At 39.0% G+C, this 144,179-nt stretch overlaps 5 protein-coding genes across 9 annotated transcripts in view; 2 read left to right on the top strand and 3 right to left on the bottom strand.

Moving 5' to 3' along the window:
• The window catches only part of camkk2 (calcium/calmodulin-dependent protein kinase kinase 2), a 21,333-nt gene extending 5,613 nt beyond the window's left edge, over positions 1-15,720 (top strand). For 2 of the 4 annotated variants that reach the window (XM_079364157.1, XM_079364156.1), the window contains exons 3-18: positions 1-275; positions 2,729-2,776; positions 3,807-3,860; positions 4,607-4,658; positions 4,816-4,949; positions 5,456-5,492; positions 5,652-5,673; positions 5,799-5,887; positions 6,809-7,008; positions 7,185-7,238; positions 7,361-7,434; positions 7,888-7,975; positions 8,095-8,226; positions 10,270-10,373; positions 10,563-10,616; positions 12,602-15,720. The exon at positions 1-275 is cut by the window's left edge and continues 58 nt beyond it. In XM_079364157.1, the coding sequence (XP_079220283.1) occupies positions 1-275; positions 2,729-2,776; positions 3,807-3,860; positions 4,607-4,658; positions 4,816-4,949; positions 5,456-5,492; positions 5,652-5,673; positions 5,799-5,887; positions 6,809-7,008; positions 7,185-7,238; positions 7,361-7,434; positions 7,888-7,975; positions 8,095-8,226; positions 10,270-10,373; positions 10,563-10,616; positions 12,602-12,674 (1,490 nt within the window). In that variant the 3' untranslated portion in view covers positions 12,675-15,720. The remainder of the gene's footprint in view (positions 276-2,728; positions 2,777-3,806; positions 3,861-4,606; positions 4,659-4,815; positions 4,950-5,455; positions 5,493-5,651; positions 5,674-5,798; positions 5,888-6,808; positions 7,009-7,184; positions 7,239-7,360; positions 7,435-7,887; positions 7,976-8,094; positions 8,227-10,269; positions 10,374-10,562; positions 10,617-12,601) is intronic. The other 2 variants (XM_079364158.1, XM_079364159.1) reach the window with 2 other exon arrangements.
• Positions 15,721-27,172: 11,452 nt separating this feature from the next.
• On the bottom strand, positions 27,173-74,917 carry nsmfa (NMDA receptor synaptonuclear signaling and neuronal migration factor a). The gene is made up of 15 exons (XM_079364171.1): positions 74,758-74,917; positions 61,981-62,042; positions 60,828-61,727; positions 59,148-59,214; positions 53,210-53,278; positions 47,838-47,890; positions 45,529-45,618; positions 40,743-40,873; positions 38,057-38,140; positions 37,906-37,939; positions 36,278-36,348; positions 35,372-35,451; positions 34,564-34,666; positions 29,858-29,933; positions 27,173-28,813 (listed from the first exon to the last, which is right to left on the bottom strand). The coding sequence occupies exons 1-15, from the start codon at positions 74,826-74,828 to the stop codon at positions 28,716-28,718; spliced, it is 1,989 nt and encodes a 662-aa protein (XP_079220297.1). The 5' UTR covers positions 74,829-74,917; the 3' UTR covers positions 27,173-28,715.
• A 29,449-nt stretch (positions 74,918-104,366) lies between these two features.
• Positions 104,367-129,461, bottom strand: pnpla7a (patatin-like phospholipase domain containing 7a). Of its 2 annotated transcripts, XM_079364151.1 has the most exons (36): positions 129,322-129,461; positions 128,845-128,893; positions 128,112-128,189; positions 127,231-127,318; positions 126,978-127,060; positions 126,783-126,883; positions 126,514-126,654; positions 126,265-126,424; positions 125,813-125,893; positions 124,733-124,861; positions 124,473-124,553; positions 123,825-123,954; positions 123,632-123,703; positions 123,393-123,472; positions 123,104-123,259; positions 122,847-122,924; positions 121,822-122,027; positions 121,345-121,476; positions 121,095-121,218; positions 118,999-119,112; positions 118,795-118,861; positions 118,532-118,681; positions 117,862-117,925; positions 117,469-117,637; positions 115,292-115,474; positions 114,957-115,075; positions 113,787-113,943; positions 112,624-112,740; positions 112,409-112,478; positions 111,277-111,393; positions 111,010-111,158; positions 110,702-110,854; positions 110,415-110,534; positions 108,985-109,069; positions 108,350-108,468; positions 104,367-107,498 (listed from the first exon to the last, which is right to left on the bottom strand). In XM_079364151.1, exons 2-36 carry the CDS (start codon positions 128,890-128,892, stop codon positions 107,406-107,408), a joined length of 4,014 nt encoding a protein of 1,337 aa, XP_079220277.1. In that variant the 5' UTR covers position 128,893; positions 129,322-129,461; the 3' UTR covers positions 104,367-107,405. The 2 variants fall into 2 exon arrangements, with proteins under 2 accessions (XP_079220277.1, XP_079220278.1); XM_079364152.1 differs by lacking the exon at positions 108,350-108,468 and having other exon boundaries at positions 107,411-107,498.
• A 1,015-nt stretch (positions 129,462-130,476) lies between these two features.
• Positions 130,477-133,618, bottom strand: clic3 (chloride intracellular channel 3). The gene is made up of 6 exons (XM_079364998.1): positions 133,519-133,618; positions 132,638-132,747; positions 131,589-131,714; positions 131,375-131,481; positions 131,100-131,275; positions 130,477-131,019 (listed from the first exon to the last, which is right to left on the bottom strand). Exons 1-6 carry the CDS (start codon positions 133,552-133,554, stop codon positions 130,837-130,839), a joined length of 738 nt encoding a protein of 245 aa, XP_079221124.1. The 5' UTR covers positions 133,555-133,618; the 3' UTR covers positions 130,477-130,836.
• Positions 133,619-139,208: 5,590 nt separating this feature from the next.
• On the top strand, positions 139,209-143,297 carry fut7 (fucosyltransferase 7 (alpha (1,3) fucosyltransferase)). Its single transcript, XM_079364864.1, has 3 exons — positions 139,209-139,521; positions 140,394-140,514; positions 141,571-143,297. Exons 2-3 carry the CDS (start codon positions 140,512-140,514, stop codon positions 142,651-142,653), a joined length of 1,086 nt encoding a protein of 361 aa, XP_079220990.1. The 5' UTR covers positions 139,209-139,521; positions 140,394-140,511; the 3' UTR covers positions 142,654-143,297.
• The last annotated feature ends 882 nt before the right edge of the window (positions 143,298-144,179 follow it).

Genomic DNA, 144,179 nt, shown 5'->3' with positions numbered 1-144,179 from the left:
ACGTCCGCGCTCCTTCCTGCGACCTTCTGTCCCACACGGTCAGCCGGTCCGAGACTCTGCTGCCGGAGAGGGGACGGTTGAATCTATCCGACCGGAAGCTATCCCTGCAGGAGCGCTCGCAGACGGCGGCGTCGCCCTGCAGCTCTCCCGGACTCAACGGCCGCTACATTTACCCGTCGTTACCTTACTCGCCCATCACGTCGCCCCACTCCTCTCCGCGCCTGTCTCGTCGGCCCACCGTGGAGTCCCACAGTGTTTCCATCACAGACCTCCAGGTAAACGCTTTAAAGACCTCCGCCAGAGCCGTTTCAGTTCTAACACCTCGAATCTTGTGAAGCCTTTATGTAGACTAGATTTAGCTGCTTAGCTCTTCGAATGGATCTGTGCTCCGCGCACAGGCGCTTCATTGAAACGTCTGCCGTAATGTGTCATCTCTGCATGGCCAGGTCGGTCCTGAGTGTATGTAAGGGATCAAATAATCCCAAGAAAACAAGCCAAACAGAGCCAGGATTATCATTATGATTAGACTAAGGTCTTTGCACATTCTGAACAGTTGATATTCCTTGAGACTGAACGCTGCATAAAGCATCACACAGAGGTGAGTCCCCTTTAGTGTGTATTTACTTATAGGAGTATCAGTAACGTACAACCTGTGCATTTGTCCTGAAAGCGGCAGCACACCTGTAAAGACAGAGCTTTTTGTATGCAGAGGTAAGTTTACAGTGTCATTAGCTGGAGATCACAGTGTGTGTTCCCTGTCACTCATAGATGCAGAGACCTGTAGATAAAGTAGCTTCTGTCTCTTCTAGGTCCACAGACTGACAATGTTCTGTTACCTGATGTTGAGCTCCTGTTACAATTTGGCCTTTAACAGAATCACAAATTGCAACGTCTGAGACCTAGACGTTCTTTATCGGCATTTAAACTTGAACTTTAAATGTTTTTTTTTAAATTTTGAACTAGATTTTTTTTTTTTATTATACGCTTTATTAACTGTGGTTCGCACTCTGTTGTCGTAGAGACATGCTTCTCACACACACAGGCCTGAATCACACACATGCACCTGTGGACATGCGATAATGGAGAGCGTGCAGCGGCTGCCTTGCTCAAGAACCCCCCCCCCCCCCCAGCTGTGCTTGAGAAGTGGTCTGGCATCTGACGCCTCGCAGTTTCGTTGCTTTGGCTCGTAGTGCAGAAACGAAAAAAACGGCAGTTTTTACATGATACATGATTACATGATTTTCTGAGCCCTGGTAAAACAGTGGATCTCGTTAAAAGGTTTATTAGGTTAAACATCCGTCTCATGTTGGAGACTTTTTTTTTTTTTTGGTCAGGTGAGTTTAAGACCTGTAAAATCTGGTGTACAAGACGCACTTTTAATAGCCATTTAAAAAAAAAAATCGGCTGTGTCTTATATAGCGTTGCAATCACTATACCAGTGTAACTGTGAGTGCAGCCCTTCACACACTGCAAGCGAAAATTCAATTTCATCCTGTGTGGATTGAAAGCTGTGCCGGGAAACAGCCACGTAACACTCTCGTTTTCTCCGTCATGAGGTCATAATGGTGCGTTTAAAGCAAACATCGAGTATCCAATGAGCAGCATATGAATCTTGGTGGAGTGCTGGCCTGAATAAAAGACTCCTCAGTTAAAGACAACAACTGAGCAGAGGAGAGGAACGACGGCTCTGTACACTAGATCACAACTTCCACCGTCGGCTGACAGCTCAACGCGCTGGAGCTGATGGGAGCGAAAACAGATGGTACGAAAAGAGCGAGAAAGCAGCACAGAAACTGCATGCTGTGGCCTATTGCTGAACACAATAGAAATCACCATGTAGGTAGGAAGACGGTTAAAAAAAACATTTTGTTCCCTGTTGGAGATCACCAAAATCAGAAGTGTGCCTCATATACAGGTGCGACTTATATTCCAGATTTTACGGTAATGTCATCTTGGTGGGCATCACACGTCCTCCAAACTCTAAAAGAATTGTTTTAATAATCTCTCTAAGGAGCCAACGACCAACTGAATCCCATGCAGGAGTGTTTTTTTATTTTTTTTTAATGAAGAGCTGCTTAGTCAGTGCATGTCTTGTTGTTGGTATGAATCATTCTCTGCTGGCTGGGTTCAGCGTGTTCTCAGCAGTGTCTGCGTGCCCATTACTCATGTCTTTAAATCCATATTTCACCAGAATAAAGTAGGGAGACCACACTGGCCTTAGACTACATATCCTGATAGCACAAAACTACAAAACGCTCAGACACACATCCTGACTCTCAGCTGTTAGGCACAAAGGATTGGATTAGTGTCAAAATGTAGGTAAAGAGTCGTTCTTGGATTTATCACTCTTTACTTCTGATATGTGATTTTTTTTTAATTCAAAATTTTTTTTTTTTTGAATCTTGTAAAAATGACAAACTGAACCGGGGCAGTGATTGCAGAGTTGTACTGATGTGCTGACAAGCACAGGAGATGTGTTTCAAGTTGGAAGCATCAGCCCCCCCCCCTTTGGGAATATGGATATTCAAAACTCACTGCACATGAAAATAAAAAGGCAGAAAGACAAAAAAAAAAAATAATTGGAAGGAAATGTAATGTAGAAGATTTGTATTCATTCTTTGTTGATGCAGATTTTGTGATGTGAGTTTTTGTATTAATTTAAAAGGAAACTGTTTCTCTCCTTTTTTTTTTCTTTTCTTCTCCTCCTGCCTCCCTTCTCTTTTTCAAGGACTGCGTTCAACTCAACCAGTACAAGCTGAAAGACGAGATTGGAAAGGTACCATCAGAGACAACTCACTGATTGCTCCCCTTTTTTCACCGACTCTTTCCTCTTCCCTTCTCCCTTCCGCCCACTGCATGTCTGTCAAGTAGCGCACATCATCGAGGACACGCAGTAACAGCCTCTGATATCCTCTCCTCCCGGCTGTCCTCATTTCCCGAAACTCTGAGTAAACCAGCAGGCCATGGGAGAGTTGGAAGATGGATGAGAGGCTGGTATAAATAGCGCTCTCTAAGGGTTGTGTGAGACTTAGTGGATACAAGTGTGTGACTGTGTGTGTGTGTTGTTGTTTTTATTCTTTATATGAAACATGCATGTCTGTAAGTGTCTACATTTCTAGTCTTTAGGGAGACACGTTAAAGTGCTTCTAATGTTCAGCTGAGACGGAGGAGATCCGGACTGGATTGTTGGAGAGGCGTCTGTTATCAGATCATAGCTGGAACCGAAGGATGAGCTCAGTGCTGCCTGTCCAATCTGCTCCCCCAGCAGGAACTGATCCGGCTCGCTCGCTCTCTCTCTCTCTGTCTGTCTCTCTCTCTCTCTCTCTCTCTCTCTCTCTCTCTCTCTCTCTCTCTCTCTCTCTCTCCCCGTCTCTCTCTCTCTCTCTCTCTCTCCGTCTCTCTCTCTCTCTCTCTCCCTCCCTGTCTGTTTGTTTTTGGGCATGAATAATTCCACACTGGTGAATTATTGGGCCTAGTTTTTTTGTTTTTTTTGCCGTGAGTTTCCTGTGTGGGCAGGAATGCTTGATAACATAAACCAGATCCAGTTTCTTAATAAGCCTGAAATCCAAAAAGAAAGGGCGAGAGAGAGAGATAGAGATAGATTTGAATTTCTCTGTTCTCACTTTAAAGCAGCTGCTACTCTGTCAGTGTACCCTGTCAGCCCACACACTTCCTTCCTTTTTTGTGTGTGTTAATGTTTGGTGCATGTTGTTGGGTTTTTTTGTTTGTTTGTTTTTTTTCTCAAATGACGAATTGACATCTGCTCCAGCTCACTTCTTTTCTCTTTTTGCTCATTCCTTCATAAGGGCTCCTACGGTGTTGTCAAGTTGGCTTACAATGAGGACGACAACACGTACTATGTGAGTTCACAACACGCACAGCAGCGCAGAGGCGATAACGCACACACTCTTCACAATTGAACGCCCTTGTTACATTTATTGGCGTCGTCGTCTGTCAAATCCCCCCACACGTGAAAATGATCGATGATTTCTGTCGTCACACTCCAGCTTCATTTTCTCTGTTTGCTGTTGGTGAATATCGCTGCAATCCTCAATAAGCTGCGTGACGCTGACAAACATTGGAGATTGTTTTAATATTCCTCCCAAGTGACAAAGCCCACATGTCACATTCACTGATTATATCATATCCACAATCACTGAGGGCTTTGACTCTTTTCAAAAAAATTGCCATCAACAGGCAAAAAAACCAAACATCCACTGAACAATTGAGCCGTCAAAGACTGATCTCTCTTTGATTGTATGAAATGGTCAGGGAGACATCTGACTGGTTATCCTTTACATATCTGAATTGCATTGGAGTGGCACTTAAAGGTCACAATCTAAAAGAAGTGGTTGGATTATACTTTAAAAACATCCTTGATTTTCTGTCTGGTGAGTGTGTATTTCAGAAAGTCAAGCGATGTTCGAGGTGAGAAATGTGTAGATGCTGTCGTGATATCGATCTGCAGTTGTGCGAGTGGGCTTCCTGCCAGAAACACATCGACTCGCTTTGCTCTATTTCCCCCTCCGATATTTTCACTTCTCAGTTCTTCTTTCTCTCCGGAAACTCATCCTCTCAAAAATCCCCCCTCCGTTCTCTCCCGTAGGCGATGAAGGTGTTGTCCAAGAAGAGGCTGATGAGGCAGGCAGGTTTCCCACGTAAGTCTGGAGCCAGTGAGCAGATGGCCAACACGGCAGAGCGCACAGTCTCTAAGAATGCTTCACTGGTGCATGAACGCTGCATAACAATACCCGTCCTGTGTCCCCTCCATCCCTCACCTGTGACCCCCTACTCCTCTCTCCTTCTCTCGCTCAGGGAGACCCCCCCCTCGTGGAGCCAAAGCAGCTCCTGTGGGTCCCCCTCAGCCTAAAGGACCCCTGGAGCGGGTCTATCAGGAGATTGCCATCCTGAAGAAGCTGGACCATCCTAATGTGGTCAAACTAGTAGAGGTAATGACTGTTAGTACTTCCTGTATATTTAGGGGGGTTTTTTTACCGGGAAGGTAAAAACTTCTCTGTAGGTTAAAAAAAAAAAAAACCTACCCAGCATTAAACAAAAGGAAAAAGTCTAATATTGCTTTAGCGTAACAAAGATGGTCTTCTCTATCTAACATACTTCTCACAGTTTTGGCTCAATCTTCCCTCAAAAAAGCAATTTACTATGTTGGTAACTTTTTAAAGAAACAATTTTCAAAGAAGCCTCAGAGGATGAACAATGAACAGAACAACAACATCCATGTTTTCAAATAGCACTGCTTCTTTGTATCTCTTCTAATAAATGACGGGGGGGGGGGGGGGGGCTTTTAAAGAGAATATGAGGCTGTAAGCTACACAGATGATCAGATTCCAGATGAAATAAATAGTTAGATAGTTGTTTTTCATTTGATGAAAGAATTGGGATCTATTGTTTGTGTGTGTTAAGACTCATGTCTCGTGTCTTTGTGATTTGGTGCCAGGTTTTGGACGACCCCAGCGAGGACCATCTGTACATGGGTACACCTTTACGAATACACACCAACACACAGCTCATATATGCATACATGCACATCTCACACAATGAAGCCTAATTTAAAAGAGGAATAAATGAATTTATTTGCAGCTCTTGTTTAGTTTGTGATGATAACACCAACTGTTTGTGTTTTTCTGGCCCAGTGTTTGAGCTGGTCAAAAAAGGGTAAGCTGAGTCTCTTTCATGGTAATCATTGTAGCCCTGGAATGAGCCCAGCGTTTGATTGCTAACTGTGTGCGTGTGTGTGTGTGTGTGTGTGTATATACCTGTTTGTGTCTTGCTGTATTCAGGGCTGTGATGGAGGTGCCAACAGACAAACCTTTCAGCGAGGACCAGTCACGCTTTTACTTCCAAGACCTGCTCAGGGGAATCGAGTACTGTGAGTCCTGGTCGTCGACTCTTGCTCCTTCACTTTGATGACATGGTTGAACGTGGGATTATTTGGGTTGTGTATCAGTCGCTCCCAAATGATCCCTACACAAAATGTACTGTATTTCTCTTTTCATGTTTAAAAGGACAAACTTAAAAAAAATCCCACCCAGAAATAGTTTTACTTACTTGGACCGTTAGCTTAAATCTTGGCTAGAAAGACAGGTAGAGGTGCTGTGTATCTGTTGCATCCTCAGTGGTGAATCTATAAATCCCACTTCTCTAGTCAGGATATCAAACTGAATCTCTTTAGTATTCAAATCTGCTGTTGTCTTACACTTTTCCCTGCAGTATAAAGAGCTTCTTGGTTTGTGCCGTTCCTGACTTCATCCACCCACAAGGCTCATTTCACTTCAACTCAGCTGCTCTTAATGCATTTCAGCACACGAGAAAAAGGTTTCGCTCTAAGTGTCGTCTTGGAGACTAGTACTGAGGGAAAGAGAGGGAGGGCTCCGCGCCAAGGACACTGCCACAGTCAGAACGGTCTTTTTTTTTTCCCTTTTTTTTTCTGATGAGAAATATCAACAGAGGCTTAACTCTCTTCAATCACAGCGAAGGAAAACATGTCACTGTGTTTTCTTGTAAACAATTCTGAAGTCAAACCTGTGGGTGGGTTCCTTTCGTTTGACAGCAAATTATTACTGCATCCAACTTTCTGTCTGAGGTACCAGGAAGTCTGTCACATCGCCCCTTTAGCAATTTCATTTTTACAGTCAGCGAACAAATAATGAGTTTTTCCAGTTTATTTTAAAATCAAACTTGGTTTTGTTGTTAGACTTTATCCATCAGTTCTTGCCAGAAGCAGAAATCTTCACATCTTTTATTGGTTGTTTTTTATCATTCTTTTTTTTTTTTCTTTTTTTTCCAACAGTACATTACCAGAGGATCATTCACAGAGACGTTAAACCCTCGAACCTGCTGGTGGGAGAGGACGGACACATCAAGATTGCAGACTTTGGAGTCAGTAACCAGTTCGAGGGAGCAGACGCTGTTCTGACCAGCACGGTGGGAACACCTGCCTTCCTCGCCCCTGAGGCGCTCTCTGAGACCAGAAAGAACTTCTCTGGAAAGGTGAGGCAAACGTTAGCCAGCTAGCCCCATCCAGTGGTGATATTCAGAAATGCATACATCTTTGCTTTTTGGTTTCTTTTCCTTACCATTTATATAAATGGGTCTGTCCCCTGTGGTCACATGTTTCTTGTGACTGAATACACCAACGTTTATCATTTACAATGTTTATCTTGTAGGCTCTGGATGTTTGGACCATGGGAGTGACGCTTCACTGTTTCGTCTTTGGAGTGGTGAGTGTGTACATTGGCTAATTGATCAAGATATTTACTTCCTTGTTTTTTTTGTTTTTTTTTTAAATGAATGATAACGTGCTGGTCTCCCTTTGAAACAAATACCTTTCTTTCATTCACAGTGCCCATTTATGGATGAACGGATCGTCAGCCTCCATCACAAAATCAAGACACAGCCTGTGGAGTTACCTGAACAGTCAGTTCTCCTCCTACACCTTTTTTTTTTTTTTTTTTTTGGGGGGGGGGGGGCACATTGTTATCTCTTGGCTTAGTGCTGGGCTGATGATCAAGCTTTAGTTTCAATGACCATCTTGGCTTCCCACGATCCTGAAAACAAGTTCATTGGGATGAAACGATGACTCTGCTGCATGCTGTATTTCGCGCTCGTTTGGTCTGTAGGGTTTGTCATGTGCGGTCTGTCTCTTTCTTTACAGCACACTCTGCCCCTCCCTCCGCAACTAAGTTCAATAAATGCTCGTGGTGCAGATGTTGTGGAATTTAATGAATAATCGCGTTTAATAATCATGATCTTAAAATAATCGTTATGATGATTTTTTTTCCATTATTAAGCAGCCCTTCTCCAGGCTATCTCCCGCCTTTCTACGACTATTTTTAAATAATACAGACGTTGTTATTTGTGTCCAAACAGTGCCGACATTTCAGATGATCTCAAAGATTTGTTACTGAAAATGTTGGACAAAAATCCAGAGACCAGAATATCAATCCCTCAGATAAAGGTAAAAACTCTTCAAAATTTTTTTTTTTAAATCAACCTGTTTCCTTTTACTTCCTGTTGAATGTTTAAATCAGGCTGAAATACATAAAGAGCCACTTTGTTTCGCACGCTTGTGTTCAGGTTCACCCATGGGTGACGAGGCATGGCGCTGAGCCTCTCCCTCCTGAGGATGACAACTGCTGTATGCTGATCGAGGTGACCGAGGAGGAGGTGGAAAATTCGGTGAAACACATCCCCAGCCTGGCTACAGTGGTGAGCTTGTCCTCAAAGACAGAACCATCACTGCCACTTTGGTTGTTTTTTATTTGGATTTGCCTCTGGTACCGTTCAGTTAAATCCGTAGAGTGAAAATGACCACTGGAGCCGTCTTAATTTTAAAGGGGCTGTATGTAACTGTGTCACATAATTAAATCATATTTTATCGCCCATCAGTAAGTGAATGGTTAACTGATACCAAAATGAGACATTCACTGTCTATCGGTGTTGCCTGTATAACTTTTTTTTTTTCTTTTTTTTTTTTTGACGAACCCGGGTTTGATTTTCCGCGAAAGCTGCAGGAAGTGAAGTTGCGCGTTCTTGACGTCTCCTCGCGCAGCTCTACATACAGAGAGCAACAGTTGTGCCTGACTGAATAAAGAATGAAACTAAGATGGAATCTGTTTTTACAAATAAAACAATACAGACTCCTTCGCAGACGCCACGTCAGCGCAAAAAACAAAACAAAACAAAAAAGATTTTATCTGTAGAAGCATGTCGAGTCAAACTAGAGTCTGACCGGCGTCGGGGCGAAAACTAGAGCGAACATGGGAGAGCTTTTCATTTACGGAGGGAGCTTCGTTCGGTTTTGGAGATAATAACAAATCCAGAGATGGCTTCACTTCTGCAGAAAAGGTAAGATAATTCTTTAGACCATGTGAATTTCACGGCCTTTAAAGATGCTCGCTGTAGACGTACAGGATGCTGGTGCAGTTAGCCTAGCGGCCTGCGGTGTCACTTAACACGATATTTTTGAAAGTTACGTACAGCCCCTTTAAACAGAAGCTTGAGATAATTTTGCTTGTTTCAATGTTGTTGTTTTTTAAACACACGGTCTGTAAACTCTGCCACCAGAGGGCGCTCAATTAAAACATTAACAAATAATGACGTAGAGGCTTTTGGGGCCAATTTTTCAGCCAATTTCACTAAAGACATACACTCAAATAAATCTGGCGTACAGAGTTATGATTTAGAGTGTTTCTTCATTTTAGAATAAATATATAAATATCTCCTGAGCAAAGAATAAATAAATGAAAGTGTTACCTATCATTCAATACAGACAAAACTAAATCAAATAATGTAACAGAACATACAATATCAAATAAAACCCAGTAGGTCCCACTGAAGCAGTGGGTATTTTACAATATAGTGTGAGACCTTACAGCAACAGTATTTTTTTTTTCAACTCTATGTTTATTGGGCAATCCAAACATAGTTCATGTCACATCATGTTACAACTATAGCAATGATTTATCTCTTTATCTTTGATAACTATACTGAAATACTGTACTTGAGGAAATGCCAGAGTACATGTATGAATCACTCTGTTCTTTCAACATAGTTTATACAGTTCTACCTTCATGACGAAAAGTTTTTCTTTATCTCAATTTATTTATCTCAGGGATGCAAAACCATCATCATCATCATCACCACTTCATTCTGTGTGAGCAATGGCAGCATGGCTTCTAGTGGTCAGTGACCAGCCTATTGTTTTGTTTTCCACATCAACAGAGGGCGAGCGAGAGAGAGAGATGCTGTTATCACAAATAAACAAGCTTTGTTCTCTTCCGATCATGAGAAACACAAGTGAAAATCTAAAAGAGAACAACCTGAAGTTATCATGGGAGAGGAGAGCAGCGTTCTTACCTGGTATATGACAAGATAAATAAATCAAGATATCAAGAAAACAACCGGAAAGCAATAAATGATGACGAAGAAACAGTCTGGATTTATGTCCGCTCAGGGCTACTGTAGGAAAATACCCGACATGGCGTTAGACACAAAAGTTTGAACTGAATTTAAAGGCTTAATGTTCTCAGTTTGTTCTCAAAGTGGTAACAAAAACAACAGACCATGGTGTCTCGTGAAAAAGAACATATCTGAGGCTGAAATGCTCTTTGAAAGTTCATAAGTGTTCTGTGTACTATTATCCCACAGATGCTTTACAACACAACATTGTTTGAATTTCACGTTGTCTATATCCTTCATTAGATTTCAATGCACGATTTTTTTTGTTGATTTATCTGCATGTCTCCGTAGATCCTGGTGAGAACCATGCTGAGGAAGCGCTCCTTTGGAAACCCTTTTGACTGGGCTCGTAAAGACGAGCGAAGCAGTTTGAGTGCTTCAGGACAAACGCTCTCGTAAGTATCGGGTACGGACACATCACCTACGACTGACGTGTCTCTGTCTCGTGTTCGAATAATCAGACGACAAGAGCTGGAGGCTCCTCTCACTCTCTCAGGACTTCAACACAGCCCTATTAATATGTGTCAAGTAGTTTGTCAAGAAGACTTGTTGTTCATTTCTCTCCTCCTTCTCCTGCCCTGCAGGAAAGGCAGAGCAGGCAAAGTGAGATACTGCTACATTCATTGTAAGCAAAGAAGGTAAAAATCTCAAGGACACTTGCCCTCTGTATAGTAGAGAGTGTCTTTAAAGATCCCCAGCATGACAATAGCAGCCTTAATTCTGTCTGTGGTTAATTGTCACTTTAGGGCTTCTAGACGAGCATGTGCTGGTTTTGGATTGATTAGAAGAACCTTTGGGACTCCATTCGAGTCTATATCACATTAAAGTGTAATTAACTCTTTGCTTGTGACCAAGGGGGCTTTTGCTGAGTCATGCAGAAACCCCAAACTGCAATGTGAAAACAAGCACAGTAATGGAAAGTCATGCAAAGCTAAATTTAAGGTGCATGAGCTTCCTTTGTATGAACAAGTCATGGTTACATACTGTACATGCGTACTTCAACGTGACTCATGTCTGAGCACTTGAAATGTGGACTAATGAAGAATATTATTATGGTGATGGTCGAAACGAACACGAACAACTTCAGAATCTTCACAGATCAAGTTGAAGTGTGACGCCGTGTCAGAAAGGACATGACTCGACTTTGTTGGAAGATTTAAAAGGGGACAGTTCGGATGCGTTTCTGTTTGGGTTTGCCTCCTAACATGCTACAGCTTGGGTACATGTCTTTGAGGTAAAGAATCAGAAATAAGCTTTGAAAGTCTTCAGCAATGCCAAATCCCCTCTCTTAAAACACGTCAACATGCACTGCCTCACTGCAGGTGCGGCACGGGTCCACAAGAAAGCAGCACAGCACACTGTTGTGATTGTTAACTGTGTTGAACTGTAGCTGGGCTTTGGGTTGCTGAGTTCTTCAAAAGACTTTGATGCTGAGCAGCCAGTCTTCAAAAACTGTGGACAACCTCCTCACTGTCCACAGCTACAGACTGGTCTTCTTTTTTTTTCTTTTTTTTCCTTTTTTTTTAATCAGAGCCTTTGTTGCTTTTGGGGTGACGAGAGAATTTCAACAAATATTACATGAAAAAGTCTTGGAGTTTAATCGCCTACCGCAGCTTCAATTTGTAATGCAGACTTATAAAAGATAAAAGTGCATTCATCTTTTACTTTTATGATTTGGTCGGTTATAGTTTTATTTATTTTTAAGAGTTTGCGTTTCGTATTCGTTTTACTTCTCATTCTTCTCTGGCGTTGTTTCCCTTGTGTTTCTTTAATGTTTCCTCGTGTCGTTGGTTCAGTCTTTAGTGTTTCCTGTTTTATTGCGTCATTTCCTTTTTTTCCCCCTCCATGTTCCAGTTACATTTTTGAGCGTCTCTGTGTCGTCAGTGTTACGTGGATGTGTTTCGTCGTGGTCCTCAGTGTGTTTCCCTCCGCTGTTTATTGCCCTGATTGTCTTCACCTGTGTCTCGTTAGCGTCACCTGTGTTTGATCACCCCGCGTCTATTTAGTCTCTGGGTGAGTTTGGATTGTCCGTCCTATCTCCTTTGCACTCTCCTTTCTTCCTCGAGTGAAAGTAGTTAGGAGGGACAATCCGAATGCACCCTCAGTGTTCCTGTCCTCTTGTTGTCAGTCAGATGTCAGTTGTCCCTCCTGTGTGGTTTCCTTGTTCTTGTGTTTTCTCATTTCGTACGCTTTGTTTTTGCCTTTTTCATTTAAAATACAGTAAATAGTATTTTGGGGTTCTGCAATTGGGTCCACCAACTGTTTTTCTTTTCAACACTGTGTGATATTTATTTAAAAAAATCCCCACAACAAAGTTGAATCAGTGACTCTCTGACAGTTTCAAATACAAATGTTGGTCCATCATCAGGAGCCCATTGTCACATGTTCCTAAGTAATTGCTTATTGATTTGCATGAAGCCAGTAATTAAGCAGCTAGTCTCTGTACCGCTCTTCTTGAATATAAATGCTTCCCCTCTATATCTGCTCTGCCCCATATATATATATTTTAGTTGTGTCTGTGATTTGTAAATGTGTCTAAAGGGCTTGGAATCATGAAACAGCATCATTATCTGGGCACACAGCAGTTCTCTGTCTAACGCTGCCTCTCTGATCTGCCACGCAGGAAACAGGAGAGCGGTGACGGCATGAAGAGTATGGACCTGCCCTATGTGGGAGAAGACGAGGCTCTCTCCTGATGCCGACGTTTCATTTTGTACGCTGAGTAATGCCTGCCTACAACCACACCGCACGACACCCCTTAATCACAGATTCATACTGCCGTTCGACACCGGCGCACACTTCCCACTCCTCGTCAGGTGGATGAGTGTGGCGCGCGCAGAAAAGATTGAGAAATAAGGATCCTAGGCACTTTTTCAAGTCTTTTAATCAATTCTCTCCACTTTTAAGGCTCAGTTGGAGAATGCAGGACTTGAGAGGATTATCTCCCGAATCTGTCTTCAGCCTTTGTTGCTCCGACCCACCTCCTTCATTTATCCTGCATGCATTTATAGTCCCAGCATGCTTTGTCTCAGGCTACAACTGTAAAGTCTGGTGTTTTATTGTAGTCGATCCACCTTCTATTTCTCCTCGTCTCTACTTGACAATTATTTCAGGTACACCGGGCAGCGGAACAGGCGACGGTTGTCACTACCGTCGCCTCAATGCTTCTCTTATAGGGGGTAGGTGTGTTTTTTTTGACGATGATTGTCTGGCTCATTTCGGCTTTAAGAGTGGCATGGGCCAAATTTTGTAAACTATTTCCGAGTGAATAAAATGTACAGTTTTCCTGAAAAATTCCAAAAGGGGAGTGAAGAAATGTTTACTTCATTGAGTGCATGTGTTGACTTTCCTAATGCAAACGCTATATAAGCTACTTCTAAATATTTGCACGCTCATAGACAAAGTTGTTACACACAATTTGATTGGTTCTTTATAAAACTCACATTTACTGGAATCAATCACAAGCTTTACAAACGTGATGTAGTGTTTTTTCTGAACTATCCAATGAGTCGTTACTGCATTCAAGTTAGCTTGTTTTGCAACGCTCTGGCAACATGTGATTTGTATGCGTTTGCTCTATATTTATAATCTCATAGTAAGTCATGAAGGTACTGATCTACCAGATTCATCAAGGGGGGAAAAAATAGTGTTTTGGTGCACACATTTTCTGCAGCCATTGTATGCAATGGTTCAAATATGTTTCCCAGCACCTACTGCTAATCAGCTCTCTCCGGTTGTTTGGACAGAGACGATTGAGTTGATGCTTTTTACATTTCAGCTGTGTGATATATTTGACTCCTCCAAGTGGATGTGAACTAAAACAAAAGGTGACTGAACCTGAAGTTAAGATTGTGAATGTTCTGACTTGTTTTGTGGTCCAAAACGTTCACCTGTGTATCATTTTGAATACGTACAGTGGGATATGTTAAACACGACAAACCTTTAACCTTTTTTTCTTTCTTCACCGAGCTATAAAAGCAGGGTGCAGGGGTCCGTTTCAAGACGAAGTACTGCTGCACAATTTTTGTACAAATCTATGCATGACATGTGCAGACGTGATGGAGATCAAAACTGTTGACATCTTTAGGAGAAGGCTACTCTGCAAATATTTAAAATGACATGTTCAATTCCTTTTCATTTCCTGGATGTGTATCATCTTAGAAGATCCCAAAGCTAAAAAATGTTTCATTTTATCCACTTTTTATTCCCTTTTGTGAACTTTCATTTGTGTTCTTATTTTTCACTTCTTAATTGTTTGTATCAGTCTCGTGTGTGTCTCAAAGATAGACTATTGACTTATAACTCAAACATATAATGCTTCCACACTTTAATTACTTCAGCACTAACGTGTTGAATGTATGTGAAATGCTAAAAGGGACCTTCTTTTTAAAGAAAGGGGAAAAAAAACAAAAAAACATTCTACCTGCATGTCACTAAGCTGTACGTCTGAGCTGTATGTCTGTTTTAAAGAATAGTTCTATGCATATAATGTGTCTTTCTCTGTAAGGTGCAATGTACTGGCTGGATGAGGAAGGCTGTTTGTGGCTGATTGATCATTTCTTTTTCATTACCTGAAACTTTTTTTTCCTAAATGTAATGAAGTTGTTCTCCCTGATGTGGAAGAGCTGCAAATAGAGACTCTGGAGTCGTGCTTTTCATAACAATATTGTCGTGTACTTTTGAAGGATATTCACTTTTTTTGTGTAAAACTCAATGATACTAGCCAATTATTATTTTTTAGCCCATGATCTAGTCAGAAAATTAATTGCAGCTTGTGTGATGCTGTTAAGTGTTACCTCATTTAAAACCAATTTTCACATTAAAGATCACATATTATGCAAAATACACTTTTTCATGGTTTTTCTAACACTAATGTCCCCCCCCAATTATGAATAAAATATATCCCCTCCTCCTTTTGCCTGCTCCCCTTTTCAAAAAAATTGTGCTCAAACAGGCTGTTTGGAGAGTTTCCCCTCATGACATCACAAAGCGAAGTAACCCCTCCCCCCAGTTGGGTGACACTCCCACTGCTTTGTGTTTGTTTTGCCCTCTGAGTCAGCCTTTCCAACTTAATAAAATGGGGCAAGAAAGTTTAAGGAACATCCCCCTTCTGAGAGGGGTGTTCAGACGTAGCTTACTTGAATTTAAAGCTACAGACAGAAACTGTGACCTGAGCAGGGTTGAAATAGAGGGGTTTATAGGCATGATCAAATAGAGGATCAAAGCAGATTTTATTTACAAGAAACTTCACAGACAGTTTTGGGGATCTCTGAGATTTATTTAAACTTGTTGAAAAAGAGTATAATGTGTGACCTTTAAGCAGAATTTTCAGTACAGGTTTTTACATCGAGCAAAATAAGACTTCTACTTTCCTTTTATGTAATAATTGTTCACTCAACAATAAAAAAGACATTTAAGATTTGAATGCAAACCACAGAAAAGCTCTAAGATAAATATTTTATACACAGTATTTAAACCTGTACTTTGTTTCAATACAGTCTCCGCCCTTTATGTCAGAAGGGGCGGGGCTAACCAAATAATTTTTCTCTGTGCTGTAGATTGATTTCATTCAGAGCTTTCGGAGCTCTTTTCCCCTGAATGCATGCCAACCTATTGAACACATACCACTGTATCGTCACAGCATGAGCGGTCTTTAACTTAAAAAAGGGGCCCGTTAAATTAAATATTCTATACAGACTGTATCTTGATCATCATTTGAATAAAAAACATTTATTGCCTTTCCTTCGTGTTTTCTGGTTTAATTGTTGTCAAGCTCAGTTCCTGACAGAACCACTATTGGGTGCTGTTTACTTAGCTTTGCATTTCCAAAGCTGTGAAAGGACTCCTGACAGCCAGAAAATCACACTCCTTTCTTATGTGAAAGCAGAGTTTCTTTTGCCATGCGCACCAGAACATTTTCTTCAGTCAGACAACAGATTTCCTGAAAACTTTAAATCGTTTTGTTCATGCCTCGTTCTGGGGACAGACAGCTTTTCATCTTTGTCCTCATTTGCACCTTTTTTTTAAAACATGAATGTATAAAATGTAAGCTGTAGTTCCTCTGATTTCCCTAAGATGCTAACCTCAAGCAAACCACAAAAAGAACTTAGTTTGTGGAGAGGAGGTTGACCTTATGAGAAAGACTTTCAACATGTTTGGATTTCTCTCTCACTCGTCCTCTCCCTCTTCTCTTCTTTTTGAGAAAAAAATTGTGAAATTCTGTAAAATGTCAAAAGTGAGCCACGTGAGTTTGGTTGCTTTCAAAGTTTCAATGGAAAATTATTATTATTAGGATTTGTTTCCCATATTAGTAAGGGAATATTGCAAAAGTCTGGGAACAATTTCCTTACCAATACACTTCTTCACAAATGTGTTCATAAAGGTGTCTTATATTACATAAAAACATTTAAATCCAACTAAAATAGTAACTTATTGGTACTGTGTACTGGTGAAATTGAAAATATTAACCTTTGCTTTGTTGTGATCCTCCTCCAAGCCAGTCTCCATTCCTTATCAACAGTGCCCATGTCGAGCTCTGCAGAAGTCTCCTCCTAATTACATCCTGCATACTTCTACCACCAGCAACAGCAGGATCTAAACTCCATCGGGGGTATCCTATCATGTCGTCTGCCTCACTACCCCCTTTTAAAAATAGGATTTCTTGTTTTCAGACTTTTAAAGTCGTTGTTGTAGTTATAGAGAGAGAAAGAGAGAGTGGAGAACGACATGCAATAAGGGAGCCACAGGTCACATTAGAACCCAGGCTGCCCGCTTTAGGATTAGTACACCCTCTCTACATGGGGTGCATGCCCTAACAATTGGGCCATCAGCGCCTCTGCCTCATAACTCTGACTACATGACGATATTTATATCCTCATATATTGCTTATTTCCTTTTATTTCAAAACTTGAAAGCCATTGTTTCCACTTAATTAAATCTCTCCTGATTGAAGATAAAAATGTGTGAAAGTGCAAGAATTTCACCTTTAGTCTTCACACCTTTGAAGTTTAACACATGATGGAAAAAAAAAACACATAATTTTTAAAGTGTTGCAGTGGTTGTGACAAGAGCTTGCACAAACTTCCAGATGTTGAAGAAATAACTGGACATAACCCTTTGTTCAGTCACTTCCGGGTCACTGCCTCCCTTTGGTACATTCCGTTTCCGTTAAATGTTCATGTTGTTGTGTTTTCTTATTTCTTGTGTGTTTTGTGATTAGTTGTGTTTTGCACTTCCCAGCCACCGTAATTTTCAACATGTGATGAACATAAATCCCATTAGTGTAAAGACTTCAACAGGCTGAACGTGCCATGAGCACATTACCACAGATTACGAGAAGGATTGAAATTGATCAACTCCCCGGAGCAAAGCCCATCACAAATCACAACTCCCTGTAAACAATGTAATGTCCTTCGTATGATTCAGTGTTGAAGCAGTTCAGAGGCTATTTCATGTCTTGAACTGCAGTTTTATGCCCTCAGCTGGGGCTTCAAAACTCCACATCAGCAAATACTAAGTGCTGATTGTGACAGAATGGGAGCCTTCACTCTTAGCGCTGGGTTAATTGTTTACTTGCTGGAGGCTGCCAGAGGTAAGAAAAGCCGAAAAATGCACTCAAACAATACAACAAAGGACTTGCTCAGCATTCTGCAACACTGCAGCTTAGACCTAATTCTGCAGGTGAGACGTTTTAGTCTACAGGCAGCCTCTTTCTTCTCCTTTTTTTTTCTCCTTCTTTAGTGCACTTCATCACTGCTCAATTACAGCAGGCTGCAATCTCTGACTTACAAAGAGAACAATCATAACATCACAAGCTGAAGTGAGAAGACAACTGTAAAAAGAACAAAAATGCGTTCAATTAGAGACGAAGTGGAAGTGAAATAACTGGCTGAACATGCTCCACTTGAAAAGATTAAAGGAGCGTGTGAATCATGGTACAACTGCTCAAAGTGAAAAAAAGCTCGAATGAGGTTCTTGAAATCAGTCATTGATATTAAAGATATGTTTTTGGGGAATAAAGAGTCTAATTTAGAAGGAACTACGAAAGAAAAATGAACTAGGTGAATGGTCATCTTTTTGCTAGCTTTGCCTGTGAAGGTCAACATAGTTATTGTAGTAGTGGTTCTTTGGACAACACGTGACATTTGAGAAAAACTATAACATCAGGGCTTGTGTAATTGGAGAGATCCACGATTGTGAGTCCTTACTTAAAGGCAGGGTTGATCATTTTCTCAGATACACATTTTAAGATTGCAGTTGAAATAGTCTTAAGCTCCAGACAGAAATTACTAATTCATAAAAATCTGTAGCTGTAACTGTGTCAAAACTTCGACCAGTGTTTGCCACCAGGTACCTGTTAGATGAACTGATCACGCCTCCCTGTCTCCCTGCTCGCTCGCTACACCTAACCCGCACACTAGCTCACTAATGATTACTGTGAGCAGTAATTAGTCAGGTTTTGTTTTAAATGTATCATGAACAAGTTTACTTGCCACTGAATGAGACACAGAATGGCGATGCAAGCGATGAGCTGAGGTCTAATCAACCCTGTCTTTAACATAATTTGAGCCAGTGAAAAATGATTTGTTTTCTTAATATCTGAAGCATGTATGAAATATAGTTCACACATTTTTGAGCTGGTGGTGAAAAGCCAGCAAAGTGTATTTTATTATTGATAATTATGAAGATTCACGTCATTTTTTACAAAAAGCCCCAGAGCCTGATTTGTTTGCGGTGGCCGTTCTGCTCAAATAATCCATGTTTGGATTCAGACCATGTGCACTTGTACAATCATAGAACTGTAAATTTTGTACAAATTCTGTGTGCAAGAATGATAATTATGTGACTTGTTTGAACTAAAGATTGTTCTCTATTTAACCAAGTTGGTTTATCTTAAATGAGACAAGAGTCAACCTAGTTAAGGTCATGCGCTGTGGTTTATTATTCATTTTCCCCTGTCATGTTACGTCATGCTTACCCTTGTCTCTTTGTTTCAGATCCTCCTCTCGTTCCTGCCCTGTGTGTGTGTGTGTGTAGGTGTGTGTGTGTGTGTGTGTGTGTGTGCGTAGGTGTGTGTGTGTGTGTGTGTGTGTGTGTGTGTGTGTGTGTGTGTGTGTGTGTGTGTGTGTGTAGCCCCGCCCTGATGACCCACACCTGTGTCTCGTTGCTCCCTGATTGTCTGTGTATGTAATCCCAGTCTGCCCTTCCTCATGGTGCCAGTTCCAAATGTTTAACTCATGCTGCCTCATCCTGGCGGTGTGTTTCAAGACCTCGTGTATGCCTTCTGCCTGTCTTTTCGACCCTGCCTTTTGCCTGCTCCTTTGGGTTAGTTGCCTCTCTGTTTACTCGTGTACCTAACCTGGTTTCTGAAAGAAGGTTTTGTGCAGACACTGAGTCACTTAACACTGAAATGAGGGAAACGCTGGGTTTTCTGTTTCAACAGGAGAGGTCCCTCAAACCTGAGAATCAGCGGAGATTCACTAATTGTCTGAATAAAAATCCAGGTTGTTTTTAAATTAGGCTGTAGCCAACTATTTTGTCAAATGTGGAATCTATTTTAGTGGAGGATCTTCAGGATAAAGGGGCTACATTACTCCACAGGAAATAAGGAAATGATAAAAAATAACATTTACGGCGGAAGATGACAATTTAAATGAAGGACTAGTTAATAAACTAAACAGGATAAAGGTGAGAGCACATTAAGCCTAATGTGTGTGACACTAGCCTTAGTTGGGGATAAACATTCAAATAGCCAAGACACTGAATGAAATTAGGTTACTTTGTTTAATAGGCCTATGTCAAATATGATTCAAAGACCACCATGAGTCTATTTATTCCTATGTTTCATTTTGAGTTGCTTTAAAGTCGCTTTTCTTCTGCTGGATTGCATCTTAATCATTTCATTGCCTTTTTTGTATATTTTGCTTCTTCCATGCATATTTTTGGTATATTCCTTCCAACGGAAGAGTGTTCTATTATTTATGCTATATTATTCTTTATATTGTTACTTTCTGTTACCTGCTACATTTTTATTTTTATTTTTACTTTTATTGTATATGCTGCTGGAACCTAAATTTCCTGAGGGAGTCATCCCAAAAGGATCAATAAAGTTCAGTCTAAGTCTAAGTCTAAGTCTAATCAAAATACATTAGAGGTTTAAAACCATTGCACCTGTTTGGACCTACGATATTATAATTGTCATTAAATGACTTAATTAATTACACGCTGGTGTGAGCAGCTGTTTTCTCCCACCTCTCTCCTTTGTGCTGCAGCACTGTTAGGCCTACTTTTCTTCCTTTTTTTAAACTTGTTCATATTCGCTATATGTCCTTATGAAGATAGGTTATCGAGAGGGTTCAAGTAAGAGCATTTCTTTATTTGTCACCTGTTGCCATGGTGAATTGTAGTATCGTGACTCCATTAATGTCGACTTTTTAGTCTCATGGTGCATGCGCTGAACGCCGAGTGAACTTACTTAGAGTTCATATAACAAACTCAAATCAGCTGATCTGGAACCAAAAACAGAGAGGTTTTTTAATGGTCTTTAAGAAAAGGGCTCCAGGTCGTATTAAAGGACTGTCTTTTGAACAAACCCCGGAGTTGGCGTGCAGTGTGTCAAAATGGGCCAATGTCTGAAATGACTTTTTTTTTGTTTTTTACTATATTATATTTCTGTGCAAATCTGTATTTGAGTGAGTATTTTTTATGTTTTGAAATAATACTAACATGAAAATTTATAATTTAAAAAAAAAAAAATGTCATGCTGTTTCTTTGGTGTCAGATTATTCCTATCATCATGGTGATGAATGCTCTTTCTCTCTGATGAGATTGATGGTTGTGTGTGCTTTTCCAAATTAGAGTATAATATTTTAAGTCAAAAGTAATTTGTTTTAATGTGTTTAATAATACAATGTGTTAAATAATACTATGCAGGCAATCACTTGGAGACCCTTGAGGAGGATGGGTCCTTGTTGAACCAGGAAGTAAAGGAAACCTCTCAGAAGGACATGGTGAGTCTTGTTTTGTAATGTCTTCAATAAGTGATATACACTCTTTCTGTGTCTTGTAGAGTGACAGTATTCACATAAATTAACAAAGATGTGATACTTTTTAGCCATTATTCAAGTGGCTATTTTGAGCTAGTATAACTCTCAAAACAAGAAGATTGACACAGCATCATTTCGACACGTTTTGCATGCAAGCGCATGAAATCAACATTACATGCATTTTAGCTACCACTGTATACTCACTTTAATTAACAAACTCAAGGATGTGCAAATGTAACAGAGTTTCTCTGAATGACTCTAAAAAAGAAAAATTACGCAAAACACATTTGCACATTTACTTGTAAATACTAAATCCAAAAGAAGAAACGATAAAGAATAAAATGGGTACATTATTTTATATTCATCTTGTAACATTTAGGTCAACCTGATGAACAATTAAGAAATCGAAAAAAGACTGCATACCTTTTGAGGAAGGTATGCAAAACATACACCAGTACCAGATGTGTTCTATGACATAACTCGAGGCCTCTTTATGCACTCTGCAGCTTGTTGTCTCAAGAGATGCAATGCAGAGATGCCTCTCGACCTTGTAAGACTGCTTCAGGAAACAATGTCTTCGAGTGCTTCTTAAGCAGGATCCTTGGTTCCACATGTTTCTTAACAATGTGTATTCCCCCCCATGAAGTAAAGCCTGTAGAAAATCATGGGGCATACACACACTTTGTTTAACTGATTGACTTGTTTGTGTTTAATGGTTTTTTTATGACCAGCTTGTTTAAGCATGAACAGATAGTGGAGGTCCACACAGCCATCTTGCTTTTAAGGTATATTTTATTTCATACAATCACCAAACATCAAGGCAAATGCTGTTAGTTTTGGTTGTCCAGTGGCAGTGAGAGACCGAAAGCTTTGGCAGCCTGGCTTATATGCACTTCCACTCAAGTGTAGCTCCTCTGCAATCAACAGGTAGGTGAGCTGGTCACCCAACAGCCAGCAGGCATGCCACCACCGACCACCAGATGACGCCAAAACCCTGAAACACAAAACAGCAACAGTACCAAGCAAAAACACCAAAGCATTTGGGCCAAGGTAAGCATTAAATCCCTGCTCGAAAAAGAGCATTGGCCATCACGTTATCCCATCGAAGTTGTAGGGCTGGAAAAAATAACAACCAGTGCATGATCCTTTGATTGCTGTTTTGCATGCTGGACAGTAAGGTCAGAGGGTTATGGTCTTTGAAGAATTGTAGAGCCAAATTAGCGCCAATGTCTCCTTCTCGATGACCAAATGATGATGCTCCCTTAGCTTTAGAAAACTCACATTTGGACAAGTTGACTGTCAGGTTAGCTTCAACCTGATGATCAAACAGGTCCCCAAGACGTTGAACATGAGACTCCCAAGAGTCACCGAAGACTACGATATCATCCAAATATGCTGTGCATCCTGACAAACCCTGCAAAACCTCGTTCATAAGCCGCCGGAACATGGCTGGAGCATTCCGCAACCCAAATGGCATGACGTTGTATGCAGACAATCCGTTCTGCATTAAAAAAATATATATTTCTTTTCCCCTGAATGTCAATAGTACCTGCCAGTAGCCTTTTAGAAGGTCCAGCTTTGTAACATAACTAGCACTGCCTACCTCATCCACACAATCATCAATACGAGGCAATGGATTACAATATGGCTTAGAGACAGCATTTACCTTCCTAACATCCGTACAAAATCTATCAGAACCATCATACTTAGGAACAAGCAAACATGGTGACGCCCAATGGGAGGATGCTGCTATTTTCCAACATATACTCAACCTCCTTTTCCATACGTCTTTACGTCTCTGCAGAGTTTGGTTACCCAAATCAATGTAATTATTTACCTCTAAGGCAGAGCACCAGCATGCAAAGTGAGCTGAACTTTCACTTGCTCTACGTGAGTCTGTCTATCACCGTTCCTCCAGCTTCTAAATCTTTGCGTCTACCTCAGGAACAAATTCATAGGCTTTAAAAACTGCAACCTTCACTCGACCATAATCAATGGAATCAACAGGACTGAAGGCAGAATATGCTTCCTAAGCCTTACCTGTGAATACACATTGCAGCATTAGGGTTCTGTCCGCATCAAGCCAACCCCTTGTGTCTGCAACCCATCGAAAACAAAGAAAAGAATGTGTCCGGGTCCTCTTCATTGAACTTTGGTGACAAGCTTAATTTACCAGCAACATCAAATCCAGCATAGCCAACAACAGTCTGCTCCAACAAACCAGAGCCCAGGAGAGCTTCACTCTCTCCTGGGCTGGCAGTTAGATATTAACAAAATTGTTTGTGATTTTTGCAGACTCTCTTTTGCATATCAAACTCAATGCTAATTCAACATTCTAGCTCAAGTAGGGAAGAGAGGGAAAGCCATGGAGGTGGACAACCAGCAAAGCAGTGCATGAAAGGCAAGTGCATGGAGATTAAGGATCAAGGCATCCTGGGAAAGTGAGATACAGCACATAAAAAAACTACTTTGTGTCTACAGGACTGCTTTATCTGCATTTTTGCAGTAAGTCGCACTTAAGACAACATCATTATAAACATCTATGTTATGTTTTCTACACATCTTTTTAGTTTCTCCGTACCACCAGTTCATTTCTGGCATCGAGGCTGAAACATTAATACATGACAGCCTGATTCTCTCCTCTGCATTTCACACCACCCTCTTCTACCTTACTCTACAGCTTTGCATGTATTAGTTCTTCCTGTATACTGAGCATCTTGGCAGAGGTTTAGGTGATTCAAACTCCTAACTTGATGTGTGCATTTTGGCCTATACTGTCTATATTACACAAATCGTGGAATATAACTTCTGGGAAGCTTAAAAATAAAATTTCTCATTAGTGTAGACTGGAGTTGTCGTAGCTATCCGGCGTGTTTTGACCTGGGTGTTTCATTGAACCTCCTTTTGCCTTTGGGGTCAATTTGACCCCATTCAGATTAGTGTCTGTAAATAAATGATTGTAATATTTTTTTTTTTTCTTTTTTTTTTTGCGTAACATTTAATGGCTTTTCCTAGTTTAATTGGGGAAACTGGGTTTAACATGAAAAACATGATGTGTTCTCAATGTTTTGTGCACGTTGTACTCATTGGTGTTCTTTGGGTGAATTTGACCCCAGACTGTTTTAGCTTCATAATTAAAACCTGCTGAAAGTGTAGGGGCTTAAATGTTTTAGTAGGTAGTTTCTGCAGACACATTTTTTTTATATCTAATGTTTACAATCCTTAGGCCACAGCTCTTTAAATAATATTCGCACATACAGAAGTATTTTATGAAGAAATACATATATATATATATATGTATATATATTTTAGTGGAAGACCGCTGACTTAAAAATCTCAAAAATGCAAAAATAATTTCACTCTACGCCAAGAAGTTTTCAAATGAATAATGTTTGACATTTTTCAAATGAAGGCCGACATCTACAAGGTCAAAAAGTTGCACATTCTCTCTTTAAAGGAGATATGTGGAATATTTAAAACGTTGTTGGTAAGGCGCCCTCCTGAGGTCAATGTGTGTCCTAGTGTGTGAGTAGTGATTTAATTTTAATTTCGAAGAAAGAAAAATTGACAAACTCAGCAGGGCTTCATGAGCAAGCATTGCTGCTTTGACCCCTACAGAATATAAGAGAAGTAATATACAGAAACTGGATCAATGCAGCACACTGAATGTACAATAAACCACAAAACAATAACACCCACCTCAAAAAAATAACCACCAAGAAGCAGAGCTGCCATATGTTAACTCATACCCACTCAACACAAACAATGCAATCCTGTATCAAAGAGAATAGTAAATAGTAACAGGGGGTTTGCTTTAGAGCTGTTGTGGACCAAAGTGGGCTAGCTTGTTCCAGAGAGCTGAAAAACAGCAGCTGACTGCATCTTGACTGGACCTAAATCCGTCCTGGGTAGACTTTTGTCTTGATTCGAGAGGCCTGTCATCACCTCAGTCTTGTCTCTCCTCAGCTGTTTAAAGTTATATGACATCTAGCACAGAATGTCATCAACACAGTATACCAGCTATGTCTATGACTATATGTTCTTTAAAAAAAAGTAGATATATTAAAATAAAGCTTCATTCTTCACCTTTTTAGGTGCACACTTTAATTTTTTATTTTTTTCATTTAATAATTACGTTTCTAAACCTTGTGATTTCCTTAAATGAAAGTTGTTATCCAAATGTTTTGTTCGCTTTTTCCGGGGAGGAAGAAATGTTAACGTAAACTTCAGCTACAGCTATTATACTGTATATTACTGTCAGTAATGCTGTCGGTCGGGTTTGATCCTTTTTGGAAAAGTAAACCTTGCTCCTTTTTTTTGTTTGATATTTCCTGTAAAGTGCAATGAAATGAAAACCAATAAAAGAACACAGATTGAGAGGGACAGATAGACACAATTGCATCTTTAATTAGATTTCCAATGAGTTTTTGCTGAAGAAGTACACAAAAAAAGCTCTCTCAAACTCCTGAGTCAGAGTGCTCTTCACATCATGATCCATTCAGCCCAGCAGATTTAAACTGAAGGTTAACAAGCAATATGTTTTAGAGACAAGATATGAGGTTGGTTTTGTATGGAATAAGAAAAACAACGTCAGGAAATTACTAATTGAAAACTGTTCTGTTAATCCCAGGTTAAAGTTTTTAGGGGATAGACCTATGAAACCCATCAAACCTAGAAGCAGCTTTTGAGGGAAAAATCTTTTTTTCAGAGTTTTGGAAACTTATGCTGGACAGAAAATGATTCAATGATATAACTGGTGTAACTGTTGAATATTAAACCTGGAGTGAAAACATTTACTGCTCGACTCAGGCTGAGAGAGCACTTGTCTGCGCCAGACAAAGCTGTAGGCCAGCACTGCAATGTCAGAGAGAGAGAGGGCAATGCAAATAAAAAGCAGAATTCTGCCTTTAGAGAGACGGAGAGCACTCTAAAGAGACACACCAACTCCAACACAAAAAAAATCTACACATAATGCTCCGATTATCAACACATCCACACCAATCATGACAGAGGGAAACCATCCACCAAATACAGCTGTAGAGCACCTTTTCCTGTGTATGTGTATGGGTGTATGTACTTGTGTGTGTCTTGAGGGCTGGGATAAGTAAAATCTATCAAATGACTTAAACATTTATATATTAAAACCCTACTTTGCTAACTGTTTGAGCTGTCTCCTTGTGCCACAGTATGCCTCATTTTGAAAACATGTGATAGCCTTTTGAAAAGCCAAAACACACAAACATCAGATAGGGTGGCAAACTGTTGATTTGTTGTCATGTACATGGGGATTTATAATGTTTTGACTTACAATCAGTGGAGTTTTTTTAGAGATTGATTTGAAAATTGTAAAGATAAATTCTACTTTCGCCATATACAAGTGATCGCATCTTCCATTAAAACAGTCCTGCCTGGAAAACTGCAGTGTCTTTTCATGTCTGCACTCTCAGTATATAACACAGATTTTCTGAAATCATTTTGATGAATGTTTGGAAGCAGCAGCTGTAATGACACCAGGGTTATTTTCCCTGACTTAAAAAATCTTCCTCCCACAGACACTGTTATACAAATGTTTCTGCAGGCTCAGAATGACTCTTTTTGATGTGTGAACTGATATTTCATTTTTAAAGTCTGGTTAATGCCCATAAACGATATGTGGATGTAGCCTCTGAGATTGAACAGTAAAGCCAGTGTCACATAATCCTGACAAACACATTCATGCAATCAGAATCTTTAAGCCCAAATGTCTTTCATGCCAAAAGCCATTATTTGTGAAAACAATAACACACAGAATATGGAAGTCAATGACAAAAGACTCTCCCTCCGCCTTGATTCAGAAAATATGAAATTGTTTTTACACTGAGTTCATGGTCCAAATTAAGAGTTAACGTTATCTCGGTTTAATTTAGTGATAAACCAAGATAACACCTTGTGTGCTTATGGTGCTGCTACATTTGAATTAAGCTACAAAGGCAACCTGTCCATTTGATAGATTTTTAGCAATGGGTATCCAACCCTTAGTCCAAATTAAGTTACTTTGGTTTTGAAAAAAAAATAAAAAATCGTGACGGTCAAAATGCCAAACCCAAGGGTTCAAAACAGCAGCGAGGATCAGCAAGGATGGTTGCTGTTCAAAACAGCAACCATCCTTAAGCAGATGGTTAACACTTCCTACATGTGCAATCTTTAAAAGTGCCTCTTTGAATTAGCCGTGATGATTTTCTTAATCTCAGCCCAAGTGTTTTGTTTGGGTTATTATGTTTGAGTGTGTTTTTGAGTAAGCACTTGCATACTTGTTAATGATGTTTGCTCTTCATAGTCGACCAATCCTCAATCTATTTGAAACAGCTAACTCACTCAGGTACTGCGACAACAATGGTCTCGGACACTAACTGCATATTTGGGGCCTTTTAACTAGATGACACCTGGCAGGGGCAGCAGATGGCTGTTAACAGCTTAAACTCCTGGCAGATCTGTTTAATTCAGAAGAACTTGGGTCCTCATACTGGATCACAGCCCAGTGAAAGGTGGCGGAAGCTCGTTTAGCTGTCATTAGGAGAGGCTGAGTGTTTGGCAGATAGCGAGAGCAGCTGGCACTGTTGACAGAGGCCGACTAAGTGGCCTGAACCTTCTGCAAAAAGAGCAAGAGGGATCAGAAGGGCAACTTCTACACTACAGGGGTTGGAGCACTTGGATGGCTGTTACATCCCTCTTGACATCATGGATCACACAAGAACGTCTTTGTGTTTGTGTATGAGAGTGACAGAAAGCGAGAAAATGTGGAGCATTAAGATGGAACAATAATCTTTGCTTTAGCAGAGAAGCAGAGAGAAACGCACAACATATGCATGGTTTCTTTCTCTTTTTTTTCACATGGAAAACACACATTCTCACAATCACACAAAATCGTACCTCTTTTAAACTGAAACATCAAGCTTAATATCTCTAACCGAAGTTACATGTCCAGAGAGATAATACATTCATTCCAAGCAGTGGGGATGAAGATTACAATATATTGATACCAGATGAACAGATTAATTACTTTATGGCTAAAACCTGAGTTGTTCCAAAGTATGTCCGTATGAAACTGCACACCAATGCACATCAAAAATAAATGATGCATCATTATTCTCATATGGAGTATTATTTGCATGACTAAAGCTATGCTAATATAACCTGTGATATATATATATATATATACACACATTGACAGATGGAATATTTATGTTTATGTATGATTTGAGATTATCTGAGAGGTTCAGTCAAAACACAGAACCACATTGTGACAGATGAAATTCAGCAGTTTGGATGACAAAATAATTTCTTTTTCTTTCTTTTTTTAAGTTAAATTTTGTAATTCTGATTTAGCTTCAGTTCAGGTGTCTCTGCTTTTTTTGTTCCTGTGATATTGTTTATTTTTTGCCCTTTTATATTAGTTTTTGATCCTTTCTCTGAAAATGAGGAGGAGCCGAGGCACAGCATGTTTTCATTTGTCTTCAGCCTCCTTGTCCTGCCGCTCCTCTTCCTCCTGTCCAGGATGTAGCAGGATGACTGTTTTATATTTAGCTTGATGTTGTTCAGCACTACGGTTGAGCAGAGTTCAGTCGTTGGATCAGTTTTTTTTTTGTTTGTTTCATTTTTATGTTTCCCGTGGCAATGGAGGGCTCAGCTTGACCCACTATCCAGGTTTCTTCGTCACAACAAATCCTCATAGTCCAAGAGTTTGGAGTGCTGGCGTGTCTTCCAAAGTCGGTAGAGGCGGAAGTCAAAGTACATCTCAATCATCTCTTTGCCTTGATTTGTAAAAGAGACCGGACAGGAAAAGTATAAATCATACATGAAAAAATCGGAAACAGATTGTTATCCAAGCAAATATATTAGAGCTGACGCCCAAAAAAAATACTCTGCAATAAAGTTAAGAGAAGCAGTTGTAATGTTTTCATGATAAGCAATAGATTCATATAATGAGACATTTGTATGCTTGTGTCTGTCTTTGTGTGTAGTAGCATGTCAACACAGTGAAATAATTTGACATGCTCCTCTTGTGTGAAATTTCATATTGACAGAGTCACAGGTGGGTGAGTGGTGGTATATACTGTATAGTTCCAGCAGATGGCTGTTAAACATGAGTCTGGTTCTGCTCAAGGTTTCTGCCTATAAAAAGGCTTTGCTCCTGTAAATGTGCTGAAATTGATAATAAATTAATGTTTGGTCTTTGTAAATGAAATAACAAAGTGTACGGTCTCGACTAGCTCTGTTTGAGAAACGTCCTAAGAAAACATATGTTATGAAATCTCCCTATTATTACTTACTGTATGCAAGATGTCCTAGTGAGAGTATGAACATAGTTTAGTCAGGATTACATTCACCTATCCATTGAATTTAAGTCATATATAAATCATTGGAATGGGTGAATTCTGAAAGTTATTCAGAAAAAAAAATTATTGCGTACATATTTTCAGTTTTCCAGTTGCTTCTAAAACAAAAAAAAGGCATTCTGCTTTTGTGTTTCTTTCTGTGTTCTTAAAGTAAGACACTAGTGCAGCTAGGGAGAAAGAGGAAGAAGAGTATGCCTACAAAAGAAAAACTTCCATGAATAGTTTATGTTGTGTGGTGGACGTCCGCACAACAAAGGTATGGAGTCTGTATATTTTTGGATCAGTTACATGGAGTCTGTATATTTTGACTCGGGGGGGGGGGGGCACAAGCAGGAAAAAACAGCAAGATAATAATGGACATATGGATTATGCTTATCATATCATTGCCATATATGTGACATGTATGTCAATCACTTTACTTGCGTCGATGTGTTTGTTTGTATGATTGTTCAGACTCACCCTGTGCAGAGAGCTCCAGCGGCGACTGAAACTCGACAGAATAAGGCCTCATCAGATTCTTCAGCTTCTGGAACAGCTGTTGGGTCGAGATAAGAAAGCACACACCAATTAATCCGACTGCACTTGGTAACACTCGCATCAGGGAGAGCCTTCATCTTCACACACACACACACACACACACACACACATAGAGGCTGAGCCATGAATCCATCTTATTGTTGCCAAAAAGACATTCCTCCTGAACAGGTATATAGGAGGACATGAGGGGAAATGAGAGCAAATGTTGTGAAAGTGCTTTTGTTCAAAGCGACCCCCATGGATCAACCTCTGGTGTTAGAAATTGACAGCAAGGTGAAGGTATAAAAAAAACTGCAGTTCCTTCAGCGTCCACTTCAGGCTGGCTGCAAAAGCCATATACTGTAGAAAACATGGACGTACTGTTGTCTCAGTGATGTCACTCAGGAAATGCTGTCTCAACCAATAGTAACAGGCAGAGAGCTAGCTGAAGCAGGCTTTAATCCTCCTGTTACAATGTGCCACCTTGCAGTCTGATCAGCATAGCCCCTAATAATGCACAAATTCATGAAGTCAAAACTCCCAAGATGTGCTCCATCTTTGTGTTTTTACATGACTTAAATGAATAAATGGAACAAAACGAAAAGACATTCAGTGTTAGGTTGATGTTAAATTGACGATTGGCTGATGAGAAAATCTGACAGGTTTTCAGAAACGTCATGCCGCAACCAATCAAGTAAATTAACTGAGCTCCATCTTCTCAGATGTGAGACTTTGATGAAGACACCACAGCATATTCTTTCATTAGGACTAAACTATTTTTTATGAATCAGAGGGAAAAATAAAAAAAGATCGAATCAGATTGAAATGATAAGCCTGTCTGAAAGACTTTAGAATCGGAACCATACAAACATCGTGTTTGCCTATCGGACATTTGTTGCAGCGCTTGAACAATAAAAATCGAATCTCCCTGATTTGATGCTCGAGATCAGTCATGAGGGTAAACAACAAGCTGCCTGTCAGAGGTATCAAAGACTAAATGTTTCTTTGTTTTTTACTTTCTTATATTACACTGAAGTTTGTGAGAAAAGTGGCTTTTTTTTTAACTTATGTATGCAGTCCTTTGAAAAACGATAAAAGAGGATGGCTTGGTGCCAGATGTGGAGGAAAAATTGGTGAGGGAGACGCAGGCGTGGCTTGTCTTTAGAGCAGAGCGAGCTGGAGGCGAATAACTAATCCTAAATAATGACTTGCAAGTCCGGTAGTTTTCTCTCTGTCCTGGGTGGTGTCTTGCGGGCTCACAGTGGCTGCATTTGCAGAGACAGTTGCACTTTTTATGCTGACATGCTTGAAAAATCTCTGGGTCCTAACTGGGTCAGCCCTCTGCTGCTCTACATCCTGAGCTTTTTCTTTGCATTGCTGCATCTTCCAAAATGTGTTTCAAAACCAAATATTTTACATTCCTCAAGTTCTGTTGTCTCCCTCAGCCAAACCTAACCAGTGTTTTTTTGGACATTACACAGGAACTTTTCCTCCTAAATCACACATTTTATTTTGCCTTAAACTGTCCAACATATCCTATTACCCATTTCATTTAAGTATCAAAAAATCCCAGACCACAAAACACATTTTATCCAGATGAAATAAGCCTTTGTTGTCATGAACAAAAAACACCCCTGAGTAAATGCATTGTATTAATCATGTTTCACCATTTTTTTAAATGTTATTTTCAAAACATTAATAGTGTTTTAAATTACATCTCAGTTCAAGTCAACCCACTCTATCTTAGCTGCAGACTCATATCAGTACTTAAAACCTTAAATATACACAATATTACAATATGTCAGGATTGAAGTTCCCCCAAGCATAACTGCACTTATCTGTATGCAGTACATGAGCATGTGTCAGTAAGTGAGTGTCTTAACCTACAGTATATGGTATGGCTTACTGTCAAGGGTAAAATCAGAAAGACTTAGCTCAATATGTTGCTTCGGCACTTCCGTTTATTATCTTGCTCTGAGCAATTGAATTGCTGTGCAATCCTTGTGTGTGGCGTAAGGGTTTGCTCTGGGGGAAGGTTGATTGTATGAAAAGCCCCCAAAAGAGTAATGCAAGTCTGTAAAGAATGTCATTCAGATGTTTTTTTTAATCTGGAACAACTTTGATTTAAAATAGTATGAGACACTGGGATGGTAGTGAAATGTTTTTTTGAAAGAAGAATGTGCTGCTTCTAATGTGCTACTCACATTAGAAGTAAGATGGTTAAGATATGAAGTAGCGCCCCAGGGATGATCATCAGGCTGGGCAATACAACCTCAAATCAATATCATGGTTTATCAAACTGATTACGATTAATGAACAATTATTTTGTTTTTTTTGCCCTCATAGTTCACTGACGTACTCTTTAGTCATTCATGGGCAAGATTATGTCTGTTAGAGGTTCTGAATGCCGGGTTTGCTTTTTTTTTTTTTTTCTTGGTTAATTGCCCAGACTTACTCATACGGTTTAGTCACATTGACTTTCATTGAAGAAAAGTTGAAGGTGTCATTTTGAAGGGAAGTCACTGCCAAGTCAAGCAGAATGTCATTCTTATAACACACAAAAATATTTCAGACAATGCTTTGGTGTTACCGTCAGAGAACCTCGACCGCAAAGCCATTTTGAAGAAAAACGACACTGATAGCCAGACTTAACAGTTGACCTCAGAAATGCTTTTTTTGGTATTATGTCAGCAAATCTTTGCTGCTACAGTCCAAAATCTTGAAGAAATATTTGATGGAAGAGTGGAGATAAGCAGCATCATTGCACATGTGTTTCCATACTTTTTAATCCAGCAGCCAACACATGCAAACACATGGTAAGATGTATATGTCCCAAAATGTATTTTCAGACATTTTCTGATTAAGCATGAAGAAAGTCATTAACTATATTTTCTAACAGTAGTTTTATAAGGAGTACAGTAGAAAAGCCAGTTGCGTGACTTTATCACCCTGGGATGAGGCTGAACCCCTGAAACAAAATATAAAAACATCATTTTAGTTGTTTTTTTTTGTTGTTTTGGATTGAAGCTCTTAAGACACGACTGCATGTGTTTGTGTGTTTGTGTGTGTCTGCAGGGGAGGAGATATCACTGATGTGCAGTCTGTTCTGCAGACTGCCAGCTTGTCCATCAACCCCTCAGAGATCCTCTTTATATAACAAAGCATTTTGGCAGACATGACTGGAACAGACAGTTAGGTCGGACAAACACCGCCGGCTATGATGAGCATGTGTGTCTGCCAGCGTGTTGGTGTTTGTTTTGTGTTTTTGTTTTTGAATGTGTCAGTGAGGTTCTGTTTTCTTTTTGTTCATGTCAGGCAGAAATGTGGCCACTATATCCAATACCATTACACAGACAGTTTAATAATAGTCCCCCAAGTGGGAAAGAGAGGGGGAACACTGAGGCAGCCATAAGGATAATATAGCTATTATCAGACAAAAAGGGACTGAAACAGACAGTGAAGTTAGAGGGCAGACAGGGAAATAGGCAAGGAAGCACAGGAGGGAGTGAGCATGAGGAAGTATTAACTATAATGAATAGGAAACAAAATTTAAACCTTGGACATAAACTGGACATATACTCAGCTTCTCTGTGTACCAGCATAGGAATGAATTCAGAGTTCAGTGTCATACATTATTTTCGTGCATACTTCACAATAATCAATTTACATTCTTTAATTTAATTTGTGCTACAGAGCAACAAAGCGAAGATATTTCTTTTCAACTAGTAAATATGAGATCACTGTCTTGCAATTTATGATATCCAAATTCATTCTGTTTGCAATAAATTCTGTAATACTCTGTGATAAAATGAAGCCAGTCTCTATTTAAGAAACACAGCAGTCGAAGTGGTTCATCTAAAATCATTTGAACTGCCTCTTGTTATTTGTCAACAGACATTTTGGGATTTGGCATTTGTAGGAGGAGAATCAAGCCTCTCCTTATGGTCACATCTCTGTGACAGAGCACATTCCTCTTTGAAGGAGGTACAAGTCATCTACAGTGGAAAAGTGCTGTGTCATGACTCAGGCAAGGTATAAGCAAGGACAACATTATACACATTGTATCACAGTAACAAGATTATTTAATCTGGAAGTGAAATTAAATAGAAGAACAGGGCACGGGCACCCCAAATTGTGAGTCATCTTGTTGGTAATTGAAAAGAAAAACAAAGTACAATTTTACATGTAGCTGCAGGTCTGCTGATCTGACAGATTCACTGTGCACTGTTGTAAAGCGGCTGCATACTAACCAAACTAGCAGGGTGTGGAGCTATAGAAATAACCAGTGTGAAACAATCATCAAATAAAGTCTTATTTCTCTTTTTACCGCTTTATTGCATTAGACATGCTGGCTTGTTTCACTTCATCTGTTTGACGCTCAACCAGCACTGCTCTCTGTCTGACTCGGGACAGCTTTAGAGTGTATGAGCCAGCTGAACAGCAACATGTACTGTACAGGCACAGTGGCTGTTGTGATAACATGAATTAAAGGGGAAATAAAATGCCATTTTTAATTTGTTTATCAAATTTATTTTGGGGGTGAGAAAATCCAAATAGTATTGTGAAAACAAATATAGATACTTTGCTGCATTAACAGTTTTGCACATCCCTTGTCGTGTGTTTGTGTGCGCTTGCGTGAGTGTGCATACCTTTTCTCCGTTGGGGTTGCCTAGCACATAGCATCCCATGATATGGATGAGGTTTGGTTCTGGGTTGACTTTACTCATGAAGCGACTGAGCCTCCTCCAGAATCTAAACAAAGACAAAGTTACATGGAGTCACATTTATTTTCCCTCTTTTGTGTCATCAACCTCATCAACAGTTCCCATGAATGTGGTACCAAATAGAGCAGCATGGCACTTTGAAACAGAAATATTTGACTCTCTCAGGAACAGTTTTTGTTCCAGTGATGCAGTTTTCCTCTGAATATAATCTAGTAAAGTAAAGAAACATGAGATGAACCTTATGTCTCCTGTGTATATCTTTGTAACAGATCTAAAGATGACGATGGCTCACCTTGATAGGGAGAACATTCTGGTTTTAAATTAATATAAATCATGAAGAATATTTCTCAATGTGTTTGATTCAACCAAGTAAAGGAAGGTAATCTGAAACATTATTGAGGTTGCGAAAAAAGAAGTCAAGAGGATTTTCTTGAAAAATCTGCATCAGAGTCTGTAATCATTTTAATAGATGAAAAACAACTAAAGAAGCCAGTGTAGTTAGGGTACGGTTTTTACAGGACGAATTATTGTTTTATTACATTCTTTTCTCAATGCAGTTTATATGTTATGATAAAAAAAAAGAAGCATGCATTGTGTTTTTCTTTTAAACTAGATTCAAATTTCAATAATTGTTGTCAGAAGTCGTTATTAGACAAGCATGTTTGAATTGACATATGTGAGGTTCATGGGAAGATAAAGTAAGACCTATTAAACAGATTGAGTGGTAACGCACTGGCTCATGTCCTCCTCTTTTTCCACCTTTGCAAAGGTTGCCACTTTGTTCTTCAGTAAATACAGGTGACCAGGGCCTCCCTAAGAAACACACACAGAGGAATGAAAAGCATTAGCTCTATAGCAGCTGCTAATTTGCCTCTGCTTAATTAAGATCTTGTGAGATTAGATCCCAAAGGAAGCTAAAGCAATGTAGCTGCAAAATCAACATATGGTACTGTATATATTGCACAAACCAGCATATACTGTATGTATCCTTGATCTGTGGGAGATCATACCCCTGTTTTTATCCATGACAAAAGAATAATCATGGTCAGCTCCTCCTTTAGCTGAAAAACTCATGTGGATAATTTGTGTTCTCGTTTACAGCAAAGACTACTTCTTATGTAGACCTAGGGTGTTTGGTGTTGACCATAAGACTGGAACAGAGAGGGTTGTCTGACCCGTCTCACATCCTCCACTTTAAATACGAGCTTCTACCTTCCGGCAGACGACACAGAGTCCCCTGATGTAATCTGAACCGCTTTAAAAAGTCTTTTGTTCCCACGTCAATCACATTCCTGAATAATGCTTTGTAGGGCTGTGTGGCTTGTGCAATAGTGTCACGATGTCCCTGTATGCTTTTCATCTTGAGATCTTGTGCAATATGGGTTATCTGCAATAGATGTTGTGCTGTCCTGTGTTGGCATGTGCCTTTTTTTGTGTGTGGATTTTGTGTCTCTATTGTTCTTGATTATTGATTTGAGTGAAAGCAGCTGAATGTTTGGCAGCACTTTGAGTCCAAGACAAATTTCCCCCAAGGGGAAAATAAAGTGTATTGTATGTATACTCCCTGGTACTCCATATAAAACCTACAACTTAATGAATAAGAACACCTTTCTCAATTCTTCGTCTTTTTCCTCCTCACCTGACAAAAGATGAGCATCCTCCAGAACTTACTGCCTCTCCTGTAAGCTGTGAGCTTCTTCTCGATTTCCTCTGAGAAAGAGAGAGAAAGGTTGGATTGAAGTGAACAACAGGGACCAAGAAAAGATCCAGAAAGGGGAATATGAGGATAGACATGTAACAATGTACCAAAAAGGGAGAAATGTGAAGGGTGAACACACAGGGGAGTCTTAAGAAGAGGAGCAATAATAGACAGCAGAGACACTGATGGAAGATGGGGTCCAAATTGAATTCAGCAGTGTGTACATAAGGCGGCAGGAAAGAGTCAGCCAAATAAAACAGGTCAATGAAAAACTGCATTGTGAGATCAATATGTATAAATTACCCTCTGACATCCATTCAATAAGAGTGTGAGCTCTATTCAAGCAGAGTTTATTATCATCTGAGGAAACTCAAGGGGATATTTTAGTGCGTCTATCAAAAAGAGAAGAGGATCCCTTTCAGGATGCAGAAACCATTTTTTTAAATAGCAAGATTAAAGTAATTTTGCAAGACTGGAATGGGTTCCAAATAACCTTGATGATTTTTTTTTCTCTAGACATTTGCTTGCAGCCAAGGTTTTGCCTGGAGATATTTTTCTGACCTTTAACTCTATCAGTGTCAAACACAGAGTCTCCTCAGGCAAACTACAGCACAATCCAGGCTCAACATCAAAGTGGACAACTTATTGTTTCAGCAACTAAAGTCTAATTTTAAATAGGTTGTCATAGATTTGATTTCATATACAAATGCTTCTGTGTTTATGTTTTATAAAACAGTGGTTACTTATGAACATTTTTTAGAATTTTGTTTGAGTTTTATTTATTTTCTTTCCTATACTACTTTAAAGGCAGGGTAGCTAATTTCGAAAACTAGCATGATTTTCAAAGTAGCCTTCTCTCCGTTTTCCTTATTTACCCAACCCCTCCCCTCTGTGCTCACTCAAAAGCAGCGCCCCTCATTTTCATGCACTAGCACCATTGGTCCAGAAGCGGATTTCAGCTCATGCTTAGAGTGTGGGCTAATGCATGCATAGGGTAGAGAGGCTTGATTGGTTTATAAAACGTGTTGTAGTGCCGACATTGGTCGACGTTTTTACGTGTTTACAACTGCTACAGATGACAGATTTTTTATTGTTTCAGAGCACATAATTACTGTCAGGATCTGAAGACAATTTCAACCAAAATCTTAAAAAGTGTATCTGAAGATTACCTTCCCTGGCTTTAATTGTGTTTTTTTTAAATGTATATTCATAATTCTATATTTACTTGGGTATTTTTTGTATTTCACCAATTTAAAGTCATACTCAAGTAAGAATTACTTAAAGCTCCAGTGAGAAACATTTGGTTTGTGCTGATTTTGGCGCTCCCCTGTGGAAAAAGTCTGTCTTATCCCTTTGCAGGTTATTTTCAGTTTCTGCAATGTGCTGGTCATCACTTTGTCTTAACACCTACTGTAGTTTATGATGCAGCAGGGGTTTTATAACATGACTTATAGAAATAGTCCATCTTTGTGCTGGATGGTCTAAGTATTTACAGCTAATTTCCTTTTAATAAACGTTTGAAAACTCCTCACAGGAGCTTTAAAGTCTTAAAAAAGGATTTTACTCACCTAAAATATCATCAAAGGTTGCATGTTCATGGTCCTAAGGGGGGGAAAAAATCACACAAACCATAATTATTCAATAAAGTACATTTATGTCATAATCTTGATTTCCATGTTGGCTGGCACACATGTTAATGTTAGTGCGTGTATGACTCACATAAAGGATGGGAATGATGGATGGGTCATCCCTGCGGAGTATAGTGGGAACGTATTCTGCCTTGGGCACCTTAGAAGAGATCAGCTGAGTGAAAGGTGAAGGAGAAACAGAGAAGGGAGATATTTTTTTTAATCTGGATTTAAGGAAAATAAATAGTCAAAGACAGTAGAACAAAGTTGGAGAAAAAGGACAAGAATGGCTGAGACATTTAAAAAAAAAAACAGAATTCATATGCTAGAGAATACCTAAATTGCTTTTAAAATACCTCACCTCCATACTTATATTCTCCTTCATCCTCCTCCTCCTTAGGCTTCTTGTTACATCGGTCTCTATCAGGGGGTGATGCTAAAGTAAACATTTCCTAAAGCAGCTATTATCATGCATTGGTGCCTCGTTAATAAGGGAAAAGAAGAAACTCAATCCCGATTATTTTCCTAAGCTTTAATTGCAGGTTCTTTTTTCTAAATGAGTGTTTAGAACCTAAATTACTTTAACACACATAGTTTTATTCAGTGATATTAATGGCTACGAAGGGACCCCCTGAAAGCCTTAAACTACATAACCATGATGGAATCAATCCATCAATTTTCTTCCACTTGTGGTTGGGTCGCAATGGCAGCAAGGGTATACAGAGTCCTCATCATTATTGAATAATAATTATTGGCATCCCTACTTAAGATGTGTTCTTTAGCTTCTAGTAAATTCAGGGTTTTTTTGGAATACAACAGGACCACATTGAAAAATAAGAGGAAAATCTAACCTGTAATTCAAGCGCATTTATTCATTTGAAAACAAAAACAAACAAAAAAAACCCCCACATTAAGAAATAATTATTTTATACCACAATTATTAGCACCCCTGATGTTAATACTTTGTACAACCCACTTTCGCCAACAAAACAGCACCCTATCTTCTCATATAATGTTTCACAAGAGGGGAGAATACAGAAAGAGGGATCTTTGACCATTCCTCTTCGCACAATCTCTCTAAATCATCCAGTGACATGGGTCCTCTCCTCTGCACTCCTCTTCAGCTCACTCCACAGGTTTTTAATGAGGTTGAGGTCTGGGGACTGAGGTGACCATGGGAGGAGTTTGATTCTGTGTCTGGTGAACCCTTTCTGTGTAGATTTGGCCACATGTTTGGGTCATTATTTTGCTAAAAGACCCAGTGACGACCCATCTTCAGCTTTCGGGCAGAGGCCACCAGATTTTCTTTTTTTGTTATGTAACTTTTTGCCACGCACCCTAACAAGATTCCCAGGGCCTTTGGAAGAGAAACAGGTCTACAGCATGACTGATCCTCCCCATACTTCACAGTGGGCATGAGGTGCTTTTCTGCATACTCATCTTTTGTGTTATGCCAGACCCACTTAGTGTTTGTTGCCAAGAAGCTCTATCTTGGTCTCATCTGACCAAAGCACACGGACTCAGTTGAAGTCCTAGTACCGCTTAGCGAGTTCCAGACGTTTGCGTTTATGATTGTGAGTTAGAAAAGGCTTTTTCCATGCATGCCTCCCAAACAGCGAGTTGGCACGTAGATAGTGCCTGATGGTTGTTTTAGAAACTTTGTGACCCCAAGATGCTAGTACTGCAATTCTGTAACTGTGAGCTTTGGAGAACTTTTTTGTTTCTTTTACCATCCTCCTCACTGTGCGTGGTGAAAAAAATAAATATGCTTCCTCGTCCAGGCTTGTTTACCACTGTTCCAGTTGTTTTAAATACTACTAATATGGGCAGGTGCGGGCAAGTGGCTATTTTCTTGTGAGGGTTGACACACATCTGCCTTACTCGAATGTTGTGTTCCTTTGTCTTTCCCACGGTGAAGAGCGGATAAGAGGAATGTCATATTTATACCCCAAGGAAACAGGAAGTGATGAATTACTAATTTAATGTTTAGATACTCTGATCAACTTTGTAAACTACAGTAGGAATGACAGAAATACTTCAATTACATTTATTTCCTAGGAATTGTCAGGGGTGCCAATAATTTTGGAACAGGTGATTTTATGAAAAATAATTATTTCTTAGTCAGGGATTTTTTTTCCCCCTTAAAATTCACTTGAGTTGAAGGTTACATTTTTCTACAGTTTTCAGTGCGAGAGTATGCTTAAAGTATTTTTATGCAATAAAAATTGAATTTACTTTAAGCCGGGGTACCAATAATTATGGAGGGCGCTGTAAGTCCACCCAGACTTTCCTGTCCCCTTAAATGTTTTCCAGCTCCTTAAGGGGGATTCCAAGGTGTTCCCAAGCCAGACGGGCTATATAATCCCTCCAGTGCCTGGAAAAACCTCCAAAGTAGGCATCCTAATCAGATGGCTCCATTCGATGCAAAAGAGTAGCGGCTCTCCAAGCTCCCCCAAATGTCTGAGCTCTGTAATGCTGAGCCCAACTTTTTGCCAGAGGAAACGCATTTTGGCCACTTGTATCTGCGATCTTATTCTTCCGACACTACCCATATCTCATGACCATAGGTGAGGCTTGGAACAGAGACTGACCGGTAGATTACTCACTCGCTCGCTCTTCTCAGTCCAGCAAAACTGCAGTACTGCTAACGCTTAGCCAATCCGTCGGTCAATCTCACGGTCCATCCTACCCTTATCTATTTCTGCAGTTATAAAACATTTCCCTTGAAAGTCAATACATTTTTTAATTTGGTATAACCAACCATTGTGATCCCTTACTATGATTTTCGGAGGTACAAAGTCATCTCCTTCACAGGCCAGCCGCTCCATCTCTCTCTCCTCTTCCCAGTCTACATTGTCATCAACACCCCCTTCATCCAGAGGACCACAGGAGGCTTGCAAGTCTCCACCTGGAACAAATATATATATCACACATAAATAAGAAGACTGTGGCAATAGACAAGAAGTGTGGGGTAAGAAACAAGAAAAGTCACACGCAGAAAATCTGAAAGTGAAGGTAGATTGTGGTGAGAGTGAGAGAAAAAGGATGGAGTTTTAAATAATGGTGGTGATGTAAGAAAATGACAGATGTAACAGGGAGATGCTATGACAGCTAGAAGAAGCAGAAAAAAATGACAGATTATGATATAGCAGAAGCATTTCTGCCATAGCGCGATATGAAAACCTAACAGGGATTAAAGGGCGGCTATTCTTAGAAGGGAAGGTGTAATGGAGCATCAAGTCTCCCTCACTGAAACACAATGACACATATTAATATTACACACTGTGTTTTAATAATAAGGTATGATAAGGTTTGTTTTGTACTATGTTGAGTTATAACATCAATAAAATGTTTACATAAAACTATTATCAGAAATAAGAAGCATAACTTATTTATTTTGAAATATACTCCATTAAACTGTACTGGTCCAATCTTAATGGTTGCACTAGACATGCATACATAGACTTTTTTTTTTTTAATTCCATGTTTAAACACCAAAATATGTTTAAATAATTCAGAAATCAATTCATCGTTCTGATTTTTTTTTTCATAATTGAATGCACCCAAGACTTCTCATCAGTGTCAACACACAGCAGTCTAATCATTTTACAGACAGAGGGGTTTTGTCAATGCTCTATCAACCTCTTTTTTTTCCTTTTTGAAAACAATGACATCAAAACTTTAGCAGATGAAGATAATTAAAAAATATATAAGGACGTTGTTTGTTTGTCAGAAAAATGCATTTGTAAAGACCTCTTGTATGTGAACCTGATTCTCTTTAAACCTTCTAGAGCCCATTGAAGAGATATCAAGTCTTCAACCAGGCCCTTTTGAAGGTGGCCAGGGACACATTGTGTCCACAGGTCTTGTAGTGTGTACTGTGTATGCTAATGTGTCCAGGGTCACAGTCTGTTTCCAAGGTAACAATCATGAACGAATGACTACTTCATTCTTCAATACTTGAATAGCCTGCTGTTTCTCATAGAAATTGTTAGACTTTTTTTCTAAGTCACTTCAAGCATGTGCAAACAGTTTATGCAATATATTTGGCTAAGCTTGAAAATGTGGGACATTTTTAACACCTGCAGACATTTTATACATAAAGTACAACCTGTATATTGGGTTGAATTTCTGTTTACAATGCTGAATTTAATTAACATGCTCAAAAAAGTAGTTTAATTACAATGTTAGTTTAAGGCATAACATATAATGATGTCATCAGTGAATATATCCTGTTATTTCATTTTTGTGCATACATATCCTATTTCCGTCTTCATTGATTTTGGCTAATGTATGATACGAGGATGATTAAAAACCCTCAAATTAATGCAATTAGCTTCAACTATCCATCAGTCAGTGTCTATTTCAAATCTCTGTAAACCTTCTAATAAATAAAACTCAAGAAGGGAAACAGCACTTTGAAAGGGGGTGTTGAAGCGGAACAGAATGAAAAAGAGGAAAATGACAAGCAAGGCTCAGAATTAATGTCAGCCCTCCAGAGAACAATAGCTTTGCCTCAGATAAGAAGAATGAGGCATCAAACAAACCATTACACTGTCATCAATACTTCATCTATATTTCATCACGCTTCGAAACACAGAAAGACTGAAGATGGAGATGGAGAAATACATAAAACCACAGCGACATCGACACACAGCAAACATGCAAAACAGTATTGATTCCTGTATCCACAGCCTTTTTAGAAACATGAAGACACACTTCACACACAACCTTGCATTCACATTTGGACCAGCTGACACACTCAGACTGAGACACACTCCCAGTTTGGAAGACACACTCACAGAAAGAGAGAGTGTCACAAAGTTGGAGAAAGACCCATGGTCATAAGGAGACAGATGGACAGGGTCAAAGTCACAGCAGAGACAGTCAGTTTGGACGGGTGAACAACTGTTTAATGTGTGGATGTCTCAGGACTCAATTTGTGCTCTTGATCTGCCAAAAATAGGAAGTGGCTATAAAACTAGAGTGACAAAATGTGACTTTCATATCAGGAGTGCTATATACAGTATATGGGATTTGTCTTTTTACGTTGCAGATGCTTTGGTAAAGGCTTGATGAACGATGGCTTTAACTATAAACTAACTATAAATAACAAAAGCACTGTTGATTAAATTGATTTAATGCTGTCTGCCAGTTGGCCAAACTAGCAGCCTGTTAACCAGAGAAATCTGAGAGCCCATGTTTTATGTTCAGGCAGATGTGTATTAACCCCATTCTGTCCCTTGTTGGGCCAATCATAATCGTTCATTTAATATGGGCCTGGTTTGATAAGATGAGTCTACAGAGAAGCGAAAAGTGCTAATAATATAATAACAAACACTGAATATTACCAACAAAGTCAAATTATTATAAAATTTGTCGAAATGTTAGCCTACAGTTAGCCTAGAAGTTATTAAGAATTATATTATTATATATGGTCATTATAATAAGACTTTTTTATTCTAATATTTAAGTTTTTTTTTTTTTTTATACTTGAACCTTGCATTTATTTGAATGAGTACTAATAGGCTTTGAAATCGTAATTTAATTATAAGTGAATTCAGAGGTTACAGAATCATTTTCACTTGTGATATCAGGCTAGATAACACCATTTAAGTCAAAATAATCAAGTTAGTCTTTGGACAAAATGGTAGAAAAAATTAAATGGACATAAGAACAAAATTGTAAAAGTAACTATGTCATATAATTACATAGGGAAACGCGTATATTTCTTATTGAAAGTAAATTGTCAAACAGGTCTAAATCATGAATAAACTTTAGACACCTTGAATCAGTACTTGCTTGTATAAATTGCAGCTATTCTGTGCTTAACACTAACTCAGTTGGAAGTATTTGTCACTGTACATTAAGGGCCTGATTTACTAAAGGTCTGCATGTCTTAAAATGCGTGCAAACTTGACATCATCCACAATATGAGCAAGTATTGTACATTTAGAATGTTTGCCTGAATGAATGTGCAATATGGGACGTTTCTACCCCAGTGTGCAAAATACTGAGGAGAAAATGTTAAAAAGTTAGTACAAGCATTGTGATTTAGCAAACCAGGCAAAAATTGTGGTGATTGTGACGGTGTCTAAATGTAACACCTTTGAAAGGAACGTGCTAATCTGTCGAAACTCAACGTGACGTAAAACAGTAGAACACGCAACAGTCAGTCTTAAATATTATTGTCTCCACAAGGTTTACGCACTGTTATCGTTCACGCAAACATTTTTAGTAGATTACCCGCAAAACGCCCGCAAACCAAATGTGCAATCTTTTGGAGTGAACACGCAATTTAGTACTTTTTAATTGGGACCTTAGTAAATCAGGGCATAAGTATCTGACAGAGCCCTGTTCTTTGTTGATGCAGTTCCTTGGTTGACCCCTATTCCAGACTACAAATAATATGGCCTGAATCCAGCTGTATTGGGAGTTGGCAGCTCATATATCAAAGTGCTGATTAGCAGTCCTATTTTATGACTGGGAAATGCTGTTAAGTGGCTTTCAACACAGTATGAGCCACCTGTCTGCTGAAATGAATTCATAACAAAAAGTGCTGAGCAAGCAGAAAGTAAATAGGAGCTTATCAAGCTAATAAATAAATTCAAAGTGGAAGTGCTTAACTCTGAAGTTGGCTAATAGGGGGGCTTCAAAAGTGAACACATACCCATATCGCCCAATATCAACTGCCAAACATTGAAGTAGTATCAAATATGTTTACAGCCAAGTCTTAAAAGCTGTTCTGGTATCTTTAACTAATTTTCCTAATAATGACGGTACAGGTTGAGGTTTAACAAAAACAATTAATTTACACTGAGTTAAGCCTGACGGTTATGCATAATAAAAGGTGTGGTTTATTTAAGTGGCAAGTGGGTGCTGCTCACTATTTGCAAGGTGTCACCTTGCAATTCTGTCACTGGACGTAACTTTGTTCTCTTAACTCTGTTTGTGTTGTTGGGGGCTTATTAGGATTGTTTCATACCAATATAGGGTAAATAAAATGGCCTGCCTTGGTAAATGTCAGTATGTACTAATATGCTATAACTGAGTTGCAGGCATGCTGTTCATCGCCATAGCTGGATTGTTAAGTCATTCACTGTTTCTGGAATGTATTTATGTGTTCCCCACGTGACAAGAGCAGGTCACAGGTATGTTAGGGCTAATTGTTTTATGCGAGCTGGCAATAGATTTTGAAAACTTGGGGTTTACTGACCCCATCGTGCTCTCCATTCCCCCCGTATAGCCTAGTGCAAGACTTCTTAAAGGCATTTTGAAAAAGGTGATGCAGTCTGTGGGTTAAAACCTCTATTCCCCTCAGGTGTATTTCCTTGTCTGCTTTCAAACACTCCTGGTGGCTTACTATTCCGATGTGAAATGTTGTGAGTCATCTCAACACACACACCAACAAAAACAATAATGGACATCCCTGTTTACCTTCAAGGTTAAAGACCTCTTCCATCAGTTGTAGTGAACCATGTTTGTCTATTCACTGATCTGACTGTTAGTCTGTGTTTGTGAGTGTGTGCACACATGCACGTGCCTGCTTCTGTGTGAACTCACTGTCTTTGGGTTCATGAGGAGAGTCACTCTTGACAGGGGTGGGGTCACTCCAGGAACGGCTGAAACTCTTGGATCTACGCTCAGCGAACGCTAGTACAGGCGGGGGAGAGATAGTCACATACACACACCACGCACACACTAAATCGGCCCATTTTCTGTACACACTCCATCGACCACCTAGAACACAGAAGTGCAAAGGCGGCTGCAGCTACAAGGAGAGAATATAGAGTACATTCAATGCCATCCCTCCTCTGCACAAACAAATGCCTGTATTTGCATATTAAACCATCGGACAAACAAACATTTTGCAAACAATCATTTAGCCTTCGAAAGTTTACTGCAGCTCATTTCCGTCCATAAAATTGAGAGTATTGATTCAAAATAACTTTTGTTTCACATATTTTCTGAGTTGAAACTCTGATAAAATCAGCCCTTTGAACATTAATTACAGCTTCAGAATATTTTTAGACTAGTTGAAAGTATTCGACATGGCTAATCAACAGTGTCCCTTACGGCACCAAATTCTTTGGTCCCTGTAGATTCGGTGCTGACGGATCTGTGCTAATGCCTCGCTCTTTAATTTTCTGCTCATTCGACGTCTTCTTTTCATGCATAACTGTCCTTACATTAGAGCAAAAGACACATTCATGAGGTCAACTTTGTGATGTGTTCCTTCCTCTTGATTAAAAGGACACTTCTTTCAAGGTTTCCTTAATATATTTCTTTAATCAGATCAAAACATGTCACCCTATTTAGTGATCCGACCATCACACATCCTCTGTGATCATTACTGAAGCTCTGATTTGTTCCTAACATCTCTCACATCTCAGGCTTCATTAGGCCCAGTTTATACAGTATTTTTACTTTGTAGTTAATAAACATTGGAAGCCTTAGGATATCATGACAGGAACGGAATGTCACTCAGTCAAAATTGACATTTTGGAGGATACTAAACTACTTCCTGACAACAACAGAAGTGTAAGGTGAATAGAAACTTTAATATGACTCTTAAACAGTATGCAACAGTATTAATTTTAATACAAGCCAACATTGCAACAAATCTGTTAAGATTCATAATTTTCCTCTGTAATGATACGGTAGCTGACATAAATTTATATAGAAATCAATGGTTGCCCTTTGCGTAGCCTTGCCACACATTCAGGGTGCCGCTAAAGAAGGAGCAATACAACATTTAGATCAGAGTAATTCAGCACAACCCAGGAATGTTCAGCTCGACTTACACATTTAATACATGTGGGTTTCAATTGGGTAAAGGAAAATCTTTAAATCCAGTTAAACTGATGAAATGTTGTTTTGCCAAACTTAAGAGTTTTATGATAAATGAAGCTATGATCACTTCCTAAAAATTATTTGATAGTTTTGAAAAAGAATCAGTCCTTACTGTTTGAATACATTTCTTTTTACATAATTTCTTTTTAAAGAAATTGTAAGATAAATTATTTCCATATTTTTAAGATTTAAAAATATTAGTTTCTTACGGCCTATTTTGATTTTTATCAGGATACTTAATGCATTTTGTTTGTGATAATCATGACATGAAATATTTGATGTCCTTTAAATTGCTATCAAGTGTTCAAGAGCTTCTTCACACAGTTGTCACATTAGTTCACAGAGTCAAAACTGAAGCTTCATACAAGACAGCTGCTTGTTTTTTAAAGCTTCCATATTTGCTTGACAGTTTCATAGAACTCCCATGGTTGATAGGGAAGAAGTATCATTTACTTATTCGTAGATCTTTTTCTTTTCCCCATTCAATTCTATTTTAATGTCAAAGTCAAAACAAGCCAGAAGACAACCAGTCAAGCCACAAACTGCACTCACATTGCCATAGAAACAACAATTAATCCAGAACAAAGAATATATATATTTTTGTATCGTACAGATCTGCAGTGACACGCACGCACTACCATCTTCACAAATCATCACTTTGTTTTTGCGGTCTTTGTCTTCCAACTTTACAAACAACCATACAAAACCCAAACAATTCAAAGCAATGCAACAGGAATGATCTTTCATTCCTAGAGCAGATAGACTCATATACCCCAACACACGTACACACACATACATGCACAGACTCACATCACTGGTGTCTCATGAACTTATAATCCCCAAGGAAATACATAAGAGCGTTACTGCAAAGCAGTAGCATTTTATTTTTTTTGCCATACTCATGCAAAAACGGAGCAGAAAACCAACAAACAAACAAACCCACTAATAATGGCAGGGTGAGCAACACTACAGTCCATTTGAGTAAACATATCAACCACACACACATATCTCTGACTCACTCTGTGCTTTAATCCTTCTGCTGCCCACCATCCGAAGATGTTTCCGGAAGTTCCTGTGGGTGGAGAAAAAAAATCAAAGAGGAGGGATAACAGAGGAGAGAGGGAGAACAAAAAGAGGGAGGGGGTAAAAGGACAAAATGGAAACAAGGAAAGAAAGGAAGAGGAAAGTTTAGTGTCTAGCTTTTATTTTTAACAAAAGAGACCTTTATAGTTAAAGCACAGTCAAAACATGTTCCACAGGGACAGTGTGGGCTTGTACCACCAAAATAAATTTTTTCGATTCTATTTTTTGTACATTTAAGGGAACCCAGGAGATCCATTCGCGTAACAGCCAAAAGGGAAATCCCAATTTAGTGTGGTGTAGGTTTTGATCTACTCCTCTGAGCTAAATCCATGGTGAGAACGATGCATCAGAGGGAGTTGATGTTTGCCTAACTGTATACATAATAGTGATTTTGTGGATCTTTACTCAGTTCCAGGTAGATTATTTGGTGCTTTAAAAGCTGTGTATGTTCACATAGCTAGAACTGACCACACATGAACCAAAAGTTTCAATCTGAACTCACAATTGAGAGCTATTAAAGACTCATGATTGTTCATCATCAACAAAAAAAAGTCTGAGAAAAAAAGATGTACTACGCATTCTATGGATACTGTAACATGAGTCATCTAGCTCAGTGCTCCTCAACTGGATATCCTCAGGATACCATCACCAGACCACCATCACCTTACTAAGAAATTGTAACCAAAATGTCTAATATTATTCAATCACATTGATTTAATGAAAATTGGTACAAATTGATCCTCAGGCGGTAAACATCTGACAGAACAAAGAGAAAGAGCAGAAAAATACAGAAAAGAGCTCCTTTGACTTTTCTTTTTTTTTTACATAAATTTTTTGCCCAGCCAGACATTTGTGCCCACTTTTGGGTCCCAACGCACCATTTAAAACAACCACTGATAGTTCTGTTAAATACAGGGCAATAAAAAAATGACTACCCGACCCTGTATATTTATTTCTTGTTTGGCAACAGCATCAGTTTGAGAAAATAATATATTCGTTTTTTATCACAATAAAAAATTTGACTTAAGTTATGATGATTTTGAAAATATGAGACTATAGGAAAAACTGGCAGAGTTTATTATTTTCAAGCTCTTTCACATTCACACTTTGGTGTTTCAAACAGAAGCACCGCACTTCAGTTATTTTCTCACCTGAAGGCATTGTTTTTAACTTATTGATGTTTGTGACTGCTTCAGTTCCATATTCACGTAAGCGCCTTTCTTCTGTCAGAATGTGCAGCTGCTGACCATATACATCCCAAACGTCCATATTTCTACTGTCTGGTTAAGCGTGTCCAGTTGAACTATAACACTGCATTAATGGTGTTTTCCCATAAGACCGCAGCACATAAATCAAAATTGTCAGCACACAGTGCATATGCAGTACTGTATACCAGTCTGTAAAGGTAAGGTTACCTGTAATATTGTTGCATGATAACTGAACACATTTTGTATCCTTGCTTTTACCCTGGATGCACAAAGCAGGCTGTTTTTATAGTCATTAATTCAAATTTAGTTCGTATCTTGACTAATACATCTTATCGAGGCTAATCATGGGCTAATGATGCTCTAAACAGAAAATATTGCCTGTCCACATCTGTATTCATCAGGAGACTCACTGAGGGGTCATCCTTGTACTCTTTTTTTAATCTCTTTTTATTGAATGTTTTTTTAACTAAATACTGAAACAGGCAATGAGAAAAAAAGAGGAAAAAAAAAGGGAAACACTCTTCACATACATTTTTCAGAACCTGGTTCCCAAGCTGCCTGCATATTCCCCCTCCCCAAAGCATGTTTCCTGTCTCGTACATACATGTACTTACACAAACATATACACATCTACATGTGTATCAATCAATAATAATTATATTAGCTTTTTAGCTACTGCAAAAGCTGTATTCAGCCACTTGTTGTTAGATTAAAATTCAAGTCTGGAGAAAACTCAGAGCAGGCATACTGCTTATTATTTATTTCATCCATGTACTCATATACATACACTTGTATTACCCTAAAATGTACAATGACAAATATAAACAGAGAATAAACTAAGCTAATTAATTCAAAGAGAAAACGTATTATTAACGTATTATTAACGCTATAGTGTTCTTTAGGCAAGATAGTTAGTTATAGATAGTTATAACATCTTATCTTTCTACTGTAGTGAGTACATATAATGAACCAGAAACGAACACTGACATATCTTTAAACACTAGAAATTTACTTTTTTAAGCTGTCTTGTCTTGGTGTGTTTTTTTTTCAAGCTCTAAATTTAGCTTAATAGCTAGACTACACAAATATTTAGTTTGCCTTTCAACAAGACCGTATTTGGTATAAATTGTGTTTTGCTAATGTTTTGCCTTGTATTCACATTCAACCAACACTGACTAATGTATCGGCCTATAAGGTATTTGTTCTAAGACAAAACACTGTAAATGTATGCTTTTATTTTCTAACCCTAAAGTGAGGAATATCTGTTACTAGCTAGGTAGCAGGTAGCCGGTTCCTGCATGGTAGATCTGTACTGTATTATTCTAACCTGAGAAACCTTTTTTAAAATAAATTTAAGATGAACTTCATGGCAGACAGACTGCCATAAATTATTTATTCAAAAATATAAATTTTTTTTTTTTTTAAAATATATTTAAAACAAACATAAAGCTGACAAGCTAGGTGACACAAAAGATGAGGATTTTTTTTTTTTTTCATGTTTAATCGGCAAGGTTTTTCGCTATTGGTGTGTGAAAGTCAACAAGGATTATAATGTCTCCTAGCAACAATTTCATGTTCTGACAGTACAACATCTCTATCTTTGAGTAATTGCATGAAGGCCTTTACTTTACCCTGCTCCTCTAAAAATCTATTTAGTGTCTTAAGTAACAACAAAGCAGCATGGTTAGAGTAGTTTTTCTCTGTGACTTTCTGTCTGAGTCTGACATGATGTTCTATGCAAGAGCCCCAGATAAACACTCTTTTATCTCTCTGCCTCCCTCTCTCCCATGTTGCATCCACACAGTAAACCAAGATAACGGTAAACACTCATGATTAATGATCTCAGCATGTGCTGTGTGTGTGTGTGTGTGTGTGTGTGTGTGTGTGTGTGTGTGTGTGTGTGTGTGTGTGTGTGTGTGTGTGTGTGTGTGTGTGTGTGTGTGTGTGTGTGTGTGTGTGTGTGTGTGTGTGTGTTCGTCATCATGAACAGCTCCATATCTACAGTATCAAATCCAGGAGAAGCAAATTTAAATAGAGCAACATAAAAGGAGAAAGAAAGTCTTTGGAGTTGCTCTGTCCTTACTTTACCTCCATTAAAATTTCAGCATAACAGAAGTTAACCTGCAACATCAAACAATGAACTTCAATGCTATTTTAATAAGCAACATCTCCCCATGCCAAATGTAATCTATGAGAACGAGTATAGCTTATGATTAATGTCACACCCCTGTTCCTTTTCAATTGGATAAAAAGATCTTACACAAAGAGTCACCCTAACATGTTTCACCTTGAATGCCCTACGTAAAACTACAGCTGCCCACAATGATAATGTGTGCAGACAGATAATGAGATTAAAACCGAAAGAGAGAAAAAAGTTCAAGAAACCATGCACCTCCGCCTTAAGTTAAAAACAATATGTCCGCCTTCTCTTTTTCCGTTCTTTTGTAACTCTCTGTAACTCATGGTAACTTTTTATATATTTTGTACTCTTCTGATTCTCTACTGCTAAACTCCTGTTTTATCTTCAAAGCAGTGCTATAGTTAGAACATTATAAATATACTTCCCCTTCAGTGATGTTATTCATATTAGGCACATTTTTAAGATTGCCTCTTAAATATTCTTTTTATGTTTGCCTGTATAATTCCACACATTGTTTTATCCTTTGCTGCCTATCAAATGATTATTTTGTCTTTTTTACTGTATTTCATCAACGGCATATTTATCATGTCTTTATTCTAATGAAGTAGTTGCAAATTTTGTTGTTGTAAAATATTTCATTTATTACTTGTTGACTTGGAATTTTTCAACCTTGTGGAAAATGTGGAATTAGTGCTGACAACACTGGCAAATCTTGGTTTGTTTGATTAGTAGCTCTGTTGATAGCCAGTCATGCACGTTTTGTTAAACAGTAAAGCTATGAAATTGCCATTTTTCAATACATAGCACAGATATTGATAAACAGCTGAAGAAAAAGTACCAAGATAATTTACCTAAATAAGTATACAGTATAAAGATCCTGTAGATTTTACATCAGTAACAAAGGACTATGACATGCATGAAAAAATACAGTTACTGATAGATGTGAATTGCTCTGAGCTCTTTTATTTATACTAATTTATTTGGTTAGGAAATGTCATATAGTATATATCTACAAAGTAACCAGGAACTCTCAAAGAAACGTGACATAAAAGTACACTTTGTGTAAACTATATCTGACAGCTTCATGTTTGACATGGATCTCTCTTTTTAGAAGGATGGTTTCTGGTGTGTGCAGGATTTATTTGAACTTACACGTTTAAGGCTGGGTGCTAATTCATCCTCCTCAGAGCATAGTAGGCGCAGTGTCCCCACATGTATTTTTTTAACAACTTGTCCCAACGTTCAAATCCCCAATTTGATGAAATAACACAATTTTTATGTGCCAACGCTGATACATGACACTGAGATGTCAAAGGATTGGATATGTACAGCATGGTGCCATCCACCATCTGCCCTGTGTGACAGAGCATCTGGGCCTGAGTGGGACGCTTTCTGATCTCGTAACTGATGTCATTACTCCTCTAAGGGTTACAGATTCACTATTCAACAGTGTCAAAATGTCACTTTTCCTTAAGCTTTTTAAATACACTTTTTCTACATATTTATATTTATGGTGGAAAGTTGCAAAAACTTTCAATCGCTTTTTTCAAAGTTACAGTATAAATTTTCCCCTCAAAACCAAATTTAAAAACTTTTTACAGCCTACAGTTAATCCACATCTTGATTTATCAAAACATACCTTAAACTTTTTAAAAAAAATTTTTTTTATACCATCCAGACATTATGCAGCCGTTTTGATCTTTTCAGTTTCTGTCTCAGAAAAAATCCAATCCACTGTTGCAATACTAATCTGGCCTTGAAATAAGGGCAATATTAGCAGAGCACCAGTAAGCAGATCCTTTTTTAAAGCTGCTGACATCAACACACCTTCTTGAATTGCGTTGTGACTCTTAGGCTCTGTCAGATTAGACACGGCTGTAAAGAAGAGACAACGTAGTTGTAGCTGGAAACGAGCGCGAACAGCGCTCGAGCAAAGCACACCCCGGCAGGGGCAGCGTACCTCTGGATGACTTCTGCTGAATCCAGCTCCCTCTCTCTCCTCATTCTCTGCACAAATCCCCGGAAAGCCCTGCCAGGATGTGGCACAGTATTAAAGGGATGAGAGAGAGGGAGAATGCTGGCAGAGCGAGGGGTGGATAGTGTGGGGAGGCTGATGCCAGGGCGTTTAGTTGCAGGGTTTGTTTAGCTGTGAAAGCAAGACTGTTGTAGGGAGGCAGAAGCTATAGCTTTGAATATAAAGACCTGACATCATATCACATCCTCAGCTTCAAGCGTATCTCCTTTTCATTGCTGCAACAAATGTGTCTGCATGTGAATTAAACCCTCTGCCAACAGAGACATTGATCTTGTGACATTGTATGTCTTGTGAAATGTCATCATAAGATATACTTCTGTTTTGGGGAAATTTAGTTTGTAGGTATGGTGAGATTTTGTTCTTTTATTTTCCTCATTTAGCTTCTGGAGGTTGCACATTCTCCAGCATCAGTACGATGCTAATGTGTACGTTTTGTGTCATAAAGCTGCACTGTGGCGTTGTTCTAATGAATAAGACAGGAAAGTTGTTGTAGGCCTCAAATGCCTTAAAATCAGTTTTCTTGAAACTTTCAAAATGATCTGGCTCACAAAGAAGAGTGATACCAATGTGCTCAGTCTGGACTTTTATGTGTCAAAGTACAAGCACGGTGTGAAATGCATCACTGTCAATGTGTGATTTTGCTTTCAACAGTCTTAATTGTCCTTAAACAGGAAAGATGCCATCTTGCAATCCTGTGAAACTGATGAACATTTGTCAATAGCTAATTCAGAGCTTGAGATAAATAATTTCCAACAAAGCTTAACATAATTGTGTTTGTGTGTGCAAGTCATAAGTTGAGAAAAGTAACTTTTAAAAATTCCCCCTGAAACAAAATGTCCTTTTAAAGGGTAAAGCTGCTATAGTTTGTAGTCTTCTTGTTGTCAACAAATCTCATAAAAGTACTGGTAACCTATCCATTTGTCAATAAGTCCTGACTTCCTGTTCAGTCTGATGCACTGAGCCTCAAGGTAAACACTTAAAGACATAATGGATCATAGTGTCTGTTAGTACAAATGTCCATGAATTTATTCAGTTTGGCAACTTTGTGAATGTATCATTTAAATCTGTATATCATCTAAGAGTAACTGATTGTAGCTTTGAGCAACTGTAAACATATCTGGGTAAAATATCTCACAGAAGCAGAGTTATGTTTAGCTTAGAGCCAAGAATCTGTTGTGAGCTGAAAAGGAAATGTGACTCTGAGACTGAAGAAATGTATGTCTGACATTTACAAGTAAAGGTGATGTCTTCTTCAAGCCTGATAAAGATTTACTCAGAATAGTAAAGAAGCACCTTCTAGTATATTAGCAAGCCTATTCACAGAAGTAACTTAGTCAACTATAGCAATTGCCAGTGATTATGTTCCACTGTGCTGTTATCTGACCTCGGCCGAAATAAAAAGTAAAGATAACCCAGTCTGTTCCACAATTTCTTCATTGAATTTATACATTAGAAACGGCCTGAAACAATGTCACCGTCATGTTTTTGCTGCTCTCCTGACAATGACTTTATCCTTAAAGCATTGTTCAGCAGGATTAAAACCCATGGACCTAAGATTTGAAAAGGCTGGTAAACGCTTGACAGTCACCCAAAAACTCTGCAAATATGGTCCTTTGTACTGTACAATAGTTTTGTTTATAGTTGATGATGATGTGCAAAGTTTGCAAACTGGCACCATTTGGAGCACATTGTTAATTCCTTATAATAAAAACCCATGGTAAAGCCAAAATATGGCTGAGGTCTTGTTATCCAGTTAGAAATCAAAAGCAGACTATTGAACACAGTTAAAGCTTCATTGAGCTTTGGCTCTGAACATGCCAGTTGAATGTACTCATCTCTTTATTGGTTTTGGCCTTTTCATAGGATTTGTTGATGAAACAAAAAAATACCCTTTCACTAGTGTTATTCTTTGAATTACTGTACGAGCTCTACATTTGATTTAAGCTAGGAGCTCGATGTTAACTCGGTCAACTTGTAAATAACTATAAAGTATTAAACTTTGGTTAGTCAGGTTTAGTTAGTAAAGGTGTGGTTAGAGCTGGGGTTGTGCAGTATGAAATGTCAAGGTTTGGCTCAGGTTAAAGATGACGTTTTGCTAGACCTATTTCTCAGTTAGCCTACAGGGATTCTGTGACACAATCAAACAATTTGGGTTAACAGGCTATTTATCAAACCAGGTTTTGTGGGAATTATTTAGTGAGGTGAAAATTGGCTTATTTTGAATACAACTGGTTCAACAGTTTGAGATCATATGTAAGCGCACTATGATTCTTGTTACAAAAGAAATTCTCCAGTTCAAATTGTCAATGTCATTTCGAAACGCGTAATGTCGTCCAGCACAGATTCTGTGATAATTGGCTAAGACTGTAGAGCAGGATTAATGTACTAACATGACTGCCACAAAGAACTTGGACTGCCAAACTCTATCTGTTGCTGTGGTCTAATTTTGGGATTGTGTGTGTGGCAAAATGACAGAACTGCTGGGTGGATGTTAGCTAACAGGGGTGAGGGCAGCCAACAAAAAGGCGGACATTTTCATGACCTGTGCTTGGCAAGCATACTCAGCTGCAGTGGATTACACTGGACTTTATCTCTGCTTGAAAATCCTCTGCTGTAGCTCAATTTATTCCCCTTTGACTGCTTTTACATGAATTAAAGACATTATTCATCCTGAAAAAGTTTATTTCTACCAGATAATCCTTGAATATAAATCAGATGATGACTGGTGATTCTTAGTCTTTAGATGTGTGCTGTCTTTGTTAGTAAGGCCAGAATTATCCAAACAAAACAAAGTCATTCAAATAAAAGGTCACTCCCACCAGAGGCCTAACCCAGCCCTAAAATGAAGGTTAAATGGTGGATGTTAGTGTAAAGACAGAGTGACTAAGTACAAGCCAACTAATAAAAATAGCAAGCAGGCAGGAGGTATACTTACGAAATCCTGAAAGTCCATGTTGAAATAGCATAAATAAAAAGAGGAGAGAGGGGGAAAAAGGGTTAGGTATAGGTAAGTAACAACATGCAATTCAACATAGCTACAGGTTTGTGATCATTTGAAAGACCAAATGAGGAGTTTGACGTTGTGTTCTGAACATGTTCTTAACACAAATCTGATAAGAGCAAGATGTCAAAGGCTTCAGGATACATACATACAATTATACTTCAGCTGCTTTAATTCTAACTCAAATAAGTTGTCTACCTCACTTAAAAGTTGCTGTTGCAAGATTGCAGCCAATCGTTTTTATATATTTCATATATTTGTTAGAGGAATAGCCTTAAAATTACCTATAGACATTCATGATACTAAAAGGATGAATCTTGCTGACTTTGTTTTCCCCCTTGGTTTTCTCATCATGTGAAATGCTTCTCATACATTGAATACATGAATTGATTTAACTTGTAGTATCTGCAAAAGTAAGAAGATTCCCTAACAGCCTCTTCACTTAAAGTTAAGTGCTATTTTAATTGCCAAAATTTAGCATGTAAGCAAAGCAAACTAAAATAGTGTAAAGTAAACATTATGACTGCTGAATAGCAGCCTGTTAGCTTTTGATTCTGACCGTGTTAGCATATTAATTTGAGCACTTAGCAAGTAGCAGCCTTTAAGTTTTGTAGTTTCAACTAGTTTTGCATGCTGATGTGACCATTTAGCTTCAAGCACAGCTTTAATCCAACAACAGTGTTAAGCAGCTACTCCTGCAGTATGGCTGTGAAGCCTTAGGCTTCTTTATTTTGAGTTATTATACATAAGAGTTACATTAGAGTCTGTTAGAATGAAAAAAAAAATCCTTGCAGATTTTAAAGGCCTAGTTCAGGGGTCGGCAACCCGCGGCTCTGGAGCCGCATGTGGCTCTTTGAGCCCTCTGATGCAGCTCAGCTGTTGAAAATAATTAATGAGTATTTCATTAAAATGTATTTGATTTTAGTTAATTCATTTTTAAAATGTAATTCTATGAAGATTATGGCGATCTTGTAAAATGTGTTAAAATATGTTTGTCGCTCTTAGTACACGTCACAACCTCCAACTTTTCGACCCCAGGTAGGCAGACTATGGAGAATTCAAAGAAAAGTGTAACATTCAATGCTATGTGGGCAGATGCATTTGCTTTCACTGCTGCATATGCAATGAGAAACTCACTAACAACAAAAAGTCAAATGTCGCCAGACATTTCCAAAATAAAGGAAGCCTTTGCTCAAAAATATCCGGATGGAGATGAGAGAAAAAAAGTTATTTCGGATCTGACGCGGAAGGCTGATTTAAGCAAAAAAATCACTTCAAGAAGTGGAGTCCTGTCGATCTTTGGATCCACATATGTATGTGAGCAGGTGTTCTCCAACATGAACTTTATTAAAAACAAACATCGCACACACCTCACAGATGACAGTTTACAATCCTGTGTGAATATGAAGGTGACGTCATACAGCCCCGATGTGCAGACGCTGTGTGCTGAGGTTCAGGAGCAGTGTGATAAATATTTTAATTGCCTATTATTTTGCATATATTCATGTTTTTGAATTGTTCAGTGAAATAGACAATTTAGTATTCAGGTTGACAGCTGACTGCACAGCGCCAGTAAAAGGATGACGGCACACAGAGAGAGGACGGCATTTTTGGTTTGCTGCCAGTGGATAATTTAAGTTCGGCGTTTTATTTTTTCATTACTACAAGGAGGAGTCGAATAGACATTGAGTATTTTACTTAACCTTCAACCCGACGTCTTTTTTTCGGAGTTAAAAATGTTTTGCTGCATGCAAAAATGTTATTTCATTTTCTTTGCAGTCGTCCGTTGATTTCATAAATGTAACACAAATATAGTTTGTTTATACATAGCACAAAGCAAACAACAACAAAAAACCGTTGTATGCAGTGTTATTTCATTTTAAATTTCAAAAGAGTTTTGTGGCTCTTTACTGTGTGAAACAGGTCCAAATGGCTCTTTGAGTAGTAAAGGTTGCAGACCCCTGGCCTAGTTCAACAATTTATATACTTAATTAAATAACTTTTTATGTAAGTATTTATTGAAAATTAAAGTAAATAAAGTAATAAAATTAAGAATTGGATCATGTGTTGCTGTTCAGCTACAGTGAAATTGTTAAATAGATGTTGAAAAGCAAAAACAAGTTCATTATAACCTAACTTGAACAAAAATAAAGGATTGACAAAATGTTCACTATGCTGTTGACCTTGAGCAAGCTTTAAGGGTCTGCTAGCTGAGTTTTATAGCTTAATGAAATGAAAATCAATGGCAGCCTGCGAATTAGGTCATCAATCTTTAAACCTATAACATGCTTTGGACAATTGTTTTTTTTTTTGATTGCATGTATGCAATTTGTAGTTAAAGCCAGGGTAGGTTATCTCCTCCAGATACACTTTTAAAGATTATGGTTGTAATTGTCTTTAGGTCCTGACGGTAATTAATAATTCATGTGTTCTGAAAAAGAAACATAAAAAATCTGTCATCTGTAGCAATTGTAAACGCGAAAAATGTTGACCAATGTCTGCCAGTACATGTTTTATGAACTAATCATGTCTCCCTGTCTCCCTACTTGCTCTCTACCACGAGCCCACACTCAAGCTGAAATCCACTTCTGGACCAATGGTGCTAACGCATGTAAGTGAGGAGCGGGGCTTTTGAGGGAGCACAGAGGGGAGGGGGTGGGTGAAGATTGACCACGGAGAGAAGGCTACTTTAAAAACCATGCTAAGGTTTGGAAATTACCTACCTAGCCTTTAGTAACCTAAAACCCCCAAGTACTGTATATTTAAGCAGACTGGACCTTTCAGAGGGAACATCCACCATAAATTTGACTGTGTGTTTGTGCACATGCACGATTCATGTGTGACTGAAGACTCAACACTCACGCCTGCATGGTCGTTGTGGCAGTTTGAAAGCTGAACATGTTTTCCTTGGGGAACCAGTTAGTGTCCTCTGCAATAAGAGAGGAGGATGATGAGTTCAAGGTTAAGATGAATAACAATAAGAAATATCTTTGTATATATAAAAGCAAAACAAACAGTTAAATAGATTGAAAATATGAGAGCACAAAATCACACTTCACAGTCCACAACTCCACAAATGGAGAGAGGAAGAAACACAGAAGGAGACAGCAGAGGAGTGACACGGGGAGATGAAGAGGCAGAAATACAGACCATCATGTCACATCCAACATCAAACTCTTTAAACCCTACCAGACCTGAGAGGAAATAGATTTGAGCCTTCTGTAGCTGAAACCAAACGGCTGTTTAAATTGTTTTCATGTAAACCTTCATCTAACCCTGGTGCCGGTTGATACGACTGTTTGTACTGTTAAATTATTTCATATAATAACCTTAAATAAACATTCAAGTTTAGTTATTCCATTAAGAAAGTCTCTCACTGAAGAGTATGCGAATTATGGCCTTTAGTCATTGAAGTTCCTGAAGGTTCAAAAATTAAAAACAGGCCACATATCTAATTTACCTATCACACAAATGACGCTTATCAACCAAATTCACAAAGCGAGCTGATTCATACTCATAGAAGCTGAAATGCTCTTTTGATGTCATACTGCTGACATAGTGCTATTTCATGAAGTAAGTTGTAAGGGTTTTTGACAATCATTATCATGCATTATTTCTCAATCAGCAATTAAATAACAAAATAAACACATAAACTCAAGCCCTATACAGTGCCAAATATAATAACATATTTGACAGCCCATTAGATCACAGCTAATGTTAGCATCGAACCACCTCCAAGCTAGTGTGTCAGCAAGGATTGAACAATTTTGTTATTAAACTACCAAACAGGGAAACTAGCTTTTAGCCAATTTCAGCTAATGTTAATACATTGTTATATATTGAAAATATGAATGTTGGCTTATAAATGGAGTAACGCTACTAAAATTAGCTTGTTTAAAGGTAGCTAATCTGTCAATTAAAGTGTTATTCGGACTTATTTGCCCCAAAGTACCTCCTGTTTTTGACTATCTATTGCCTTTTCAGTTGCTGATCAATTTACAAACAGTGAAGTGGTTAGCATCGTCAAATACCTTCTATGACACAAAACTCAGACCATAGCAGTAAGACATTTGTATAACATTTAAGCTTCCATCCCCAAGTGTGATATCAGAGAAAAAGGGCCTTCTATTCAACATGTGAGCAGGGTGTTGATTTAATTAGATTTTTTAAGTTTGTTGTGTTCTTAATACTGGAGAAAGAGTTGGCATGAAAATATTCTTGGATCAGTGCTGTTGTTGTTGTTTTTTAAGAACGGGATGTTCGTATTTGTTGAGGCAAGTTGTGTACCTTTCAAATTAACAGATTTGCTTGGAGTAAATAATTAATTAGAGGCAGCTACAGTTTTTGTCGTTGAACAACCAAAGCCCTTATGCTTGTTGTATTTTTTTTCTTGGTGATTAAAATTAATCAAATAGTATTTCATCTCTGGTCAGGTACTAATCACCGCCAATTCCAGCCACAGGGCTCGTCATGAACAAACCCTCCCATCCGTGTTTGGACCTCAGCGCATCTCCCTTTCTCCTGTGTCCTCTGCCCTCTCACCTCTCTCCAGCCCAGTCATCCGGTCTACACTCCACATCCTCTCTAGGCGTCGGTGCTGCTTGCCTGCCTCTCGGGACGTGCTCTCTAGATCCAAAGAGCCCTGGCTCCTTGAGGGGGCACCACCGCACGAGTCACAGGCCAGCCCGCTGCACTCAGCCTCTCCTTTTCCACCTTCACCCCAGCTGCGGATGTTGTGGGCGCTGACAGAGGTCTGCAGCGGGGGTTGAGACAGGTGATGGTGGTGATGGTGTGATACATGATGGTGGGATCCAGAGATATTTAAAGATTGCTGCTGCTGGTTGCTACTGCTGCTTCCACTTGCTCCTCCACTGCTTGAGGGGGTGTTGGGGCCCAATATGCCGCCATGATGGTGGTGGTTTCCATGGTGGTTGCCATGATGATGACTCCCACTGCTGCTGCTGGTGCCACGGCCGCTGGCATGGTGGTACTGTGTTGGCGATGATGAGGTGGAAGAAGGGGAAGTGGAGGGCTGGACCAAGCCACCTTTGGATCCCAGCCTGCCACTCCCCGACTTCTCCTTTAGGACGTCCAGTTCTAGGCTCTCCTTGCTGCCCCGGTTGCTGCTCATCAGCATACCACGCTGGGTGGTGATGGTGTAGACACGGGCTGGCTGCAGGGTACACTCAACACTCTTTTGCTGGTCCTCCTCAGCTGAGAAGCTGCGCTCAAGGGAGAGACGTGCTGGCTTGCTTGAGATGGTGATAGACGGAGGAGGTGCCTGGAGTATGCCCAGTGGGGGCTTCACCAGGCTTGGCTCGTTGTTGTTCTCACAGTCCTTGGTGGTGTTAGAGGTAGGACGGAGGTGGTTGTTGTTTGGGCCAATCTTGTCACTTGGTGACTCCGGGTCGGGACCCACCAAGGTTTCACACAGAAGATGGGCTAGTACGACAGCAAAAAGACAAATATTAGTGTTAAACACATAGACCAAGGTGCTAAAGAAAAAGAACAAACAAGAAAGAGTAAAGCTGAGAATGAAACACATAATAATAGTCTTTTTCTGGTTGTTAACTGTTATACACTAATGATCGCTACGTGGCATTTCAGCAGAGAATCAGGTAAAGCAGGGGAGGAAGGCTTAAGGACCACAAAGGAATTAGCAGAGCAGGATAGAGGGATGGACTGAGACGCTGACCTGATCCGTTTCGGTTTTCAGGGTGTGTGTGGGACAGGTACTCTCCAAATGCTCTCGCTGCTCTGTAGGAACATACACACACACACACACACGACACATAAAGACATTAATTCATGGTTGGACAAGAGGGGGTGAGGGAAGGAGGAGAGAAAATGGAAGGGGATAGAAAAGAGCTGGGCAAGGGAATTGTAAATTATAGAGCTAATTGCCTTCTTTGTGGGTTTGTGCCACCCACAGATTAAGATGCAGCTGTTTTATCTCCGCACTTCAGGCAACCTCAGACTCCAAGAGGGGCAGAGTATTAGACAGCCAGAGGAGATAGAGGGTAGGAATGCTTTGACTTCAGTTTTTGTTGGTGGACCTCATTGCAGCTGTAACAACATGATTTTGTTTGTCTTCTTTGTATCACACATAAGAGAATCTTTGTATGGATATACAACTGAATTAATAACAGACCGCTTCATTAACAACGCTCTTTGGTATGTCAACTGCCTTTCTAATTTCCCAAGTATCTTAGCCAGTGCCATGTTGGTTTTCCTAGACACAGAAGTTACCATTTGGATATGGGGGTTATGGTAGAGAGGAGCAAGAGGATATCACCAACTGTTGCCAAAGCTAAATAGTTACTTATGGCGTATTTACTAGTTTGTGTGTGGACGAGTAAACCTTTGTGATTCCAACAGAATGAGATACTTTTGCAATGAACACTAAAAAGAGTCATTCAAACTAAAGTACCTATAGCTAAAGCTCATGGTACGTTGCAAACTTGCGCCCACCTCACAAACTAAGTTGTAAGCACAATAACTTCTCAGTTTATCAGTGCTAACGTACGGATAATATCATGACAGATTTTACTCAAAATTTTGATTACACAATAATTTAAAATTCTTCTTCTTCTTCTTTCTGTAGCAGTTGGTGAGCAGGTTAGTTATAGAAGAAAATATCTACATTATTTAGAAAGAAGATTCAACCTTTGAGTAGAGAAATTAGGAAAAGAAACCAAAGGCATTCTCTAACAGACTGTAAACATAGTTTACATAGTTTAGTTTAACATAACATTTAGTTATGTTATCATTTTAAAAAGAGAATGGGGCCATATTGGCATTTGCTTCATTTCTCAGTTTGATAGGCTGCAGCTAGGGATGTAAAGAATATTGTATGTTTGGTTCAAGAGAAAAAATATTAACCTTGAGTGCAACTCAAGGACATTGCTTGGAGATCATCTTCTAAGAAGATGTTGAAAGCTCCATTACTATTGTGCTAAAAGTGTTAATCTTCCTTTTGATATAGACAGAGGAATATTCTCCAGATACCCATTCAGCCACATATAATATCACAAAGGGCTTCAGCTATTAATAAAATAGCCCTGGGTCATGTAGTTAAATGGTACTGACTTCCTTATGTTCCTCTTTTTATGACAAGAGTAGAAAATTACCAAAGATCAAATCTAATGAAAGCAAGAGTAAATACTCCACACTAACAACCATTAAATCTATTGAGTATCATCGGGAATAAAGGAGAAAAAAGAATGACTCTTTTGAAGTGTGATATTACAAGAATGTAATCATGGAACATGATAAGAATGTAATTTCCCAAATAAACTGAAACTGGCTGTGTCTTATTGTTCATCAATCAAACTGTTAATTAATGTCAAGGCAATGCTATTAGGACCACCCTAACCCATTTACATTTGTGAGAGACCAAGTTGTTTGACTCTATTGTTCATCTACTACTGTTTATAGGAAATACAACAAGAAATACTTTCTGCCACAAGCTTTTTCAGAGTGAGCGAACATACTTTTTACTTAGTACGTTAGGATTAGAGTTAAGATTACGTAAATAATCCTAACTCTGGTAATATTTTCAACTCACTATATACTTAAAACACTTACGTTTTGATGGGTTTACTTTTGTCCTTATGTCCCTAACAGGCAAAATATCAGATCAACTGAGTCAACACACTTGTTTTCTTTTTATACAAGTATGAAAAGCATTATGAAATACTTATGTTTATATTGATGTGTTCATGTGACCTGTTCACAAAATTGCCTATTAGCTTCAACAGTGAGTGTCACACACTCACTTACAGTTTCAGATGTAATATGATGGTAAAAAGGCATATAGGGGAGTTTCATTAAAGTGCTGAAATGTAAAAAAGCCTATTGAATAATTTAGCAGAATTACACAGTATGGGAGTGCTGTGCTACCAAATATTAACAAGGCTGTGATTTAACCAAGCCATGCTGATATTCAGCACAACATATAATTTTGTTTTAATACCACAGTTTAATTAAAAGTATGGTCAACAGCACAATGCAACAAAAAAAATATATATATTTTTGTTCATTCAGTTATTGATTGGGCTCCTCCAACACAATAACTTTACCACTTAACTGGAACAACGGAGTGGCCAAGCATCAAATAAACATTGTCTTGTACCCTTGTGTTTTTCTACAAGCTATCATAGACCAGCTTCTTTGTATTATGTGCAGTTATCTGTTCTCGACTTTTCATGCAACCAGTGAATTAGAATTGTTTGAAGTTACTTCATTGGCATCAACCTTGTCTGAGACCATTGCTGAATGGTTAAAAGTCTCAGTGCTGTTTGACTCTAGATTGGCAAATTGCAACCTGCTGATCAAATATAATTTGAAGTACATTTTATTAAATTTAATAATAGGGCAAAATGAGGAGAAAAGGCAAGAAATACAAAACATCAACGTGTGTGTGTGTGTGTGTGTGTGTGTGTGTGTGTGTGTGTGTGTGTGTGTAGAGGTGTGTGTGTGCACATGATGCAATGTAACAAGTCTTATTAACAGCAGTTGTAATCAATGTAGTGTACATGCTAATCAGCAGGTGTCTCTTTGATGCTCTGAGATGTTTTCAATTTGCCCTCATGCTTTATTATTCAACAGGCCTGGGCCTTCTGATTAGAATCAGCTAACAATGGTGCAAGAGGCTTGCATAATCCATTATATATGAGTGGAAACAGATAGAGAAAAAAAAAGCCTCTCAATCCATGTATTATACAAGCCCTCTTCGTGTTCTCTCTTGTAATTGTCTTGCACTGACTACGTATGTGATATGTGAGCACAAAACATGAGGTACAGGTCAGACATACTGTATCGTCAGGTGAAAAGTAAATAGTAAATAGTATATGGAGAAGGTGAAGGAGAGGAAGGAGCCTGACAGGCGGATATGAAATTCGTCCTGCATTCGCTCAGACATGTGACAGGGGTTTGGGGGAAAGACACCAGTTAGGGAGGGGAGTTTCTGAGCAGGAGAGATGGGATTACTGCAGAGAGGAAGAAAAGTGTAGAGGGAGAAAATCTGGGCATATTAAAAATGAAAGACGAAGTAGACTTAAGGAAACTGAGCTAGACAAAGAGAGTGCACAGTCAGGACAATGAGTAAGAAAGAGATAAAAGTGACAGCCGACTCAGTTTTATCTGCAGGACAAAATGCATCTTTGAAAATCAAGTCGTCCCGAAAATCCTTTGTGTCACTTAAAGGGATCTTAAAAGGCTGAAAGCCTATGGGGCCCACCACTTACTCCTTGATCCTGGGTCAAAGAGGATAAATAAAGATGGTTAAGGTGCAAATTCAATAAGTCAGGTCAGCTCATGATTAAAAAATAAGGACACTGGCTGTGCAAGAATGGAATCTTTAACCTTCAAGTTACAGCAGAGGTCTGATATTGATATACCCAAATAAATAAAGTGAATATTTTACAATGAAGAGCAAACAAGATTTAAATGAGAATATGTTTCAGCTTGACCTTTAAAATAATCTAAATGAAAATGGGTAAACACAAGCTCCATTTAGTTTAAAGCTTTTTATTGTGTCCCATGATCTTCCTCAGCAGATGAAGTTGGTTAAACCGCGATGGTATTGCAGAGAACTCAAAGGGCTTTTAGCCTAGCAGCAACATTCAGTCTTGAAAAATGAAGTTTATTTTAAGTGTCTACTTGAGGGTGACTTCCAGGAATACTGGCAGTTAGACATGACTGGCAAAAAAAGCTGGTTTTACAGTGTATATATACGTACATGTGTACAGCCTGGTACAAAAAATGAAAAAAGTCTGATTAGCTGTTTTCATCACTGGCACACCTTGAATGTGCTGTCCATATAGCTAGCATGATTGACAGGTGGGTGCTATTTAATGGTTCATCAATAGGCTGAAAACTATACTCAACTCCCAGCCCGTCATTAGTTTGACTAAAAGTTAGGCTGAGACAAAAGCATGGTGATGGCTGCTGATCCCCCTGCAGTAACAGATGGCTGACAGCACTCAGGCTTTGTCCATTAATCTTTACAGTCTATGCTTTTAGCCCACTTTGGTGTAAAAGTTTTATCATTGGTTCAAGACATTTTAAAAGGAAGCCATTGGTTTAAATGCAATTAAGTACTTCATGAACATAATCTTGCAGAGGCTTGCTTAAGTGTTTTTGTTATGATGCTTTTAAAAAACTTCCTGGTGCACATTAATGTGCTGATTGGCAACATTAGTTGGCAACCACAGCGAGGATTTTAGTGCCATAACTGTCGTTTCATGATAATGTGTTGACCTAAATTCAAGTTTGCATTTCCTTTTTATGGGCCATATATTTTCCACTGACTGCTTTTAAAGAAAGATATTAACAAGTGTTTCAAACCAAATCACATCGTCCTTGTTTTTCTTGCATGAAGGTTAGATTCCTGACAATATCACTTGTGAATGCAATACACTGCCAACTTTTGTGCCCCTGTGTCCGAGTATAATTATGAGTATTGGAAACAGCTCCCGTTCTCAACTACCCGACAAATCTCCAAATAAATTGACCTTCTTTGAAAGTGTCCTTCACAATGGCCCATAGAAGCATTTTTTCATCTATCTGAGACTGCTGGACGACATAACTTCATTCTGTCCTTCAAATTCATGTAGATTCACAATAAAATGCTCATATTACTCATTTTGGTTAAAAAAAGGGAAAATCCAAGACCACATTCGACTCAGACATAAGTAGATCTTCACAGATTTAGAAACCCCTAGCTTTCTAGAATGCATCCTCCACTTGAAGCCCTTTATTAGCCTGTGAACAATGACCGACATAATGACATAAACGAAGACCATAAATGCCTTCGTTTATGGTCCAACTAAACTTGAGAAGTCCAAATGGTGTTAGCGTTGAGAGATACTGTCTGACTATTAGCTGCAATATGCAAGTAACCAAAATGACTCATGACTGATAAATCATCAGATACATGCAAGTATCATGCAAACAGCCAGTGTCTGCTGAAACACTTTACTCAATAATACTACTTCTACTTCTATTTTTAATCTGTTAAAGGGCCTTCAGATTCTGCATTTTTATGCAGAATTTACCATTAGAGATCAACAGAGACCACACACTTTCAAATACATTACTTACATTTTAACTCTCAAATGTTTGGGGGTTTTAAACACTTTCATCGAATATACCTTTGTCTTCATGGTGTCAATAATAATGGTTTAAGTCAGTCAGCGATGGTGGTTATAGTTAAAGGAAACCAAAATTGAAAGTCACTGAGTAATAAAAAAACTATGTCTAGCTTTTTTTTTATCCACTAATCCTCGCTGACCTCCTCTTAAAAAATATAACACCACCTGATGTTCCCCCTACACTCCCACCCCCCAAAACCTTCCCTATAACTAGTCAGCTATAGGACAGTTATGTAATAGTTACCATATGCCATTTTATCTGGGAAGACTGACACTAAAGCCATTTTCAGGAGCACCTTCGATTTCACTTTATTGCAACCAAGAGGCTGAACTGTCCACTTTCTTGGACATGACTCAACTCCAAGAGTAGCTACTCTGTTATATAAATAGCTATGGAGAACTTGAAACCTGTCTGTTTTCTTGTCATCTGTTTTGTTCCCTCTGAGTGAGAGAGTGAGTGAGAGAGGATACAAGCAGATTTCACCTTTCCCTGTGTCTACAGTTCAGCAGGTACTCAGGTGTACTTAGCATTTCACAAGCCGGATGAGTCAGACACAATTACACACTATCCAATCCTTCAACAACACATTCTGCCACAAACTCCTCTAACCACCTCCACATGCATAAAAGGATCTTCAACAACAGGAAGATACAACTCAGCCCTTCAAACTCTTTTAAGATTGAGACAGCACAATACATAACTAGACACCTGACAGATGGGAACATCATGCGGCCTGTAAATGAGCCCACCTCTGTTTATTCTCTACTAGTTTCTGCCTTCTAACTCACACAGATGTCTGAATTTGACTCATTACTTATTCCAGTGTTACTTTATCCCATCTTTGTTTGGATGTGTTCTCCATTGTCAGGTTTAGATTGCATTCATTGCTATGTTTTCAGTTCCCCAACAATCAAATATTTGTTGCTGTTTGGGTGTACTGTTTGGATATCTTCCAGGCAAAAAAACATATTTTATCCTCCTCAAAGTAGATACATATTACAACTCAGTGCACATAAATATAAATAGTCCCACATTGTTTATAAGACAAGGATGTGTGTGTGTTAAGACTCCAGTGCTCAGTATTTAAATATACTGCCTGATTAAAACACAGGGAAAGGATTATATTCAATACAAATGTGACTCAAGTCTCAAAGTCTTTGCAGAGTTACCGAAACAAAGTACCATGTTCAAACATGACTCATCCACCTTCTCAACTATCAGAAGTACTCCTTCTCAAAAATTACTAAAGGCCACTGAAGACAATACAAAACACTTAGTGTTTTTCAATGAAACTACAAGTTCTCCTAAAATTGTGTGTGTGTGTGTGTGTGTGTGTGGGGTGTGTGGGGTGGGTGGGGTGGGTGGGGGGGGGGGGGGGATACAATCATACAAATTGTATCCAAGGCCAAAAAAGCCCCAGAGAGGCTGAGGTTGCTCTGAGATTATACAACTGGCTCACTTAGGGAGAGGCCTAAGTTATTATGCTGCTACATACAGTATTTTATGGCATATTGAGCCATATCTAATCACCGCATGCATTTCCCTGTGGATTCTGATGCAGTTTAACACTGTGGCCATATATCTTGGGAGGAAGAGCGGCTCGTGGCTGAAACAAGGCCATCGCTCCCCTGGCAGAGTTCCCATTGGTCTCAATATCACCAGAACTGATGTCTCCCAGGGCGTCGCTTCACTGTAAACAATGGGCTGCCAAGCTCAGAGATTCCTCACTCTTAATGCTCCGTAATCGAATCCACCTCTCAGATGGTCTAATTGAATTGGGTTTTCTACAAACACACAAACGGAGGAGCACATACACAGTGCACACACACACATGAAGGCACAGCTGGGGTGTTGAGAACCTGTTGAGAGGCTTGTTGCGCATGCTGAGGGCCAAAGGGACTTGGGAATGTTAATTGCAGTCTTCACCAAGTGCAGTGCATTATGGGACATGTGGGAATAAAGCACCTGACCGAGAGGCTGATTAAAATGTCAGTGACTCACCACAACCACCTGAAACACATACAGTGCTGAGAGATGGGACTGCTTCAGAAACACTTACGCACAACACACTAAAATCTCTGCCTTAATATATTGAACTGACTGGATTTTGTCGAATGGAACTTTCTTTTTGATGATGACTATCATGATTTCACAAAACCCAATGATGTAATCAAACTTTGTTGTTTGCTATTGTGTAAGTGAAACACCTAGCAGGTAATCATAAACTCTGAATCTATTTTATTCAAGTCTCCCAGTAGTGAAAGTCATGAAACTGTGACAGCAATTAATGTCAAGACCCGAAAAGTGAAGGAGCTGAATTAAATTAAGCAAACATTACTGACACTGTTGCACTGTTATTGAGAAGAAGAAAAAAACTTGAAGAAAGAAAGCTTTATTCGAAAAACATCCTGTTTCACTCTTCTCTTTTGAGACAACTGAGGAAACTTTGACTGGGAAGATTTTGTCAAAGTATCAAACAAGTTATGCGCATGAAAGCAGACAGACCCAGACAAACAATCACATAACACTGCAGGAGCCATAATCATTCTTCAAACTGTAATCAATAAAATCTGCCTCTTTCAGCATAATCATTGCAAGACAGTTAAAGACTGTGGGAGAGCAGGAGGGAGATGGATGTGATAGAAAAAGATTTGCTGTGCTCTAATGAAGCTGCTGAGATAATAACTTAAATGTAAAAATATGAAATGAAGAGTTAAAAAAAAAGAAAGCACAGATGTTGGTAATTCAAGATGAAATTGCATCCTTCCTCCGAGTAATTCTCGTTAATTGTTATTTCCAGTAAATGGTTACATAACTGCCCTCAGCCAAATGCACCAAGTGAGTGCATTCAGACAGAGAAGACAGTCACACCTGTCCTCAGTAAACCAAGACACAATCATTCAATATTTCTTCTGCTTTCATCTAGCACCCCATCTTTCACTCCCCCCACAGCTCTGTGAGGGCTGTTGTCCGATGCCCTTCAGCCGAACCACCACACAGCTCCTCTCTCCTCCTCTCCGGCAGCAGATTGGAGATCAAAGCGTTTCCTTTCTCACTCAATGTCGCAGAATTCTGGTGTGTGAATTGGAGGTAATCTCTCTCTCTCTCTCTCTCTCTCTCACACACACACACACACACACACACACACTCTCTCTCTCTCTCTCTCTCTCTTCTCCTCCCCTCGCTTGCTCACAGTTGCTTTCTATATCTCAGGAGCTGCTGGAGGGGAGAGTGTGACCTGTTTCATAAGCAATCCATAAACATGCAGGAGATAGCACGGGCATAGACCAATACCAGCAGGTAGAAGAAACCAGTGTCTCTTTGGGGGTGTCCTTATGTACTGTTTGTATTTTCACAACTTACAAATGACAACAGTGATCAAAATTCATGCAAGCTTTTAAGGCTTACACTGTCACTCCTTCAATCACTGACACAGTTCAGACAGAGATATTTCAACATCTATCAGATAGATTTCCACAAAATATGATCACTTCATTGATCCCAGACCAAGTCAAAGGATTTTGGCTATCCCTTCTACCAACTAACTAAATGTAGTTTTTGTGTGTTGTTTTTGGTGTGAATGTCTTTGATCTGTAGGAGAACCATTCTAATGACTTTATCTACAGCCATCCCCAAGAGGGAATGATTGTTGTCATGTAAAAAAAATTACAAGAAGTAAAAGCTACTGTGAAGAAATTCTATTCAGAGTTCATTTTGGCGACCCCTTATGGACAACGCAGTACTTCATTACAACAAAGTAAAGGTTGATTTTTTTTATGCCTCTGTTTAGAGATAGGACAGTGGACAGACTCAAACGGAGGAGAGACAGAAAGCGGGAAAGGAAGCCACAGGTCAGATTTGAATCTTGGCTTCCTGCTTATAGGAGTATAGCCTCAGTGCATGGGGCGCATGCTCTAGCCACACAGGCTACCTGCGCCCCAAAGCAGAAGATTTTTTCTCACTGTTGGTACTGTCTCCTAAATTCTTATGCCGCCTTTTCTGATTTTTGTAATCCCGTTGATTTTAAATGCAGTAAATGATGTTCTACACACTGTAAATATTTTCTATGGAAAGTGTAAATACAGTCTCTTTCAACCATGTGCTGTGAAAAGCTTCATCTGATATGGAACTGATGAAGGTAGTTACAGATAGATATAACTGTAGATATAATTAGATAGATATACCTGTATAGAAAATATAACTATAGAAAAGTCAATCTTGTCCCTTATGGTCTTGTTTGTTTTTGTATATGTCAACTAGAGGACTCAATATTGACTTTAGTCTGTGTCATTGTTCATAACCAGCTAAAGCTCCTCGCATGAGCAGTTTAAGTTTTTTAGGTTCTTGTTTGAAGCTGAGGAGATTTTGACTTTATGGTTAAGAATAGAGAAATATGGATTTGACTGGTATTAAGTCATCTCTACAAACAAACAGCACATTCTTTACAGTATCTTGTCTGCTGGTTGTAGTTTGAAGTCATTGCACTTTGAAATAACTGAAGCGTTAAAGACAGCCAATGCCATGACCTCCACCGACAAGTCAGAGGTTTCAATAAATATTTAATGTACTTTTCTATGACTGAACTTCATCCAGGAAATGTTGACTGACTCTTGCCATTTCCCTGTGATAATCTGAAAGCACAGGACAATGTGTTTGAGTGTGTGTGTGTGTGTGTGTGTGTGTGTGTGTGTGTGTGTGTGTGTGTGTGTGTGTGTGTGTGTTTGAGTGTGTGTGTGTGTGTGTGTGTGTGTGTGTGTGTGCTTCTGTATCTTTCTCTTACAGTTTATGGAAAAAGCTTGCAGGAAAGAGGACATTTAAAAGGTGAGACAGATTGCGTCATCATCAGGAGGCTGCACTGATACAAGCTGTGATATGTGTGTGCGTGTGTGCAGTCTAACCAAGACTAGCACCTCTGACAGTCGTATTTTATGTAACGTATCCTCTTATATGATATGAAGGCTGCGAGGCAATATGTCATTAAGTGGTCACTCGCTAGAGTGGCAGATTGGAAAAATCGATGAGTCAAAACTCTGCAAAGACTGTTGTCTGTGTGTATGTTGTTGCATGTGTTTGTGTCTGTGGCTGCCATCAGGAAGTTGCAGGTATTCTGAAACATATTTTAACTTTACTGACTTGCTATAATCACATCATTATTCAACACTGAGCTTTAGATTCTTGTTCATTTCTTAGTCTCAACAAAATAGTCACAAATATCTTTTTCTTTTTCTCAGCACATATAATATTCTTTTTTAAACCCAGCTGCCTGGCCTTGTGGCAAAAAAAGGCGGAATGGTAATTGTTATTTCCAGATGTTACTCTGAGGGTCAGTCAGCTGCACTTTTTCCCCCCCTGACATGTATTCTGGATTTACACAAGACGCAAGCTCAGCACAAAATGTACTGAACACACAGATTTTGCAAAAGAGATCCTTGAAACAATGATTGAAAAATAAATTGTGTGTCTCTGAAAAACCCCTCAAAAATAATTGCACATTGCTATGTAGAGGGCTGTGTTGGAATAGCCCAATGTTAGACTGAGCTCTGACGTCTGCAGGGTCCACCCTGCCTGCAAATTAGGCTGATTAGAGAGAAGGCAGAACATGTTGGTGACATGCAGAGAGCACACATGCATGAATTTAACACATGCAAGTATTTGATTTGTGAGTGAGGAGAGTTGTTCATGAAAACCACCTCATAAGGCTTTGCTTCCACATTCATGGGGCCATGTGCCAATGAGAGGCCTATCAATATTGAATGTGATTCAGCTGAGTCCATCGTCTACGGGAGGCAAGGTTCACTCTGCCATTAACTTGGAAAAATTAGACCGTGAATGTGTGTGAAATAGAGAGGAAAGCAGAGAGTTCCAGATAAAACTAAACATGTGCATGAATTGCTTTTGTGCCCTTGTGTGTGTATAATGTAGCCGATCATACTGAAGGATATAATGATATAATAATAATTCATTGATTAACATGAGAAAAAAGGCCTTGAGATCACGCATGCATGCACAAGCACACATATGCCTAGACACACCTGCTAAAGAAGATCCCCTTTGTATTCATGCCGTTGTGTTTAAGAATCACATTCCTTCCTCTCAAGGTGGTACACTTGAAACACACACACACACACACAAACACACACTGCAATGCATTCAGAGGAGACTCATACAGGCAGTCTGTGTAACGTAAGGAAGCCTCGCACACAACGAGAGAATGACGTAATAGCACATCAGCCCACATCTTTGGATGTTGGAGTCTGCACAAGTCAAGGTCATTCATTGATTGAGTTTCAATCACATAACAATTCCTGCAGCACAAGCAAAACAGATGCTGAATTTGTATCCTGATCTAACTATAGATCTCAGCTCAGCGTCTGCACAACATGTGTAGACGCATGAACACAGTCACACGTGCTTTTCGGCACAGCCACAGCTTCTTCAGCGCGAGCTCTGAAACGCAGGATGGAGCTGAATTTGCTTGCATGTTGCCAAAACAGATAGACTCGGACAAGGCCATTAACAGAAATCTATATCTCCTATATTTATACACTGAACGTCTCTTTAGACTATGTCGTTAACAGCCTTTAACGTAGTGGTGTCGAGCTTTAAACGGTCTGAATAATGTCCAGCCCGCTCTGCCCTCTGTGACCGCTCCAATAACTTACCGTAATTGGTTTTACCAGTTAACGACGAAATCGATTGCAGTGATCGATTAATTGGCAGGTGGATCATTTGCCCGGTGCGGTGTGAAGGCAGCAGCCTCGTCTCTGCGCACGCTGTCCGGCTCGGGTCGATGCGGCCAGACAGGAAGGGTTATACGTTTAAATTGGCGTAAAAAAACTTGGCTGGCTATTTTTCGACAGGTGATTGTTTTGATTAAGTAGTGTGAAAGGCAGAAAGCGTACCGAGACACTGTGAGTCAGAGCAGCCCTCGTTTTACTTTCATTACACAACGACGCTTCATTCATAACATCCGTAAAATGCTGCGACGCGCCAAAGGCTTAACAAAAAAAACATCTTCCATTTAGTTTAGTCCAAACAAAACACAGTGCAGGGAGTTTAGGACACCCTCCCTAAAAATAGCCAACATTTACTTTTAACAGGTTCAGTTTGGAGAGAATAAAGGGTAATTTACGCACAGATTAGATCACACGTACGCCCCGGGCTAGACGGGACAGTCTGTAGACGGGAGGAAGCGCAACGAGCCTTTATGCGCAAAGAGATTTGCACCTTAAGGCTATAACAGCTTGCTTATTCCCGATACTGCACTAAATGACAAAAAGGGTATAGAAGAAGAAAGACCCCTGTTATCACTTACCTAACTTTTGCTGCCACAGATGATATCGCATCGTTTCTTAAATTCTTTCTTTTGGAGACGGCAGTTCCCATGCTGACATGGAAACGACGATGGCAGGAAAACAGTTCATTCCAAAGACTCTCTGGACGGAGGAATGCAACGATGAAAAGAGTACCCAAAAAAAACTTAATGGGAAATCCGGGAGCAAATATACCACGCACTCGTTTGCAGAGCAAATTATATCAAAAAAGGAAGAGAGGGTACCAGCCTCCCTCTCTCTCTCTCTGTCCCTCCCTCTCTCCTTCTATCTCTCTCTCTCTTACTGTGTCTCCGGATGTGAGCACGTACGTGGGGTAACTGCACAGCTGTCAGCGTGTGGCTGAAAATACACAGACCCTCGCTGGCATTCTCTCTCTCTCTCTCTCTCTCTCTCTCTCTCTCTCTTTCCTTTTTCTCTCATTGACAGGAGGATGGTATAGCTGCTGATATCAACATCATTATCATCATCATCATCACAAAATGGGAGGGCAGAAATGCCATCTCAGGGACACATGGTGCCAATGAGAACCTTTCGTTTCATCCACTTTTTGGTCTACTATTTGTGTATCTTTATTTATTTATCGCCTCTTGTTATGTAATTTTGTTAAAAGGTTCCCCCTCCAACCAAAATGGAGAGACTCTCATCCCCAGCCAAGGACATGGGGAGCGATGAGGTTGAGGCTTTGCAGTGTTCTTTCAGCATAGCTTCAAACAGGAGCAGGATAACAATAGCTTTAGATTGGTGTGCTCTTTTTGCTGTTGTGTATGTTTCCTTTGAGCCACTGGCAGGACTAATATCAGTATTCAAAGAGGTGCTGGAGACTGGCAGACCATAAAGGGCAGCTGTCACAGTATCATAGGGCAGAATTACAGCAAAGCACTCAAATAAGAGGGTTCTTTCTTCCAACAGTCCTCACGTTTTGCATTTTCTTTTTCATGTCTTTGTGTTGCGTTGTGTTCTTTGTTTAGAGTTTCAATGACTTGATCCACAGACTGAGCAGAGTGACACAGCTGATTATTTATGACATCAGCAGAAGTGGACGAGGTTCAAAAAACGTAAACGTAAATGTTATCAAAAGCAGCAGCAAATACATGTTTTAAGGCCCAAGAATAAGTGTTATTATTCATTAAGTTAACTAGTTAATTCACAGAGAGTTTGGTAACTAAGTGGTTATAATCCTCATTGTCAGAACTTTCCCAAGACAAATCATGAAGGATTGGACAGAAAAGAAGGAGTTATTTGTTCGGTAGAGTTTTTAATGAGCCTTCTGGCTGAAGGATGCTTAAGGACCTTGACCTTATCTGACTGTGGTATTTATGCAGCTGGATCTCCCACTTCTTTTAACACAGATACTTTTAAATAGAAGTCTTTCTAACTTGACATCAGTATTTTCAAAATTTCAAGGTTACAAATACAACTGAGCTGCCTTTAGAACTTGCACTATACTCAACAGAGAGGCCTCCAAGGAAATAGAGTAACAGAAAAAAACAGATGTAAAAACCCAGAATAACTGAGACAAAGAGAAGACACCCTTACACTGCTTGCTAATGGACTGGTGTCTTATGCCTCTCTTGTGATGAGTGTTTTTCAGAATGCCCTAGACATTTCTTATAACCCTGACAAAGACAACTAGCACTCCCTCAAATCTCCTGAGGAAGCCCCCCCCCCCCCTTTGAAGATCTTAATAATAACCCTATCATAAGATAAGTAAGTCTGCAGGGCTTTGAATGTGTTAAAATCCAGAAATGAACTAATGAACTGTTTGTTATAATATAATGTGTAGTAGCAAAGGCCAGAAACAATCGTGTGTTTTTATCTCATCTTAAAGTAGCCTACTGTTGTTGTGCTAACTGCTAATTTGTAGAATAGAAAAAAGGTACACAATTCATATGTAAACGTGGAACTAAGGGCTGATGTTTTCAACAATGAAACTACAAACAGATACTGCATTGTTCAAGAGCATGCACATTTTTTCTAAAACAGATTATAGTAATTTGGTTATCAGTCAAAAAAAAAACACCATATGCAAACATTTTATTGATTTGATTATGTGCTGTACAGCTTCTCTTTGTTAAAGAAATCAATGTAGACAAATGTACCCAGCGGTATAGAAAATCTGTTAACTTAAGCTGCTCAGACACAATTGATCAGCTGTAAATGATGAGTGTTTGTGTCGCTGTTGATATGCACACTCACATGTGCACATATTGGTACGTGCACACATCATAGACGCAGGAGCACTGATGCAGCAGACAAATCTCCCAGTAACAGCCGATTAGCCTTCAACCATCAAATCAATCAATCTTTCAATCCACAGGTCATTTCACCAGCAGCTTTAAGGTGCAGGATGTCCTTGGGCTTTATGTCTTTTAGTATGCGCTTTTCTGGCACACACCTCTCACATACACACACACACACACATTCACACACAAACACACACGCACACACTAAGACAAAAGGAATGAAAATCAATAAATAAAGCAAAGCACCGCTGGGCTGGTGTGAGCTGCTGTAGGCCATTAAGCAGTAAATAATTCCAGGCAGCTCTGACGAGACTGAGGCAGTGTGTGTGGATGGACTGTAGATGAGTAAGAGAGAAGAAGGGATGAATGAATGAATGGAAAGAGGAGGGGAACTATAAAAAAGCGGCATGAATGGGCAGAAGGGATCCAAAAGAAAAAAGAGGGCGTAGAGGGAAAAGCATGCGGAAAAGATGACTGAGACTAAGAGAGACACACAGATGAATCAAATAGGACGTTAATGTGTTTATATCCTAAAGAAGATGTGCGGTTATATGTCGGTGATCAGAAAACACAGAGGGAGAGCGCTGTGCAGAAACTGCTGAATAAAGAGGGAGGAGAGGAGGTGACAAAATGAAAGGCGTTCAAAGTGGGAGGAGCAGAAAACCACATATAGCCATAAATCCACATCTGCCCAAGATATGAGTGTCTCCTCTGACCCTGACGAGTCCCTTTGATTGATTGCATAGAAGATCGATATTTTAGTCTGCAGCAGTTACAGTCAGTTGAGTGGACCGATTGTTTAGAGTGCTGTATCCTGTGCAGACTGCAGAGCTCGCTGGGGTAGATTTGTTACACAGATAGTTAGATGCTGTATATAAAAGTCATCACCCAGAAATTCTTGGGACAAAAGACATAATACTGTAGAAGCTCTCTTGATAACATTGCTCAAGGGCACCTCTGCAGTGCTCACGAAGTGAGTTGGCAAATTTCTAGCTAAGAGAGTTTAAAAGCGCCAAGAAATTATGGTCTGTTTCGCGGTCAATGCAAGTGCCTATTTTCTGTCACCCATGTAGGAAATGTCCAAATTCAAAGCCATATTAACACTAGCAAACACAATGGTTGGTGCAGGCTGGAGGTAGCTCTGTTGTAATGAATTTCAGTGAGGTAAACTCTGCTGACAACCAAATGGGCTTTTCAGGATGACACCTCTAGCAACCACTTTGTTTGACCAGTGCAGGTTAATTGGTGAGTTTGCAGTAAAATTAAAGTGTCCTGATTTGGAGGTTTGAAAATACAGCTAACATAACTGTAGACTTTTTTGAATCATAGAAACATTTCTGAGTGTTAAAATCGAGCTCTGCTTTATTCCAGCTTTGTCAAACACAAAGATTCTCGGCATATTTACTGTCACACTGTTTGTCTGAATCTGACTGTGAGAAAATATGTGCAAACCAGTTGATAAAAAGTGCCTTTATAACAACAGCTAGCATGACAGAGCTAAAGGAGAAGTGAGATATTGTGATGATGAATTGTGACTTTAGCAACACCAACACCAGCTCCAATCTGATACAAACCCTAAAGCAGTCCCTATTTTAAGAGACTAGGAGATTTGAAATTTGAGTACAACTTTGAGGCATTGAGTAATAAATGTTTGGGTAGATGGTGTAGTAGTTAATCTAAGGAGTCAGCTTGTAAAGGCTTTAGGTGAGTCAATGTTAAAGTTTGATATCTACCCAAGAGAATGCTGCTCTTTTAAAACGAAATGTGTTTCTTTGAATATTCTGTTTCATTTAAAGAGGACGATTCAGACGGGCTAACTGACATTAAAGAATGATATTTCCCAGTGGTAATGAACTTTAATAATGTAAAATGATCTCATTTGCCAAGTTTTACTTAATTAAGTCTTATGATCGCTACGGAGAACAGGTTGCTAATAACGCTGCCTGTTTGGAGACTCAGTATGAAGACGTTTCACCTGATTGTTTTCGAGTGTCCCAAACATTTTTACTTTGTAGCTCAAGCTAATTTGCAACGCCCATTCATATGGGCCTTAAACTATTGGACAGATTTGGTTGATAATTTGTCAGGACAATCTGGATGACTTTGGGGACCCTTTGTCATTTATCTTTCAGTGCTACCATGAGGGAAGAAGATTTTGGTTTTAGTGGAATCTCCAAACAGATTTCATATCTGATAGAAATATTGTAGGACCTCTTTGGATGAACCCTCAAGATCCTCTGGCTCTTCTTCTAACACTGGTAGCCAGATAATATTTTCAATCACTCATTTAAATAAATCAAATGTACTGAAGTAGATTGATTTGCACCATTGGTAAATACTCTCATCAGACAAATTGAAAACAAAAGTTACATAAGCTTTAGATCATAATCGTTGTTATATTTTAAGTGCTATTAAGCCAATTATGATGAAAAACTAAAAAAAGAAGGGTTGAAATAAAAAAAAGATTTAATTTTCAGAGTCCATACATTAGCATTGACTCTGTAAGTAAGTTAGCATATTGATTGAAGCTTTTAGCTTAGAGCAGTTCTGTGCAAAAGTTCAACCTCATAAACATTCGAAATAGCAACTGAAGCAAGGAATCAGCCACACTTGACAGCTTTGGATGGATTTGAGTTAAAACATGGTGAGAAAATAGAAAATGTTGTGAATGAATGCATAATAAAACAGACAGAAGGAAGGGTTGACATTAACACCAGCATAACGGTTACCTGCCATGAATCGCTGTCTTTATTTAAAGAAGTGGACTGAAAATAGGCTTCTGTGTATCTTAGTGTCAGAGAGGACCCTGCTCACCTGACGGAGGAGGGAGGAGAGAGTAGGGAGTAGAGAGTAGAGAGTAGAGAGTAGGGAGGAGGCGAGATGGATAGCAGCAGTAAAGTGACAGAAAACGAGACGCAGAAATGAAGTGTGGAGGAGAGAAGCACGGGCAGATGATGGATATTGCAATCTGTGGGTGGGGAAGAGAGGAAGTGGGTTAGGTGTGTGTGTGTGTGCGTGTGTGCGTGCGTGTTGGTATGTGTGTGCGTGGAGGGGGGGAGGGGATTAACCAACGAGGCTGAGAAGTCTTAGTTTATCCCAACTAACAAAATGTATCAAACAATGGTTATAATATCCCTTTAAGCAACAGATCCTCCAGACAAGGGTGTGTTCATCAGGATGTCTGAGTTAAAATGAGCCCTCTGCTAGCTACCCTCAGTTTTTCATATCCGGAGTTTTGGAGATGCATCTTCTTTTGAAACTCACAAGACTCTGACTTTGACCTCTTGCCTCTCACAAGAATAGCGTTAGCTCAGGTGGCTTGCAAGTTAGCTCACAAGAGAAAACAACAACATCGGAAATCTCTGCAGTGATTAAAGTTCTCCATCTCACAACTCAAATCATTGGGACTTACTATCAAGGATGGGAAACTTCCCAAGAGTCTGCCCGTAATTACTCTTTGCAGAAATGCGATTAAATGCAAGGTCAGAAAGAAGAATCTCACCCATTTCAATGGCATTGTTTTGATACTTTTGATGTCTTGTGTGGAACGTTTTGAACTGCCTCGTTGCTGAAATGTGCTATGTAGATAAACTTACCTTGCTTATGAAACAATCTTAATTATTTTTATTAGATTATTAATTTGTATAGGATTTAAATGAATCAGATCGACACATATTTTTAATAAAATCTGACTGAATTGCTACTTATTGCATATGGAAGGGATTAGTTAATACAAAGCATTTTACAAAGCATCTTCCATTAGTGTATGAATGGATGAATGCACTCTGAGTGGTCTGATACCATTTTTTGTTCAAATTCAAGTAGCAGTGATTAGCATAGAAAGAAACGATAAATGAATAAATAAATTCTATTGGCCATATTATTGTCTGCACACAAACATCATGGCATCACTCCAGAAGTGAAACCCTGGGTCTTTGCCACCATTCTCAAAAAAGGACAGACACAGCCCAGCCTCCAGACAATGTCAAGAATGAGAAAAATAATTATGATCATAAGTATTTCCATCCAGCAGCTTGCTAACAATTGGACAGCAAACTGTGTTCTAGTCAAGGTTGTCCTTGTGAATACCATGAGTAATGAAATTTAGTGCTAGCTTTTCTCAACCTCACTCTGATATATAGCCCCTTTAAACAACAAACATTGCCTTATTTGTGGAGAAAAAACATAACTGCATACCTCATATTTCAGGTACACTGATTTTGTTTTCTCCTGCTCCTCCATCCTCTCTCTAGAACTCACAGTCATAGCAGCAAATAAAGTACCAAACAAGGTCAGCCAAGGCCCATTTATTCCCTTTGCATACATGCAGTATAGCCACCACATCAATCTTTCCCTAAGAAGCCTGCGTGAATACAATTACAATGTCACTGTAGCTGATAAACGAACCATGAGCACTCCACTGGCAGGCAGGCCTGTGTGTGTGTGTGTGTGTGTGTGTGTGTGGAATAAGCTGCTTTACAAGCAGATCCCTATCAAGGGCTGTGAATGAAGCGTTTACCCTTTTTTTGTTCTTCATGTCAGCGTCTCAGTGAACTTGTCTGCTAAACAGAGCAGACAGGCTGCCAGCAGAGGCTTACAAGAGCTGTTTGGTCTGTCTAAACAAGTAATAGGAATTATGTCAATGTAGCGTTTGACAAGTTGTTCAATTCACAATGACAAAGTCTTTTTTACATTATTCAATATTTATGTTTGGGCAAAGGAGCTGTGCGGTTCCTTTGGATGGGAAGTGTCCTAGTTTGTTAGTTTAAAGGAAGAAGTCTGGCAAGATTATGTATCTTGTTTATTTTTTTATTTTTTTTAACAAATATCATCAAAGTGGAAACCAAAACTGTGTCAGGCTTTCTCTTAACACTTTCCAGCTTCCCTGCCTTGTCTTTGGTATTTTAAATCATGAAAGCTTTGTCTGTGTTTACAGAGTTTGTTTTGGAGATGTTAGCTTTTTTCCCCTTTCTTTTATGTATTTAATTTAAAAATAAACCAAGATATAATGGCAGTTTTTGATTCAATGTGGTAGCCGGTGGCTCTAGTAATCAGTGGACCTTTTTGGGGCGTCATTGATTGTTTTGTTTTTTTTTGTTTTTTTTTAAGTCCGCAATTTACCTCTTTTGTGGTTTTCATGCAATACCTGTTGTTGTTGTTGTTGTTTTTTTTGTTTTTTTACTTATTTCATCCACTATAACCTCCCAAATAACACACATAGTCTAATGTGAAAATAGAATGATCTTGTTACTTCTTATTGTGTTTTTTTAACTACATGGAAACATGATTGATTGATCTATTTCCAACTGACCATCAAATGTTTTTATCAGCTGTCATCGATTGCTCTGGCTTTTGTAAATCCCAGCTCAACTTTTCCTTCATGCAACATGTTTATATGTTCTTAAGCTCGAATAGCTAAAGGTACAGGAAAGAATGGCTGCTTCTATTTGAAGATGTTTTTCAGCCTTTAAACCGAGTTTAAGTTTGGTGCTGATATCCTCATCATCAGATTTCAGAATCTGGGACTGAAATGTTCTCAAAACTCCAAGGAATATTCCTCATCACTCCCTGATAGAAAGTGAAAGTCTGTGTCGCTCTCCATGGTGCTAAAACCAGACACACTTCAGCACTGGGAGGAGAACCACTGAGGCAAACCACTGCTGTGCATACTAATGTTGAGAATGACCTAGACGGAACATTTGGCACAGCGTTGGAAAAAATATGACTGACCCTAAGTAGGCCCAAGGAGAAAATGGAAAAGAGAGCTTAAAGGCAAAGGACAGTAAGTGGAAATTATGTGGATTTTACAGAGAGATGGGGAAAAAATGGTACAGAGTAATAAAATAGGTCATTAGATAAGGAAAGACATGAGGATAAAAGCAGGTGTCAATGTCGAGAAGTGATGCGTCACACAAAATCCTCCTCCGCTTCCTCAGGAAAGCCCTTATTATTCATCTCCACTGGACATGAGCTTCATTAGCGAGCCAAAACATGGTTCTTCTCTTGGTGACTCATCTGCCAATAGCTCGCCTTCAGTCTTCTTCTCTCTGCTGGGCAAAAGGTGGCAGGGTGGTAATTGTCATTCTACCTGGTTACCGGGAATCCCCATGGTCACGTAATCGACATTCAGACTGCAGCCATAAATGAGCTGTGGAATCCCGCAGATGACGGGAAGGATTAAAGGTCTTCTTTCACACAACAATGGGACAATGGATGCTCGCGTATTTATCATTACGTTTTTCCCTGCTGTGTCTCTTTCATTTTTTCAGCCCTTGTTGGGTCCCTGAAGTCATAGAATTCATATTAAACATGTTTTTAACTCTATCGGTGTAGATAGTGTAAGACTTGTCAGCTTTGGTACCAATTGTGTCAAATAAATGCTTTCTGGTGGATTTTTAAAAATGTAAATAACAACAAATGCATCAACATCAAAAGCGCTGCAGTGCATTATCCCAGTAAAAAGCTAAAAAAAACATTGCATGTTAAGTTGAGAACCAATTTCTCCATTAAAAAATGTAAACCAGTGAATGAAAATCAATGGATATAGTTGGGTGGTGTTTTTTTTGTACAAGTTTGAGTTTTGTTGTTGAATAGAAATGAATAAGGCCAGACCCATGGGTCCTGTTTTCACACTGCCATCTATGTCTTTCAATAACACTACATTTGGAAACCTGGAATCTCCTTTTCTTTACTATGACAGGCCTAGAACACTTCTTTTGTGATTACTGAGTAGACACCTTTATTCTATTAAATTTTTTATCTGGGGTTTGTGAGGTTTTTTTTTCTTGTTTTGTTTTAACCGATAGAAATTCAAGCACCTCTGCCCTTATTGGCCACCGTATTTAGATGCTAAAGTTTAGCTCATATAGTTAACAATGTTTCATTGGTTCCTGAAATCCTCTGACACAACTCTTGGTATCAGCGACCTACAAAGAGATTTTCTCTCTAGTGAATTGCTTGAGTACCTCATGCTGCAGCCCTGCATGGTGTTGACAGTGATGCAAGGGACCTTTGCTCTCCAAAGGCAACGATCACTGTCAGGTCTGTCATCTGCTCAACTGTGAACGAAAGCATGCTCTCTTCTTTTTAAGGTGTTCTTTTTCAGCTATAAGGGTCAAATAGTCTCCTTCTCCTCTGCTGGACTCCCTAAGGCTTGTAAGTCAAACATATAGCACTCAGGGAAATGTGATTTCAGGTGTTAAATATGTGAGGTTCTGTGAGCAGAGTGAGACCAATGCACATCGCCATTTTAAAAATCAAATGCCCTTTTTTCTGTGATGTGTAAATCGTATACATACATACATACATACATACATACATACATACACATATACATACAACACATACATACACACATACATACACACACATATACATACATATATACATACACACATACATACACACACACACACACACACACACACACAACCGTCATTCAGGCCTCCTCTGCAACCACATAATGGATTATCTGAAGTTGCAGGGCAGACATGCATGCTGTACATAGGGTGGTGTCATGGTGCAAGGTTTGAAGAGCTCGAAAGACGTGTTTTACACACTCAGGACGTGGTGAATGAGAGAGAGGGGAGCAGAAAGACAAGAGAGACACTGTTGCAGAAGGCTACGCTCACCATGGACAGTGGATCTGCCCAATTCCAGGGCCTGTCCCAAAGACAAGGGGCCGAGCACTTGGACTGACATTCAGACGTGTGCTATTTCTGCCAGCAACCTGGCCATTGAAGGGACGATTGCCTGCAGCGAGGAGGAGCTGAAGGAGGAGCCACCAGTGGGGACGGACGGGAGATTGGGACCCCAGGTGCGGACGTCAACCCTGTTGCTGAGGGTCCTGCCCAGGGGAGTGAGATACCACACACACACACACACACACACACACACACACACACACACACACACACACACACACACACACACACACACACACACACACACACTGCTACACTGATGAAACGGCGCCTGCTTCTACTGATTTATAGGTTACACACACATTAACACAAGGACAACACAGGAGGCATAAACACAATTAGGGCCTGATTTACTAAATGTTTGCGTGTAGTAAAACGTGTGCAAACTTGACACCACCAGCAAAAAATGTGCTATCTGATTTACTAACAGCATGCAGTGAGGATTGCGTCTTTCATATGAGCAAAACAACTCGTATTGTCCAAATAGTACGTTTGCCTTAATGAATATGCAAAACGAGGCGTTTCTGCCTCAGCGTGCAAAATACTGGGAGGAGAAAATGCAAAGAAGTTAAGTTAGTACATGCAATGTGATTTTCCAAGCCAGGCAAAAATTGCGGCGATTGTGACGGTGTCTGAATTTAACACCTTTGAAAAGAACGTGCTAATCCAAGAGCCCCAGTGTTACGCACTGCAGGCTGCAGTTAGGAGGAGACATAGGCACAATAAAAACATGTTAACATGTTTAAATGACAGAAAAATAAAGGGTATGCATTTATTTATTTTTATCTTGCTTCAATAATAGTTTAAAAGAAACACAATGATTAAACTGTAACTGAACATTCACAGCGTCTGCATTCTAAAGAATTTCAACATTGACACTGTCGTCCTATTTCCCTCTTCTCGCCAACATTACATTTTAAACTGGGCATTTCCTATTCTCGGGTTGCGCGTCTCTGGTGCGCTCCAGAGCGCGCTCGTCTCTTCACTCTACAGCCCCCTCCCCTGCTGCTGCGCTGTGGGACGCTTGAATGGGGGGGCTCACTGTGCTTGTACCCCCAACTTCACCTGTTGCCATGGCATTTATGTCCGATCAGAAACAGCGCTGACCAGCTTATGGTGCGCAACGATGGCACGAGTGGCACACACACTGCGCACCAGTGCCACAGAGGACTCACACCTCCTGCCCAATGTATTACAATTCATTCAAAAGAGGGAGGGAAGAAAAGAGAGGCCGTGTTTAATACCGAGGTTTTCTTAAGCCACTTTTTCCTTTTGTTATATTCATATTTATCTGCTATTACTTGAAAACACTGGACGTTCATTTGCTTCAGACTAATACCTATTTTGCGCTTGCAGTCGTCCTGCTTTCCGTCCAAACTCTGTGACGTAAACCAGTAGAACACGCAAAAGCCTGACAGAAATACTACCACCTCCGCAAGGTTTGCACCTGACGTTATTCACGCAAATGTTCTTAGTAAATCACCAAACGTGCAAACTTTTGCAATGAGTACGCAACTAAGTACTCTTTAATTAAGATCTTAGTAAATCAGGCCCTTGGAGTTACAAACACAACCCCTGCCAGGAGCACATGTTTATTTACTTATTTTTAGGAACTTTTGTTTATTTACTTATTTTGGGTAATTATGTTATTTTGATTCTCCCGCATTTCAAAACCTACCTGTGTTTACGATAGAAATTTTGGGAAAACTGGTTGAATTTATGGTTTATTTTGAGGCTACTCATTCTGTGATCACAGCATTTATTCTGTCTACCCCAAATTAAATATAGTGGCAGATATATCTATTCTGTATCTGCCTCTGGGGAAACCATTAGAGAAAGGTTTTCTAATCTAAAGATTTTCAGCTATGTCATTCATTTCTGGTTTCTCATCATGGACCTAATGATGATGATGATCCTGACACATGTTACAGCTGTACAATGGGCCCCATTTGAACTGAAATATATCTATGAGTTGAGACTACAGTTCACTGTACCTCTTATGCGTCGAACGACTTCGACCATGTTTATGAAAAACAATGGTACAAACAATCCTCTGACAGACTGACTCCAGAAACATTGTTTTGGAGCTCCCACGTGGCTGCTATCTCTGTGTCCTTGATGGAGCCTCAGGAAGAGTTGTTAAGAGTTTACAATTTCTCTCTGCATGTTTCTCCCTGAAGCAATTGTTTATATTTTAACTAATTGTTATTATTTAATGTTCACTTTGTAGAGAGAGAGCACGGTCTACCGAATTAAATTCCCTGGGTGTTAAACATGCCTGGCCAATAAAATTGATTCTGATTCTGATTACCGACCGCTGATTAACCCTGACCGAATTCCGGTCATTGATGGTTTCTCCCTTTTGCTCTGACATTGGACTGAATAGGGTAGGCTACACTGTCTGCTCTAAAAACAATGTGTTGACCTCTGGCTCACTGTTACCTTATTGCTCTGCACAAACAGCAGAACTTGTTTCTTTAACTGAGGCCTGCAAATTAGCATCTGCTAAAACGGTTATAATCTACACTAACTCCCATTATCCCTTCGGAGTAGTTCATGACTTTGGAACACAATGAAAACACAGCTCTTTTCTGAAATCTGACGGTAAACCTATTTTAAACTGGTTTGCATGTTTGTGTAGAAGCATTTCCAACTAAACATGTTGACAGAAGTGCCGTCGCAAAAGCTCTTTTGACAGAGATCATTCCAAGGTGGGACATACCTTAACCTAAATTCCAGCGATAATTGCATCCATTTTGTTGAGAAAGCCCGAACAAGAAGTAAGTGCTCTGTTGGGGTTCAAGCTAAAAACACACTGTGCCTCTCATCTACAGTCAGGTGGCGCTGTTAGCGTGAAAATGGCACTTTAAAAAGCAAATTGGCTAAATGTTGTGAAGACACCAAGTTACCCTGGACAAAATCCCTTCCGCTAATTCGTTCTCATGTACATGTGTACACGCACATTTGCACGCACCTCACTTAGCTTTTATGAAATGTTGTTTGAAAATCCAGATAACACTGGAGGGGAAACCAACACAAAACTAACTCCTACATCTACTGCTTTATTAAAACATAACATGTTGAAATATTGCAAAATTCTGTCATGGTCTCTTTTTGTCTCCCATCAGGTGCTGAAAGCTGCACTACTCGTTCCAGCAGCCTCTGGACCGCTCTACACTTTCTGCCCAGGACAGTGGGTTGCTGTGAAGGACCACAGGCACCGCCACTGAAAGTCCAAGCGCCGGTTAGGTCCGTACCAGGTTCTGCTGACCGACATCATTTGAAGGTCGCAGAGATGGCCACTTGAATTCACCCCAGCCACTGCCGCCTCTTCACCGGAGAACCCCCAGTAGCTGCCCCTCTGAGGTGTTCAGAGCGTTCCTGTGTGGCCACCTTTGGAGCCGTGGCCTTTACCATCTTGTGCTTCCCCTTGTGGTTGTCCCTTTGGGGAGACCCTGTCCATGCGTCTCTCACCAAAGGTGAAAACACGAAACACACAGGAACATCACTTCGTCTCAGACAATACCTGGTGGTTTACTGCTCGAGTGGCGGCCAGGAAAGATTATTAATGAAAGCTGCATAGCTGGTGGATTATTGCCCCATACCACTCCTTCTAATGGCTTGCTGATTCCCTATCCCGCCACAGTACACGTTTCCCCTTCCATTTTCCAACTGTGGAAAAGCAACCAAACTCAAACTTTTCACTGGGAAAGAAACTAGACTCAGACTTTGAATCTTACCCATGGAGTAAGACTGTGACAGAAGTTATTATGTTCTTCGTGATCCTCAGAACTCCACTGCACCGACTAATGCTTTTTGTGTTCAATCTCGATCAGTGTACATGTAAAAAAAATAAAAATTGGTCTCAACCTCTTTGTTAACCCTTCTGTCTGTATTACTCGTCAAGACCCCAAAGGCACATATTTGGGTACCGTTGCAGGATGTAATATCCCTCTTAATGACTCCTGCTCTTTCTTCCTTCCTTCTGTGATAAATTTGCTGTTTATTGGAGTTGTGCTACTGATTTTGGTTGTTTTATTTTGTTGTGTTATTCCCTGCACCAAAGCTCTGGTTCAGCACTTAGTTAACCAAACTGTTCAATATCAACTCCGTTCCATGACTTCCCCTGTTGTTAAGAATTGTGAGAGTCCAGCAGTGACAGTGATGATGAAGAAGACTACAATCTGTAAATAATTATATGTGGTGGCTTTATGAAGTTTTGAATTGAAGTGGTTACACATTGTCATTGTAATTACTGATGTTTGGTTTACTGTGACTGCACACACACTTAAGCAAATTTCCCAAGTATCAGATGGTGTGACTAACATGTAATCAAAAGGGAGGAATGTTATGGAAAATTTTACTCCATGTGTACTATATGCGTTGTACAAAGGTCTCATATAATCTGTCATAGAAAATATATCTGAAATGTCTTACAATACGACATACACAGCCTATTGGGTGTTTTGTTTTCCATCATGTCTCGAACGCTGACTTCAGTAAATATTTATTGAGACCAGATCGATCTTGGGGTTCTTTTTTGAATAGATCTTCTCACTCCTTATTTTCACTCTTTGGAATTGTAAAAAAATCCACAACAACATATACACACACACACACACACGCACACATACACACACACACACGTACATACATACATACATTCATACATACATACATACATACATACATACACACATACATACATACACACATAATTACATACATAATTACATACATACATACATACATACATACACACATAATTACATATACACACATACACATTCATACACACACATACACATGCATACATGTTTACACACATACATACATACATACATATATACATACATATATACATCCGTACACACACACATACATACATACATACATACATACATACATACATACATACATACATACACATACATCAACACATACATACAAACATACACAAACACATATGTAGATACAAACATACATACGTACATACAAAAACATATACTTACATAGAAACATATACACACATATACATACATACACACATACATACACAAAAATACATAAACACATACATACACATACATACACACATACACACATGCACACATACATGCATACACACATTAACATTCACGTGTGTATGTACATACATACACACATACATATACACACATAATTACATATACACAGATACACATACATACATACACATGTACATACATACACACTTACACACAAACATATGTAGATACATACATACACACACATACACACATACATACAATGCATACATACATACACATACATACACACAGGCATACATATATACATATATACATACATACATGCATACATACATACATACATACACATATACACATACATACATATATACACACACATAATTACATATACACACATACACATTCATACACACACATGCATACATGTTTACACACATACATACATATATGCATACATACACACATGCATACACACATACATACACACACATATATACACATACAGACACAAAGACATATACACACATACACACATACATATATACATCCATACACACATACATACAAACACATATGTAGATACATACACATACATATGCATATACTTACATAGACACATATACACACATATACATACACACACATACATACACACACATACATACATAAACACATACATACACACATACATACAAATACATACATACACACGTGCATACATACATGCATACATACATACACAAACAAACATTCACATGTGTATGTACATACATACATACATACATACATACATACATACATACATACATACAGACATAAATACACACATACATACACACACGTACATACATACACATACACGTATAATTACAGATACACACATACATACACACACACACACACATGCATACATGCATATACATACACACTTATGCATACATACATACATACATAAATACACACATACAGACACATATATACACACATACATGCATCAACACATGCACACACATACATGCATACACAAGGTAGATAGGTAGATACATACACACATACACATACATAAACACATACATACATACATACACTCATGCATGTATACATACATGCATACACATATACATCCATCCATACATACACACACAAAATACACACTCAATGTACATACACACATACACAAACGTACATACATACACACATATTCACACAGATGTAGATGTATATACACACGCATACAAACATACACACATATACATACACACATGTATACACACACATACATACACACATACATACATACACATACCTACATACATTTACACACACACACACACACACACACACACACAGACACACATACACACATATACTTCAATAAGAAGAGACAAGTGATTGTAAGCAATTTATTTATTACAATGATAATGAGATTTGATAGAAACTTTGGCGCTGGAACTCTACATGGTGGATGATGCATATAGATATGAAGTTCGGCTGAAACTAAGGATAGATCCTCATGGAGTCCAGACCCTGGTGGTGGAGAACTGAATACATACATACATACATACATACATACATACATACATACATACATACATACATACATACATACATACATACATACATACATACATACATACATACATACATACATACATACATACATACATACATACATACATGAGATAGAGAGAGAAGTGGGGGAGGCTTAAATGGACTGTAAATTGTTAATCTGACTTGCTTTCAGTCTGCTGAATATTTTTTGTGGAGCTTTGGAGTGCAAATTTTTAGCATCCCACAACTTTGCATTTTCAGACCAAGCTGCTTTTAATAAAGAATAAAGACAGTCCAATACAAAAGAACTGTATTTTATATAATAATTTCTGATGCTTTAGGGCAATACACAGCCAAAGCACTCGATAGGTAAGATTAGTTTTACTGAGATTATGAACATGAAACATTCTAAAATCCTGAGATCCAGTAGGCAAGTAAGAATAAGCATAAACCTGCTGCTTGGGATGAGGAGGAGGAAAACAACTGAGTCAGCACAGCCAAAATTATGTTGACCTCACAGATTATACATTGACCAAGTCTATTTATTGCTGACTGATTTATCTAATTCAATGTATTCACATTTGATAGTATTAGGTGGAACCACCTGAAAATCTGTTTTCTGTATTTCATTTAATATCAATATAATGCGTCATATAGACTGTGTACAGAAGGTGTGTGGTGTCACGTGTGTTATCATTAAGAAACAACTCCACAACTCTCACCACATCTGGAGAACAATTTAGCTAAATCCTGATTGGTTCACAGAGGTACATAACATTAACCTTTCAACCCAGACCTGCCAAACCTTTACATATAACCCATCTGGCACAGCAAATTGAACCTGGTTTTATACAGTATGAACATAAACAGGAGAAGAAAAGAACAACGTTTCACAAAATAAATCATTTCAAAATCAGTGCAAGAACAGTCCTGTATCTTTGTAAACACATCTCTCTTTTAGAACATTGCCAAGACATTACTCTTCTCTGCAGGTAATCAATATCTAGATTTAGTGTCTCTACATGATCTGAGACATGAAGTAGAAAAACAAAATAAGACTGAAAAGATCAAGATGCTGTTACTCAAACAGAGTGCAAGATAAGTGATCATGTCTGTGTGCTCACTGCTGTGTAAGCAGCTGAATTCACAGTGTTGTTACGGGTGAAATAACTTCAACAGGGCAGTCCTCCAATCTCATTACTGCCTTGAATCACCTCTGAGACTAATGGCATTCATGTCGGCTCTCAGGGTTCAACCACAGTATGTGTGTGTAAGTAGGAGAGAGAGAGAGAGAGAGAAGGGAAGGCCTTTCTGTACGTGACACCCATGCCTATCCCCACCTTGTCTCACCTTGATACTGCAGCACAAACCTCCTCCTCTTCCATCGCTCCTCTTCTGCGCCCTTCCCTCCTGACTAAATCGCTCGTAACATCGGCTCCCAAATGACATTTTTCCACTAGAGAGCTTAATAGATTCCTAAGCTCACTGGCAGGCTGAGGAGCAGTGGTTTGATTCCCTGAAAGGTAAAGGAGAGGCAGATTAAAGCTGATAGAAGGGGGAAAAAGTTTAAATGTAAATGGTCTGAAACAATGAAAGACAAAAAAATGCAAGAAAAGAAGGAAAGATTTGAAATAGGTAAAATGTTTAGCTGAAGGTTTGTGTGGTTTGAAAAGTGACATGATCAAGGAGGTAGTTTAAAGATAGGCTGACCTTAGCTTGATTCTGTATTCTTCACAGACTCAAATATTTTTTTGTTGTTGTATTAAGGCTATAAAGCCAAAATATGAAAAGACAGTACATAGATTTCATATGGAGTTTATTAAACCACATTCTACACATGAATGTGAAAAATATAACACCTGCCTCATATCAGCATGTTTACTAACAAAAGTTTTACCTTTTTTTGTTAAACCAGATATTGGTCTCCTTCTAATTCTAATACATGTTTTAAATTTAAGGCATTGGCCCTTTGAATTCTCATTATCTGCCCCCTCCCTTTCTAAAATTGGTGTCAGATTTTTTTTAAATACCGCCTTAAATTTGGGTATCTGCTAACATGCCAATCAATTCAGTAAGCCTCAAAACAATCAAGTTGTTTCAGGTAGATTGTAATTCAGGAGCGATCAGCTCACAGAAGGCAATAGTAGTCATAGGTAGCACAGTTTCTTCTTTTTAAACCAACTACGTAGATTCTTTTTTATTCCAGAATTGCCATGAGGAATAAAAAACTGGTGTTGAAGCATCTCAAATGAGCTCAAATGCATCACTTTACCTAATTATAACCTCACACATCAGCTAGAATAGCAGTGAACTTGTGATGTTAAAATGTTTCTTTAAACTTATAATACTTAAAGTATAAATCAAATAAAATCCAATTCGTAGTTTCTATGGTTACCATGTTTTCACTAATTGCTTGTAATAATTTGTGCCTTCATGGTTGTTTTCCTATATCCCATAGGTGGCAAAGTCCACCATTCCTCTTTGGGTACACATGATCCCGACACACAAAAGGGATTCCCAGGAACAATCGTACATTTGGCACAGAATGTCGTTGTTCATTCACAAATTGATTTTCAAAGAATTTTAGCTTTTTAAGCTTTACCTCTCATAGCTATTTGAGTCATGTTTAGAAAATTTAAGAAAATGTGGAAACCAAACTCAATCAACCAGTGAACCAATTTTTGTTTAAAATCCAAGTCAGAAGAAAGTTACTGTATCCCAGGAAACTTGCAAAAAAGGAGGTCTAAATCTTATTATTAAGGGAATATTTGTAAAATTTTTATTTGTTGTTTTCTCTGAGTAACTTGAGCCTATCCTAAAATAACTGCTGTGTACTTGAATGCACCGTCAGGAACATTTTTAGAAGACTATCACCATTAAATAGCTTTACCTAAAGACAATAACTCCAAGTTCCTCCTTAAAGAAGCAGGTTTCATGCCTTAGGAGAGTACTTACAACTAACTCATTAAGCTCTGAGAAAAAAGGAAAGGACACTATGGTGTGCTGGGTTTGCATTTCATCATATAAAAAACCCTAAAATTGCTCATTATTTGTCAACATTTATGAACTGTGTTATTTGCAGTTCTCAGATCCTGTGGGACTTCCTCTACTGTAGCTCCTGCAAAGTTAGCAGGAGTAAAAATGCAAACAAATTTGAGTTGCTCTTTGGGAAGTGTCCACTCGGTACATTTAAGCTTTTCCCACAGTGACTCTACGAGACAGCAGTGTTACACTGCAGATGAATGAGACACTGAAGCCAACCCTGGCTGTCCTCCCAGATGCTCAATGATGAATTATGGAGGCCTTTTGTGTCTCTTTTACCCAGACAGACATGCTGATGGTCCATTCATTCGATTCTAGTGCGTATGTGAAACAGTGAGGGAGACAGAACTGCTAAGGTTGTAAAAGTGAAGGTAAATGATGTCACCAGACATCAGCTGACTGTCACGTCACAGACTCTCTGTACATCTCACTGAAAACTCTGGTTGAGCAATTATACCTCACCGGGAGGCTGGTAATTTACTGCTCCTTCAGGGACAATATGAAGAAGCTGGATGAGAAGCCCATGTGCCAAAAAGAACATTTCTGTCCCTTAAAGTAGCATTCCTCCTCTCACTACCAGACAGACATACAGGAATGTGTCAGCAGAAAGGCTTTCATAAAGAAAACCAGAATTGAGAAAGACTGTTCAACTGGCAGACGTGCAGCTGAAGAGAGGCACAAATAGGCTGCAATATATAAAAATGACAGGGGAAAGAAAAATCTGTCAACATGCAATACTGCATGACACTGCTGCAGACAGCTGCCCCATAAGTGGATGGATTTTGTTCCAAATTGTTTTTTTGTAACATATTCCACTATACAAGATCACACCTAATATAGAATAAGGATTATCTTGAAAGTATGGCTGCACAGTGGTTCAGTAGATTTTGCTCTTGCCTCAAAGCAAGAATGTTCCAGGTCTCTACAGACAGGACCCTTCTGTGAGGAGTTGATATGTTCTCCATGTGCCTGCATAGGTTCCCTCCAGGTACTCTGACTGCCTCCCACAGTCTAAAAACAAGCTCTGTGGGCTAAATTGTCAGTAGTTGTGCATTAGAGTGTGCCTCGTCTTTTGTCTGTATGTTTGCCCTGTGGTTGTTAAGGGACCAGTCGACGCATCTCTCCCAGCGTCTACTGGGATCTCCAAACAGGATAAGAGGGATAGATAATGCATAGTTGGATAGATTTTTAAAAGAATGGAATCTTCTTTGTTCATGCATAATCAAATGTGTAAAAAAAAAAAGTTATTGCAATGTCTTCAACCTAGCTGGTTAATTCCTTTGGTGTAGATTGTACAACACATGGAAATTAATCTACTTATTGAGCTGTAAAAAACAATTCACAGTACAAACCATACTGATACCAATCTTGGTATTCCTCTGAAGTTGTTTTTTAATTAAAATAAAATTGGACAGCCACAAGATGGATTAGTAAAAATTTGGCAAAGACATTCTCGCTTTTAAGTGTTGCGTATCATGACGTTGTGATTTCAATGGGTTTTTTTTTCTTCTGTCAACATAAGTTTGACATCTGTGAATGTTACTCTTCAGAATATATTTGGTTTCTCTATTTTACAGCAAATTAGCTCATTTCAGAAAGCTCATACACTAATACTAAATAGTGGAGAGGGAACACAGGTTTGCCTAGCAGCTATGTTGTGAACCCCATGAACAGTGACTGTAATCCTCAAGGCGGGCTAATGTGATCTTTGGCATCTTTCTTGCATGTCATTCCTCACTCTACACTTAGAACTTCTTACTCTATCCAGAGATTGTTGATATACTGTAAGTCATGCTTGATTGTATCATGTTGTCAATTAGCTTAACGCACAAATGTTCCTGGAAGAGCCTGTGGGGTTGTTGTGTAGTTGTATTCTTGTGATTCACAGCTCGATCAAAACATAACAACCATAGATTGTGGAATGAAACGTTGGATCACCTGTTTATACAAAACAAATGTAGAGCAAATATGTAAATCTAACTGAGCATCAGCTCGCCCAGACTTTAGTGTGACAGGCAAAGATTAAAAGACGAGCAGGAAAAACATCTGACAGGTAGATGGATGGCACAGAGAAAAAAAGATACTGAGGAACAAACAGACAACAAATGTACAGACGGATACACACACTGACAGCGCAGACAGCGGGATGACAAAGGGCACATTGATCTGATTAAACCCCTTCGCTCCCCCCTCTCTCGCTCTTGCTGTGTGGCTGGGAAAAGGTCATTTCTTTCTGACTTGGTTTTCTCACTCACCGTGCCCTAATGGCTCAGAGGGCAGCTCTGCCAAAACGCCTCAGATCTATGTGGGCTGGCAAACGATGAGAGAGGGAGAAAATCTACTGTAGTATGAGGGTGTTTACCTGCAGGATAAGAAACAACAACAACAACAACAACAACAAAAAAAGGCATTGGTCAAGGAAAAAATAAAAAGGGAGGATATGGAGATGTAGGGACAGATATAAAGGCAGAAAGTGTTGGAGCGGAGCGGCCACAAGGTTGAAAAAGAGAGATGGACAGCCGAAAAAGGAAAGAAATAATGTTTGAGGATTAGTGAAATCCAGGGAGGACAGAGCCATGCACATGAAGAAATGAAACATGGAGAGAGGAAGGCAGGTGGTGACAGCACATCATGCAGGGCGAGAAAAGTGATAAACGAGCGGTCATCGTCAGACAGTCATATCCTGATTCAAGTCTTTGTATTTATGTAACCGCCAGCACGATATACATACCATAAGTTTGAGAATCCAAGTGCAAAAATGCATCAGTCATCACTGCATCTTTTTTAGTCTCTAAAAGCTATATATTGTTATCTCTGCTGGGTGTATTCAAAACCCACGACCCTGTTTCTATTTGGAGAAAAGTTGTTCTTCTTTTAGCTGCTCCCAACCTGGATGACGTACTTGGACAGCGAGGCGCTCTCACCTCGTGTTCCCAATCAGCAAAGTTAGCAAGATATTATTAGCCTGGCAGAGAGCTGAAAGAAGCTGCAGCTCTGCCCAGACCTTATGTTGGATCAACCAGCAGCTGTGACTCCATCTTTGTTTTCATCCCGACCTCAGAGCCTGTTAGTGTATTGCACTGGACCTACACTCCTCCCACACACTGTTCTCTAGCCATATATTTAGTCTTTGAGGCTTTCTGCAGACGAATATTCAGACCAACATAAGCTGCCAGTTCTGCCTATGATTTTATCTCCATTTTTTTTAACATCAGTGTCTCATCCTTTGTCTGCTGGACATCTACAAAAAGATGTTTATTGGTCTTAAATAGTTTTTATGAAATCTTCTTCAGGTGCAGTTTGCTGCACCTGCTCAGCGTCCTGCTTATTAAAATTCAATAAACGATCATGGTTTGTTCCCTGTGGGTGGTGTTTAACCTTGTTGCCAATGTGCCAGATTTCCCGTCTTTGTGTGTTCAAAGGAAATGCATGAATAGGCCTTTGTACAAAGTTTCTTTCCCACTGTTAATTGGAATTCAGGTTGAATAGCTTTGTTGAATATTTCTTAAGTTAGAGAATGTGTATTATTCATTGTTAACAGAAAATTGCACAAGTATAACAGGCATGGGGGAGCACATATCTTCACAGCGTGTTGGGAAAGCTAACTTGCTAGATTAAAGGGATAATTCACCCATTTGCATGAAGCTGTGTATCATTATAAACATGGTAGCAGTGTTGAATGGTTGTGAGTCCAGCCCTCATTTTGTCCTGAGATGAGAAAAATGTGTTTTTCTTTGCCTGGAAGTTTTCTTCATGTGATGCAATATGATGCTTTTTAAAGTCAAAAGTACTTTATATGTTAACAATTGAAATTCTTTGACAATTTTTCACCAGAACCTTAACAAAATAGACGTGTTTATCACTGGTCCACTGTAATGAAAAAAACAAATAATTTCAGTAATGGATCTCTGGTGAATGCCAATCTCATAACCCAGCCGCTATAGTCTGAAGTACACAGCAGTTATTTTAGGATACGCTCAGTTTACTCAGAAAAAACAACAAATAAAAAAGAACAAATATTCCCGTACAAAGAGTACAGTTTAGACCTCCTTTTTTTGTAACATAACCTCTGGAAGCAACAGGCAACTGTTCATAGCTGGTCTATTCTCTTTCCGTTTCGGTTTCAGATAAAGGAGACTTCACGAGTTGCCGTTGTTGACTGTCCATCTTGCAACACGAGAATAGAGTTAGGTAAGAGAACATGCAGATCTGTTTATACTGTTTGATAAAAAGCTCAACAGTTGTCAGAAGTAAATTGATGGGTTTTCCAAGATTGCTTGGTTGGCAGATGTGTTTAGCTTCTTTTGCTCTTCACAAAGACTGTTTCCTTTAATACAGTCATAGACTGCAAAAACATGCTCGTCAACAGAACACTTAAAATACCCTAAAATCATGTTCAACAAATTCTGCATTTTATATGCAATGTTGTATAATTGTAATTTAAGTGTCTTAGTGAGTTGACTTTTTCCTTAAAGCTTGCCTTTTAGTTGTATTGTTGGTGCAGAAACTTATAGTAAGAGAATGCCTTCTTCTTTACACATCAGGGTATCTGTTTCCTCGTGGCAAGTTAATGATTATCTCTATTACAAAAACAAAATGTCTTAAGTTAGGCTGCGGCTTTCGCACATATCTCAACATCTTGTTGATGGACGTCAGATAATCGGCTATATATTGACTTTCTTAGTGGTATATAGGATTGTACTTGTGAGACTGTGTTGAAGTTCTGCAGTGTCTGGGGGCAGTTCAACCGTGCATAGACTGAATTCTGTTATGTAAGTGAGTGTTTCTGAAGTGTACTCCAAAGGCTGTTAACAGACAGATTTTCCATCAGATTTACTGTAAATGTATAAGCGTCTCCTTTATGTCTGGGGTAAAATGTGTTATGTAAAGCTAAATATGAATCATCAATGCTGTGGGCCTACATATACCAGAAAAAAAAAATCTATAAAGAGAAAAACATAGAAGCAGCAGCACAACAGACGATCTCATTTTCTTCTTATCGCTCCAGCCCCGTGCAGGCCTGCGGAGGTGATCACCTGACTCACGCAGAGACAGATTGAAACCAAGACAATAAAACAGAACTTTAGAGATAAAGGAAACTGTAAATTACTGGACCATTCTGAGCCCCGAGCTGACAATGCAAGCTGTTAAATAACTGTATCCCTTTTTGAATGCTGCATTTTCAAAAAATCTTACATAATGTTCAGGGCAATTTCAGTGATCAATAAAACCTAAAGTCATGTGAAATGTGTGATAATTTTTAAGGATGTTTTAATTCCTACACCATAGTTCACCATAGTTCAAATAGTTAGACCTTAAAGCACACTTTAAATGGGCTTACGTGAATGTTTGCAGTGAGGTAGGAGAGCAAGACTAGGAGAGAAATAAGACTGGATAAAGAAGAATCCAGCACAAATGTTCAACTTCTGGTGGTTGATGAGAATGACATTAAGTATAACAGAAGTGCCTGTTGTGTAAGAAAGTGTAAAAGTGTGCACACTGAATTTCAAAAATCTCACAAGCAAAGCAAAAATCAAGTTTGATAAATCAAGTCAAGTGCGTAACGGTTTTTGTGGGGTTGGAATACAAATGAACAGGTGTGGGCGGAAAATGATGAAGTGAGAGTGAATGTGAAGGTTTTGTATCCTTTATATGGCTGTAGCCATCATTCAGGCTACAATTGTCCAACAAACACTTGTAAGAACGATAAAGGTGGTAATGTATCATGGATGATAAATATGAACATGTTTTGTAGTTGAAACTAAATAATCTCTGATAAGACTTGATGATCAATTGATCTGGTTATTGACAGATTCAATCATGATTACTTATCACACCAGCATACACTTTAAAGCGTTTTTAGTCCCCTCTTTAAGAAAGTGTTTCCTTATTACCATTATTTCTAATTACCATCTGATAAGTCGGGATCTGCCTCTCTTACTTGTTGTGTATGAGAGGCAGTGTTTTGGCACAAAGGAAGGAAAGCAGGGAAATTAAAGGGATTTTACAACCCATGCTAACATACTTCCCACACTGCTGCCCCTTTTGACCTCATAAAGAATTATTCCAAAAAGAAAAAATAGTGCAACTGGAGCATTAAATATCAGTTTCCAGTTTCGCACAACACTCATATCCGTTCCAATTATATTTTGAAAACATTTCCTTTATATGTGCTAGTAAATCTCCTTGCCTTTCTACAGTGATCCAAAAAATATCAAAAATCCACACTTGTGATTGTTTGCATTAAAGCACTTCCCCAACAGGCTGTCCTAAAAATGACACTGTGGCTGCGGGCACAATCCTACCTCCAGAGGGACTCGTGCTGCAGTTAATGAAAAGCTGTTTGATAGATGTGACTCTAAGAAGCATCCTGGAACACAGAGCACACGTCTCGTGTTATGGATGGCAGAGACACAGGGAGAGGGAACAGTTTACACAAGTGGTCGTAGCTGCAGGCTGACAGAGGTCTGAACTCCAGGGAAGACAAGAGAAGTGACTGCGGCAGAATGATTTCAGCTGTGAAAGCTGTAGCAAATCCCAAGGGTAGTCCACCCTGAACCCACACATCTAAGACATGCTTTGTCAGGACTGCGTCTTACTCCCAAGAAATTGTGAAGAAAAAAGCCTCTCAGAGAGCTTCCTCTCTACCATGTTTAAATTTTAATGGAGTTGCAAATGTTGCAGACTGAAGTGTTCCTCCTCTGGTAGGTTCAATTTTGGGTCAAATTGTTACAGATTTGTGAAGCACAGAAAAGAAAAACTGGAAAGACACAATTGTACATGTGTAGGTGCAGGTGTATTTTGTCTAACATAAAAAATCATGGTTTCCCAGCTCATGCAAAGAATTGTGGGTACACAAAATGTTCAATCCCTGACGATGGCCTGCATCTGTCTGAGCATGGTGGGACTTCAGTGAGCTGCAGTGGGACCAGAGACTATAAAAAGCCGGTTGAAATGACTTTTTGGAGCTCTCCATACAGATTAACTTCAACAAGCCGAATGCTCTGTCTCCGACAAGGAAATGTCAAATCAAACTATATTTCAAGTAAATACCTCTCAAACATGGTTTCTGTCACTTGAGGTATGCTGACTTATGTGTTTATTATTTTTCAGAAGTTTAGTTTCTATGTGTTGTTTGATGGTATAAAATGGGGTACATAGAAATGACTGGCAGCTTGTATGATGCTCCTCCTTTTCTGTAGCGGCTACAGAAAAGGAGGAGCATCATATAAGCTGCCAGTCATTTCTGTGTATTCATTGGGCTACAATGTAGCCCAATGAATACACAGAAAAGAACATTAGTTTCCATTTGCTGATGTACATGAAGGGTACATTGTTTGCAAGGAGACTTTTTGCAGTAATTGTTTAGTCACAAAAAGACAAAGAGCTTGCACTTTTGCACAATGTTTCTGACGTCGGCACAGAGAGTAATGCTTTGGCTGATTAGAGAGACATATACTACTTGTTATTTGGTTGCAAAAAGTTCAGAATTGAATGAATTTCAATTGTAAGTTCGCTTCATTAAATACAGCTGACTAACAAACAATTCATCCTGACTTTGACAGGAAAGGCACTATCATAGAAAATCTAAAATTTGAGAAAGTTGAGAGATCCCAAAAGTCAATATGTATTTCAAAATGTCACTACATTCAATTATGTAGTTGATCATTTTCATGGGATCAGTCAAATGTGGACCTATTAATGGTGTAACAATAATAATGGGTTTCACTTATATTTCCCTTGGGCACCATTCCATTGTTTCCTCCAAATGTTAAGGCAAAACAGATTCAAGTTTTGAGATATTTCACAAAAAATAAAAAGATAACCATGTGATGGAGCTTAAAGAGATGCCAATAGTTTTTATCTAATGGGACCAATACTGTTTACACAACATGTTTAATGTCAATCAATAACATGCTGCAATATTTCATTCAGGACCCATGTGGCGGATCAATAGAATGACATCCTAAATCCTGGAACGACCTTACTACGATGACAAATATATACTAGGTATAGGTAGCCTACTGAAATTTGTGAATTATTTTGGCAAACTACAGTTCAATGACTCGACTCCTGTCAAGTATTTTTTTAGTGGTTTAGTAGTTTTACGTAAATGGTATTTTTCAAATAACATTTGAGGTTCAGAGAGTGACCACTATACATCTTTGTATAGGACCCTTTCTGCATTTGGACACTCTACACTCAACCCTATTTTTTGCATTCATACGTCACAGAGGTACTATCACTACAGCAACAAAAAGTGTGACCCACTTACCTGTTTAAGTCCCTTTTGTCCCCGTTTTACAAAAGACCGCAGGCAGAGGAAGAAGAATGAGAGGCGATAAAATGAGAGAGGTGAGGGGGAGCATCTCTGTACTGTATGGGAGGGAATAGAGAAATACAATACAAGTGGCTCTGGTGTGTTTTATATGACCTCCTATAAATCAATCTGTCCCTCACTTTGAGGGCAGAATCTTTCCCTCGTCTCCCCATTTATATGCCTCATTTTCCCTTAAATGATTTTCCAAATCCCCTGCAGCCTATCACTGTACAGTCCACTGTGGGGTCATCGCCTGCCCACACAGCAGCACTGTGCCCCCTCTTGTTCACTGCACACACCGGGGTTCTGTCAAAAGAATCCAAAATCCTGGACGCCCACACTCATTCACCCCACTTTTCAGCCCTTTGTGATGTATCGATCCACGGTGATGCCACATAGTCCACCCTGTTTCTTTTCTCCCTACTTTCTTGACCTAAATTCCCCCCTGTGTGCTCATTAATTAGCTGATGCAAGTCTGCAATCCCAAGGGAGGGAAAAAGCTCATTATAGGACACATCAATAAGGTAGGATTAATCATGCTTTGGTATGTGTGATCCACTCTTTGTGATTGTGTGTGTGTGTGTGTGTGTGTGTGTGTGTGTGTGTGTGTGTGTGTGTGTGTGTGTGTGTGTAATCAGGCCCACAGGTGTGACACCTCTTCATTTATGATAATCTGTTTTCTTTAGCACTCTCTCTCCCTTGAGCTCAAAATAATACTCAGTCTGAAGATCCAGTTTTTTCTTGAACACTCACTCATCCATCCAGGATTTCTTATTCTTGGTGTCTGAGGGGATTTGGAGTGAACTGATGGTATTGTCATGGTGGACAGCCCAAAAAGGATCCATCCAAATCAGACAGGAGCCTGGATCATAATAAGGAAATAGGAAATAAAATTCGGATTATCTTTTGTTTGGAATCCTACGTATTCTCATCTGTTCAGCAGTCAAAATGAATCATTCACTTTTCAAGAAGGGAACAACAACACACTAAAATGTAAGGCAAACCGGTCCGCTTTTTTTCAGCTTTCGTTTTAGTAAAAGTTCAGACTGGAGAAAACATGAGCAAAGCCGAGTGAACTCAAGAACTGACCCTACTCAGGTTTGCATAAAAATCACCACTGTAATGCTTCTTCATTGATTTATAATTGATTTTTTGTCTTAACAATGCTTTATCTATTCACGTGAGTGTCCTTAACTTGCAATCTCATTTAGAGACACTTAAAGCTAGCGGCACCGAGCTGATATATGTTCTTTAGAGTCACTGAGAGTTTGTGAGGTTTGAAGAGTGGCTCCTTCTCAGGACTTTTATCAAATGACTGCTCAGTCAATGCTCTTAGTCAATGCATTGACTAATCAATTACTTGATTAAAGAAAAACAACAACAACCTGAAAACCCTGCAGTATTCGTCTAATGATTTATCGTTCAGATCATCATCAAGCAAACGTTTTCTGCTTCCAGCTTCTCAAATGTGAAAATTTACCAGTTCAAAAAAGCTATTTGAAAATACCTTGGGCTCTTGGACCTTGTGTGATTTTTTTTAACCATTCATCTCTTGATCGTCTGATTCATGGAAAATATAATTAGCTCATGACTGAAAGATGAATATAACTGCTTATTGCAACCCCTTAAATGCTCACGTTTTCTTTCTACAGCTAATTAGAAAAACCAGATGGCCAATTAGAAAAGAAAAATACCCTTGAGTACAACAACAAAGAGTGGTTTATTAGTAAGGACTGATTATTTAAAACACATTATCAAATAACATAAATATATAAACAATAACACCATGAAGTAAAGGCATATAGGTAAACGTCATTCATAAATGTTTTTGAATCATCAAAATGTACGTCCAAATCAGGGCACAAGTGGTGGCTGTATTTCCATCACATCATCTAAGGCTCGGTCACATTAACTTTGTGGCACAGTTCCACACATTACATAAGACCCCCCCCCCCTCTCACTCCATCCATTATAATGTCTCATTTAATAAAGAAGTGAAACATTTCATCTGCCAGACAACAATTCATTCTGCTTGTTTTCTGGAAACAACCCAAAACAAAAAAAAAAAAAAAAACACAATACAGTGCAAAAAGCCTTACCTCATCGGTTAACTGCAAACTTTTTTCTAGTTCTGCCTTCTTATCCTCTGCATTCAGATTCTGTTTAACCGACACCATATGGGATCCTAATGGTGTTTATCACAGGGTCCCTCCCACTGTCATATGTAAGGCTGCAGGCACAGAAGCACCAGTAGGGGCTAAGATCACAGCTCTAACAGGGAGGCTCACATGGTGCAAAATCAAGTGGGAAGAAAATACAATTATTAAAAAAAAAAAAGAAAAAAAAAAAGACTTATGAGACTTATAAATAGCTTTGCTGATTTTAGCTCCTTCCTGTGTATGTGTGTCTTTCGTGTCAGGCAGTGAGAAACAAATAACTGCAGCACTGAGAGGCAAACATATGGAAGCTAAAAATAAACTTGGATGGCTTAGTCACAATTTTATTTACGATACTTATAGAAAATGTTAGTGATGCAACGTGTTGGGTAAATATTCGCTGACAGAAAAAGCTCATTGTTAATCATCTAATTGATTAAGGCACCCGACCTGCAAAAATGAAACAATTGAAGGTGAGCTTCTCAGAACTGAGGGTATGTTGCTTTTTCCTGGAATGACTTTACAGTAAACAGAAAATCTTTTTTTTTTTTTTAACTGTTTGGTAAAGAAAAAAGTTTAAAGGGGGGTCATTAGGGGTAATTTTGATATATATTCGATATATATTTTTATTACTTTCTAAAATTAAGTAGACCGAGAGATTAGATTTGTTAATTGGAAAGAACATGTATAATAATCCCATTTTAATACATGAGAACAACGGCATCTTTAGTTGAGATATAAGAGAGATCATGTGAACTCTTATTTTACACAGACGTGTTAAACGAGGGTTTACGTCCATTTGTGAGTGTAAACGGTGCATTCTGTTGCTTATCTGGAATGATTGTCGAGCTGATTTGACTTTTTCCAACTTTCTAGCGCTTAGGTTGTATCGATGAATTAGTCAAACAAAGGGCAGCATAATCAACTTACTGCTTTTACAAACGTGTATATATAAAAAGCAATTTTGAAACAGCCTCTTCTTCTGCTTCTATCTCAAAAGTCGAAATTCGATCCAACTAAGGCGCTTAATCACGTCTTAACTTGCCAGCCAAATGACTTGTTCCTGTGCAAACCGGCTGCTGCACACAGCTCCTGTGCAGGAACTGTACTGAGACGAGTGGAGCTTCAGAGTTCAGCAAACAGATCCTCACTGTCTGTCTGCTGCTCAGTCCGAGTCTGAAAGATTCAAGGCAGAAACAGAAGGGTGACTGGCCAGCTGAGAGGGAAGCCTGTGCTTTGAAGTGGATTGCTATCATTACTCCCCCTCTCTGTCCCTGCACGGCACACTGGGTGCAACAAAAACGGAGTTGACAGCCACAGCCTCAAAGTGCTGCTTTTTTTTTCTTCTCTCTCTTTTCGTTTAAAATGAGTTTGTTTGGAAAGCTTGTTTTGGCGAGTCTTTTTGAAGACAGTGTTTAAACCTTTCGGGGGGGAAGGTTCAGAACTTTCCTTTTTCTATCGATCCGAACACAGCTGTTTGAACTGAATATTTACGTTGGAGGGATTTATTTTAAAACTTCACTCAACAGCTTAATCATGTATATCTTATCATTCTATTGCACACTAGTACAAATGCTTTGTCATTAAGTCTACCATTCTGTGTTTTAGCACTCAGAGAGGTTTAATCTAAAAGTGATGTGTCAGCATTAAGGTCATAATGAATGAGTAGTGGTGGACTGGTGTTTCCAAACTCTGCTACCCAACATATAAATGTAAATAGTAAAAAAAACAAACACACTAAGTGTTCTCAGACTAAACTACTTTTTGTTTAACTTTATCTATCATGAAGAACTGACGCAGATAATCTGATCAAATCTCGATAAACAGCATGCGCTTCATCTTTTTTTTTTTTTTTACCGGATTCTGGAGATTCTTCAGTGAACGTTTTCTAACGTTGTTCCCCTCCCTGGACTCTTTTTTATTTGGAAGGTTCATCAGTACCTTACATGAAAGAACTGCCAAATGTAAAAAGAAAACTGCAAAGTTAGCCAAAAGTGCAAACTTGTTCTCTCTCTCTCTCTCTCTCTCCCTCTCTCTCTATGGCAGTTTGTCAGAAATCTGTGTATCTTCGTGACTAGATGAATGTTAAACATGAAAAGCAAAACTCAAATCTATTCCTAACACTAAAATACTGTCTTCTTATAATTGACAAAGATTCAAACATTTCTACCTTCATGCATGGATTGAATATTTCATGGAAATAATATGTCCTCACTCCTTCTATCTGTCTTTGGACTGTTTTGATTTCTATAAAGGCTACATGAAGTGATTTTGGCTATCTCAATATGAGAAATGATTGCAGCTTCTGTTACACAATAAGAGTGCATAGTACTTACAGATGAATACATGTCACACCGGCTCCCTGTATCAGGTATTTTCCCCAGACTGTCTGTTGTTTATCAGGCACAGAGCTAACGAGGCCAGGTTTACAGATGCTAATGCTAATCTGTCATGCTGACAGTGAGAGGATCCAGGGACAGGTGCAGAGTCACGTGGGACGGACCGGAGGGTAAAACGTGAGCGAGACGGACAGGTTAAACAGAGATAACTTGTGTCTGGAATGGACCTCCTGGTTTGACGTCATTTAAAGTGGACTGGTGGAGGCGGTGGAAGCCCGAGGGTGACCGCTGTTGGGTGAGGCATTGTGGTGAGCGCGTCTATCGTCCAGCTCTTCATCCTGAGAACCAGAAGCGAGGTAACGTGTCAGTGAAGACAGAGCACTTCCTTTTGTTTAGGTCAGAATAAAATGAAACAATTCAAAGTGAGTATTGAATAAAAAAATGGTGAGAATAATGTAATAATGCAATCTCTAACCGACTGGAGCGGTTGTTTTCCTCTTTTGCTGAAGTAACAGCCTTTAAAGCATCCAGTATATAAAAAAAGGCTTTCCTCTACTCCTTTCTGTAATGGCCTGAGCTGGACACCACCAATCCATTCTAATGATCTCTTTACTCCACTCTGTGTCTGAAGAACTTGTAACAGATGTGCTTTTTCAGCTGATGGATTTAGTCCAGTTTAAACAGACTAACACAGCTTGTGATGTTAATCAGACCCTCTCTCTCTCTAAAAGCAGTGACAAACAACTTTGGGTGCCTTTTTTTTTTTTTCCATTCACTGCCTGCAAGGTTTGTGAGGTTGTTGGTTTTTTTTTTGTGGTCTTTTAACTTTTTTATTTGTTCCACAAAAAGGAAGCACACATGAATCTTAAAAAAGGACTCAGATATTAAATCTCATTCTTAAATGCTGGACTGATTTCTGACCTTGAGACATCGTCCTGCCTCAGATCTTACAGCTTAAACACGTCACTTTGATTAGAGGGCCTCGCATCTTCTTGTAAGTCATTTCAGACTCTAATTTGCGGCGTTATTATAAATTCTAAAGCATATCTTGGCCTGTTTCCAGGATGAACTCTAATCTCTCGTTGAACAATAGCCAACCAGACACTTTCGACTTTCCACAAGAGATGTGAGTGCTGCACTTATCAGAGAGACCCCGCCGTTTTTAACCATTATCACCAGTGGTTCGCACCGTGTCAGCCGTCTCTTCCCCTTCAGTATGCTCTCCGTAGCATTGGTTGTATATCTCCATGTCAGACAGAGCGCTCTCCAGTGCCTCCTCCTCGTAGTCAGTGTGGTAGTCTGACTCTTCTGATGGAGGGGACGGGTGGAGGACAGGAAGCACAGAAAGCACATTGTGGGTGAACGAGTTGGAATACGTGGTGAGAGGTGATAAAAGATAAAGTGGGTGTTCAGGTGAATGAGTCAGAGAGGCAAAAAAAAAAAAAAAGTGCAACATTGTGAGGAGTCAAAGCAGGCAGTTTGATGAAAAGAGGTTATAAATTGAAAGGGTAGAATCAGAGGGAAGATGACTGAGTGGTTGTTCAACACAGCTTCACTAAAAAACGCTTTCCAAAGCGAATCATTTTCTGTTGAAAAACTGACTCGTTTCATGCACCACGTTTTCTACCAGTATGTTTGCTTTTCATCGGCGGCGTGTTAGAAACTGAGAGCAGAATGACGGAGAAATGAAAACCCTCCTCCAAAATAAATCCGAGCGAACACTGGAAAGACAAACATGGATTTAAAAAAAGTAATAGCCTGTCTGTTATCAGAGACTAAGCGTGCACATTGTGTGTGTGGCTGATCGTGAGTGTGTTCTTTTACCATCCACCACAGCAGGCTTTACAGGCTCTATGCGGGACACTATTTCTGCCAGGTCAGTAAAAGAAGCATTGGGACAAGTCACCACCTGAAAAACACACACACATACACACACACACTTAAATGTACACACTAAAGAAATCACAGAAACAGAATAAGTCGTTTCGATCTGTATGCCAACTAATGTGTGGCCGCTTTGAGTACACCAGATGCTTAGTTTGAACGCCTCGTCTGTCAGAAAGATGTCATGTCTTCATCGTCCTCTGGCGAAAACATTAAAAGATTCACATCCTGACTTTGTTCATGCAAGGAGGATAAAAAGACTAAATCTGTTCACACAACCTGTCCATAAACGACAGCTGTTTGTTTCCACACTATGTAAAAACTGACCAGGAAACAATAGAGAGCAAAACTGGGAAATCGAAAACATACAGTAGACTCTTAATTCTTACTTTTTTCACTCCTCCATAGAACTACTTGAAATAAAAGTATGACCTTTAACCCTTCGAATCCCACACTTTGTTTTGAATTCTCTGCCACCAGTTTGGTCTTTCTTCTGAACACTCTGTATCTCGTGTCACTGGCAGAGATTTGTTCTTTATCCTTAAGAGTTGCCTCCCACAGTGAAACCTACTGATAGGAGGTAAACTAATTCACTGCCTGTGTGGGATGGTGACTGTTTTAAAAAAAGAAAATTGGACATATTTATAGTTTTCTTAGACAATTGGTGTAGCTCTTTTGTTTTTTAGCGCTCCAGCATTGTTCATGTTAATTCGTCAGTTTGTTGCTGTTCTGATCGTCACAACTTCTGGGTTTTTTTTTGTTGTTGTAACAACAACAACAACTCGGTTCTTTCCCCTTTATCCTGCTCATGTTGATTCTCAGCTGGTGGCAAATATGTCGTCTGTCTTATTCCTGTTCTCCCTTCTATCTGTCGGTCCTTTGTCTTTGCAAGGGAAAACATTTTTGATAATTGATAAATAAGCTTCTCTGCACTTTGAGCACTGCTTGATAAATGGTTCTAATGATCTGACTTTAACAGCTATGTAGCCCGAGGGCTTCAACGCGAGGCTGCTGCACTGAATGTAGCTGACACGCTTAACGCTGATGAGAAAATGAAACCAATGAAATAAACAAGTGAACAATTCGATGTGGATATTTTGGTTACATTTCCAACAGTGCATGGGGCGGGTTGAAATGTGACAGGCTACTTACTGTGACTCAGTTCAATACGAAATTCAGCAGTTTGCATTTTTACGGTTCATGTTACTTTTAGAGTTCATTTTAACTTGATTTTTTTTTTTTTTATGGTTACAGTTATAATGCAACATTCGAACGCCGTCACTACTCAGTATTGAACTCTCCTTGCTGGATAATTTAACTTTATTTTTTCTAAAATGTTCCTGTACATGTTCCCCTCCCTCCATCCTTACATTGTTCTTGCTTTGGGTGTTGTGGAACTCCTCCTGGTGTCTGTCTTTCAACATTTTCTCCACCACTCCACTGCGAATCCAAACGTCAAACACAGTCTTTCCATGCTGGTGTCCCACCTCCTACGTTATCCGAAACACAAACCATCACGTTTGAGTATTTTTTTTTTATTTTTTTTTTACTGAGAGGCAAATCATAGAAAGATGCTCTATAAAACTAAGTCATTCAAAATAACTTCAGACGAAACTACATGCTTACTGATGGGATAAAAACGTGTTTGAAAACTTACAGCAATCTCATCAAACTTGCCAAACTCCAGTGTCCTGTATCTGTCGATGGGAGGTCGGATGTATTCACAGTAGTCGCTGTTCTTCACAGACTCCAGCTGCCTCACACAGCACACGTAAGCCAGCCGAGTCTGAATCTCTGCCATGTTTAACACCTAAGACCCACAGGTGAAATGAGAACGGAACATATGCATCACTGAAAAAAAACACATCTCGGAAAATATCCTCATTGTTATTCATAGGACACATTTACTTTTTACACATCCTCATGCATCCACTGTTGTGTTTTCGCTTTTAATCAATCCATTACCTTGATTTTCTCAGCCAGGGGGTTGAGGCGTTTCCATAGCAGCCACCAGCCTGAGAGTGAGTCCCCATAATTAGTGAGGTTGGTTTCATCCCGGCTGCCCACGTCGATAGCTATCACCACTTTGGCCCCCATCGAGCGCGCCACATCAGCTGGGAAGAGAAGAGGGAGGAAAGGTGGGACAGGAGAGGGAGGGGGAAACTTTGTGAAATAATCCGACAGAAGTAAAGAAGTAAATTAAGTAACTCAAAAAGGTTGAGTTGAACTAACCTGGCAGGTTGTTGATATAGCCTCCATCCATCAGCAGGTGTCCATCTTTGGGGTCACAGAGAGGAGGCAGGTACCCAGAGAGAGACATGCTGGCACGGACATAACGCCACAGGGAACCTCAAACAGCAAAAAGGATATTCTTCAGTTTTAAGCATGAAGTAGTTCATTTAAAGCCACCAACCTGAGACAACAAAATCAAACCCATCAATGAATGTGATGTCAGGGCCACTTTTTTTCCCCGAAGCAAATAGAAATTCTATGTTTATAACTTAAGACATTTCCAAAAAGATTGTAATCACATTTATGCAGATCTGTCATTTATATCTAAAAGTCACGTATTATGCAAAATCCACTTTCATCCTTTTCTTACACTAATTTGTGTCCCGAGCAACCCCTTAATTAATAAAAAATATGACCAGTCTTTTACCGGCTCCACTTTTCAGAAAATATCTGCTCAAACAAGCCAATTGGAGATTTCCATTTGTGACATCACAAAGGGCAGTAACCCCTCCCCCAGGTGGCTGACACTCACACTGCTAGGTAAAGTTTGTTCTGCCCTCTGAGTCTGCCCTCTCAAACGTAAACAATCGGGCATGTTGCAAGAAATCCCGAACCACATCCCCCTTCTCGAGAGGAGCGTGGTCAGACTCAGCTCTTTCACATTTAAAGCTACAGACACCAAAAACAGCGTGATCTGAGCAGGCCTGAAATAAGAGAGGTTTCTAGGCATGATCTAATATAGGAGATTTACTTAAACTTGTTGAAAATCACAATAACAGGTGACCTTTAAATAAGCCTAGAGACTCTTTTTCTCAACATCTTGATCTGTATCTTTATTTCTTATTTTAGAACATTGTGTGAATAAGTATGTGCACATATCTGTACACACTGGACCGTTTGTCTTACACTAGATCCTCAATGTGCTTACTGATATTATTTAGGGACCTTTTCTCTTTTTACATTGTGTTGAATACTTGTTCTACTCTACGATTCACAAATACACTTTATATTCTTACTTTAATTACATTTACTGTTATTTCTTCAAGCTTATGTTCAGTATCATAGGAACTGCAGCTCTGGAGGATTCCCCCCCGGGGATAAATAAAGCATTTGTGACTGTGACTGTACCTACCATCAGTGTGCACTCTCATGGCCGAGGCAGTGATGTCAGTTGTAATATTGAAATATGGGATCCAAAGGTCCTGCATACACAAAAAGGTTAACGGATAAAACATAAGGCTCAAACGGTCCTGCACCACCAAAGGATACTTGCAGATGGTCACCTGCTGAAAATAGAGATTTTTCATGCTCTCTTCTATAGTGCCCATGAGACCTCATCTCACTTACCTCAATCTGTTTGCTCTTGAAGACATTGCTGATACTCGAGTTGAAGGAAGCTCCTGAAAACATGGAGGTGATCGGGTACGTCAAATCCAGAACCTTCTTGAACACTGATGTCATTTCCTGGAGGGGGGAGAGCCGCAAAGAAAATTCAGGTTGAATGTTTCTATTTCTTTCCTCGAGGTCACAGTTGAAGAGTTAAATTTCATGTAAAACTTCTGCTGGATCTGCATTCATAAGTGATTTATGAAGGTTCTTGTCTTTTAGTTTCTCTCCCTCCTGGTGTGTTCACTGGCTTTTCTTAGTAATTTAATCGTCTTACATTTACTCCGCAATGAAAAGCATCCATATTTAGACAGGCTCCCTGAATAAAGAAGGACAGATTTTTTTTATCACAACTGCTGTTATTTAATATCTGTTCAATACGGATGAACAGCATCCCAGCCAGCTGCTTGTAAATAAAACTTTCAGAACCAAGGACAGAGCTGGAAAACGAGGGGCTGGACATACTGCAGGAAGACAAATGGTAGCACATGTTCAGCCAGCTGATGGGGACAGCGAGCAGGTGTCTCAAAATTAGCCATCATGGATAGTCTCAGTATAAAAAAAACACACAAGGACGAATTCCATCTTAAAACTGGAATAAGTTCTGTTCATGGTGTTAATATGCAAACCATCTAGGTCTACTTTACTTCTGATACTTACATGTCGTAAGTACAGTGGGAATAATTAAATATATGAAAAGTAGAAGTGAAAACTTGTACACAGCTTCTCTGTTTTTAAACAGAATCATGTTTATAAGATCCTCCTCAAACTTCCTGTTACACACTATGATTTCTACACTAACGATTTCTGCCTTTGTTTGTTCGTTTGATCAAGGTCAAGATACATCAACGTTTTACATGAATTTTATTCAATACAGGCAGTAAAAAAAAATAGTGAGGAGTTCTGCTGTTGGCTTATTGACTTTGTGATGCAGAAATCATCAGTTTCAGATCCATCCACAGAGCTTTCATCATCATCGCTCTCTTTCTACATTGTTTTCACTTTTTTTTTTTTTTTGTTATGTCCCCTGTCAACATGAGAATCAATGCTCACAAATAAAACATCAATGAGTCTCTCTCTAAAATGTGGATTAAGAACCAGACTTGTGTTTCTTTGGCTCTCACCATTGCCCATTCTCTGGCTCTCATCCTCATGCGGCTGTGGCTGCGGTCTTCTGCATAAAGGGCCCCCATCAGGGAACCGATTGAGACGCCACCAATGAGGTCCACAGGGATGCCGGCCTCGCACAAAGCTCGCAGTACTCCCACTTGGGAACAGCCCCTGGACAAGAGGGTGGACGAATACACAAGGATAGGACAGAGGAAAATTAAATGTTTGAGCTGTATTAGATTTATTAAAGCTAACTTTATTCTGATGTGAACTTTTAGTATAAAGCCCCGTTTCCACACAGCAGTCCGGTACGGATCGGTACAGTTTGGTTCGATTAAGCCCGATCCCGTTTTTGTTTCCAGAGCCACCCGTGCCCTATTTGGTAGGCGCCGTGTCAGCCGGATGACGATAGCCGCTATGTAAATAGCGTCATATGATAGAATAGAATAGAATAGTATAGAATGCCTTTATTGTCATTATACAAATTGTACAACGAGATTACTTGGCTTCACCTTAAAGTGCACACAGCTAAAACCAAAAAACCACAAGAAGGGTCTAAAAAATGGGTCCAAAAAAAAAAAAAAGAGTGACCCTAGTTAACGGAAGGTGGGATATGTGTGGTAGGACTCATTACAGTTTGCAGCATACTAAAATTAAGCAGCTAACCGCTGCTAATAATTAGCAGCTAATAGCAGCTAACAGCTAACCGCTAACTAATAAATTCAAGAAAGGACAAAAACGCTACACAAACGAAATCAACGCTGGAGGACATCCAGCAGTTCATCTACTCTGTCTCTGTCATGTGACTCTTTATTACAAAAACTCAATCAAGCTTTGCTTCAGAGAAAGCTGTGTGCCACGAGGAGAAATACAGATGCAAACAATCAGCTGTGTTACAGTCAATGGTTTAAACACGGCAGAGTTTTGTTTGCCGACATAACACGGGAAGTGACGATTCTTTCAACCAATCAGCCGACTGCAGTGTTTAGCTCCACCTTTTCGGGTCGGCTTCACATTCTTGGTACCCCAGCGGAAGGGTCCCATAAAGTAGGACGGTACGGATCAGTTATTTTGGAATCTTTCCCAGGATTAGTCTGTGGAAACGCCGCAAAATGCGGGCCATACCAAGACGAACCAAGCCGGACCGCTCGGTGGAAACGGGGCTTAATAGATGGGACAGCTACCTTGCCCCTCCCCCTCCCAGGATAAGAGCAATAGCATTTCCTGTAAGGACTCGAGCCAGCCGTGAGAAGTCTGAGTGTCGGTCTGCTGGCTTCTCGAACACACGTTGATATAACTCCAACTGAAAAAAAAAAAAAAAAAAAAAGAGGAAGATGACTCTTAAAGAAGGAACGAGGAGTAAGATGGCAATATGATGTAGAACTGAGCATAAGATGGAAAAATCCTCTTTTTTTCAAACTTTTCGGAAAGTAACAGCCAGAAGAGGGAAAAGGAAGTCGCTTTGATGTGCAGATGAGAAATAAGAGAGAAAAACATAGAGCGTATTTTTCACTCTTACCAGTTTGGGCAGGCTCCGCTTGGAGAAAACCCTTCGGGGACACGAGAGGTGGAGGTGTCTAGAGATCCAGCTTCGCATGTTCAACCAGTCTACAGTTCCTTTGGGTGGGGGGCCGTCCTCTCTGTGCAACAGCACCAGCTGCTTCTGGGCCCGCACTGCACTTCCTTCCAACATACGCTCCAGCTAGAGGGGAGACATCAAGAGCAGATGTCTCAGAACATTTTATACTCCTCACTTTCATCAGACAGGCACTGGTGTGGTACAGAATTTTGAGTGATAGCTTCAAAAAAAAAAAAAAAAAAAAAAAAAGACGTACAGCAAACTTGTGAACTCTTCAGGCTTACATGAACACAGTAACAGAACATGTGCTGGCTTGTGATTCCAATAATCAAACATTACAAATAAAGATTTAAATGTAGGGATTATTATTTTGACAAACTATAACTACAAACATGTAGTCCTTTGGATCAAATCATTTATCTTTTAGAATTGCAGAAAGTCAGATGAGCGTTCCAGTTGAGGCAGTTTTAATGAACGAGTTTAATGAAAAAGGAAGGTGGGGATTAGAGATGGGGGGGTTAAATGGTCTGAGTGGAAGGTCAGCTGTGCCATCCAGTCAAAAGGCCCCCCGCATATAGAGGTTTGGTGTACGCTGAAGGCGAGAGGGTTCATTTGTGTTTGGCCTGAAAGATAAAAATCAACACAGAGCTATGACTCATTCCAGTCCTGAGCAAATATTGATCCATTCCCCCCCCCCCCCCATCTCCTGTTAAACGGGGTTACATTCCTCACTTCTCTGGGGCCATTTTTCCCTTTTGAAGGCAATTACCTTTCCTTCATCAGCTGGACATGCACCTTCACTCTTCCAGTCGACCTTTTCTTTCACTACATCTATTCACCCTTTGCTCTTTTTTTTTTTCTCCCTTACGGCCAAGGTCCAAATACAAGCCGGAGACTGGTAAGTAGGTTAAGCCTCTTAGTAGAACTGTGATTAAAGAGTACAATGATCAGCACGGACCTTCAAATCAAATCAGTTCATATCAAGATCGTGAGTCATTAATAGAGAGAAGATTTAATAAGAGCTCAGTCAACAATAACTGGAGGGATAACTTCTCTGGAGAGAGAAAAAAAACCAACAAAGGCTGATAAAGGCTCCGAGGCTTATTTAAGTCAAGTTTAATAAACATGAACACACGCACACGCAGCCTGAAATACACACACATGAACTAACAGGATCCTATGAGGTGTTAGAGTGAGCGGACTGCTGACAGCAAGTGCTCCAGAGCAGTCTTTTCGGGGTTTGGTGACTTGCTCAAGAGCACCTCGGCAGTGCTCAGGAATTGGTCTGGCGCCTCCCTAGCTACCAGACCAATTCCCGGACTTGGTTCTTGGTGCTTGACCCTACGGTTCAAAACCACTCATTCTGCTGTAGTTATCAGGCTCAACAAACTCTGAAACAACTTACCGGTGTTCATGAAGGCTTGAAGTGACGTCACTTAACCTGTACGTTTAGGAATAGCTGTCTAACAAATCTTGACAATCCCCCCACCTTGATAAAATACAGACAGTAGAGTAACAGCAGGCGATTTCGCTGATTTACTAAATAGAGCAAGACACAATTAGCGACTAGCTGTTAAAGCTAATGGGCAATTTAGCGAATATAAAACTGGATGTTTCCCTCATGAGGAGAGAACAAAAACAGAGCTAAACATGTTTAACTTAAAACAAAAAAAATTGCAAATTAAAAAGGAAAAATTGCCCTCATTGCTGATTTTGCTCAGTTACTGCTCGAATATAAACAGGCAAGAGTTTTTTTAGCGTGGCCATTTCAACTTTTCAGGATATATATACGATATTCAAATGTTGCCTTTCAAACATAATGTCAGTAACGAAATGTTACACACAAAAAAAATCAAGTACATACAATACATGTAAGGAACAAAACATCCATAATGTGAGGTCGGAAAGCTTTCCTTCATTTCAATCTGTTGTCTTTTGTGTCGGACAAAAAAAAGCAATCTGTAGAAGTCACCTTGGATTTTATACATTTCAAATATGCATCTTTCATCATTCTCTTGAACCTACAAATTATCAGTTGCTGCCTATTAAAAAAAAAAACTGGATTTTTTTGGCAATTTTTACTTTTGAGTCATGTCTCACAATTTTCCACCACTTACCTCCCCAACAGCGGGGTCCTGCTCTCCGAGTCCCACAATGATGATGCAATCAGCCTGACGGATGCAGCGCTGTGTCCAAGGGGTCAGTGTGTAGTCAGTCTGGTAAAGAACAATGCGATGGATGTCTTCCTGTTGGCCCAGCCAGCTGGACAGACGGTACTCATGCACACTGAAGAGGAAAGGAGTCCATTAATGACAGGCTGCACTGCCGTGCTTGGCAGCACCCTTTTTTTTCTGCTGTGCCAAGACAGCATACTTGAACTGAATTTAATAAGTGCGCGAGAAAAATGGGAAGCCTTAAGAAAATTTGTTTAAAAAAAATCAATAAAACCAAGTTTGAGAAAATGAAATCTCAAGCAATTTTGGATCTTTCGATGTACAACTAAAACACACCTGTCTAGTGCTGCAGCTCCAAGTCGCTGTTTGATGACATCACTGGTCAGCAGAAGAGTGGGACCTAGAGGAAGAGCACACCGGTTAAAATTAATGGCTACATCCAACGCCTTCACACTTGATCCCCCTCCACTCTTTTTCGTTTAAGATTGAATCAGACAGGATGATCATTTATAGAATAATTCGAAAACCGAGGTAGTGTAACATAAACTAAATCTACCAGAGCGGAGAAATAAACTTCACTGAAAATATGGAGCTCACATCCGTTTAAATGTGTATGAAATTCATGTAGATGCAAAGGAATATGAGCAGTGAACAAGCATTTCCGGAAAATACTTTTCTCCATGTTTATTTGTGTGAACTATGTTTTACTTATCTGAAAATGTGAAGGTTGTCTCAATTCCTACATAAAGATACCCTATTCCTTGTAGCTCTATGAGGCAATTAACTACTGTATTTCAGGATGCCGTTTTAAAAATTAGAAGAAGAGTCGACGCAGTACTTATCAAACAGGAAAATGTTCCTTTGCTCGAGATCCTACAGCAGAATGCGTCTAAGAAGGAAATAAGACCATGTAGAACCTGAGGTGTCCTCGACCCTGGACGCCGCCTATCTCTGGAAGATGGTAGTGAAACACACACGCGTTCATTCAATTTGATCTGTATTATACCTATTGCAATAAGTGCGTGCTGCAGCTCCAGGGTGAAGGCAGTCAGAGGTACATCTTCTGATACAGGCAGGACTGCCACAGTGGAGAGGTTGGAGGCTTGGTTTCCTGCATCCCACTTGCTGCCTGGTGTGTGGAGGGCCAAACTGCGAGCTAGGAAAATGCATAAATATTAACAAGGCTCTGACTTAACAGTAAATTGACTTTAATCAAACTGGCTAAGCAGCCGTGGGGGGAAGAGTGTATGCATACGTAGGTAAACAAACCTGTAAGAGGACCGTTCACCTGCCGGAGGATCTTCTGTCCTAATAAGTGGATCAACCTGGTGACAACCTGCGAAGCACAAACCACCAAGAGATTATTCAAAGGCTCAATGTAAGGGGTTAGATCGTTCTTCTAGCTGACCTTTGGAAATCCCTACACATACAGTATGTCTAATCTAAAACTAATGTATCATTAATTAAGAGAACCTGAGGGAACTTCCTCTTGATGGAGCTGAGCGCTCCCTCTGGTAGCTTCGCCAGCTCGGAGTCTCGTACAGCGTGCACTGTGGTGGCTCTGTTCTGATGGGTCAGGGCCTCCACCTTCAGGAAAACCAAAGACACGTGCTGAGTTTACTCCGCCAGGAAACAAATTAACACGTTTAAAAACAAGAACAAAAGAAACCACAATACTTCACTTTGGCTTCAAGACACAGTTATTTGAAGGAATACGAGATACAGGTACGATCATGGTGGTCGAGCTTTATACCTTTCTTTATGGAGTTCTAATTAACTTGATGGGGGAAAAAAACATAATCAAGATCTCTCCATCTCATGATCCAGAGTTGACGTCAATACAGCTGTGCTAAATTTGTCTCAGAAACTCAACAATTACAATCTTATTCCCTCCATGACAGAAGCTGCAACAAGCACTTCCCTCCTGCAGGTTACAGTAACCATAGCATCCATCAACCCAGGTATTATTAGAAGCATCTCAGCAGAGATGAGCAGCACCAGCCAATGGAGAAGTGGCTTGAACTGTGACAAAGTGACTTTGCTATATGGAGCATATTAAATTAAAAATGACAAACAGTGCTGGCAACACTTTCTGTTTCATTTAGACTTAAAGCGGACAACTATGTAAAACATAAGTTAACATGTTTTGTATTCTTTCTAAGTGTAATCTGATATTTTAAAAAGGTATAAAATATGTATATTTATTTTCCTACTCAGACAAAAGAAAGAGGTTTTGGACCAGGCTGTACACGTTTATTTCTTCTTAACATGGCTGTTGATGTGACTTCTGGGGCTTTTGGAGTCAAGTTAGTCTCTGGAGGATCTGCAGCTTTTTGCTTCTCAGCACTGGCTTCATATGTCAACACCAGAGGTGGCCTAAATTTAAAAAACATGGGTTTGTTTGTTTTTCAACGATTTCATTTGAAAAATATGTTCAAACTATGAGGTTTAATTCAGAGGTTTTATAGTCTGAAAGGAAGCTTGCTGTTTTTTGCCCGTTAAGATACAAATACGGTGAACTAATAAATCTAAATAAATAATGAGGTATCATCTTCAGAATCCGAATTGGTTTTTATTGCCAAGAACATTTACATATACAAAGAATTTGTCTTGGCGAAAATAGCAAGTACTTAAAGAGGACATATCACCCTTTATCAACTTTTAAACAATCCCCTGTGCTCCAAATGAAACATCTGTGCTGTGTTTTGGTCCAAATATAACATTAATCAAGCAGCTGAGGAGGTTTGTGACCCTGTGTAAACCAGCTCTCTCGGAACGCTCCGTTTTGGTGTGTGTGTCTCTTTAAATACAAAGAGCCAACCTGAGTTTTCCTGGTAGACGTCCCTCCTCTGTAGTGAGAATAAAAATGGCTGACCTGTGCAAAAGTTGAGCTCTAGGCTTGAGGTGGAGTCAATGGGTGGAGATACCAGGGGAGGGGAGGGGATTTTCTTTTTTACCAGAATCCAACTTGTGATGTCACAAACTGAGAAAATTTGAAACAGAGCATTTTTCTCTTTGTGGTAAGACTTATGCAGACCACAAACAAAGGACTGGAGGGATTTATTTTAAATGTTGTGGGTTGATAGACACTCAGGTTACTCAAATAAATGTTCAAAACACAGTAAAAGTGGATTTTTCATAATATGTCCCCTTTAATTAAAATATGAGAACTTGTTAATCTTTAAAAAAATAGAAATACTTTAAAGCTTGCGTTTAGTTATCTACTTACATATTCATAAGATGTAATTGGTTGACTTATTATTTAGTGGCCTTAGGGTCATGCATGGAGGAGCATCCTGGCAGTATCTGTTTTCTTACTGACAGTGAAGATTCTCTGGTTGTGATGATTAACTGCTGTGAATGAAACAAACTATCTTCCTCATGCATATTTAATTTGGAAGTTTGGCCCAGAGCTACTTATTCTGATATACAGTCGTTCATATTTATGAGGATACTAGAAGTGAAAGACGATTTTAGCATGGTGCACACATCGTAGATATTCATAGTTTGTTTTTTTTCTTTTCTTTTCGCCTACCATCTGTCGTCCCTCTCACCACAGTTGCCCTTACCACTCCAATCAGGTCTCCACGTCCGTACTCTCCTATCAGCTCCTTCTTTCCGTCCTCCTTCAGGATGACAGAGCGCAGTCGGCCACTCAGCACTATGAAAGTACTGTCCGATTTCTCTTCTTGCCTGGAAATCATACAGAAAACTTGAAATCACTGCAAATAAGTGAACGACATGGTGAGCCTGTTAACATGATTTTAACCATTTCAGAGGACCTTTTGTTCAACACACTAAAGGTTAAGAGAAGTTTACCTGTACACTGCTCTACCAGCTTCCACAGCCATCCAGTCAAGAGCAAAGTCTATCTGTCTGACAAAAGACGACATCCTCTTCACCACAGTGTGAGCCACGTTCAGCACAACCTTCGGCTCTACTCGCATTATCCTGAGGAGGAGACCAAAATTATAAAAAAAAAAAAAGGGAGGTCCAAGTTTGAAATACAGGTAGGTTGAACCAATTCAAAGGCATGAAATGTGTTTGTTGCGTGCATGTTTTCTTGGAAGTTGAATTAGCATAAACTTACTCTTAATTGGAATACAACAGTAATGTGTAACTATGCTGGAGGTAAAAACATCCTTAACAGTTAAGAGGAAGGAGACGCTGCAGGTGAAATCTAGCTCCTCTATCTACCACACACAGCTTCGCTAAGAGCCCTTGAAGCTCACTGTGAGGCAGCTAAGAATGCCGCATATCGTTTTTGTTGTGTTGAGCTGTGTTCATGTGACTGACTCATAGAAGTGGGTCTTGGAAATGGAGAGGAAGCTGCAGTCTCGCTGGGCTCGAACGGTGAATATGAGCGGCTCTCCGGTCAGGACAGCGAGCTGACCGACAAGCTCTCCTGGGTGTGTCACGAACAGACGAGTCTCTTCTTCACGGTCGATCATCCGCTGGTAAACATGGAGGAGGCCAGAAATGACAAACTGGATGCTCACCTCCTAAAGAAAAAAAAAAAAGAAAAAAAAAAACAGGCGTGAAGAGGAGACATTTCTCAGTAAGAAGGTGAATGGTAACATACAGTACAGGTTTTCAGATAGAACATATTGATCTGCTGTTAGATCCAAACCATTGTACACCAATTATTACGTCAATATAAACAACATAGACACAAGACAAAGGTCTGTTTATCTTCTTGAGCTTTATGTACTGCACCACAATGAAATCTATTTTTTCAGAAACACTGCCTTTATATTCTATACTTCACTAACTAATTAGATTGAAGTTTTCTAAGATTGCATTTAGAAAATGCAACTGTGAACAAGGCCTTTATTGATATTGATAGAGCATTTTAATGCAGCAAAATGATATGGAGACAATAACAGATAATCAACAGCAGATGCATGTTAAAAGAATTTAGAGATTTCACAAAGTGTCTGCACGACATTGTGAGTTATAAAAAAAAAAAAAGTGCACTTTCACCAAACAAAGTGATTAAAGGGATTAAATCATACTGTTGTATTTGTGTGGTTCAGTTGAGTTCAGCTCAGATCTTTGTGATGAATGTCAGCTGGCTGAGGGTCAGTGTGATCAAAGAAGGGTATTCAACTAATTGTAGCTGTTAGAATGAAACCCTCACAGAAAAGGTGGAGGCTCAGGTTGCCCCTGAAACACACAACTAGATTCGACAGATTCAATTTTGAAGGATGAGCTGAAAGGAGTGCGATTAAAGTTTTCTCACTGACGAAGGACACCAAAGGGAACGCTCAACGTGAACCATGCGATGCCTCTTGTACCCAGCATGTAAGCTGTCGTCTCACCTGGTCGCCCTGACGAGCCACCACAGACCCAGCTTTGACTTGATGGAGGGTCACTCTGCCCTCAAGCAGACTGGGGTCCTCCAGGACAAAAAGATATGTGAAAATTAATATATATTCAGAAAACATACTTATTTATATCAATGAGCTCTACTAATGTATCCTACCTGTTAGAAAATAAAAAACTATTTATCAATATTTCCCATTAAACATGTTCTATAAAAAACAAGTCTGTGTATCTGTTTCTATCAGCCTCTCACCTGCAGCTGGATGATTCCCTGCAGGTCCTTCTTGGCAGCCTGGAAGATTGTGCCGCTCTTACTGAGGTGGATGGCATCAGAGTGCCCCCCACTGTCTGTGTAGTGAAACACTTCTGACGGAGTGTGCTGCATTGTCACACTCTTCTTCAGACTAGACTGCAAAGGCAGACATCAGAGAGGGACAAGTGAGAAAAGGTGAGGCAAGCAGAAGCCCGAGCTGCAGTGCATGCTGGGTATACTGTGTTTATACAGACAACTCAAAGGAGAAAAAAAGGCCTGGAGTTCTTACTTTGGGAGTAATGACAGGACTGGGTGGAGTCTCTTCTATTGTGACTCGAGCTCGCTCACACGCCATGTTCAGGTCATTACCTGCAGATCAGGACAAAGAGCGAGGGAAATTGGTTTTGGTAGGTCTATATGGATGTGTGTGTCCTTGCTAAAAGATCAGTAACTGTGATAAATCTGCGCAGGAAATGAATAGAGATAAATGCCATTTTGGAGATCACCGAGTTCTGAGCAGTGACCCACCTGCGCTGTCGGTGGATATCGATGTGGATCGCAGCTTCCTGTGGCTGTTTGAAGGGCTGTCCTTTCCACCATCTGTTTGTTGCAATGTGATGTGTCAGCATTGGATCAGTCTCAAAAACAACATAAAGAAGACCCAGTGTGTGTGTGCGTGTGTGTAGAGTGTACGCTTAGAGTAAGTGTGTGTATGTGTGACCTGTCTCTGTGGGGCTCTCTGCGGTTCCAGCAGGTAACTCATCCTGAAAGTGCAAACGGCGGGTGGTCTTCACCGAATTTGCCTCCGCAATCATGTTGTTTACATTGGACAAGGGCACCGCCTGACTCTCCTGCCAATCAGCCAATAAAAAACAGTCAGTCAGTCAGTCAACAACGTTCTTCTTTTTAGTTAGTGAGGAAACAACATATAAAGTAACACTAACGGTTCTAGTCACTATAGATTTGAAGCAGACGGAACTTAAGATATTGAAAACATCACTGGGTTGTGAGTTGTAGTAGCACATTCTTATTGATATTAAATCAATATTTATCCAACATTTATTAAAATCTGTTTGACTAAATACTAAAAATATCCTTCAACAATTGGAGTATTTGTGGTTATCATTAAGTCACACGCCGACCTGGGCTGACTGCCCTTCTTTATTATGTGGAAGGGCTCTGATGCTTTCTGTTTGCTTTCAATCAGAGTTCTGAAGAACCGAGTCATAAAACCACGCTTAATGTTCTGTGAAATTAGCTTGCTTGAGTGCGCTTGTGCGGTTGTTTATGTACAAATTCATACACAAGCTCTCTGCAGGACTGTATGTGTACACGAGAATGTGTGAGCGCTAATTCATCTCCCCCCTACCGGATTGAAGAGTTCAGTTGTGAGGCCCAGATAGTTATGTAACGCTAACAAGGTGACTCTTTGGAGGCGCACCATGATTATCTGCAACACAAACAAAACCAAAGAGTGAGGAGAAACAGAGCAGATGTATATATATATATATATATATATTCCACAGCAGATGTAGTTACACCCAAATTAGATACAAATGATTACATTTTAAAAAGGTTAACGATGCATTCCAGAAAAACAAACACTTGGTTGTGTGCACAATCTGTTACCTGGATGACACGAACAAGGGTTTCTGGGTATTTCTTAAACACAGACTCAAAGGCTGACGCAGGTAAACGTAAGATGGTGGAGCGAGTTGCAGCCCGTGCAGAGACGGTCTTGTATGGAGCTGGATAACCCTGACAGAGGAAAACCCGTTATAAAAGAGATATTAAGCAAAGACAGAGGGGACAGTCATTGAAGACTTGGCCGCCCACAAGTCCACAGAGTAAGTCACTGCAAAGAGAACATTATTTATAATGAGGTTTAAGTGGAAACTTAAGGCAAGTTTATTTCTACAGCACATTTCAGCAACAACTCAAAATGCTTCACACACGACATCAGAAGCACCAAGGCTAAAAATCACCAAAACAAACCAGCAATCACAGATTAAAGATTTAATCTGAAAATATGTTAAAATAAATAAAAAGATTAAATAGGAAGATGCCAAGAATTTGTTAAAATAATTCATTAAAATCTAATTTATTAAAATAAAATTAAAAAAACATAGTTAAAACAGAAGCTCAAATATCTAAGACTACCACCGTTCCGTATTGTGAAATGAAAAAGAAATGTTTTGATGCTTTAGCATTTTCGTAATAAATTTTTCTTTGGCAGTTTTGGCAGTTTGATAAACTGCCAAAACTTTGTTTTCAGAGTTTGATTTTATTGATTTCTCTGAAAACATGTTTTAGTTGAGTTCTACTTATTCCAGACAGAACAAGTGAAAGTGTCTGAAAAAGAACTCCATTTCCCTTTTTTATATCATATTTCAATACCAATTCTAGATGTAGAAAATAAAACACTTATTCCTGTCCATCACAGGAACTCTGAAAGACAGAGCTCCAATATAAGAATTTTGCAGGCCAGAAAAATCGTCTAAATGAATTAGTATCCAGGAAAATCAAGATAACGGGCAAACAAATACAGCTGAATACAGAGTACAAAAAGATTGGCTTCTAATCAAGGGAAGTGCAACTTGAAATGTGAACAACTGAGAGGAGAAGCAAAGAGAAACAAATCAGAAGTCAAACAAGGACGGAAGCAGAGAAGTAAGTCTGAAGAGCAGATGGAGGAAATAAGGAGCTCACAGTGATGATGTCCAGAATACTGAGCAGGCTGTGCACACTGTCCCCTGGGTGCACATCCTTTACAATTGGTTCTGTACCATCCTAGGAAGAAAAAAAAACAAACAGAAAAACTTCAAATTACAACATCCAAAACAAAGATTTTGGCCCCTTTAAAGTGTGTCTGATTGGACTACATGCTACAGCCACAGGTGAAGTAAATATTGACAAAAGCCAGCAGCTGACAGGAAAAAAAAAACAAATGTGGACAGGGCTTTGGAGAGCCATCTTTTTTTTTTCTTGTAAATACAGCACTGTGTTGTAGTATTACTTTACTGTTTGTATTTGTTCATGTTGTGTGCACAGGGGTTAAAAGGTAGGACACTGAAGGACTCATAACATGGAGTCCAGTAAACATATTCTCCTGATGCTCACGATTTAAGATATTTGAGTTCTGCGTTGTGTTATCCACGTACGTTCTCCTGGATGCAGAGTTCTAGTCTTCCATCCTGGACTACATAGATGCTATCATCATCGTCTCCTGGTCTGAAGAGATTTTCACCCTCCTGCAGCTCGATAAACACCATGTGTCGACACAGCTCAAGGAAGAGGGGCTTCTCAAAATGACCCAAGACCCTACGACCAGATGCAAACAATTAAAAAAAACAAAAAAAACTAATTCTTAAAGATGTTCAATCCCAATAAGAAGTGCTGTAATAGTCCACCTGACATTCTTCAGCATGTAGAGGACCTCGGACGGCAGGTTCGAACTCTGCACGTCAAACTCTGTCAGGTCGGCCTCCAGCAGAGAGGGAGGGGGTTCCTTTGGCTGCAGTGTGGGAGGATCTTTACGGATCCTCAGAATTCTTTTGGAAAGAATAAAAAAAAACAAAAAACTTTAATTTAAATCGACATTACAAGGGCCAAGCTCATCAGATGAGTTGTTTCAAGGTTCCACTCGCATATACAGAATAAGAATAAGAATGAGGCATACTTGCGAGCTATGCTTAGAACTTTGGTTCTTTTGCGAATGCGCTGCGGTTGTTTTGATACTGAGGCTGAGGAGGAAGGAGGAATCGAGGAGAGTGTCTGGACCTTAAAAAAAAAAAAGAAATATATTTAAAGATTTAAATTTGACTGTACATATATTTGTGAGTGAGGCTTTGTCAGAAGTGGAAATAAAAGAAACCTTTCGCATTATCTTCCTTCCGTAGAAAAGTACTTTATCTCGTTTTCTGAAGCGATACTGCGGAACACCAGGCTGTTGTTCTCCTTGTAAAAATAAGAAAAAACAAATGCATGAAAAAAAAATACTTTAAAAAAGAAAAAAGACAACACAGGCTTTACTGAAGAGTTTAGGATTGTAGACCAAAAAAAAAAAAAAAGATCTACAGCACCAGAATAAGTATGATGGTGTTTTTTTAAGAGACTGGATGACTCACGAGCAACCTTAAACCTCCGGTAAAGGAAGAGAACCACAATCCCAATGAGGGAGACCGCAACAGCTGCTCCAATGAGAGCTCCTGTAAGCTACAAGACAGACAAGATCATTGGCACAGTTTCAGTCCCACCGGGAAGAATACAATGAAGTCGGACACAACATAGAGCAACTAAGCTGCTTTTTAGTGACTTAATCCTTTAAAGTTGTCCAAAGCTGTGTTCCAGTTAATTACCACATACTGATTCTAAGCAGGCTTTGAGTATTAAGTGTGTTTACACTATAGAACTTCAAGTAAGAGAGAACCTATGATAACAAGCTTCGACTTCAGATCAGATTTCTCCAACAATGGAAACCCCAAAACAAACAGAAGAGAAGCCCACTGCTGGTTTTATTCATTTATTGTTATTAAGACTATCATATAGACTGCATGTCAATATTGTATATGGCCTTTAGACATGGAACAAGATATACATGTGGGACACATGTTGATAAAGGCATGGTTGCCAAATAACTGAAATATATTTTTTAAATACAGAGTAAAGTATTTTAATTTAATTATTAAAAAAAACCCTCTATATTTGAGTTTTTCACTTCTTTTAGTTTGACTGTATAAACCACAGTCTACTTAACTCAGTTCTCCTCTGATCTGATTCACATTTATCAGCAGTAAATAAGGCAGTACCTAGGGTTCATGACTTGGGTTGGAAACCAGCGAAATGGCAGCAAGAGAGAAACCTAAGTGATCAAAACACTTTGAACAAGTTGAACCATCTCCAATAAAAACAAAGTAGATCCGAACCCCTCAGTCTCAGCAGCAAATTAATGTCGGAGATATCATTGCTCATAGAAAGCATCGTCTGCTACTGAGTAGTATTTTCATACCATGGTGGTCTGCATCCTCTCCTCCACAAACTTTTGCAAACGCATGGTGAATTCACTTTTGCTGTATTGGTTCAGCACCTAAACAGATAACATAGGTTAACACGGTTCATTTAACACAAATGACAGTATGCAGTGGTGGAAAGGCTTTTCTGATCCTCTGCTGTGATGAATTATACGTTCAACTTTCATTGGAAATGTTAGCAAAGCCTCTTAATATTTTTAAGAATAAAGGAACTCAAGTAATACTTGATCATATCAAATACAAGCATATTACATCATAGATTATTGCTCAACAATAAATGTAAACTGACCCTAGTATTACTTATCAATCATGACAGAACATGACAGAATCATCAACATTATTTTGTTTGTGTTAATGTCTTGCTTCTCAAATTTCACGATAATTATAGTAAAAATAGGAAAGCAGTAAATCATCATATGGCAAAACTAAGAAGCATTTAATAGTTTTGCAATCCCAAAAATTCTGCAGCCTCATTCTCTGTAGACTCATCCATCGACTATTTGTTTTTTAGTAACAGTGAATGTGTTTGTTCATTTGTAAAACAACTGGTGACTCAGACTTTCCCATAGAGCAGTAAATGAGGTCTGATCTTGACTAGTAGTGAAAGACCACAAATACAGGAACAGTCAGTGTAATATTTTAATAATTTAACTCCCAATTAAATTCTCACATTCATGTACCATTTATGTTATTTCACTTTTACTGACTTACACTTGGCCATTTGCACAAAGCTCCATCATCTTCTTCATGGCTGTTCATCCTGTATAAGAAGAGTAAGCAGGCTTCTGATATTTGGTCACAGTAATGGTTTAAGAAGTGAACAAGTTACATTTCAAAAAGAGGTGCCACTTTGTTGGAAAAGGAGAATTAACTACGAAAAGAGGAAGATCGAGTAGATTCGTCAGCAGGTTTTGACGCTAACGATGCTATTTTCCTGACTTGGTGTCTTTGTATAAGTTAGTAAAGAACATCATTGTACTTTATGAGCCTCCAATAAAGTAACTTACTGATGTTTATTTTAGGCGGCTGACTTATTTGTCTCAATTGTAGCTGTTAGCTTGACGTTAGCTAAAACAACACTGGCTAGCAGCTGGCGTTACCACATCTTTTCAGTGCTAATATACAACTGAAGTCAGTTTCAAAACATTGCATTATGAATTCACTGTAGGACGAATAAACTAGGCTTACTTTTCGAGGACTTCTGATGGGCGCTACCTCATGAACATTCCAAACAGCCGATAGAGTAAAGTTAGCTGGTAGCCATCAAAGTTTTCTGTACGCTGTCACTTCCTTAGACCCGCCCATTTTTCCGTGTTAACCAATAGGAGTTTTGGTGACTGCTGTTGCCTTGGTACCGTTCAAAGCTCTTATCCAATCAGGACCGGGACATGCACATCCTAGTCTTCCTGTTTACAACACAGACTGTTTACAAAGGCGAATGAAGGCATCTTGTAATCAAGGATGAATTAATTTGTCCCCGTACTAAATGACACAAAACTGTAAAAGGAGCTTTTAACGTTGGTTTGAAAATGTGCATTAAAGTGCATGTAATAACTAATGAGTGTTTGTATTTAATGTATCTGAAAGTTTTAGCTCCCAGTAACTTTTAGGTTAAGATGTTAAAGCCAACGATGCATAGTTATACCGATGTATAAAAACAAGTCATGCTTCCTTTTGATTAGTTGATGAAAGAATTTAAAAAATGTGAATGGTTCCATAGCTTTACTATCATGTTATGAATAGTATTTGAGTTTATATGATCTGTGTATCAGAGAGTCAGAGGTTTTATTAAGTATATTCCACAGAGCATCACAACAATAATTCGTCTACATCTTCTGTCCTCTGTCATAAATGTATTATCTTATCAGATAAATTTTTTAGTTTTATTAATTTATTAATTTATTAGTTTATCTTCCCTCCTGCTATATTTATTTATTTTTAGTATGGATAACCACCTTTATAAAGTATTTATAAGAAGCAAATACCGCCCATATAGTGAATTCACTTGAAGTCTTTCATGACATTTACACTAAATTGTCCTAGCTTTCACAATTTATATCACTGCAACACAATTCACACACTATAGGAACTTTCTTTAATTTGTTTATAATGGCCTTTCAAGTTGACAATATCACCATATTTTTATCTCCTTCACCGTTTGCTTATTTCGTGAAATTAAAAGGTTTTTAAAAGGTTGACAGGGGGGGTTTTTTTGTCCAGTAATTTGATTAACAAACATGATAACATTTGTTTTAAAGATACATTTGTTTTTATTTTGAATACAACAATATTATTCAAAGGCTTACATACAATTCATGTGATACATACGTGTGATCAATAAAACATAGCCTAAATGTTATCTTGGATTTACAGTGCTGTTTTTTTCTTACAGGGGCTTTATGATAAATCAAAGTAATTTCAACCAGAACATACAATAAAGTATTTACACTGTATACAAATACATTTATAAAATCAACTTTCAAGCAGCATTTGGCAAACACTAAAACCCATTTTTGCAGAAAGCTAATTAGTAGATCTATTGTTGCAGACATTCTTTTCAGGACCGAACTTGTCAATACTAATAAAACATACACAAACATACAGACCTGTAAATCCTGTTCAGTTTTTAGGCGTCTTGTCACCTTTTCTCTTTAGATCCCCACATTTCTGACATGACATTTCTTTATTCTCACGTGTGCTGTATCATCTTTTCCTCGAAGGGTGTTTATTCAGGTACACAGCCACAGAGTGGTAAGCCTGAATGATCTCTTGGTCTGGTGGGCAGGTGTAACGGAACTCATCTTGTTTGTAGGCGTTTTCCAGATACTTTGTGAGACCTTTCAGCTCTTTTGGGATGTCAAAATCACGGTATTGCTTACACACAACCTGAAAGAAGAGAGTTATCAATTAGGCTCAATTAAAAACCTGTTTTTTATATATTGAGTACAGTGCTGATCTCTGCTTACCTTGACAATGTTGAGTTTGGGAAGCAGGTTGCAGTCTGCCAAGGTGAGGCTGTCACTGTCCAAGAAGCGTCGTGAGGACGTAGTTGCATTGGGGTTGTGGTCCAGCTCATGAGGGAGAGGCGTCTCCAGGTAAAGATTCAGCTTTACAAGTGTTGAAAGAAATTTCTTCTCGAGCACTAAAAGACAAATAGATGTGACAAGCTGTATTATGTACTTTTATTTCCAGGTTTAAATCACTGTAAAGTCATTTTTGAAATATCCACTTGACGCCTTACGATCATTTAAAGCAGGATTGGGATTTTTTATGTATCCTGAGAATTTTCGAAAGATGTCCTCTCCGGCCCCAGAGGACTCTTTGTACTGACAGCACAACTTTGGATACCTGCCATTGGTGGAATAAACAAATAATGGATAAAATTAAAAAACAGACATATAGATGCATTAATGTATGAGATGTTTCTGTAACAAAACATGAATGAGTCTTCATACTGTGGTGGGGCTAAGGTCTTCTCCAGGAATTCCTCAATCTTGTTTGTGTCAGTTTTGACCTCATCGTTGTAGAGCAGGAAGGGCGGCTGAGAGCCTGGAGCCAAAGCCTTCAGTACAGGAGGGGCCCTGCAACAGAACCGGAAAAAAAACAAGCTTTAGCTCTCAAATGCAGCACATAATGATGAGATATTGGATAGATAGACAAGATATGTTTATTTTCTTCTACTAAATACATATTTCCAAATTTGATTTCAGAGCAGATTGCTCTGATAAACTTTAGAGTTTATTTTTCCTGTTTTACACGCCAGAGGTCGTGTTTACAGATTACTTCTCTGCAATTCTTCCTTATACCTTTTCACCTGCCGCATACACAACATTTCCCTTGCCTTTAAAAGCATCACTGGCATTTCCTCCACCGAAATATTTCTAACTCGTTACTTTCCCAACGTCAACTTCAGTCCACTGTTTCAAATTGGGAATTAAAGGACACAAGCAATTAATAAAGGTTTTTTTTTTTTTTTTTTGATTCAAGATTCAGAGATTGAGTCTCTCAAAATGTATTCTTACTTTCATACCCCTTTTCCAATTGAAATGATTGTTCTTGATAGTAATCCATTTTACGATTCAATCTTTTTATGTTCTATAGAAGCGATTTTGTATATAAGCTATTCAGGAAGTTAAATTATTTTAGTTTAAACTTCAAGTTTTCCCCAAATGTCTTTGATTTGTTTGTAGTGATTCTCTGCCAATATCTTTAATTAGCTGTGTGCTTCTTGCATCCAATATGTGCTGGTATATCCTGTTGCGCCTCTCAAAACCTTCCCTGATTATGACTCAATTAAATAATTTAGTTCAATTAATGCTGAACAACTTAGCATCTTTTTTTCCCCCTCTCAACCTCTTGCGACTTTTTGCCTCAGAAATCCGCCTATAGACATCAATACCATTAGTAGTTCTGGCCCAATACATCATATTGGGATGTTTGTGTTGATGTGTCATTTTTACGAACAAGCACAATGACTCAAAAGAGGGAAAACATGTTCTCTCACCTTGTCATGTCTACAGTGGTGATTTTAAAGCTGATCCCTTTTAACCAAAGAATCATGAAGATCCTCTGACTGAAGGGACAGTTTCCCACACCCTCAGCATCAAAACTGGCCTAACAGACAAACAGATGTTACTTAATTAACAACAGAAAAAAAGACATCGTCCACAAACATTGAGGTTTGACATGTGTAACTTGTAGCACCACGGCAGAAGGTGTCTGACCCAAACAGGAATACCTGAGCAGGTCGAGCCTGCTCTGCTCCAACAGTCATCTGCTGAGGAATTTCAAATGGAGGGTTGAGAGTGCTTTACACCCAGTTTGAACACGCCAGTATTTAAATAGTGTTTTGGATAAAACATATTTTCTTCCATATGCTGATTTTATTGCATTTCATTTGCATTTGAGACATTGACTTATGTTTCCAAACAGAAAGGCTGTTTCAGTTTATAAGGCTTTAGCTGCCACACTGAAATGGTACCTCACTTATACTCATTGATATTAACTGAACTTCATGAGTTACATGTTGTTTCATGTTGTGGACTTCAATGTATTTTAAAGCTTTATTTATAAAATATATATTTAGTATTTCTATAAGACACCTAAACTCTTAAAAGTATTTGCATAAATCAAAGCTTGTTTCTGAGATTTAACGCTACCAGAAAAGCAGGCAGCTAAAGGTACAAAAGAAAACTAATGCTTAACATATGTATTAATTACAATTACAGCAAGCCTACTTAGTGTTATGCATGTTATACAGAAGAAATAATTCTAATAAAGATTTGTCGGGAGGGATATAAAATAATGATGGATTATTGCTGCATTAATAACCTGTTGTATCCACATGTGTAGTTCTGTATACACACTGATGTTAACAACTCTTACCTTAACAAAGAGTTCAATCTGAGGGATCTCTGCCATGGTCAGCGTCCACCTATCGCTATTGGATTCACAAAATGTCCTCTTAGTGTCCAGATAAGTAAGATATCTTGATGTACTGTTCGGATTAAACTGAAACTGAGATGTCACTGAAGCCTACACTCACACTGATGGTCACGGTGGATGCAAGAATGCTGGTTTATCTTCCCTCCTGCTATATTATTCTCAGTCCATGTGCCTCGCCTCTTTCTTTCCTCCCTATTTCTTTTCTTTTCTCTGTGTCTTGTCTCTGTTTTTTTGTTCATCTCTCTCACCACACCTGTCAGAGAGGCAGACTGCACCTCCTCTGAACGTACCAGTTAGACCAGTAAATCGAGATCTCTCCTTTTGGTTTCTCAGCCTTCCAGTATATTCTCTGGCGGAAATGTGTTACTCTCAGTCTGTCTGTCACTGTACGACCTCTTTTTAGTAACCAAAATTAGCCAGTTCTGGAGGCCTGCCAGAGAGGTCAGAGTTTATTTTGTGTGTGGACATTAAGAACTTCAACTGCTTGAATATCTGACACAGTATCATCCGAATGATTTTAACACAGCTGAAAAGAAGATTTATTTTGGGGCTGCTTGTGCCTTTATTGGAGAGCCAGGACAGTGAATAGAGTCGGAAATCAGGGACAGAGTGGGGAATGATGTGCATGAAAAGAGACACTGGTCAGATTTGAACCCCACTTGGAGATACTATATAGCCTTGGTACATAAGGTGTGCGCACTAACTGCTTTTCCTCTGGCATAGCTTTACAAATATGTAAGATCATTGTTTTCGTATATGCATTTCTGAAATGATAGCATTATTTCACTGCTTAAAATTGATGTCACAGCTTGTTACAGGTTTTCCACAAGAGTTTTGGAACTCTGCTGCCAATACGTCGACCATTTAGGCCGAACATAGTGTTGGAAGACATGTGAGATGTATTGGCAGCATGACTCCAGTATGATTCCAGAAGGAATAGAAGCACATCAGTGGAGAAATGGATTAAACAAACTGTAATAGGGTATCAAAGTGTGGATGCTTTCAAGAGTATTTCATGAGTGCATCATTTTTCTTATTAGTTTACAGAATTAATAAGATAACTGATGCAATACAGCCTTTTTTTCAGTCTAAGTTCCAATAATTAAGAAGATGCTGGATAGGGTTGACATCGGGGCTACGTTCATGCCACTCTTCCATGTTTCTTCCAAGCTAAAAACTGTTACTTACAAAACCTTTTGACACTGCGTTTACGTTGTGTGATATATACGATTATTGGATTGGAGGATTTGAAGACAGCTACAGAACTATAGAATGCAAAGAGATATGTGTCCACACACTGCTAGCCACATTGTGTATTTCCTTTGATGTCTGTGCCTACATTTTTGTGTCTCCTGCTTCTGCAGTCCTATAGGCTGGAAGTGTTTGTTTTGTGTTCATCCCACAGCCAACCTTCAGGTGTCGTCAACATTGATGCTCTCATTTGGCAGGTATTTGCTAAGGTGTCACTGTGGGGTTTCTGTGTTAAGAAAGAAGAGGGTGACAAACTAAAACAAGGAAGTTGGAAGCCAGAAGGTGAGGTAATGATTCCAGAAAGCATAGAAGCAGATCAGTGGAGAAATGGCTTAAGCAAACTATGATAGGGTGTCAAAAGTGAGGACGCTTTCAAGAGGATTTAATGAGGGTGTGATTGTCTGCCATCAGTGACTCTGTTCTGTGGAATCCACATAATCAAAGCATAGATTGTTCAGGAATAATTAAGGTAATTGAGTACATACTATGGGTCCCTAAGAACGTAAGCATCCGTCACAGTCAAACAACCAAACACAACATCCTTCTTTGGTTGTTGCTACCTAAAAAACCCATCACATTGATTTTATTATTGTTAGTAATTATTTACAACACCAGAAACATTATACAAATTCTCTACCTGAATATATGAATCTGCCATAATTCACACTCTATCATAGGAAAATCATTATTTAAGGAAGCTTACTTTTCACTGAATTTCTTTCAGCATCAAAAGCACTCATAATACGACACACGCATAACGTTGTATGTTGCTTTACATGGTTTACATGTTGTACATGGTTTAAGGAACAAACGTGCAAACATTTTTATTATTTTTTTTATTCTTGATACTAAAGGTCTATGTGAACATGTATATGTAAAAACTATATTAGGGAGACCTTGATACCTTGCAGTGTTTTTATTTTAAATTGAATCACTACTTTTTTTCTGGTGTGTTTGATTTAGATACAACTTGAGTGGGTTTTTTGTCCTTACATGAGTGTAGCTCTTTTTTACACTCTTATGGACATATAACACTAGTTTATTTTTATACTTACATAAGAACATGAATAAAACAAAAAATCTGTCCCTGAAGCTTTCAATTGGGGCTCAAGTGTGTAAAGATATTCAATATAATGCAGTTCAACAATGAATCCTTTTTCTGTGCTACAGTATATTGCCCTCTTGTGGTGTTTTATCATATTGATTTCCACTTCAGACTTCTTGTTCCCTTATAAGTTATACAGTTCTTTTTTTTTCAGAGGGGATAAATGCAGTAAAAAGTTGTAGCACATAAATAAATCTTGTTTTATTCACAGCTTAAAAGTATCTGTGATTAGTGTTTGTTCTCAAAATCATAAACGTTAAGGGCGGCAATAAAGTCAGCTACAAGTCAGTTATTTCTTCATGAACAAACATAGTACACATTATGATGTGAAAAAAAAATGTTGTTACAATCATTCAAAACCACTTTTGAAATTCATAGGAGGAATATGGCATTAAAAATAAGATACTGCATAAATTCAAAATAAAACACTCCCACATCAAATATGATTAGCAAATTAAGTCATGCTTTTGTTCTATCTTAAATACAAAAACATGAAATAAACACATATTTTCCACTGCTTAATTGCCTAGCACTACTGCACTGCACACCAAGATATGCAATCAGGCTCCCAGACGCCAAGACATTGAGATATTGAAATGATAATACTAATTGTCATTTCTTACTCTTTCCTTTTCATGCATGCTTGTACACAATTCGGCCTGTGTGATTTAACTTAAATATATCTATATCTATATCTATATATATATATATATATATATATATATATATATATATATATATATATATATATATATAGATAGATAGATAGATAGATAGATAGATAGATAGATAGATAGATAGATAGATAGATAGATAGATAGATAGATAGATAGATAGTATTTTATTAATGGGGGAAGGCAAAGATTATCTTTCTTAAAAATCATTAATAATGCATTTCTGCCTTTAAACCACTAGAGGGAGGCATATGCTCTTCTATAAGATTACCAATAAATAGCTTTTGTAAAAAAAAATTGTGTTGATCTTGTTAAGCACACACACAGGTGCTGATTCTCAGTTTGGTTTCTTGCTTATACTGTAGTTGTATCCTAATGATAAAGACAACTACAAGATGCATATGAAAATAAAGAAGTCTTTATCTATTTGCAAGGTTTGTCTCTTCAAAAGAGGGTAGCTAATTACAGACATGTCAACACTGTTCTGGTCAGTCACTTCTGACCCAAGAGAGAGCAACTGGGTCGAGGGAGAAGCCCCTTTTTCCCAGCTCATGTCAAATAGGCAAGCAATCTGCATCAAGGCTGATAAGTTTCTGTTTTTTTCTTTTTCTTTTTAAGAAGTTCTTTGCACACAAAGTGTATGTTCGCCCCTAGTGATAGCATATGAGATTCTCTTTGTTTTTTGACTTGTGTTGCAAGATTTCATGTCCTGTCTGGTTTTAAACAGACAAATAAGGACAACCTAAACAACTGTTGACTGTTAATTATAGCATTAGACAAAGAGCAAATTAAGTGCTCGAGACGCTCATCTCTGATGTAGGTAGATTGTGTACATATCAAACACTAAATAATAGTGTTACAAGAGTTACAAGACACCACTGTTGAGCAGCTGTGTAGAAACATTTATTCACATGTTTTTAAATGCAATAGGAGTGTGTAGGTGCTGGAGTGTAAGTACATATTTAAAATGTACATTCATGTGGGTTGTTAAGTCAAAATGTTCCTTGAAGATATGCAACTGTGAGTTTAAGATCCTGAAACTGTAGGGTTAAAAAAGATTCTGTTTGTAGATCACCCTTTAAGGTCATCAAGGCATTAGTCACCAGGCATTTACAACGTCTTTTTTGATCCTACTTCAGAATAGTTACTCTCCAAGCAACATAGTGGTGTGCATGCAGAATAAAATGTCCTCATGTTGCGTAGTTTCAGGAAACTCACTACCAGATAGTTCCTCTTCAAAAATCCCCAGAACTGTTTCCTCCAACATACCTTGCTCACGAGACCATTATTTAAGATAACAGACTCATATTAATGGAACTGATGCTATCCCTTTTTATTCAATATTGTTTGACATTGTTGTTTTAAGGTGCATCATCAATGATTTCTCACATTGAACTGGCCCATTTCATGACAGCTCGGATCGAAGCCAAACCTCACAGTGCATGATCTACCCACCCTTCCTGCTGTTTGTGTGACTTTTAATTAACCCCAGCCAGTTGATAATGAGTGCACCATGAGTACCAACTCTCCTCTTGATGAGCAAATGTGCTTCCTACACTGAAAAACCTGTGAATACAACAGCTTACTTGTAACATTTCAAAAATTATAATGACTTCAATAACCATTTTTAAGCAAGCATAATACCACCTACATCCTGAATATGTGACTATACTGTATTGTGGACACACTACAATTGTTCATTAGGCATTATGGTATCAATGATCTTTAACGGAAACCATTAGTTTTCAAGAAATCCAAAGATATATTTAGAAGACAAAAATAATCAATGTTTTTTTAAGTAACAGTATATCATTGACAATGGGGAAACCATTTACAACCAAATACAACATATCAAGTCAATTTTACACACTTAAGAATGAAAGCATTCTGTTTAATTTAGGTTGCCATGTGGTAAAATGATTGAAAAGAAATAGGTGCTTAAAACACTCATCCACATAAACTTCCCTGACCATCTAGATTTAGAAAATATTCCAACTCTGCAACATTAATCAACCCGGTTTTCTAAGTGACCTTTACTTCACAGTTTAACAAGAGACATGTACTGGCTATCTGAATAGGAAATACTGAAGCTAAAGAATTCTATAATGATAAACTCCACTGAAATCCCGAAAGAGGATTCTCACTTGTTATGGTAACTCACAAAAACAGAAAATTAAATGTAGTATATAAGTTCTAAGATATACAAAAAAAAGGGGGGGGGGTGATTAAAAAACAGCTAGTAATACAAAATAATAAAACTACCAACACTACGACATTATATACTCCAGCAATAGTATTTTACAATAATTGCATGAATAAGGGTTACATCAATAGAAGATTACAAGAGTGAAATGTGTTTACAATGTGTCTCTGCTTATATTTTAGTACACATTAACATGTCCTCACTTTACTATTATAAACTGTAATCAATCTCTAAATCAGAGTATCATTACAGAAATAAACAGATTGTTTTCCTAGCCAACACATTTTCATTTTGTGATGTCTAAGTGAGTTTGTCATCACCCTTGTGTAACCTTTGGCTTAAATTTAGATGTTCAACACTTCCTCTTTCCCCATCAGTGCACACTTCATGCAAACACCTCCTGTTTGTTCTCAGATGATTTTGCAGAGTGTCACTAAAGAAGAAAAAGAAGCACACAAAAAAGCTAATTGTATCCCATTTTCTAGAACGCAGAAATTGTTGCTGGAAGGACAAGATGCTTTGAGTGTGTAACACGATGCTGCTTAAACCAGATTACATCAACAATCATCGATTTCTCAGAGAGACACCTCAGCGTCAGAAAAGGGGTTCCGATTCTGGTTTTCAAGTTCACCGTGTTCACCATCAGTTTCAACACCAGCAGCGACCAAAAATGGTATTTGTGGTGACTGAGGAGAGCGTCTCAAAATCAGGTTTGTGTTTCTGACTTCCAACATGTCGTTTTCAATCATGTTTTATAGTCTCTCTATTCTAATAAAAACATGAAAAATGATGAGCTGTATGTCAGAGGGCTGTGAATGAACAAACACATTCTGGTTAAAAGAAAAAAAGTTGGTTTTCTTAAGAATTCAACTCTTTTACACTCTGCAACTGCAAGCAAGGTGAGAAATACCACAAAACAGGAACCTTTCACCTCATCCTGTTAAAGGTTAACGTTTCTGGAGGCTCAAAAATAGCTAATCTTTAAAAAAAAATAGCTATGATATTTTGAGGGTTTTTGTCAAAATCTCACACCTCTGCTGAAAACAATCTGGCAATAATATTCTACAACGGCACCACAAACATACAACTGTACACTGAAGTGTCACAGAAACCCAAGTTTAAGCCTTTATATTATAATAATTAACGAAAAGAGAGACAAAGACTATTTGTGGAGAAAGAGAATTAAATCAATTCTATACATTTTAATTCCATGTTCCAGGTGACTGATAAATGCAGAAACAATAGCTTGCAAGCTGGGCAGAAATAGCTTTGCTATCGGCAGTAATTAGTGCAGTGCAATAAAACATCAGTTGCAATAAATGATTATCCTACAACTATACAGCATACACCAAGAACAGATCAGGTAGAGTATATATCTTGGTAGTGTTTAAAAAGGATGGAAAGTCACTATAAGGGATTTTTTTGGTACTGTTTTCACAAAACTTATGTTTGATATCTGTTTAAAAGATACAACTGTCCTCTTATTGGGCATAACAGAAAATTGGTAACTGAGTGAGTTTTCATGGATTTATTGTGAAGTGATGAAAAAGGGTAGCTCTTAATGTATGTTTTCTGTCCTTAGAGAAAAATAAGGAAGCATATGCAAGTTTACCATGAGCAGAAAAAAAAAAGTCATGGTCTGTGGTGGGTGATGGTGAGTTCTCTTCATACTGGGAGATACAGGCTGAGTCAGGGTCCTGATGGTGAGTTACAATCCTTTTATCTAAATGGGGGGACTTATTCTAATGATTGTTGAAGGAGACTTTCAGACTTGTTTGAAGAAAGTTCTTTTCTCTTTGGGATTTAGATCAAAGTGCCTCTTGACCTTCATTTCACATCACAAAGTGTCAAACGCTAACTTCTGTTTTTACCACACTCAAGAAACACCTCTTTGAGATGGTGTCTTTCTGTTTCTGTGGTTGATAAATGGCAATGCAAGATCATGACTGTAAGCCGTTTCATTTCTGTAAGCAGAATTAAAATGTGTTTGCATTACTTTAAAAAAGGCTGCTGTTAAAAAAAAGGGTACTGTTGATGATCACCAAAAGCTTGTTTTGTCCAGAGATTACTCTCATTGTCAACTGTTTCATCCAAAAAATCCTAAATTCCAAATTGGTTGGATACACATAGTTCAGGATAAAAAAACGTTTATTCATCTTAAGAGACCTATTGTGGTTTATTGAATTTGAATGTGTACTTACTTAGTAAATAAAGTGAGAGAGGTTCACTGATCTGTTGATAGTTCAATGTTTCTTAAATAATAACCTCTTTAGTGTTTACAAGATAAGACTAGGTAAATCTTTTTCACTTTTGCTGCTAAGCTTAGACATTTGAAAATAAAACTTTAATTCATAAGACAGCTTCCTGCAGCAAGATAACAGGAAATAGGGGTGCGAGATGGGGAATGACTCGCAAATATGACACCAAGCATGACTCAGAAGGGAAGTTACATCTATGGTCAGCTATTTAACCCTTACATCTCCCTACAAATCAATTTTAGTGGTATTAGATTTTTATTTATTTTTTGTGATTTCACATTATTTAAACCAATATTGATTGATTGATTAACTCACAGTGCATGCTAATTACATCAGATGGGAATAGATGGATATTATCTGTTTATGACTGTGAGTGCATGTGATTTACAGAAAATTGAATAGAAATGCAAAAGCACCTTTCAAACCTGCTTCAGACCAAAAATAAGGACTGCAAAAACTTTACTGCACAATAATGATCCTTCTTCTTTGTTTTTGTGACAGGGCCGTGTTGACACTAAAAATCTCAAGCTCAGCTCAATGAAGAAGAGCCTCTTCGTTCTCTCCTTTCTCATTTTGTTACGGATATCTCTTCTTAGTGGATGGCCGGGAAGATTCCAGGTCCTGATGGACATAAATCCCTCCTTGGGTATAAAGACCAGTAGTAGAAATATAACCATCCTGCTTTCATACTGGCCGTTTGACAGGCCATTCCGCCTCAGGGGGGATGTGTGCTGGGATCTCTATCACATCCCTCACTGCAGATTGGTGGATCAATGCTCCCTGTTGCCCTCGGCAGATGTGGTGGTGTTCCACAACCGGGAGCTGGTACAGGGCATTAAAAAGCTGCCTTTAGACCTCTCACGTCCGCAGGGACAGAGGTGGGCCTGGATGTCCCTGGAGGCCCCACTTTACAGTGGCAACTTGCATCAGTTGGATAATCTCTTCAACATGACCATATCCTACAGGAGGGATGCTGATGTCACTATTCCATATGGCGAGCTGCTACCAAAAGAGGATGATGGTGTCGAAGATGTCCCACAGAATAAGACCTTTTTGGTTTGTTGGGTTGTCAGCAACTATAAGATCCAGCACAAGAGAAGCAAGGTGTATAGGGAGCTAAGTGAAATTGTTCCTGTAAAGGTTTATGGCCGTTGGACAAAGAAACCCATTCCCTTCAGAGCCCTCTTAACTACAATCTCTCGCTGCTACTTCTATTTGTCGTTTGAGAACTCAGCTGGTAAAGATTACATCACAGAGAAACTTTGGAGGAATGCTTATATGGGCGGGGCAGTGCCTCTAGTCATGGGGCCGCCATTAGAAGATTACAAAGCTGTGGCTCCACCTAATTCTTTCATCCATGTTGATGAGTTTGCATCTGTAAAAGACTTAGGAAAGTATCTGCAACAGTTAGCAGGAGATAAGGAGCGCTATAGTAAATATTTTAAGTGGAAAAAGGAGTGGAGAGTGAAGCTGTACACAGACTGGAGGGAGAGACTGTGTAAAGTCTGCTCACAGTACGACAGGTTACCTCAGCACAAAGTTTACTCTAACCTAGAAGCCTGGATCAATGCTACTAGCAACTGAGCAAACACAACTGAGGCTTGTTTTTGGTTGTTAGCTTGATTTGACCACATTTTGTTTTTAGTTTTAATATTTTGCCAATAAAAAACCTGATACCTTCACAAAACATAAAAAAATGGATATTTATGAAACCCTTAAAGAATTTCATTCACCATTTCAGGGAGGGGATTGCTGGAAAATGTACTTTCAACTATAAAAGACACTCAGCTAACATGCTTTTTGAAAAAAAAAAAAAAAAACACAATGTGGTATAAATCCATAGCACTCAGCTTTGTAATAGGTACCAAAATGTTGACAGTCTCTGGACTTAAAATAATTGTCTTTTGTAATTTTCTTTCTACATTTCATTTGAGTAAAACATGCATGTCTTTGTGAAGCAGCAGTTTGCAGCTGCCACTAGTTTAGCTCATCATACAGTATCACAGGAAATCAGCAAGTCTAAATCTGTTGAAGGCAAAAAATATATAATAAGCTCTGTTATGGCAAGCTGTGGACAGTTGTAACTACATTTCCAGTCTTTACATATAAGCATAATTTAGCTAAGCTAAAGCTAACAGCTGCTTGGCTGTAAGCTCACAAAGATGGTATCAAAGAGGTATTACTCTGAAATTCTTGAGAACATAAAAAAAATTTCAATTAAATTAAGTTCAAATTAAATCGTACACCTGATGATTGATTTAATTACTATTTGCTACACCTGTGCTCTGTCATGCTATCCTTGCCAACATACCATGCACAATAGTTAATGTAAGTCGGGAGAGCCTGAACTTCAATAATTAACATATCTTGAATACATTCATTTTTGGTGTAGACATGTAGTATATGTCTATCACATGTAGTTTAAGAAATATCGTGCCTGGGTATATTGAAATATGTCCCTATAGATGTCCACATGGGGGAAAAAAATGGGAGGAATCTCCAAAATAAATGTAAACATGTGGCTGTTAAGTGGAATACATTGAACTGGGATCTCAGACTGAAGCTTGAAAGCAGGGCTGCATAATTTCTATAAAATACTGCAAATAAAATATTCAGCACTAAAAATATTGAAATTAGCATGTCCTGGTATATACATTTGTATTTTGATATATTTGCGGATTTTGAAGTTGAGGATTTACTTTAACCTTTGTTTTATACGTTGACATTGTTTTTCACCCATCTAACTCCATAAATAATTCCACCATTTATTGAATGTTTACCGAAGACAAAAATGCAGTCCGTTTGTATTCACTAAAGACACCAAACTCCTGAAACTAAACTTGACAGGTGTCCAAATCCATGCAGTCCTCAAGGGCTGGCTTCCTCAGACTTGTCTCCATGCTCTATACACCTGCTTTAAAGCAATGCGTTGGCGTCAAGCTCAAGCCTAATAACAAGTCGCTCATTGGATTCAGCTGCGTCAGAGCAGGGAGACATCTAACTGTCTGAGGAAGCCGGTCCTGCAGGACTGGAGTTTGACCCCCCTGCTCTAAACCTTTGTAAAACTGAAAGGTATTTTCAGTTGCAGGTTCAGCTTACTGGGGAACATT

This window comes from Symphodus melops (genome assembly GCF_947650265.1).
Source record: "Symphodus melops genome assembly, chromosome: 16".
NCBI classification, from domain to species: Eukaryota; Metazoa; Chordata; class Actinopteri; order Labriformes; family Labridae; genus Symphodus; species Symphodus melops.
Note: the sequence above shows the minus strand (reverse complement) of the source record. Positions and strands in the feature narration are given on the sequence as shown.

Coding starts and splice junctions, on each gene's coding strand:
- nsmfa (XM_079364171.1), bottom strand. CDS start 74,828: ATGGGAACTGCCGTCTCCAAAAGAAAGAATTTAAGAAACGATGCGATA. Junction 62,043..74,757: donor TCTGTGGCAGCAAAAGTTAG/GTAAGTGATAAC, acceptor ATGTTCCTACAG/AGCAGCGAGAGCATTTGGAG. Junction 59,215..60,827: donor GATGACTGGGCTGGAGAGAG/GTGAGAGGGCAG, acceptor CTCTTATTGCAG/AGGACACTAACTGGTTCCCC.
- pnpla7a (XM_079364151.1), bottom strand. CDS start 128,892: ATGAACAGCCATGAAGAAGATGATGGAGCTTTGTGCAAATGGCCAAGT. Junction 118,682..118,794: donor GGTGAACGGTCCTCTTACAG/GTTTGTTTACCT, acceptor GCATTTTCCTAG/CTCGCAGTTTGGCCCTCCAC. Junction 107,499..108,349: donor GGGAAGAGACGGCTGACACG/GTGCGAACCACT, acceptor TCTGGTTCTCAG/GATGAAGAGCTGGACGATAG.
- clic3 (XM_079364998.1), bottom strand. CDS start 133,554: ATGGCAGAGATCCCTCAGATTGAACTCTTTGTTAAG. Junction 131,715..132,637: donor ACCACTGTAGACATGACAAG/GTGAGAGAACAT, acceptor GTTCTGTTGCAG/GGCCCCTCCTGTACTGAAGG. Junction 131,276..131,374: donor CAATCCTGCTTTAAATGATC/GTAAGGCGTCAA, acceptor TTTGTCTTTTAG/TGCTCGAGAAGAAATTTCTT.